The sequence below is a fragment of the Dasypus novemcinctus genome, chromosome 9 (genome assembly GCF_030445035.2).
Source record: "Dasypus novemcinctus isolate mDasNov1 chromosome 9, mDasNov1.1.hap2, whole genome shotgun sequence".
Lineage (NCBI taxonomy): Eukaryota > Metazoa > Chordata > Mammalia > Cingulata > Dasypodidae > Dasypus > Dasypus novemcinctus.
In genome coordinates, this window is record NC_080681.1 from 2,950,062 (window position 1) to 3,094,240 (window position 144,179).

The 144,179-nt window shown below is 42.5% G+C and overlaps 2 protein-coding genes across 2 annotated transcripts; one reads left to right on the forward strand and one right to left on the reverse strand.

Moving 5' to 3' along the window:
- Positions 1–7,749: 7,749 nt before the first annotated feature.
- Positions 7,750–71,394, forward strand: COG2 (component of oligomeric golgi complex 2). Its single transcript, XM_058302955.2, has 18 exons — positions 7,750–7,973; positions 24,743–24,904; positions 27,716–27,781; positions 30,009–30,089; positions 32,118–32,221; positions 46,798–46,906; positions 47,735–47,914; positions 49,655–49,779; positions 52,279–52,405; positions 56,032–56,171; positions 61,334–61,395; positions 62,590–62,741; positions 64,484–64,681; positions 66,055–66,127; positions 66,427–66,569; positions 68,101–68,240; positions 68,968–69,148; positions 70,711–71,394. The coding sequence occupies exons 1-18, from the start codon at positions 7,902–7,904 to the stop codon at positions 70,810–70,812; spliced, it is 2,217 nt and encodes a 738-aa protein (XP_058158938.1). The 5' UTR covers positions 7,750–7,901; the 3' UTR covers positions 70,813–71,394.
- A 5,027-nt stretch (positions 71,395–76,421) lies between these two features.
- Positions 76,422–88,444, reverse strand: AGT (angiotensinogen). Its single transcript, XM_058302956.2, has 5 exons — positions 88,283–88,444; positions 83,212–84,054; positions 79,174–79,441; positions 77,992–78,136; positions 76,422–77,501 (listed from the first exon to the last, which is right to left on the reverse strand). The coding sequence occupies exons 2-5, from the start codon at positions 84,026–84,028 to the stop codon at positions 77,325–77,327; spliced, it is 1,407 nt and encodes a 468-aa protein (XP_058158939.1). The 5' UTR covers positions 84,029–84,054; positions 88,283–88,444; the 3' UTR covers positions 76,422–77,324.
- Positions 88,445–144,179: the final 55,735 nt, after the last annotated feature.

Consider the following 144,179-nt stretch of genomic DNA (forward strand, 5'->3'; position numbering starts at 1 on the left):
TAGTTACCATTACAAAGGTGAGTTCAGTCTTGAAATAATCATAAGGAAAGGTAAAGTTCAGTTTAGAATTACCATTACTATAGTAAGCATACAAGAGCTGAGGCTAGACCTGAAGTAACCATAAACAAAGGTAAATGAGCCTAAGATTACCAACACAACAGTAGCTCTAGGCCAAATCCACCCAGTGATAGCAATTTCAGATATTATCCTTTTGCTGTTTTATAATATATTGGCAACTATATAATGATATAATGATCTTAACTCTTAGTTATGATTTCCAATAAGTTTTTTTTATGATTTTTTTCCTTCTTTATTTTTTTTAAATGTTACATTAAAAAAATATGAGGTCCCCATATACTTCCCACCCCCCTCACCCCACTCGTCCCACATCAACAACCTCTTTCATTATTGTGGCACATTCATTGCATTTGGGCAATACAGTTTGGAGCACTGCTGTACCACATGGATAATGGTTTACATTGTAGTTTACAATCTCCCCCAGTCCACCCAGTGGGCCATGGGAGGACATACAATGTCCAGCATCTGTCCCTGCAGCACCACCCAGGACCACTCCAAGTCCTGAAAATGCCCCCACATCATATCTCTTCTTCCCTCTCCCTACCCTCAGCACCGTGGCCACTTTCTCCACATCAATGCTGCAATTTCTTCCATTTTAAATTTTTACTTCAAAACAAATTTGGCACTTTCATTTATTAACTAAGCACCTGAACTATTTTAGTAGTAACACTAATGTTGCTAAGTTTTCCCACTTTTCCAGCAGTTGAATTAATTCCACTTGTGCTGTATTATAGGGCATACCCTTGGGAGCTCATCATCCTCTTCCACCTCCCATTCTGCCTCTTTCTCCTCACCTGAGGAGGAGTCTATAGGATCCCACGCCTTAGTGTCCCACCTGGGGGTGGTTAATATCCTCCAGACCTGGACTGCAGGCAGCCTTTGGCCTCTAGCTCAAGCATATCTACAAGCCAGGCTTTCTAAGTGATTATCAATTTGGTTAGTTAAGGAATCTTTCATCCCTGCCTGTGCTCGGTGCATATCCCTTTCTAGCTTTAAGTTTTCTTCTAAGCAGTGCAGAGGTCTTCGCTGCTTGTTCTACCACGGTAGCCATCGTCAAGGCTCCATGTTACAACCACCACTATCTGGCGGTCTCTCTTTTCTTTATTTAAGTGCAGCTGTTCTGCTACCTGCTGTAGCAAAGCCAGCATACCTACCGGAATTTTTAGGGTGTCCCCATGTTCTCTTGGTCTCTGCTCATCCAGGAGAGCAGCCACCCTTCCCCAAATGGACGTATTTTCCACGCAGATTCTCCTTTCCCTGAGCCCATGCCCACTACTGCTGGTGGTCCTCTGGTGTCCTGGCTGCCTCGCCAATTTGTTATGGCCCAACTCCTGAAGGGCACGAGTTGGTGCAGCCACAAGACCAAAGAACGCACCTGGCACTTAGGCATAAGCTTATTGGGACTTACGGACAGGAGAGACTCTCTGATGGCAGAAGATAGCGCTCTGCAAAGAGGAGAGAATTAGGGGTGACATAAGGGGTTTTAGAATAAGGACATTCCATAGGGTATGAGAAGAGAATTCCTGCTAGGGTCATGTGAAGCATACTTATGGAGTCTGCTGATGCTTTCACTGTGCTCATAGGAAGCACATTTACCAAGGACATTTACTGCTTTGGGAAGATGATAGTTTTTGATACCACGTATATATTATCTCCCCTCCAGGAAGGGATGTTAACTTTTACCTTATGTCTAGGACATGCAGGCATCTACATGGTGAGGACTTGGGGGTGGGGGAGCTTGGGTCCCCACAGGTGTGAAATAATCATCTCCATTACCAGGATAGCAAACCTATTGGAGAGACAAGAGAATTACTAGCCAGTGTTGAGTACCCATTTCAGGTTTGTGGTCAAGTATTTTAAAGTACAGCTGGTCTGTTCAGTTTGTGATTGATTCCTGGGTTTCTGGTATATGCAATCATATGATGGAGTCAGATACCAGGAAACAGAATGAAGAAGGAGAAGCAAGGATTTCAGAAGAGATAGTAAGTCAGGGTTTGAATATGCTGAGTTTGAAACACCAGTGGGACATTAAAGTGAAATAGTCTCATGAGAGTACCTGGTCTGGTGGGGAGGAAAAGCTGATGATGGAGATGTGATGGGAGAGTTGTTAGCATGTGGCTGGGAAGAGAAAACTCGGGCATATTTGAGAAAACTAGAAAGGAGCAGCCGGAAGAGAAGAGTTAATAGAACCCTCAAGGACATGGATGTGAAAGAAGCACCTTTGTCATGCATGAAAGTCTTGTCTCTCTAAACAGATCTATAGCTCTTCCATTTCAAGGGCCAGGTTTTGAGCTTCATTGTATGATTCACAGCCCCTGGCATCATCCTGGTCACATGGAGGATAACTATAAAATTCACTCTGATTTGGTTATTTCTGTACTTTCATTTACTAGAATTCTATCTTGGATTATAATTTAGAATGCTGTTAGGGGATTTTTTTAAAGATAAAATCATGGCTCATGCAAATATAAAATGAACACTTTTCAATACATTATTTAACTCAATTAATAAGGGAATCAGTAAGATGTTATAACAAATTCAGGGGAGAATTTAAAAATCAGACACATACACAATCAGGAATGCTTAATAGAAACATTAATATGAATCTGCTTAATAGGTGCAAAACTGACTTTTGCCAAAGAAAAGGGGATCAATTGTGCTTCCATTGGACAAAATTCATTTGCATGTCTATAGACAAGAATTGTTGGCTTTAATATCAATTATCTACAAATTACAGAGTTGTAAAATACCTAAAAGATGAGAAAGACACAGATCATCCATAGAATCAGATAATCTGGAAAAATGCACTAAACAATGCCAATTTTTCCACTGAAGATACCCCTAATCTTTCTAGTTCATTTCAAAGTTTTCCTCAACTTTTCCCTTTTAATGCCTCTAAAAAAACTTGTATCTTTATCATCTCTATCAATTGTGTCTGTTATAAAATCTACATGGGAGTTTATTCAGGGGCTATCACAATATTTACTAATCAATTAGAAAGATGAGGTAGAATTTGCAAGCCCTGAGCATTAACTTGTCTTCTAATTGGAATGGAATATATTCAAGAACCAAGGTGTCACCTCATAGCCACTCTAAAAATAACTGTGATGTTGACATGGTCCTTTTGTGTCATTTTAATGATCTTTCCAAGGCAAAATGGAGTCCCCAAGGATGGTCTCTCTGTTCTCACATGCCTACCTCCCTCTTAGAATGTAGGGCTGTGGATTGTATGCTCAGCCTTCAGTATAAGCACATGATTCATTTAAAATTGGAAACCCTCCTATCTTTCAGTACTGGACAGGGCACTTTTGATGTTGTTGGAAGATTCAGCTGTTTCCATAACACAGTTCTGGAGAGGACCAGAGTGAGAACACAGAGACAGTTACTGGAGAAAATGCCCACATGAATGTCCTGAGCATAACATTTCTCTTGGCAATTTTTAAGGCAAACTTGCCAAAAAATGTGAAGACTATAAATAGGGGAGACTGAGAAGCAAAAATGGGGACCTCCTACAATACCACTAAAATAGAGAACTAAGAATTTTCTAAAGAGGCAGAGTAAAGTAGGGAGAAGTAATATTTACCTAGAGTAGTGGGCATATACTTCATAAAGAAATGAAAGCAAGAAAGGATGAAATTGAGCATATGGGAAAGAGACTTGAAAAGATAGGAAACTTTATCAAATTAAAGTCTCATTCTAAAGATCAGAGAAAGGGGAGGAAAAATGCTTTACACTGACCACTTAATAGTTATGTCTTGCACTGACTAGGTACTTTATACCAGTTTCTAATTTAACATTTCCTCAAATCCTGTGAAACAGGTATCATTATCAGAGATGATGTTCAAATGTTTAACAGAAGATAAATATTTAACAGCACAGGCACTGGTCAAGCAGAAGCTGGCCAGAGGATCCCTGTTAAGTCTAACAAGTGCTCTCTTTTTCACTCAGGGAAGGGCTCCAGACTTCATTATCTTCCTTTCTTTCAGCATTTTCTTCTGAGTGAGCTGTGTATGTGTGTGTGAATGTCAGTGAGCACAGCAGGAGAGCCACCAGTTCCTCCCCTACATAAGACCCATTAGAAAGTTGAAGAAAGAGAAACCTAGAGACATGAACTAACTCACGAAGGTCGAATAACATGGTGGAGCTCGTTTCCAGCCCAGGTCTGCCAGGCCCTTTCTATACCACCTTCTGATTATCTCATAATGTGCCAAGATTTAACATGCAAATTAAATTGTTTTGAAGGGAAGGAAATATGCAGGGATATGCTCTGAAACTATCATTTGTGGGAAGCGGACTTGGCCCAGTGGTTAGGGCGCCCGTCTACCACATGGGAGGTCCACGGTTCAAACCCCGGGCCTCCCTGACCCGTGTGGAGCTGGCCATGTGCAGTGCTGATGCGCGCAGGGAGTGCCCTGCCACGCAGGGGTGTCCCCGCGTAGGGGAGCCCTACGCGCAAGGAGTGCACCCCGTAAGGAGAGCCGCCCAGCGTGAAAGAAAGTGCAGCCTGCCCAGGAATGGTGCCGCACACACGAAGAGCTGACACAACAAGATGACACAACAAAAGGAAACACAGATTCCCGTGCCACTGACAACAACAGAAGTGGACAAAGAAGACACAGCAAACAGACACAGAGAACAGACAACCAGGGTGGGGGGGGGGGGAAGGGGAGAGGAATAAATAAATAAACAAATTATGGAAAAAAAAAAGGAATGAAACTATCATTTGTTTACTGCTGGCCATTGGAAAAAATAGAAAATCCTAGATAGATAAGAAAGTCTTCGCTTCAGAAGGATGATGAAGGGGCCTGTTTTCTTCCAAGCAGCTAGGTTTGCGAATGCTGGTTCAGGTTACATGGTTGCTTAGTCCAGATCTAAAATTCCTCCAAAGTAGGGGAGCCATATTTTCAAAATAGCACAAAGAGACATAACATCACTTTCAATAAGTTGTTTAGGGAACAGAAATCACAATTATCAAGATAACTTAATAGAAGAGGAAGGTTTGTACACCACCTAACCCAGCTGTGGTTATGAGATGGTCTGTCAATAAAGAGAGCGTTGTCTCCATGGTGTAAATACCATGAGGAGAGAGAGGAAGAAGGGGGAAGAAGTTTTGATCAAAATGTCCATTAAAAAGTAGGGGGAGAAGGCCAAAGTTTGAGCTAGATCAGGCTTCTTAACCATTTTTCTTCCACGAACCCCTTTGCTAGTCAGGTAAAAACCACGGACTCCTTACTAAGTTCACACTGTCTTGTGTGTTATTTAATAAATACATCACACCCACACCAACACGCCCTCACAGGAATAATGTGTTTTTGAATTTCAGTTCAAGCTCACAGATCCCTTGTTAAGAATCCTTGCTCTAGATTGAACAAATTGAGTATAAAAAAAAGAAGTTTTTAAAACATTGGAGAAATTTCAATATGGATTAATTAGAATTATGAATTTTGTTAGGTGTGATGAAAGCATTTTGGGTTGTAAGAAAATATGTATTTTTCCCTTTTGACATATAGTCTAAAGTATTTAGGGAGCTGAAAATGATGTGATGTTTGGGAATTTGTTTTATTTATTTATTTTTCTTTAAGATTTATTTTTTATTTATTTCTCTCTCCTTTTTCCCCTCCCGCCAGTTGTCTGCTCTCTGTGTCCATTGGCTGCGTGTTCTTCTGTGACCACTTCTATCCTTATCAGCGGCACTGGGAATCTGTGTTTCTTTTTGTTGCATCATCTTGTGTCAGCTCTTCGTGTGTGCAGCACCATTCCTGGGCAGGCTGCACTTTCTTTCGCGCTGGGCGGCTCTCCTTACGGGGTGCACTCCTTGCACGTGGGGCTTCCCTACGTGGGGGACACCCCTGCGTGGCAGGGCACTCCTTGCGCCCATCAGCACTGCGCATGGGCCAGCTCCACACGGGTCAAGGAGGCCCCGGGGTTTGAACTGTGGACCTCCCATGTGGTAGGCGGATGCCCTATCCACTGGGCCAAGTCCTTTTCCCTTGAATTTGTTTTAAAATATAGTCCATCAGAAGAAAAGGGGGTTGAGGGGAAGGGAGTGGAGTAGAGGGAGGATGGATGAAATACATAAGGCAAAACGTTGATGGTTGTTGAAGCTGGTCATTGATGAGGGGGTAATGGGCAGTCCTTGTGCTCTCCACTTTTGTGCACGTTTGAAAATTTTCACTACAAGAGTAAAAAAGCAAATAAGCAAACGAGTCTTCATCCCTATACTCACACAAACAGAAGAGGAGAGATGTGGGGTGCACTTCTCCCAAAGTGCTCCTCTAGAAATTTACTTTGATTCTCCAGATAAATTCAGGCTCCCATCCATCATTTTCTCTAGACAATGCCAGGAAAAAATTCACTGTAACAAGTCTTGCCAGGTCCAGTGCTAGGGCATATACTGTTTTGGATTCTATTACCAGGTTTTGAAAAAGTGACATCTCCTGTGGGGGGGTATCTTGAAATACAGGAGTCTCATGCTGAAGTCTTGCCTTCCTCTGTTCCACTCCTTCTCAAGGGGCATCATGGGGCTGTTATCTCCAAGGAGAAAACAGCGTTGAGAGGAGGCGCCCAGGCTGGTTTATAAAAGCAAAGCTACAGGAAAGAAAGGCTTGCTAGGTGAAGGCTTGAGAGGTTTGTGGTTTGAGTTGTCAGAGTCTCAAGGAGGAAAAGAGAAGGCTTCATGATCACTTGACCATGGTATTCATAAAGAGGAAGGGACAAGGAGAAAAACCAAGGGAAGAGAATAAGAAAGGAAATCTCGGAATGAAATTGGGGGTGTATGGGAGTGGTTTGTGAGGGAAGGAGAAGGGAGAAACTGAGAAATGAGCAGGCGATTGCAGAAGACATCTGTATGTCCACACACGCGTTCAGCTGCGGTGTTCTGCCTAGCCGGGAGGGAGGCATTCGTTTAAGAACCTTGAAGGCGCAAAGCTGCAGCCAGGGGCCGGGCAGCCCCAGGTGTGAGCCTGAAGCTGTGGAATAAACTGCCCAGAGGCTCCAGCCCCGCCAGCGCCACCCTCTTCGCTCTCCTTGTAACTGAGCCTAGGGGCGTATGTGGGTACAGTTACTTTCTGGAATTTAGATGCCAAGGCGAAAAGCGGGGTCTCTAGGGGTCTCCCACGGAGCCCTCAGGGCCCGAGCAGCAGGAAAGACAGCGTTTTGGGTCGTGAGGAAGGAGAAGAAGGTGAAGTGCCAGAAAGTTGGAAGAGGGGTCTGAGAACCAAAGGGTCGACATTCGTCCTTGGTCCTTGGCTGCTTCTGTTGACATAACGAAAAGGAAATCTCAGAGGAGGAAGCCCCAAACAAGCACTGCAGTCCGATCCCCTCCCCTTCCCTTCCCTTCCCCCTTCCCTCCCCCTCCCTTTCCCCTCCCCTTCCCTTTCCCCTCCCCTTCCCTTTCCCCTCCCCTTCCCTTTCCCCTCCCCTTCCCTTTCCCCTCCCCTTCCCTTTCCCCTCCCCCTCCTCCTCCCCTCCCCCTCCTCCTCCCCTCCCCCTCCTCCTCCCCTCCCCCTCCTAGTTTCAAGGCGGGGCTGCCCTAGAGGCGTATGCGCAAGGCTGCAATGCCGCCCTCCACCCTCAGGGGGCAGCAGCGTCCCGGGCTCGGCGGCTGCTGCCCCGCAGCCCGTCTTGGCCACTGCGGGAGGAGGTCTGGCTCCCGGCGCGCTCGCTGATTGGCTGAGGCGCGGGCGCCGCCATGTTGGCGGAAGCCGTGCCTCCTGTGCTGTGGAAACTGTTGCTGGCCGCGGCCGTGTCTGTGTTGGCAGCCTTCTGCCTCTTCGCCTCGTTTGTGTCTCGGCGCTGAGAGGCAGTGGCCGGCAGCAGGCAGGATGGAGAAAAGTAAAATGAACCTGCCCAAGGGGCCCGATACGCTCTGCTTCGACAAGGATGAGTTCATGAAGGTGCGCCCCGGGGCTCCGGCTCGGGTTGCCGGGTCGTGGATTGTGTTTCTTTGCTCTCCTGGGCCCTCTCCTCGGGCTTGTGTTCCTTCCCACTGCTCTGGGCCGCGCACGCCCCGTTCCCTGGACTCGCCGAGAAGGGGCCCTGGGCCTGCGCTGTGACTGGGCCTCGGCAGGTACCTCCCTGTATTTGCCAGTGAGTCTCCTTGGCCAGACCCTTGGCGTCGGGTCTGTCAGGTGCGGACTCCTGAAAGCACTTCTGTGAAATCGTGCATATTTAGTGACGGGCTCCGAAAGTTCTGGGCTAGTTGTTCTGTGCTGCATGTAAAAGCCCTTATTACCTGACCCTATCCTGTGGGCAGTGCTGTCAGATGGCCAGTTCTTTCTCAGAGAGAAGCTTGTTTGACCGGTGGCTTGCACCTAGGAGCTCAGTATCTGCATTTTAAGTATCTGAACCCGTGTACCTACCCAAGGGTCGATTCGGGAAAAAAGGCACTTAATCTAAAGCTTTTGACTAACAGTCATCTAAAGTTTTTAGAATGAGGTATTTGAAAGATTGAGTTATGTGTACCAATTTTGTTGTAGGTCAGCAAAGTAAATGATTACCTTTCCCTAAAGTTATCCTACTTCTCTTTATAAGGTGGAATTGAAGTTGGCCTGCGGAAAATTGTAGGACCTATTTAACCACTTACTTGCTTGTTTTAGTGTTGAAAAGTTAAACGTTTTGGCTCATAATAGACGCCTGAAATTTTGAATAAGCGAGTTGAAATCTTGTTCTTTTTTTTTTGATGACTTTTACAGTTGTAATACATAATTTCCATTTCTAGGCTAATCAGCCTTTCTTTTTGATATTTGCATTAAGATCACATCTCCAGAGCTATGTTCTTTTTTTTAAAAAAAATTATTAAAGTATATCACTCATGCATAAACATACACAAACAATAAGGGTATAGTAAGAGTTGTGATTATGTTTGTTTTGTTTTTTTTAAAGTATTTTTAGCTGGATCCTCTCCATTGTGGTCATAGCATTTTTAATATACGGGGAACATCTAGACCCAGGAATAATGTGCTTATAGTCATGTACTAAACTGCTTGTTCATGCTGAACCATTGTAATAGAAGGTGTAAACAGAATGTTGTTAAATAAGTACAGAATGGACTTGCTGATCCAGAAGCCTTCTGTTTCACCCACTGCCTAAGAGCTACCCTGAAGCATGGGTAGAAAGAATGAACCAAGAACATATGATGGGGAGAGGTGCAATGAACGAACAAGAATGCACACAGAGATCAGGGACCGTATTCTGACTTCAGGAATCCAGGAGCATGGAAAAATCTTAATTTATCCATCTCTTGACTTCATCAGGCTTCTCTGTCCCTACATTAGCCTCCTTTCTGACTCTCTAGCCCCACTGGCATTCTCACTCTTAGCTAACAGAAAGCCTTTGGTAAATGCACTTCAGGAAATAGAAATCACAAAATTTTAGTTTTAAAATAAAACTTAGAGATAGGGAAGAGATCAAACTGGGAGAGTGACTAGAACTCCCTCAGCAATTCCATGCTCTTTCCTGGCTCTTAAACTTCTGAATACTCCATATTTGTAGTGCTGATATATTTGACCATTCCATATGTTCTTTGTAAAATGTTATTGATTTTCTGAGTTGGACTTGGATGTAAGTTATTTGCAATTTGCATTTCTTTCAAAGAGAATTTTCTAAGTTATAGTTCCATGGCAGAAAGGATGGGTGGAGAGCTTGCTTCCAGCTGTCCAGTTTATATTTCTACATTTGGGTCTCATCCAACACATTCTGTAATTGGATACATGTAGAGACTATCAGATTTGTGTTAGGAAGGGTGAAATTACTGAACTCCTGACAGTTGATTTGAAAGTGTTTCAGTAGTGTCCTGATGATGATGTGGACCTGATAGGGCATTGGCAAAAATTGTTAATTCAACAGGCTTTTATTTTTCCTTAGAGCTACTGGGGCCAGGGACCAAACCTGGACCTCATATGTGGGAAGCCAGCACTCAGCCACTGAGCAACATCAGCTCCCCCCATTTGGTTCCCTCATCTGTTTGCCTGTCCATTTTCTCTCTTTCTAGGAGGCACTGGGGACAGAACCCAGGACCTCCTGTGTGGGAAGCAGGCCCATCCTCTCCCCTCAACAGGCATTTATTGATCACCTACTGTGTGCCAGCCAACCATTTAGATGTTGAAGGTACAAAGATAAAGAAGATATGGTTTTGTTTTTAAGATTTGTTTATTTACCACCACCCCCAGCTGCTCTCTGTGTCCATTTGCTGTGCGTTCTTCTTTGTCTGCTTGTCTTCTCTTTAGGCAGCATTGGGAACTGATCCTGGGACCTTCCAGAATGCGAGAGAGGTACTCAATCTCTTGTGCCACCTCAGCTCCCTTGTCTGCTGCCTCTCTTATTGTCTCTCCTCTGTGTTTCTTTTTGGTGCATCATTTTGCTGTGCCAGCTCTCTGCTTGGGCCAGCTTGCTACATGGGCCAGCATTCCCTGTGGGCCAGCTCTCCATGTGGCAAGCTTACCTTCACTAGGAGGCCCCGGGAATCAAACCCTGGACCCCTCATGTGGTAGACAGGAGTCCAATTGCTTGAGCCACATCCGCTTCAATAAGATATGGTTTTAACTCTTGAGGATGGTGATAAGAAGAGCTGTGTTCTGAAAAGTTACAGCTAGTCCGAAAAGACTGAAGTATGGAGGAGTGGCTAGAAATGAGACTGGAAAGATAGAAAAGTTTGTGTCTGAAACACTGTGCTGAGAGGTTTGTGCTTGATTTGGTATGATTTGTGGAGTTATAGTTAAGGTTAAATCAGGAAATGACATGGTGATATCTGTTGCCTTGGAGCTGCCTGTGGCAGGAGTCCTTCAGTGGTCCTTATGAGATCTAATGAGAAATGCAGTGTAGGGGACAGGTATGTAAAAGCTTAGGTGATCAGAAGGTAGGCAAAGTGGGTGGAAGAATCCCTTGGGGCAGGGGTGTGGCAGCTTTAGTTTTGTTTAGTTTTGTCAGCTTTAAAGAAAATGTACCAGAATTCAGGAGAGTTGACCACCAACCAATGGTTGTAATAGGACAAAGGATCGTGGTAATAGGAGAAAGAAGGTAAATTAGACCCATTTGCCAAGGTATGATGTTGAGATCACATCAATTGTCTTTCCTCTTCTGTCTTGGCATGACTTCATCTCCTGTTTTACAGAAAAAATAAAAGCCATCAAATGGGAACACCTTTATCTGCTCAGAGTCACATTCCTTTTGTATTTGTACCCATTTTCTCGCTCCACCTGGCCTATTATGTAGAGGTACTTTCCTTCTCCTAAGGCTAATAGCTTTGGGTCTCTTGTCTCCTTTGGAACCTAGTAGTATCCTTTCCCTCTCAAAAATCCATTCCATTGGCTTTCAGACACACTCCTTGACAGCCCACCACCCACCACCCACCCCCAACCTCCAGTGATTGCCTTGTGGCTCTTTTCCATATCACAGTCAAATACTTAAGACTTGTCTTAAGTTTCTCACATTTCACTCAAACCTACTGCATTCTGACCACTCTGACCACTGGCACGATATTCCATTAAACAGTTCTCAGCAAAGAGATAATACTTTACTAGATATAACTAAATCCAGTGGATATTTTTCTGTCTTAGTCAACCTCAACAAACCAAATGATCTCTTCATTTGGTTTCTGAGACTCAGTGCTTTCTCCTTTTCACATGTTGCATACTTTTCCAAGGTGATCCATCCATGGAGCTTATAGGCTGGTGAAACCGATTTATATCTCTAGCCAAATGTGTCGTGATCTCCAGTCCCATGTACTCAACTTCCTTATGGCATATATTCTTGGATATTCCAGTGGTATCTCAAACTCAGCATGTTCAAAACTGAATTTGTGAGCATCTCCTCCCCCTAAATCTAGCTTTCTTACAGTATTACAGATCGTAGTAAATGCTCTACCATTCATCTGGTTGTGAGATAGGATACCAGGAGTCATCCTTAATAACCCTTCTCTCCTTCACCCCTCCCAAATCCAGTCTATCACTAGGTCCTGTGGATGTCATTTCCTATGTTTTTTTTAAGGTACAGCGGCTAGGGATTGAACTCCAGACTTCTTGTGTGGGAAGCCTGCACTCAACCACTGAGCCACATCGGCTCCCCCAAGTTGGTTCCTTCATTTATTTGCTTGTTTTTTTGCTTCCAAGAGGCACTGGGGACCAAACCCACATGGGAAGCAGGCACTCAACCACTTGAACCACATCTGCTCCCCCTAAAATCTCTTAAACTTTACTTTTCTCTTCATTTCCAATGGATTTTATTTATTTACTTATTTATCTATTTATGTTAGAGGAGTAGCTGATTTACAGAAAGATCATACACAAAATATAAAATTCCCATATACTGACTGTATTAATCAACCAAAGGGGTGGTGATGCAAAATACCAGAAATTAGTTGCTTTTTTGTAAAGGGTATTTATTTGGGGTAGGAGCTTACAGATACCGGACCATAAGCATGTTACTTCCCTCACCAAAGTCTGTTTTCACATGTTGGAGCAAGATAGCTGTCGACGTCTGTGAGGGCTCAGGCTTCCTGGGGTCCTCTCTTCCAGGGTCTTATTCTCTCTGGGTTCAGGGTTCCTCTCTTCCCAGGGCTTGCTTCTCTTTCCTCTGTGAATTTACTTCCTGGGGCTCCAGCATCAAACTCTCAACATCAAAACTCTAACATCAAAAAACCCTCAACTCTGTCCTGTACCATGGCTTTTATCTGTGAGTCCCCACATGCCCTAATGACATGGCCCAGTCAAAGCCCTCATCATAACTTAATCACACCCAGGTACAGACCAGATTACAAACATTACCCATTATCTATTTTTGGAATTTATAACCATATCAAACTGCTATACCGACCCCATTTTTAACATTTAGAATTAGTGTGGTACCTTTGTTACCATTTATGAAAGGACATTATTAAAATATACTATTCACTATAGTCTATAGTTGACATTATAGTTCACCATATTGTACTGTCCAATGGTTGTTCTAGTTGTTGTTTTACTTGTTATTGTAAGGACATATATGCCACCTGAAATTTCCCATTTTGACCACATTCAGATACATAATTTAGTGGTGTTAATTACATTCACAATATTGTATTACCATCGCCACTGTAATTACCAAAAATTTTCCATTACCTCCAACAGAAACTCTACACCAATTGAAAATATAGTCCCCAATCCCTGTCCCAACCATGGCTTCTGGTAACCTGTACTGTAGTTTCTGACTCCAAGAATTTGCTTATTCTAATTAATTCTTTTCAGTGAGTTTGTACAATATTTTCATTTTATGTCTGGCTTGTTTCACTCAGCATGATGTCCTCAAGGTTCATCGATGTTGTCTGAAGTATCAGAACTTGATTCCTTTTTGTGGCTCAATAAAATTCTGTGTATAATAATCATATTTTGTTTATCCATTCATTGATTGATGGACAATTGGGTTGCTTCCATCTTTTGGCAATTGTGAATAATGCCATTATGAACATTGGTTGTGAAAATATCTGTTGAGTCCCTGCTTTCAAATCTTTTGGAGGTATAGAAAGTGAGATTGCTGAGTCTTACTCTAATTCTATACTTAACTTTCTGAAGAACTGCCAAACAATTTTCCACAACAGTGGCAACATTTTATATTCCCACCAACAATAACAAGTGTTCCTAATTGTCCACATCCTCTCCTTCACTTATTTTTCATTTTTTAAGTAGTAGCCATTCTAGTGGGTATGAAATAGTATCTCACTGTTGTTTTGTTTTGCATTCCCCAAATGAGTAATGATGCTGAGTATCTTTTTATGTGCTTTTTGCCCATTTTTGTTTTTTTCTTTGGAGAAATGTCTATTCAAAGTCTTTTGCCCTTTTTTTTTTAAATTGGATTGTTTGTCTTTTTATTTTTGAGTTGTAGGCTTTCTTTATATATTCTGGATAATAAACCCTTATCAGGTTAAAAGACTTCCAAATACTTTCTCACATTCTGTAGGGTTTTTTTTTTTTTTTTTTACTTTTATGATGAGTCCTTTGATGCACAAAAGTCTTTAATTTTGGTGAGCTCCTATGTATTTACTTTTTCTTTTGTTGCTTGTGCTTTGGGTGTAAGGTTTAAGAAACCATTGCCCAACACCAGATCCTAAAGATGCTTCCTTATATTTTCTTTTAAGAGTTTTATAATCCTGGTTCTTATGTTTAGGTCTTTGATCCATTTTGAGCTGATTTTTTTATATTGTGTAAGATAGAAGTCTACCTTCATTCTTTTGCATATGGAATCCAGTTTTCCCAGCATCATTTGTTGAAGAGACTGTTCAATGTCAGTTGAGTGGACATGGCAGTCTTGTTAAAAACAGTTGGCCATGGAGTGTACAAGGCATGGGACTGTATAAACAGTGACCATGTGGCAGATGATAGACTGTGGTTAATATTACAAATGTGAGAGTGTTCTCTCGTGAACTCTTAAGTATACCATATTAATATATTGTGCTACTAATACAGTGGTTTATGGGGAAAATACACCAAATGTAAGCTTTGGACCATAGTTAGCAGTAATATTTTGATGATGTTCTTTTATAATTTGTAACAGCTATGCCACAGCAATGCAAGGTGTTGGTGGTGGGGTGATGTGTGGGAATTCTACACATTATGCATGATTGTTTTGTAAGCTCACAACTTCTCCAATAAAAAATAAAATTTTAAAGGGGAAAAAATCAATTGGCTATGGATCTGTGGTTCCATTTCTGAACTCCCAATATGTGTACCTTTTTTTCTTGATTTGCTCCTCAGATTGTCATTACTAGTGAATAGAAACATTACTGATTTTTACATGTTGCTCTTGTACCCTACCACTTTGCTGAACTTGATATTTAGCTCTAGTAGCTTTGTTGTAGATTTTTCAAGATTTTCTGTGCATAGGATCATGTCATCTGCAAACAGGGAAAGATTCACTTCCTTCTTTTCAATTTAGATGTCTTTTATTTTCTTGTCTTGCTTAATTGCTCTGGCTAGAACTATTACAATGTTGAATAACAGTGGTGACAGTGGGCATCCTTGTCTTGTTCCCGATCTTAGAGGGAAAGCTTTCATTTTTCACCATTGAATGTGATGTTGTATGTGGATTTTCATACATGCTCTTTATCATGTCATGGAAGTTTCCCTCTATTTGTAGTTTTCTAAGTTTTTTGTTTTGTTTTGGCTTGTTTTGGGCTTTTTTTTCTCATCAAGAAGAGTTGCTGGATTTTGTCAAATCCCTTTTTCTGTGACAGTTGAGATTATTGTGTGGTTCCTGCCCCCCCTTCATTCTATTAATGTGGTGTATTTCATTAATTGATTTTCTTGTGTTGAACCATGCTTATGCTTGCCTGCCTAGAATAAATCCCATTGGATCATGGCGTATTTTTTTAATGTGCTATTGGATTTGGTTTGCTGACATTTTGGTGAGGATATTTGCATTTATATTCACAGGGAATATTGGTCTGTAATATTATTTTGCGATATCTTTATCTAGCTTTGGCATTAGGATGATGCAGGCCTCCTAGAATGAGGTGAGAAATGTTCCCTTCTCTTCAATGTTTTGGAGGAGTTTGAGCCATATTGGTGTTAATTCTTAGAATGTACAGTAAAATTAGCCAATGAAGCCATCTGATTCTCAGCTTTTCTTTTTTGGGAGGTTTTTATTTGTTTGTTTAATTTATTTTTATTTTTTAAAAGATTTTCTATTTCAAGGAGAGACTTTTTTGTTTTGTTGGTTTGTTTTGTTTTTAGGAAGTACCAGCAATATATGAAAAGCAGGCTATCAACCACTAAGCTCTACCCACTCCACTGTTGGGAGGTTTTGATAACTAATTCACCTCTTGTTATTGGTCTGTTGAGATATTCTACTTCTTCTTGAGTCAGTGTATATAGTTTGTGTGTTTCTATGAATTTATCTGTTTTATCTACTTTAACTAATTTATTGATGTACAGTTTTTCATAATTTCCTCTTATGAACCATTTTATTTTTGTGGGGTCAGTGATAATATCCCCCTCCCCCTGCCATTCATCTCTGACTTTTGTTATTTCCATTCTTTTTCCCTTTGTCAGTTCAGCAGTCTACTTAATATTTTGTTGACTTATTGATCTTTTTAAAAAATAACTTATTCTCTATTTTATTTCCACTCTAATCTTTGTTATTTCCTTCCTTCTGCTTGTTTTGGATTTCGTTTGTTCTTTTTCTAGATATTCCAGTTTTGAGGTTAAATATCTGATGCAAAATCTTTATTCTTTTTAAAAATAAGTATTTAATAGCAATAAATTTCCCTCTCAACAGTGCCTTTCTGCATCCCATAAATTTTGGCATGTTGTGTTTTCATTTTTAATCACTTCAGGATATTTCCTAATTTCTCTTGTGGTATCTTCTTTGGTTGTTTAGAGTATGTTGCTTAATTTTCACATATTTGTCAATTTTCCTGATTACCCTTGTTCCTAATTACCAGCATTATTTCATTGTGGTCAGAGAAGATCTGTTATATGATCTTGATATTTTTAAATTTATTGAGACTTGTCTTGTGACCTAACATATGGTCTATCCTGGAAAATGATTCATGTGCACTAGGGAAGATTGTGTATTCTGCTGTTGGGGGAAGTGTTCATATATATATATATGGGGCAGTTTTCAGCTGGTTTATAGTATCATTAAAGTCTTGTATCTTTATTAATCTCTAGCTCTTCTATTCATTTTTGAAAGTGATGTATTGAAATCTCCTACTAATGGAGAACTATTTCTTCCTTCAAATCTGCCAATATGTCCTTCATATATTTTGGGGCTCTTCTTTCAGGTAAATATGTACTTATAATTGTTTTAGTTTCTTGAATTTACACCTTTGTCAGTGTATAGTGACCTCCTTTGTTCCTTGTAACTGTTTTTGACTTAAAGTATATTTTTTCTGGTAATAGTATAGCTATTTCAGTTCTCTTTTGCTTACTATTTGCCTGGTGTATTTTTTCCATCCTTTCACTTTAGTCTCTTATAAGTAACATAAAGTTGGAACATGCTTTTTTATCCATTCTGTCAATCTCTGCCTTTTGACTGGAGAATTTAATCCTTTCATACTTAAAGTAACTACTGATAGAGTGCAGGATTTTTGTCTGCCATTTTGCTACTTAGTCTTTGTAAGTCTTATCCCTCTTTTGCCCTGAAATCTTCTGCTAATGTCTGCTTTCATATTTATTTGTTTGTTTGTATTGTACCCTTTTGAGTCCCTTCTCATTTTCTTTCTGAATATATTTTTCATGTATTTTCTTTGTAGTTACCGTGGGATCAAAATTTAACAACCTAAATCTATAATCACATTTGATTTGATACGAATTTAACTTCATTTTACCCCTTTGTCTCCCCACCATTTTTGTGTGCTTGTTACAAAGTATTTCTTTATGCATTGTATTTCCCAAACCATTGATGTATCATTCTATTTATGCATTCACATTTTTGAAACTATAAAAAATAAGAAATTGAGTTGCATACCGAAAAATGCAATATGATAGTACTGGCATTTATAGTTACCCATATAGTTACCTTTACTGGAGGTCCTTTTTTCTTTCTGTCACTTCAAACCATTGTCTAGTATCCTTTCCTTTTAGTCTGAAGACCCCCCTTTAGCATTGCCTGTAGGGCCGGTATAGTGGTGGCATACTCCCTCAGTTTATCTAGGAATGTCTTCATCTCTCTTTTTTTTTTAAATGAGTCAATTTTATTGATACATATAGCATACAATCCATCCAAAAAGTATATAATCAGTGGTATTTGGTTTAATCACATAGTTGTACATTCATTGCTTCAATCATTATTAGAGCATTTTCATTATAATAATAATAAACAAAAAAACAGACCAAAAAAACTTACCGCCTCTCAATCTCTCCATGCTTCCTTGCCATTCATAGCTGCTATTCTGTTTTCTGTCTTTCTAGTTTATTTGTATTTATATTTGTGAAAACAGTCTTTATATGCAGTATTTCCCATATTCATTCACATGAAGTTTCACTATGCTGTACAGTCCCATGTTACATTTTTCAGCTTCTAGTAATATACATGTCCTTAGACTTTCCCTTTCAACCACTGTCATACCCATATATTAGCGTTGCTAATTACAAACACTATGATGTGTTTTCACCATTTCTGTTTCCAAAGATTTACAAACAAACTTTTTACCGATTCTGCACAGATTAACTCTCAACTTTATTTTCTCTAATCTCATTCTATTTTCTGGTGACCTATATTTTAGTTATTAATCCCAAGGTTTACACAATAAATTTAGTTCATAGTAGTGCAGTCATACAGTATTTGCCCTTTTGTGTCTAGCTTGCTTCAGTCAACATAATTTCCTTCAGGTTCATACATGTTGTCACATGCTTCACAACTTTATTTCTTTCTTACAACTGCATAATAGTCCATCGTGTATATAAACAGCTTGTTTAATCATTCGTTGGTTGATGAATACCTGGGTTGCTTCCGTCTTTTGACAGTTGTGAATACACTGCTGTGAACATCAGTGCACAGATGTCTGTTCATGCCCCTGCTCTCAGTTCTTCTGGGTATGTACCTCGTAGTTCTATTGCCAGGTCACATGACAGGTCTATATTCAACTTCCTTAGGAACTGTCAAACAGTTCTGTACAGTGACTGTACCATTTTGCTTTCCCACCAACAGTGAAGACACGTTCTTGTCTCTCCACATCTTCTCCAACACTTGTAGTTTTCCAGCTTTTTAATAGTGGCCATTCTAATAGGTGTGAAATGATATTGTAGTTTTGGTTTGCATTTCTCTCATCACTAGTGAAGTTGAACATTTTTTCATGTGTTTTTTTGCCATTTGTATTGCTTCTCTGGACAAATGTCTGTTCAAGCCTCTAGCCCACTTTTTAATCTGGTGTAGTATCCCTTTATATGTCGTGAATATTAAACCTTACCAGATATATATTTCTAAATATTTTCTTCTATTTAATCAGCTGTCTTTTCACCCCTTGATACAGTCCTTTGAGGTGCAAAAGTGTTTAATTTTGAGGAGGTGTTATTTATTTTTTTCTTTTGTTGCTTGTGCTTTGAGTAAAATCTAAGAAACCACCACCTACCACAAGATTTTGAAGATCTTGAAGTAGTAAATGGTTTCTCCCTCACATTTGAAAGACATTCTTACTGGATATAAAATTCTTGGCTGGAAATTGTTTTCTTTCAATACTTTAAGTATTTTATGCCACTGCTTTCTTGGTTTCTGATGAGAGAAATCAGCACTTAATCTTATTGGGACTCCCTTGTACATAAAACACTGCTTTTCTTTTGTAGCCTCAGAACACTCTCCTTGTCCTTTGTATTAATACTTGACAGTTGACTACTATGTACCTAGGCATATTTCTCGTCAAATTTATGATGTATGGGGTTTGTTGGGTGTTGGAGAAAATACGGCGCTTACTGGGACACAGAGACTGAAATGATTAGACCAAGAAAGATTTATTGAGAAGCTCTCCCAATGGAGGTGCTCTGAAGAACAGACTTCAGCCCCCTCACCAGCATGGTGGGGGTTTGAGGAGAGACCTCAGCCCCCTCTGGAAGGGGGGATTTGGATTTATACAGAACTTTCCTAGGCGGGGGAGTGATAGTTGGTGGGAGGGGGTTGAGGGTCCGAGTGAAGTGCAGGGGCCAATAGGAAGCCCTAGAGGTGAAAACTGTCCCTGACAGTGACTAGAAGGTAGTGGGTTAGGGAGTTATGGCTTCTTGGAATGCTGCAGGAGCAGCTGTTTCTTTGTTCTGTAGGAATTTTATCTCCCTCTGAATATATTTGCCTAGTTGTGAGAAAACATTTCTAAAACATTTGAAAGCATCTCATAGCAGTTAATTCAATTGTTGAATAGTTTTTACTGGTTGGGCAGTTTGTTTCTATGCTAAGCCAATTCTGCCTTCTTTGAACTTCCATTCATTAGTTCCAGGTATCTGTCCAGAACCCCCACCTCTTAGTGGCTTTGTTGCCACTCTAGGATGGCACAGTGCCTTTTTTTTTTTTATCCGCCCCCCTCCCCCGCCGTGGCTTTTTTTTTTTGCTTCTGTCTCCTCTGTGTCCATTCGCTATGCGTTCTTCTGTGTCTATGTTTATTTTTTGCTTATTCCTATTTTTTGTTTATTCCTCTTGTAGCTTGCTTGCTGTCTGCTCTCTGTGTCCATTCACTGCATGCTCCTCTGCATTTTGTTTTTTTCTTTTGCTTGTCTCCCTTTTTGTTGTGTCACCTTGCTGAGTCGGCTCTCTGCGGCACTTGCGGGCCGGTGGCTCTCCGCAGCATGCAGGCAAGCCTGCCTTCACAAGGAGACCGCGGGACATGAACCCAGGGCCTCCCATATGAATAACCCACAGTTGTTTCCCACAATGCCTTTAAAAAAAATAATCAATTTTATTGAAATGTGTTCATAAACCATATCGTTCATCTAAAGTTTACAGTCAGTGGCAATTGGTTTAATCAAAGAGAATTGTACTAGAGCATTTTCAGTACTCCAAAACAAACAACAGCAACAACTAAAAAAACCACTAGCTCTTAGTAGTCACATCTGTCTCTCTATCCTTCCCCTGCCATACATAACAGCTAATTTATTTCCATCTCTTTAATTTATTTTTATTTACATTTTGTATAGATGAAGTCAAACAATACATAGTACTCTTTGTCTAGTGTCTTTCGCTTAGCATACTTCCTTTTACTTTATTACCATTGATGGAAAAATACAAATATATTACTATATAGTACTGTCCATAGTTTGCTTTGACTGTATTTTGTCCCAAATATCACTTATTAACCTCTTATAACGTTATATTTGTTCTGTTTCAGAGAAAAACATTCTTATATATACACTATTAGCCATACTTATTTTTCACAAGAGGGTTTGCTATGCTATACAGTCCCATGTTTCATCTTTTAGCTTTCTTTCTAGTAATATACATGATCTTAGACTGCCCTTTAACCACTGTCATACCCATATGTTAGCATTGCTAATTACAAGCACTATGATGGGCTTTCACCATTTCTCTTCATTTCAAAACATTTACATACAACCTTTTTACCAATTCTGCACAGATTAAGCCTCTGCTTCCCATTCTCTAACCTCATTCTATCTTCTGGTGACCTATATTCTAGCTATCAACTCCATGAGTTTGCTAATTATGTTTAGTTTATAATAGCGATATCTTGCAAGATTTGTCCTTTCATTCCTGGCTTATTTCACTCAACATAATGTCCTTCAGGTTCACCCATGTTGTCATATGCTTCACTACTTCATTTCCTCTCACAGTTGAATAGTATTCTTTCATGGGTATACACCACAGTTTGTTTATCCTTTCATCAGTTGATGGACACCTGGGTTGCCTTCATAATGCCATTATGAGTATAGGTGTGCAGATGTCGGTTTGTGCCCCTGCTTTCAGTTCTGGGTATATTCCCGGTAGTGGTATTGCCAGGTCATGTGGCAAATCTATATTCATCTTCTTTAGGAACTGCCAAACAGTCCTCCACAGTGGCTGTACCATTTTACATTTCCACCAACAGTGAATAAGTGTTCCTATTTCTCCACAACCTCTCTAACATTGGTAGTTTTCTGGTTTTTGTTTTTTTTTTTTTCTTAAATAGTGGCCACACCAAGGCCTTTTTAATGAAAAGAGAGATTTGGAGCCCTCCTTATGGTGACAGTCAGCAACTACAATATGTTAAAGAACTGAAAGAAGATAAACTACTAACTGAGGCTCCTCCCTCTTCTAGTTGAATGAATTGAGAGTGTGGAAACAAGGTGGTCTACGAGAAGAACAAGCGGCTATGCAGATCTGTTTGTGTTGTTTCAGTTGATAGCAGCGCTTTGAGAACATGAGTCCTAGTTTCAGCTGGCGGCCACTTGTTTGTGACTTTGGGCAAATTGCTGGACTGTGTAGGCTTCAGTTTCTGCATCAGTAATATGAGGTGATAATCTTTGCTGTCTTTTCCAGCTCTTGACATTTTATGTTTCTGTGAGGCTGATTTCCCCAAGTCACACAACTGGTATGGAAGACTGTGGCCCCTATCTCCTGATTTCCAGGCTTCAGGACTGGCGAAATAGTAGTGCGACCCTTACCAGAGGCTGCGAGTGGGAACTTTGGGAAGTGTGATATTTGAAATACAGTTAAGAACAGTCCCAAAGACATCACAAAGTCCATAAGGCTTTAGCTTTATCATTTTACTAATAAGGAAGAAATAGGGAGCCTTCTTTTATTTTAGAAGACATTCTAACAAGTCTAGTAATCTGGACTCTTGGCCTAATGTTAGATACAACAAATATGACAGGAGGGAAAAGGTGGACTATTTGCTGTAGGTTTGTTAGCAGCAGTAAGAGATAATGGCTGACAGAAGAGTAAAAGAGGTAAAACTGAAAAGCAAGCATAAATTTGAAAGTGTGGCAGTCCATTGTTGTTGAGTGCCTTAAACTACTTTGAGGCATCATCATTTTGCAGCAACTAAAGCACTTAACTTAGAGGGTCATCATTTGACCTCAAGTCTTCATGAAATGCTTAAATCCTCTTCTGTGCCAGTTTGAAACAGAAATAATATATTTGAGACTGACTGACTAAATTTCTCTGATTTCTATATATAGAAGTTAGACTGTAGTTTATAAAAGCATTTACTTATGTGAAATACTTTTCTTCCTTTCACTTGGAATATCACAAAATTTATCACTTGAATAAATGGTGAGCCTGTAGGCCTTTGAAATGTTACTATTTCCTCATACTTTGAAATCTCCTATCCATATGTGGTAGAAAGAACTCTTTAGCATGCATTTTCAGTTTCTCAAGCTTGAATAATTTGGTAACCAGTTGTACCAGCATGATTTTTTCGACTATTTTTTACCCATTAAATGTCTTGGCACCCTTGTGAAAAATCAGTTGGGTTTCAAGTAGTTTCTTCTTAAGTGTTTAATACATCTACAATATAAAGGAAAAATATTGTTACAAGCCAGCACAAATTTGAGTTTGTTTGTTGTCCCAGCAAAAGCTAATTAGTATTTATGGATGTCCTAAATAGTTTAGGTCTTACTCTGTGCAACATTTATCTGAAAATAAATAATTGTAAAGTTGCGTGCTAATATTACCTTAGAGTATTTTTAGTATTATAGCTGGGTTTTACAATTTAAAATAGCATTATGGGACACAGAACTGGGGGGAACTTTAAAGAATATTAACTAAGGCAGGTAAAGTGATTTGTCTGAAAGTCATATAACTGATTAGTAGCAAGGCCAAGACTTCAAGCAATTCCTACTCCATTTTCTTTCTATTATATGCTATGTGACTATGGATGCAAGATATTGTCTGAGGTAGTCTAAGAAGCAAAATTTCCAGACTAATTCTGGCAGAAAGTTTTTTAGTAAATGGCAGTGAAATTATGGTTTGGTAAGAAGTCCTCTTATCTGACACTGTCAGGGTAGGTTTTTGGTTGATTAATCATAAAGATCAATTTAACCAGGTACTCCTAAGGAGTGGTGCATACAGATGGTAATATTTTATTTTAAAATATATATTTGTACATTATCCTCCACTCATGTAATACCATACTCATTTCTTTGAAATTGGCCTGCCAATTAGATCTCCATCTTCTTCCTTGTCTCAGTTTCAGTTACTTTGAGTGAGAACCCAAAGGCATTTGCAAAGAATCTGGGTATAAAATCCTTCTAGATTTGTATGACCCACCACCCTCCTGCCCCACCAGGTTTATGATTCTCTCACCCATACCTAATTCAATAGAAGTTTTTCATAGCAACTTGTCTGTATCATATTTCTCAAACATCTGCCTTAGATGTCATGAAAACTTTTCCTTTTTCTACACATATTTTGTAAAATTGTATAATTATGATAAGAAGAACAGGTGTCCTAAACAGGTTTGGAAATCATCACATTTGTTTCTTGGTGACCAAACAACTCAACAGGTAGGAATTAAAGTCACAGGTGAAGTAGACAACCTTTCTAGCTATAAGCAAATGTCAGTCTATTAGGGGCATCAATCAGTATGTTATAAAGGGGAAATAAAGAGCATAGCTCATCCTATAAGACCAGTACTTAGAAAATGAGTAAGGAAGCTCTTGAACATCAGTGGAATAGTCAATATTGATATAAAATGTTAATAAAAATTTTGTGTATTATGAAAAGATGTCTAAATTATATTGTAATGTGGAGAAAAGCAGTTTACAAAAGGGCACGATTGGTAAGATTCCATTTGTGTGTGTACATAGGAAAATGTCTGGAAGGAAGTGAATCAAAATGTTAAACAGTAAAAAAAAAATGTTAATAGTGCTTATCGCTATAGTGTCAGTGTGGGTGATTTTTTACTTTCTGTTTTCTACAGTTCTATGCTACTCAAAACTTCTATATTAAACATTTATTACTTTTAAAACTTAAAATGAACTATTTCTATTCAGAGAAGAGCCTATTTGAAATGTGTTATTTTAAAAAGTAAACTTTGTGGAATTTAGGCATCAATAGAGAATGCTCTTGGTTAGGTGCCCCCTTCCTGGACTTGGAAAGAGTGAGCAAGCATCTTTATGTCAGCATGTATAAATAAAGGTACTTTTTTGTGTGCCGGTAGTAGTGCAGCACCATAAGAGAATGGAATGGGATTTTCTCTCCTACTTTTTCTTACTTCATTTTCATACGTGTTTGGTATCATTGCAATCAGTTTTTCCCTTCTGGTTTTATTTTTCAGGAAGATTTCGATGTTGATCATTTTGTGTCTGACTGTAGGAAGCGGGTCCAGTTGGAGGAACTTAGAGATGATCTAGAACTCTACTATAGACTTCTTAAAACAGCCATGGTTGAACTCATCAACAAGGATTATGCAGACTTTGTCAACCTCTCAACAAACTTGGTAAACTTTAAATCCACATTCCCTGCCAACCTATATATGTGTATACAAATATATACTTTTCTCTCACCCAAATTTATAGGTTGGTGCAAAAGTAATTGTGGTTTTGCACTGTTGAAATTTGCCGTTTGATGTTGGCATACATTCTTTAATAAATGTGATTATGTTATACATCATTTTAATGTGCATTTCTCACTTTATGTTTTTTTGCTAATGACTTATTACTTGATGTAGATTTTATATTTATTTTAGACTATGGAAATGACGTTAGACAAAAAGCAAATTCAAGCAATTTTCTTATTTGAGTTCAAAATGAGTCATAAAGCAGTGGAGACAACTTGCAGTATCAGCAATGCATTTGTCCAGGAACTGCTAATGAACGTACAGTGCAGTGGTGGTTAAAGAAATTTTGCAAAGAAGATGAGAGCCCTGAAGAGAAGGAGCATGTGGCCAGCCATCGGAAGTTGACAATGACCAATTGAGAGCAATTGTTGAAGCTGATCCTCTTATAACTACACGAGAAGTTGCCAAAGAGCTCAGCATTGATCATTCTACGGTCATTCAGCATTTGAAGCAAATTGGAAAGGTGAAAAAGCTCGATAAGTGGGTGCCTCATGAGCTGACCAAAAATTTAAAAAATCGTTGTTTTGAATGGTCATCCTTTTTTACTCTTTGCAACAACAAACCATTTCTTTTTTTTTTTTTAAGATTTATTTTTTATTTATTTCTCTCCCCTTCCTCTCCCCCCTCCCCAGTTGTCTGCTCTCTGTGTCCATTCACTGTGTGTTCTTCTGTGACCGCTTCTATCCTTATCAGTGGTCCCGGGAATCTGTGTTTCTTTTTGTTGCATCATCTTGCTGCATCAGCTTTCTGTGTGCGCAGCGCCATTCTTGGGCAGGCTGCACTTTCTTTCGCGCTGGGCGGCTCTCCTTACGGGCATACTCCTTGTGCGTGGGGCTCCCGTATGCAGGGGACACCCCTGTGTGGCAGGGCATTTCTTGCACGTATCAGCACTGTGCATGGGCCAGCTCCACACGGGTCAAGGAGGCCTGGGGTTTGAACCGCGGACCTCCCATATGGTAGGTGGATGCTCTATCCATTGGGCCAAGTCCACTTCCCAACAAATGAGTTCTTGACCAGATTGTGATGTGTGATGAAAAGTGGATTTTATACTACAACTGGTGATGGCCAGCTCAGTGGTTGGACCAAGAAGAAGCTCCAAAGCACTTCCCAAAGCCAAACTCGCACCAAAAAAAGGTCATGGTCCCTGTTTGGTGGTCTGCTGCCAGTCTGATCCATTATAGCTTTCTGAATTCCAGTGAAAGCATTACATCTGAGAAGTATGCCCTGCAAATCAATGAGATACACCAAAAGCTGCAATGCCTGCCGCCGGCATTGGTCAACAGAAAGGCCCAGTTCTTCACCACGACAACCCCTGACTGCACAACGCACAACCAGTGCTTCAAAAGTTGAACAAATTGGGCTATGAAGTTTTGCCTCATCCATCATATTCACCTGACCTCTCGCCAACCAACTACCACTTCTTCAGGCATCTTGACAACTTATTGCAGGGAATATGCTTCCACAGCCAGCAGGATGCAGAAAATACTTCACAAGAGTTCATCGAATCCCAAAGCACGGATTTTTATGCTATAGGAATAAACAAATTTGTTTCTCATTGGCAAAAGTGTGTTGATTGTAATGATTCCTATTTTGATTAATAAAGATGTGTTTGAGCCTAGTTACTATGATTTAAAATTCACGGTCTGAAACTCCATTTCCTTTTGTACCAACCGAATATTAAAAGTGCTGAGGGTTTTTAGAAACCTAATGAAAGGATCAAATTTTCTTGTGATACATTTTTTTAAATGCTTATTCATTTGGGATTATTATAGCTTGTTTTTCCATTAGGTATGCCATATTAGTGAAAAGTAAAGGATAGTAGTATCAGAGGGATGAATTTTTGTTAGCTGTTTACTCATTAACATGAAATAGAGGCTAATTTGCAAGAGAAAATGCCAGCCATTTTAAGGAAATGTTTAGTTTACTTCCAGGTACAGATGCTAATCAGGATTAGGCTGAAGGAACATTAGCCAGTATTGGTCATTAAGAGGTTTGGTTTTATAAAAACGTAAGAATGGTTTGTAAACAACATACCAGTTATTTGCAAATGTTATTTAGAAATGCTAAATTTCTAAATTGCAAAGTTTGTCTTGAGTCTTCTTGTTTATGTTTTAATTAGCTTTTAAAATCTATTTGTCCAAAGAAGTACAGAAATTATCCATCTCTTTTGGAATCAAAATTAACGAGCCATATTTGGTTTTAGGAAATGTACAACTAAGATAAATATCTTGTAGGATTAGAAATCTAGAAAATTATATTTCTGTTGTATATCATTTGAATTTTTCTCAAGAGTTATAATTGTGCTTAGGAGAGATGCATTCCATCAGAATTTCACATCAGCTGGTTGAATGTCATAACTTACAGATGGCTAACTACTCACCTCCAGTTAACATTTTTCAAAGTCACTTAAAAATTTCATTCAAAGAAAAATTGTGCATAAGGAGGATTTCATTTATTATTACTTACCTTATTTTTATAGTTTTATTATATATTAACAGTTTTTTTCATATTCTATCAGCAATATTTATGCAAAATAACATTTCTGTTATTAAGCTAATTACTTAGAAATACATGGTTGTCTATTTTTGTTGCACAGAAAGAATAACCTAAGTCCAGCTTTGATCTTTAAATAGATACATAATTACTACTTCTGATTGTGATGTGTATGTGGCAACATGATTTTGCCTTTAGGTTGGCATGGACAAAGCCCTCAACCAGCTTTCTGTGCCTTTGGGACAATTACGAGAAGAAGTTCTGGTAAGTCCCCAAATAATACTAAATAGCCTACTATAAAGCATGGCATGCTCAATTTGCCTCCTCAAAAAAAAAGAATTCCTTTCATCTATTAGATGTTTTTTTTTTTGAACGGTTAATGATTATAGTGCCTACCCTCAACAAATTGTAAATGATTCTTTTTTGCCTGTGCTATAACCTAAAAAATCATGCTTGATTTAAAGATGACAGATTCTCAGAGTAAATAGCTTTAGAATGTGGGGGAAGGAGAAGAAGGCTAGGGGAAAATTAAACTTGTTGATGCCACCTCTCTCATATGTAGGTGGTTTGCAACTTACAAATGGCTTATACTTTAAAAATTGGTAATCGTGGACGTATTTTCCCAAACAATATTTTACTTGGAGTTAGATCCCTAGACCAGCCCATAAAAGCTATTTAACTCAAAATGTAACTGAAGGATAATATTAAAAGTAATATAATACTTAATAAACATTATATTTAATGTTTCTCAAAGAAAGTGCCTGCTATAGGATTGAGACTCCCCACCTCTAAGTCACTGGAAACGGGAGTTCCATCTCGAAGAACAACAGAGAGAGGTGTTTCTAAGGCTGGACTCAGGCATCTCTTCCAGCAGAAAGCTGCGCTGCCTCCTTCCTTCTTCCACCCCTCAGTCTGTGTTAGGAGCTCATGCTTCTGGGCTCCAGCAGCATCATGTCCTATCATTAACTTTACTGTATTATACCAAAATTACCTGAATATGGCCACCACTAGAACACCTTGAGCAGCCTTGTTCACCTAGCCCTAAGACAGTGCCTAGCACTTGGTAGAATCAGCTAATGACAGAAGTGAGCATTCAGTGTATGTATGACGCTGAAAAGCAAAAGAAATGCCAGAGAGCAAAAGAGTCCAGAGAGTGGGAGTCAGGAAAGAATTCTTAGAGGAGATAAGCTTTGAACTGTGTTTTGAACAAGCGTATTTTTTCGAATGTATTTATTTTTATTTTTTTTAATTATTAAAAGACTTTTTCTTGGAACAGTCTTAATTCCACAGCAGCCTCTATGTGGCTTTTCTCTTCTTCTCATGCCTTTTCCTACCCTAGGTTTGTAGGGGTAGTGTTTCCCAGACTTCAGCATATAGCTTTTTACTCTTCTCTCTCACTTCTCTTCCATGGTCAGAGATTCAATCTCCAAACATCTATCTCTGCTTAGAACTTCGTAGATTACTCTCACGTGTGCGGGCTCTACCTCTACCTTGCCAGCACCAAATCCCCTTCTGTATAGCCCAGCTATCTTTATAGCTACCTTTTCCTAATCAGGTAGCCGGAGACCCTTCCTTCCTTTTTAAATCCTAAATCACAAAGTGGGGTTCTAAGATCATTGAAGGATGAGACTATTTTTATCTTGTTGACCATTGTATCCTCATTGGCTAGCACAACAGATGGCATTTCATGGGTATTTTCCTAATATTTGTTGAATGAATGGATTCACTTCCTTTCTGTAGAATGTTTGAGATTTGTTGAGTTTATTTGTTTCTGTTATCTTTGTTTTGGCCCTAATTCCTAATGATTTCATGCTTGGCTTAATTGATCAGCGTCCAGATAGGTTTTTCTACCTAAAATCTTTCCCCTTTCCTGGCCATCCTGTTCCTTAACTCCTAATTTCCTCAAACCAACATTTTCATCATGATATATTAGTCCTTAAAAGTTTTCTAGTTCTCCAAAATCTATAGAATCTATTCTAACCATTTTATCTGAGCAAAGTCCTCCTGAGTCCAACCCCTCCCTATGAATCCCACTTTATTTCTACTTTCAAGTGAAGCCTGTGATACACCCTTGTGCATGCCTCACTGACCCCTGGATATGCCATACTTATTTCTGTCAGACCTGTCTTTCAGTCATCTCTCTACTGTTCTCAGCATGCAGACTCTGCAAAGCCTAGTGCAAGTCTCATCCCTTTGCAAATCTTCCCCAGCCTTCAACTCAGACTGTCCTTTTCCTATCTTGATCACCAATGAAATTCTTTGTATATGTATTATTCTTTTGGCAGTTATTCCTGTGTGACTTTGCATTTGTATGTCATTTTGTCCCTGAAGTATCAGTACCCTGCATAGCAGTCATGTCTAGTATTTTGTATTTTTGGCAATAACTATGTAATACTAGCCAGTTGATACCAAGTTCTATGGAATTGAATTAAATGTGAAATTTCACGTTATAAACCAATTTCTGCAATACATTTTCTTTATTCTTTTTAAGAGTCTTAGATCATCTGTCAGTGAAGGAATTCGGGCAGTAGATGAACGAATGTCTAAACAAGAGGACATTAGGGAAAAAAAGGTATATTCAAGTATTATAATAATAAAACATTGCCTCTCTGTCACCTTATAGTTACAAGCTTTTTCATGTATATGGTCTTATTTACTCTTCTTGGTAACTTTGCAGGGAGGAAAAGTGTTGTCTCCTGTTTATATTTAGGGAAGAGTAGCTCAGCAAGGCTAGAGAGAGCCTAGGTCTTCTCTTTCCTGGCCTGATTAAAATCGCAGTAGTAAGGGGATAGTGTGAAATAATTAATTTTTTTAAAGGGAAGTTAAACTGCATATTCTTCTTGTGCTTTAATTTATTCATGATAGCATTTAAATTTGTAAAGAAACCTATAGATATCTTTTGTTATATGCCAGCTAAAAGCTCTCCTCCATGTCTTCTCATACGTTTCAGCACTGTGAAACTGATTTTCCCCTCAAAGCTTTTTTGCTTGTATAGATTTATACATTATAATGATATCTATTTGAAGTAATACTTAAGACAGAAATATAAGGTACCCTCATTTTCCAAAGGAAGAAACAGCAATAACTGACATTAGTGAAGTCATTTAATGTTTTAACAAGCATATATATATAAACAGTTTGTGTTTTTTTTAATGTTTTTTTGTTTTGTTTTGTTTTGTTTTAGTTTTTGTTTTTGAGGTACTGGGAGCTGGGGAATGAACCTGGGTCTTTGTATGTGAGAAGCCAGCACTCAAGCACTTAGCCACATCAGCTTCCCTGAGTTGTTGTTTTTGTTTTGCTTGTTGTTCATTTTGTTGTTGTTGTTGTGTAAAAAGTGCTCCTGTCTTTATGTTTTAGTTTTATTTTTAATCATCATCATGTAATGACAAATTAGAACTCAAAACTTTTACTCTAGCTTCGTGCTTTTATCAACATTTACTAATTTTATTTATTTGTGTGTATATATATATATATGTTTTCATGCTTTTTTTTTTCCAAAATTTTCCCCCTACCCCAGAGATGGCACCCTTGTTTGTTTGCTTGTTGTCTGCTTGTTGTTTTGTTTTGTTTTTGTTTTGCTCGTTGTCTGTTTGTCTTCTTTAGGAGGCACCAACAACTAAACCTGGGACCTTCTATGTGGGAGGTGGGCACTCAACTGCTTGAGCCACATCCACTCCCTGCTCATTTGTTTCTGCTCATTGTTGCTCAATGTCTGCTTGTTGTTTGTTTATCTTCTTTAGTAGGTATCAGGAACCACACCCAGGACCTCCCATGTGGGAGGTGGGTGCTCAACTGTTCAAGCCACATCCACTCCCTATATTTTTTTAATTTCAGGGGAGAGAAACCTGTTTTAGAGAACTTCCTGTTTAATTCTCTTTTGGATCCCTTCTCTCCTTTTATCCAAAGATTTCAAGAATGTTGTGTTTCTGTAAAAGATTGTAAACCTCACAAGAGCAGGGAATTTTTGCCTTGTTTATTCACTGGTGTCCCCAATGTCTAGAAGAATATCTGACACACATTAGGTGCTCAGTAACTATTTGTGTAACTAAATGCTTTGTATTTTTCTTTTATTTTAAAGATGAGAGTTTTATAATGGTCCTTGATGTCTCTGCAACCTTAAGAGCTGCTTTGATAATATTTGCCTTGTATAAATAAATATCTTTAATGAGCTTTTACTTGCATGACTATGTCTTGACACTTAGGCATATAGATGTATTACAAATGGAGAGGGTAAATATTATCAGAAACTAAAATTAAAACATGAAGACAGGAAAAATTATAGGAAAATAGATGTAGCACAGGTCAACGGGTTCATTTAAGATGGGAAAAGGGGAAAAAAGAAAGAAAAGTACAAAATATATGAAAGCAAAAAGGTCTACTTTTTTAAAACTATAAACTTAGAATAGGATATTGAAGTATGGTTGTTCTGAAAGCCAAAACTAAGATTTGTATTCTTGGAAATTCAGTATTACATAGAAAAAAGCAAGATGTATATTCCAAGTTGCCTTTTGGCTTTTTCTTTTCCTTTTCTTAGAGTGAGAAAATAAGATAATTAAGATTAAACATGGTAACATTTTTTACTTAATTTTTATGTTTGTAGATGTGTGTTTTAAGGCTTATACAAGTTATTCGATCAGTTGAGAAAATTGAAAAAATATTAAGTTTTCAAAATTCAAAAGAAACATCTGCACTAGAAGCAAGCAGGTAAGTGACTTTTACTAAATTAATATTGTATAAATTAATACTTCCCACCCAACTGAAAAAAATTTTTGAGTTAGTACTCATTTCTGAAAGAGAAAATCCAAATTTATGTGCTTAATGCTCTTAAATGTAGCTCAAGAAAAGTTGGGTACATAAAATGGTAAAGTTTATAATGTGCATCATTATAAAATCTTTATGGTTATAGGTCATTGTTCCAAAGTACTCTTTATGGGAATCAGAGGCAGAGGGCTTTCTGTGGAAGAATTTTATCTTTGGAATTTCCTTACCCATGAACTAGTGAAAGATCCTTGTTGGGGTTTAATGTGTGGGACAACATTAATCATTCCTAGATATTTTTAAGATGTGTACAGAGTATGCAGTTGATATATCTTGAGATTCAAAAAGCACTAGTATTATATCATTAAGAAACAGTAAAGTACACATTTAGTTGAGATATATAAACAAAAGAAAAGGCTTATGAAGAAAGACCATTTCCTTTGTAATGCTGTGGCTTACTTATTCCTTCCATACTACAATTTTAAATCACCCAGGTAGGAAGGTAAGTGACTCAGAAAATGAACTGAGTAGATCGTATTAAAATTAGTGGGAGGCACCATGGCACCATGGCATAGTGGAAAGAGCAGAGGCTCTGGAATTAGATTGATCTGAATTTATTTATATTGCATGTACTAGTTGGGTCACCTTAGCGAAGTTACTTAAACTCTGCCTTGGTGTTGTCATCTGTAATGTAAGGCTAGTAATAACTACTCTTGCAGGGTTCTTTGACAGTTCATTTGGATACTATCAGTCAGTACCTAGCATAGAGAAGGCCTTTATAAATGTCTTATTTGGGTCTAACCCAAGCTTCTTTTAAGGTCCCATTGACAGCCATAACATTTTTCTCTGAGTAATATGGAATGAACTACTGCAAAACCAACTGAAGCCAAATTGAATGTCATGGTAATATTATAAAGGCATGTTTGAATTTCTTGATTTTAGGAATCAGAATTTTAGATTCGGAAGGGACCCTTAGAGACAATATACCACCTCACATTTCTCTTTTTATAGGTTAAGATAAAAAGAAGTGATTTTCCTCTCCTAGGTCTCTATTTTCTTTCATTATTAAACTGCATAAAAAGGAGATGCCTGCCACCCTTATTTCTTCAGTTCACTGCACTTGTGTTTCTGCTCTTATCTTTTAAAATAAAATAAATCCATTGGAGACCTTTATGTGTTTACCTTGCTCTACTTCTCTGTTCCATTTGTCAGCATTGACATCCTTTTCCATTTGTTTCCTCTCTTAGCATCCATGATATTATCTTACCAGTTTTCTTTCCTTCTTTGACCATGACTACTCTATATCTTTGAGGGACTCCTTTGATAGACCGTACTCAACTTTCTAACACCAGTATTCTGCAGGGTAATATTTTCAGCTTTCTGCTCTGTCAGCACACTCTCTAGGTAACCTCATCCATACCTAATGGCTTTAATTATGCTTTGGATGCTGATGCCTGGATACTGTTTTCTTTATACAGAATTCTTCCTTAGTCCTAAGACTCGTAGCAGTCTGACTACTGGGAGTCTACTTAATGTAACCTGCACATACCTCATATTGCTCTTATTCAAAACTGGACTTACCATCTTCCCCCAGCTCTTCACTGTCAAAAAGTTTTCACCTTGTCTTTCATTTCTTTTTTCAAGAAACTGAAAATCTTGGAGAGACATTTTCTCCTTTTTCCATTTATCCCTATCTCTCATTTACTAATAAGCCCTATAGATTCTACTGCTGTAACATCTGCCAGATCTATCTTCTCCGCTCTGTTTCCTCTGACATTGTCTTATATCAGACAGTGGCCTCCTAACTAATCTCTTAGCTTCTCTAGTCCTCTAACTCCACAGCTGCCAGACTGATCTTTCAAATTTGTCTAGTCACATCTCACCCTTGTTTAAAATCTTTCAGTGGTTTCCCAACAAGTTTAGGAAAGCATTTAAACTCCTAAGTCATCCTTAGCCACTATCCTGTATTCTTTATTGAAATGATTCTCAACTACTCATGGTCCCCTGACTGCCATAATTATTACAGATTTATGTTTTTCCATACTTTTACCTGCAGCTGTTTGTATTAAAAGGCCTGTCTATCACTTCACCCTCACCTTGAGGATGCCCACTGTCACTGGTATTCAACATTATACTGGAAGTAGTAAGCCAGAGCAATTAGGTAAGAGAAAGAAATAAAAGGCATCCAAATAAGAAAGGAAGAAGAAACTTTCCCTGTTTTTGGATGGCATGATCCTATGTATAGAAAATCCTGGAAAGCCCACAGCAAAGCTATGAGAACTAATAAAGGAATTCAGCAAAGTAGCTGGTTACAAGATCAACACACAGAAATCAGTGATGCCTCTCTATACTAGTACTGAACAATCTGTAAAGGAAATCAAGAAAAATATTCCATTTACAATAAGAAACTAAAAGAATCAAATATCTAGAAATATTTAACCAAGAATGTAAAGACTTATACATGAAAAACTACAGAACATTGCTGAAAGAAATTAAAGAAATAGTTCCATGTTCCTTGATTAGAAGACAAAATATTTTTAAAATGTCAGTTCTACTCACAATGATTTAAAAAATTCAGTGCAGTCTTAATCAAAATCCCAATACCTTTGTTTGCAGAAATGGAAAGGCCTATCATCAAATTCAAATGGAAGGGAAAAAGTCTCCAAATAGCCAAAACCATACTTCCTGATTTTAAAACTTATTACAAAACTCCAGTCATCAAAACAACAAGGTACTGGGACGAGGACAGACATAAACCAAGGGACTAGAATTGAGAGTTCAGAGATCAACCCTCCTATCTATGGCCAATTGATTGTTTTCTATTTTTTTTTAATTTTATTGACATATATCATTCATACCTGAACATACATAAACAGTACGTGTATATAGTAAAAGTTGTGAACTTACAAAACAAACATACATAACATCATACAGGGATTCCATACATCAACCTGCCACCAACACCTTGCATTATTGTGAGACATTTGTTACAAATTATGAAAGAATATTGTCAAAATCTTACTACTATAGTCCGTATCTTATATGTGGTATATTTTCCCCCCAACCCACCCTATTATTCTTTTTTTAAATATATATATGTTTTTCCTTATTCTTTTTTTTATCCTCCCCCCCACTTTGCGGCTTTTTTGCATGCTATCTGCTCTCTGTGTCCATTTGTTGTACGTTCTTCTGTGTCTATTTATTTATTTTATTTCCCCTCCCCCCTTGCGGCTTGCTTGCTGTCTATTCTCTGTGTCCATTTGCTGTGGGCTCTTCCTGTGTTCTTACTTGTCTCCCTTCTTTTTGTTGCTTCACCTTACTGAGTTGGCGCTCCACGTAGACTGCAAGCCAGGAGGGTGGTGCGTGCGGGTGAGCCTGCCTTCACAAGGAGGCCCTGGGACGCGAACCGAGGGCCTCCCATATGGTAGATGGGACCTCATCTGATTGAGCCACAGCCACTTCCTTTAAAATATATTTTTATTATAGATGTTGTGAATTTACAAAACAGTTATGCACATGTGTGGAATTCCCATACAGCCCGCCTTCATCAACACACTACACCATGGTGGAACATTTGTTACAGATTATGAGATATCAATAATATCATCAGACTGTTACCACCAACTATGGTCCATAGTGTACATGTGGCACATTTTTTCCATTCTACGCCATTGTCAACACAGTACATCTTTGGCATAGATGCATGAATATTGTAGTATTGCTGTTAAGTACAGTCCTTAGGTAACATCATTTTTATTTTTTCCCATGCTTCTCCACATTCCCACCACCTTGCAATAGTAATGTACATCTGCTCTAGCTCACAGAAGGACACTTGGATCTGTACCATAAACCACAATTCTCATCTACCTCTAGGTTCACTGTGTTAGTCAGTCCCTAGATTATTCTCTAGCTCTCTTTCAGTTGACATTTACATCCCTAAACTACCTTTTCAGCCACATTCCCGTAGTGAGTGGCTGCTCACTATAATGTGTTACCATCAACTCTATACATTTCTACACTTTTACAGTCAAGTTAATTAAAACTTCTACATGCATTATGTATCAGTAGTTTTTCTTAGCCCTCCTCTTACCTCCTAATAACCTATACTCTAGATTTTAACTCCATGTTAAACCCAGAACTAAAACCATGTTTTTAGTTCATATTAATGAGACCATGTAATATTTATATTATTTATAATATTTATGTCTGGCTTACCTCACTTAATATAATGTCTTCAAGACTCATCCATGTTATCTTATGTGTCCTAATTTCATTTCTTACTACAGCATCGTACTTTCCATATGTATCTACCACATTTTGCTTATCCATTCATTAGTTGATGGACACTTGAGTTGTTTCCACTTAGGCAATTGTGAATAATGCTGCTATGAACATCGATGTTTAGATGTCTGTTCATGACAGTTTTCAGTTCTGGATATATTCCTCTTAGAGGAATTGCTGGATCATATGGCAGCTCTATGTTTAGCTTTCTGAGGAACCGCCAAACTGTCTTCCACAGAAGCTACATCATTTTACAATCCTACCAACAGTGAAGGAGTGTTCTTATTTCTCCAAATCCTCTACAACGCTTACTGTTTTCTGTTTTATCAATAATGTCCGTTTTATGCGGTGTGAGATGATATCTCATTGTCATTTTGATTTGCATTTCCTTATAGCTAGTGATAAGGAGCATTTTTTCATATGCTTTTTGGCCATTTATATTTCCTCTTTGGAGAAATATCTGTTTAAATCTTTTGCCCATTTTTTAATTGGATTGCTTGCTCTTTTATTGTTGAGTTATATGATGTTTTCACATAGAATGGAAATCAAACCCTTAACCAGAAATGTGGTTTACAAATATTTTCTCCCATTGAGTGGACTGCCTTTTCACCTTCTTAACAAAGTCCTATGAATCACAAAAGTATTTAAGTTCCAGGGAGTCCTATTTATCTATGTTTTCTTTGGTGGCTCGTGCTTTCAGTGTAAGGACTAAGAATCCACCACCTACCACCAGCTTTTTAAGAAGTTTTCCTACATTTTCTTCTAGAAGCTTTATGGTTCTTGCTTTTATATATAGGTCTTTGATCCATTTTGGGTTAATTTTTGTATAAGGTGTGAGATAGGGGTCCTCTTTCTTTTTTTAGGCTTTGGATATCCAGTTCTTCCAGCACCGTTTGTTGAATACTGGTCTGCCTGAGCTGGGTGGGTTTGACAGGCTTGTCAAAAATCACTTGGCCATATATGTGAGGGTCTGTTTCTGAACCATCAGTCTGGTTCCATTGGTCTATGTGTCAGTCTTTATGCCAGTACCATGCTGTTTTTACCGCTCTACCTAGGTAATATGATTTAAAATTCGGAAGTGAGAGTCCTCCAACTTTCCTTTTCCTTTTTAAGATGTTTCTGGCTATTTGGGACCCCTTACCCTTCCAAATAAATTTGATAATTGTGTTTTCCATTTGTTTAAAAAATGCTAGTGGAATTTTTATCAGGATAGAATTGACATCTTAATGATATTTAGTCTTTCTATCCATGACCATGGAATGTTCTTCCAATTGTTAAGGTCTTTTTTGGTTTCTTTTAACAATACCTTGTAGTTTTCTGAATACAAGTGTTTTATATCCTTGGTTAAGTTTATTCCTAAGTATTTTTATTCTTTTAGTCATTATTGTAAATGGAATTTTTTTCCTGACTTCCTCCTCAGATTGTGCATTACTAGTGTATAGAAACACCTCTGATTTTTTCATATTGATCTTGTATCCTGACACTTTACTGAAAATATTAGTCTGGCAGCCCTGTTGTAGATTTTTCAGGGCTTTCTAGGCGTAGGTCATGTTATCTACGGATAGCGAAAGTTTTACTTCCTTTCCAATTTCAATACCTGTTATTTCTTTTTCTTGCCTAATTGCTCTAGCTAGAACTTCTAGCACTCTATTGAACAACAGTGGTTACAGTGGGCATTCTTGTCTTGTTCCTGATCTCAATGGGAAAGCTTTCATTCTTTCATCATTTAGTACAATGTTAGCTATGGGCTTCTCATATAGGGCCTTTACCATGTTGAGAAAGTTTCCTAGCATACCTATCTTTCGTAGAATTTTTATCAAGAAAGAATGCTGTATTTTATCAAATGTCCTTTCTGCATCAATTGATAGGCTCTTCCTTGATTTATTTATGTGTTATGTTACGCTGATTGATTTTCTTGTGTTGAACCACCCTTGCGTGCCTGCTATAAAACCCACTTGATTATAATGAATAATTCTTTTAATGAGTTGTTGGGTTCAATTAGCAAATATTTTGTTGAGGATTTTTGCATCCATATTCATTGGGGAAATGGGTCTGAAATTTTCTTTTTCTGTAATATCTTTTTCTGGATATGATATTAGGATGTTAATGGTTTCACAGAATGTGTTCCTTCTTGTTCATTATTTTGGAAGATCTTGAGTAATATTGGTATTAAATGTTCTTTGAGTGCTTAGTAGAATTCTCCTGTGAAACCATCTGTTCCTGGACTTTTCATTTTGGGGAGTTTGTTTGATGATTGTTTCAATCTCTTTACTTGTGATTAATTTTTTCAGGTCTTCTATTTCTTCTGGGATCAGTGGAGGTTGTTCATACATTCCTAGGAATTTTTCCATTTCATGTACATTGTATAATTTTTTGGCATGCAGTTGTTTACAGTATCCTCTTATGATCTTTTTCATTTCTGTGGGGTCAGTAGTATGTCCCCACGTTTGTTTTTTATATCATTGATTTGCTTCTCTTTTTTTCTTTGTCAGTCTAGCTAAGGGTTTGTTGATTTTGTTAGTCTTCTTGAAGGACCAACTTTTCGTTTTGTTAATTCTATTTTTTTTTCTCAAATTCATTTTTTTCTGCTCTGATCTTTGTTATTTCATTCCTTCTATTTGCTTTGGGAATAGTTTGCTTTTCTTTTTTCTCCTTCCTCTAGCTGTGTAGTTAGATAATTGACTTTAGCTCTTTTTTAAAATATAAGCATTAAGGACTATAAATTTGCCTCTCTGCACAGCCTTTGCTGCATCTCATAGGTTCTGATATTTGTGTTCTCATTTTCCTTTGTCTTGAGATATTTATTGATTTTTCTCACAATGTCTTTTTTGATCCACTGATTTCTTAAGAAATGTTTTTTGATAGCCTTATATTTGGGAATTGTCTCTTTTTCTGCCTTGTATTAGTCAACCAAAGGGGGCTGATGCAAAATACTGAATTTGGTTGGCTTTTATAAAGGGCATTTATTTAGGGTAGAAGTTTACAGTTACCAGGCCATAAAGCATAAGTTACTTCCCTCACCAAAGTCCTTTGCTACATGTTGGAGCAAGATGGCTGCTGATGTCTGCAAGGGTTCAGGCTTCCTGGGTTCCACTCTTCCCAGAGCTTGTTTCTCTCTGGGCTCAGATTTTCTGCTTTCTCCACAAAGCCAGCTGTAGACTAGCTGGCGAACAGCTCATCTCTTCCCAGGGCCTCTGCCATGTCTCATGGAACCTTCTGTCTTTACTCATGTATCTGCTTCTCTGTGTGTTTACTTCCCAGGGCTTCACTTCAAAATTCCAACCTCATTTCTCTGAGGTGTGGTTTCTCTGTGAGTCCCCACCCACCAAGGGAGGGCATAGACTCAGTATCCTACTGACATGACCCAATCAAAGCCTTAATCATTATTTAATGAAGTAAAAGTAAAATCTCTGAATCAATCCAATCGAATCTAATATGCCCAGAGGGACATACCAGTTCACAAACATAATCTAATATCTACTTTTGGAATTCATAAACAGTTTCAAATTGCTACATACCTCTTGTTGATTTCCAACTACATTCCATTATGATTAGAACAAATGTTTTGTACAATTTTGATCTTGTTGAATATATTGAGATTTGCTTTGTGACCCAGTCAGTGTATGGGCTATCCTAGAGAAAAATCCATGAGCACTTGAAGAGAATGTGTATCCTGCTGTTTTGGGATGCAGTGTTTGGTGTATGTCTGTTAAATTTAGTACATTTATCAAATTATTCAAGTTTTCTGTTTCTTTTTGGATCCTCTGTCCAGATGTTCTCTCCAGTGCTGAGAGTGATGTATTAAAATCCCCAACTATTATTGTAGAGATACCTGTTTCTCTCTTCAGTTTTGCCAGTGTTTGCCTCATGTATCTTGGAGCATCCTGGTTAGGTGCATATACATTTATGATTGTGATTTCTTCCTGGTGAATTTCCCCTTTTATTAAAATATAATGTCCTTCCTTGTCTCTAATAACAGTTTTGCTTTTAAAGTCTATTTCGGGAAATGGACTTGGCCCAGTGGTTAGGGCGTCCGTCTACCACATGGGAGGTCCGTGGTTCAAACCCCGGGCCTCCTTGACCCATGTGGAGCTGGCCCATGCACAGTGCTAATGCGCGCAAGGAGTGCCGCCCCACGCAGGGGTGTCCCCCGCGTAGGGGAGCCCCACGTGCAAGGAGTGTGCCCCGTAAGGAGAGCCACCCAGTGCGAAAGAAAGTGCAGCCTGCCCAGGAATGGCGCTGCCCACACTTCCCGTGCCACTGACGACAACAAAAGCAGACAAAGAAACAAGACGCAGCAAATAGACACAGAGAACAGACAACCGGGGAGTGGGGGGAGGATTAAATAAAAAATAAAAAAATAAAAAAATAAAGTCTATTTCATCTGTTACAAGTATAGCTACTCTGTCTTTTTTTGGTTACTGCTTGCGTGGCATATCTTTTTCCAGTCTTTTACCTTCCATCTCTTGGCATCCTTGGGTCTTAGGTAAGTCTTTTGTAGACAGAATATAGATGGTGTGTATTTTCTTACCTTTTCCACCAGTCTCTGTCTTTTGATTTGGGAATTTAATCCATTAACATTCAGTGTTATTACTGTAAAAGCAGTTCTTATTTCTCCCATTTTGACCTTTGGGTTTCATTTGCTATTTTATTTTCATCACTTTTTTGATACTTTTAGTTACTTTTACTGATATAATCTTCATTTCCAGACTCTTCTTCCAAGCATCTCTCTCTGTCTTTTCTTTTTAGGCTGTAGCACATCCTTTAGTATTTCCTGCAAAGCTGGTCTCTTTGTTATAAATTCTCTCAGTTTCTGTTTATCTGTGAATATTCTAAACTCACCCTCAGTTTTGAAAGACAGTCTTGCTGGATATAAGATTCTTATCTGGCAGTTTTTCTCTTGCAGTGTCTTAAGTATATCATATCACTGCCTTCGTACCTCCATGATTTCTGCTGAGAAGTCGACACTTAACCTTATTGAGTATCCCTTATATATTATACATTGCTTTTCTCTTGCTGCTTTCAGAATTCTCTCTTTGTCTTTGGCATTTGACATTCTGATGTGTCTTGGAGTTGGTCTGTTCACAGTTATTTGGATGGGAGTATGTTGTGCTTCTTGGACACATATCTATGTCCTTCAACAGGGTTGGGAGATTTTCTACCATCATTTAGTCAGATATTCCTTCTGTCCCTTTTCCCTTCTTTTCTTCTTACACACCCATGACACCTATGTTTGCACGTCTCTTGCTGCTGTTTAGTTCACTGAAAACTTTTTCAATTTTTTCCATTCCTTTCTTCATCTTTTCTTTTGTATGTTTGCTTTTGAAGGCCATGTCTTCAAACTCACCAATGTGGCCAGTTGATTTTTAACAAGTTCACACATTGAGGAAAGAATAGGCTCTATAACAAATGGTGCTGTGAAAACTGAATTTCCATATGCAAAAGAATGGAGGTAGACCCCTACCTCACACTCTCTACAAAAATAAACTCAAAATCGATCAATGACCTATATGGAGAAACATCATCAGCACCTTGTATTAGACTATAGTTTCTTAGACTTTATACTGAAAGCTCGAACAGTGAAAGAAAAAATAGATAAATGGGGCTTCATCAAAATTAAGACTTTTGTGCATCAAAGGGACATTATGAAGAAAAGACTATAGTCAAACAACAGAATGAGAAAAAAGTACTTGGAAACCGTTATCTGATAAGGATTCAATATCCAGAATATATAAAGAATTACTATAACTCAACAACAAAAAAAAACAACCCAATTAAAAAATGGGCAAAGGACTTGCATAGACATTTCTCTAAGAGAAATAGATGGCCAATAAGCACATGAAACGATGCTCAGCATCATCAGCTGTTAGAGAAATGCAAATCAGAACCACAATGAGATATAATTTCACATTCACTAGAATGGATACTATTAATTAAAAAAAAAAAAAAGAAGTGTTGCCAATACCTAAAACTGGCAGGTCATATGTAGGTAAATGTTTAACTTTTAAGAAATTGGCAAACTCTTTTCCAAAAAAGTTCTACAGCCAATCCCACTCAATTCCTGCCATCTTTACTCTTAAAACAGAACTCTCCTACTATGGCATCAGCTGAAATTATCAGCTAGATTTTCAGTCTCAGTCAAAAGATAATATAATTATTCAGTGATTCAGTCTTTATACCACTTTTTTGTTTGTTTTTTCTTTATAAATGAAGATGTCTTGATGATTCTTAAGCAAATGTCATTTTTAGATGTTCATACTCGTAAAGCCCCTATTGCCTGTGATACCCTTATACAGTATAGTACTTAGCTTTTAGAGTCGTTTAAAGCAACTGATACGATGTTTGAGAAAAGCTGTGTTGGGAAGTGGACTTGGCCCAGTGGATAGGGCATCCGTCTACCCCATGGGAAGTCCATAGTTCAAATCCCGGGCCTCCTTGACCCATGTGGAACTGGCCCACGTGCAGCGCTGATGAGTGCAAGGAGTGCCCTGCCACACGGGTGCCACCCGCATAGGGGAGCCCCACATGCAAGGAGTGTGCCCCGTAAGGAGAGCCACCCAGCGCGAAAGAAAGTGCAGCCTGCCCAGGGATGGCGCCACGCACATGGAGAGTTGACACAGCAAGATGATGCAACAAAAAGAAACACAGGGAAAAGGACTTGGCCCAGTGGTTAGGGCGTCCGTCTACCACATGGGAGGTCCGCAGTTCAAACCCTGGGCCTCCTTGAAATGTGTGGAGCTGGCCCACGCGCAGTGCTGATGTGCGCAAGGAGTGCTGTGCCATGCAGGGGTGTCCCCCACATAGGGGAGCCCCATGCGCAAGGAATGCGCCCAGTAAGGAGAGCCGCCCAGCACAAAGGAAAGTTCAGCCTGCCCAGGAATGGCGCAGCACACACAGAGAGCTGACACAAGATGACACAACAAAAAGAAACACAGATTCCCGTGCCGCTGACAACAACAGAAGCGGACAAAGAAGAACATGCAGCAAATAGACACAGAGAACAGACAACTAGGGTGGGGGAAGGGGGAAGGGGAGAGAAATAAATAAATAAATCTTTTAAAAAAAAGAAACACAGAATCCCGTGCCACTAACCACAACAGAAGTGGACAAAAACAAGAACACGCAGCAAATGGACATAGAGAACAGACAACGGGGGGGGGGGGGGGGAGAGGAGAGAAATAAAAATAAATCTTTAAAAAAAAAAGGAAAGCTATGTCTATCTTTCCACTATGTTAGTATATTAGACATGATAGTGACGATTAATGTTGTTATGGGATATATGTTTTTGTACTTGACTTTAGTTATCTTATTTTTTCCTGTCCTCCTTTCTTTCCTCCTTCCCTCTCTCCTTCCTTCCTTGAGATAATGGACCTTCCTAATTAACCTTAATATTTATTTTTTTCTTAAGTTTTCTCCACCTATTTGATCTGTGTTTTAGGAATTTGCTTTAACTTTATCTTTTAACTCTTTAATTGAATTTTTTATTTTAGTTTAATTACAAAGAGGCCTTTGATTTTATTAAAAAAAATTTTTTTTATTGGAGAAATTGTGGGTTTACAGAAAAATCATGAGTAAGATACAGGGTTCCCCTATACCACCCTATTACTAACACCTTGTATTAGTGTGGTATATTTGCTAAATTGATGAAAATACATTTTTATAATTGTACTATTAACTATAATCCATGGTTTACCTTAGGGATCATTATTTGGGTTATATTGCCCCATGTATTGTTTTTTGTTTTTTTTTTTTAATTTTTATTCTCATTACCTATATACAACCTAATATTTTCCCCCCTTTTAGCCATATTCAGATATATAAAATTCAGTGCTGTTAATTATGACCACACTATTTTGCTACATCACCACTATCCATTACCAAAATTTTTCCATCGTCCCATTGCTTATTCTAATTATTTTATATCTGTGAAATCGTACAATATTTGTTCTTTTGTGTCTGTCTGATTTCACTCAACATGATGTCACAGTGCTCATCCTCATAGCATATATCATAATTTCTTTCTATAATTGTATAATATTCCATTATATGTATATACCACATTTTGTTTATCCATTCATCTGTTGATGGATACATGAGTTGCTTTCATCTTTAAACAATTGTAAATAATGCTACTGTGATTGGTGTGCAGATTTATGTTCAAGGCCCTGCTTTCAGTTTGTTCATATATATAAAGGCCCTGCTTTCAGTTTGTTCATGTATATACCTAAACGTGGGATTGCCAGGTCATATGGTAATTCTAATACTTAACTTTCTGAGGAACTGCCAAACTGGCTTCCACAGTGGCTGCATCACTTTACATTCCCACTAACAATGAATATTCCCTATTTCTGCAGATCTTCAAAACTTGTCATTTTCTTTCTTTTTTTTTTAATAGTACACATTCTAGTGGATGTGAAATGGTATCTCATTGAGATTTTGGTTTGCATTTCCCTAATGGCTAATGATGTTGAGCATCATTTCATGTACTTTTTGGCCATTTGTATATCTTCCTTGGAGAAATGTCTCTTCCTGTATTTTACCCATTTTTAAATTGGGTTGTTTGTCTTTTTGTTGTTGAGTAGTAGAATTTCTTTATATATTCTGGATATTATTGGATATGTAGTTTCGAAATATTTCCAACCATTGTATAGTTGTCTTTTTACTTTCATGATAAAAAGTCCTTCGGTACACAAAAGTTATTATTTTGGTGAAGCCCTATTTTTCCATTTTTAATTCTGTTGCTTGTACTTTGGGTGTAAAGTCTCAGAAACCATTGCCTAACACAAGATCTCAAAGATGCTTTCTTACATTTTCTTCTAGGAGTTTTATGGTTCTGACTCTTAATTTAGGGCTTTGATTTTGGGCGGATTTTTGTGTATCATGTGAGGTAGAGATCCACCTTCATTCTTTTGCATATGGACATCCAGTTCTCCCAGCACCATTTGTTACAGAGACTCTTCTTTCCCAATTGAGTGTTTGCTGCATGTGAACATTCAGTTCTCCCCGTGCCATTTGTTGAGGAGACTTTTCTTTCCCAATTGAGTGTTTTTGTCCCCTTGTCAAAAATCAGTTGGTCATAAATGTGAAAGTTGATTTCTGAACTCTCAATTCAGTTCAATATGTGTCTGTCTTTGTGTAAGGACCTTGCTATTTTGATTAGTGTGGCTTTGTAATAAGTTTTAAGATTGAGAAGTGTGAGTCCACCCACCTCTTTTTCAAGATGACTTTGGCTTTTCAGGGCCCCATATGAATTTCAAGGCTGGCTTTTCCATTTCTGCAAGAAGGCTGTTGTTCTGGTCCTTTTTAAACATCTTTTCTTTTACAAATATATTCTCATATCTCTAAGGAAATTCCAGTTGGAATTTGTTTATTTTTCTGATATTCTATTCTCTTCCATGTGTTATTCTTGTTTCTTCTATGGTGAGATTTCTTTTTTCATTTATACCTTTGTTATGTTTTTATTAAAGTCTCAAAAGGGAAGGTAAGTTTACTGGACTGCTGCTACCTTGCCTGGAGTGCTAATTGGTTTCTCCAGTTAACCTCTTAGAGTATAGTATTTATTCCATTTCCTTTTGGTGTAAGATGATAAGAAACTGTTGCAGTAAGGTCTTTTCTATGTATTATACCTACTAACCTATAATTAGGTAGCTGCAATACAAATAATTTATAAATTAAAATAATGATGATAATGAGTAGGGAAGGAACTCCTCCCAATCAGGTTTTTAAGGTTTGCTATTTGCGTGCCAGTTTTATTTTACTGAGGTGACAAAGGTGACCCATTTTAGAAAAAGAGAGAATTAGGCCAGGTATAGAAGCAAAATTGGATTTAGGTGTGTATTTTAGGATAGGGCAAGAAAAAGAGAAGGGAGGTTAAAGAGGAGGAAGGCCATGAATAGAAGAGGTTAGGAAGTGTAGCAGGAGCCTGCGTAATTGCACCAGCGTTGACCTAGTCTAGCTCCTGTGTATGTCTGTGTCCTGTGGCTCAGGGCAGGGCAGTCAGGAGCTTAGACTCTACCAGTTTTCCACTGCATCTAGAGCATGATATGGATATGGTGTAGTAAAATTAATTGATAGCCCAAAAGATGCTGAGAAAAGAAAAAGTAATTTTTAGCTTTCATCTTGTAACAAGAAGGGCATAGAAAAACACTATGTGAAGAAAGTTAAAACAGTGAATGTTAAGCATTAATTACTTTTAGAAGTAAAAAACCTTATAGATTAAATTTATTTGTTATTTCTCCTAGTCCTCTTATGACTGGACACATTTTGGAGAGAATTGCCACAGAATTTAACCAATTACAGTTTCATGCTGTTCAAAGCAAAGGCATGCCTCTTTTGGACAAAATAAGACCAGTAAGTAATATTGTGGACTTTCACAGTTCGTGAAATTACAGTTTAGGAATTTGCTAAATAATTTTTATGTAGCCTAGTAATGTCTCTGATATTGTTCATCTACAGCAGGGTTCTTAACCTTTTTTGTACCACAGAACCTTTTGCCAGTCAGATGAAAACCACGGACCCCTTACTAAGTCCACACTATACTGTGTATTATTTACTAAATATATCACATTCACACCTACACATCCCCACTAGGATAATGTTTTTTTGAATTTTCAATTCAAGCTCAAGGACCCCCTGAAATCTTGCCTTGGACCCCTTGGGGGATCCATGGACACCTGGTTAAGAACCCCTGATCTAATAGGATTTTTAAGCTAGCCATAAATTTCTTCTTTCTATTGTTTGTTTCCAGCTTCCTAAGTGTCATGTATTAGAGTTTTTGTGTAAAGATTCAGTCACATTCTCTGAATTATAAGAGTAAAATTAATTCTGAATTTCATGTAATTTGACTGATTATATAATATAGCCAGATTAATTTTTCCGAAGTCCTTGACTGGACTTTAAATCCGTGAAACTTATCATTAACAGATTTACTCCGTGATTTAAGAGGAAAACATTTTTCCCATGCTGTCTATAATTCTGTCCAAACTGTCCTTTGATGGAATAGAGATTTATTTATAAAAGGAGTGGTGTGGGGAAGAGGAAGAATTCATTGTTTACTCTCCAGGAAATAATGTTTTAATTTTACGTATGTTAACTTCTATGGGGTATGAGGCTTGTGATGTATGTGTGTGTATATTTGAATTTTTAAGAATTGTTCCACCTAGCCTTCTTTCCTTGCAGCGTATAGCTAGCATTACGGCCATGTTACAGCAGTCCCTGGAAGGTCTCCTGTTAGAAGGCCTTCAGACTTCCGATGTCAGGATAATACGTCACTGCTTACGGACTTACGCAACAATTGACAAGACACGTGATGCAGAGATATTAGTTGGCCAAGTACTAGTAAAGCCATATGTAAATGAGGTACGTGCACCTCAAGGCCTTCATTCTGCAAACATTTACTGTGTCTTAGACACTTTACTGGGTATGAGGAATATAAGAGAAATACAGTAGAAATATTTCTAAAATTATCTCATTTATGCAGTATCAGCTGTAAGAAAGGGTAGGTCCTTTTTTGGTTATAATCAGCATGCCAGGAATTGAGTATACTCTCAAGTATATCCTTTCTGTTCTGTAGCCATAATATAATAGGCAATGAGAGTCTTTATTTTGAAGATAAAAAGTTTCAAAGTAAATGTTATGGTATGAAAAAATGTATAGCTCAGTAACATTGTTTAAAAAAAAGTTATTGAACCACTGTCTGTTGAATGGAATAAAACAGTTAAGCAAATAACAGCACTGCAGTATATGAGGGCCTCAGTGGAGAGTATACAAAGAACTCTGTGAGCACAGAGGAGTATGAGAGGAGTAGGAGAGAATGGGGTACCTAGAAGACTTTGTGGAATGGAGGATATTTGGCCTAAGTTTTGAAAAGTGTGGAGGAGTTGGCCAGGCCAGAAGGTGAATTTTCAAAATTGAAGGGCTTTTATAGATAAATAAGCAGAAGAGTAACTTAATCCAAGACTTGGCTGTCCAGTAGCTTTCACTAGGATGCAAATAAAATGTAGGAAGTAAGTATAAAACACATTAGAGCAGCCAGAATATAGTTTAAACCGTTTGAAAGTGCTGATAGTCAACCATTTCTGACCCACAGAAATGGCAGTTTCTTGTAGTTCAGCTGATGGAAATCACAAAGCCCATACTGTAATGCAGTGTTTTGAGACCTTCTTCCAGTCACCTGTCAGTGTGAATGTTACTGCTCTCCAGTCAGTACAAAGCTTATACTCAGCATAACGTTATGACAAAAGTCTTCAAGTTTTTTAAAAGGGAGAAGTTGAATCCCAAAGATAAAAAGGAGATTTACAGATTAATTTCAATAATTGTCATCTTTGTTAGGATTACTAAAAGTAACTGGTCTTTCAGTACCTTCTGCTTGTCTTCTTTTAGATTTAATAGCTGTCTCTATGAGGGTAGAAAAGACAAATGATACACATTTCTTTATTAATAAGTAAATATATTTAGTTACTAATTTATGCCTCTTTTTTTTCATTGAACTGAATCTGGTTCCAGTTTTAAACTGAAGAAATATTTGAAGTGTCAGTGTCATGTTAAATGAATCATGGCCACATTTTATTTTATTTAAACTTGTATGCTTGTAATCCTGTCTTATCACCTCTCGATTCCTAAATTCATCACAAAAAAATAATGTGTTTTCCCCTCTCTGTCTTTTCTCAGACTCTCCTTTAATCTGAATGATTGTAGGAAAAAAGGTCACACAGTAAAGGATTGTTATAGTGGGGAATCATGTGCTCTAATTGAAGTATTTTAAAAATGAAGGAGGGATATTATTTTACTTTCAAGGCTATAGCTCGGAAGGCAAGCAGGTGCCTGGTTCCTCAGCTTCAGACCAATTTTTTGTCACCCAATTTATGCCTTCCCAGTCGTCAAAACTGTGTACCCTAATCCTAGGCATTAGTTTTTTAGTGTGACCTATTAATTTACCTTATTGTTCTAGAAAACATGTCAATTTGATGGGAGGAGATATGAGGAATTGTATTTTTAAGATTTTCTTTTTTCTTATCTCTGCAGTATATGATCTTTTCGATGTTTTTGTTTTTTTCTGTGTTTTTGTTTTTTAATAAAAATTGATATTCCTATTGATAGGTGATTGTAGAAGAGCTTGTTCAGTCTCATCCAAATGGCCTTCAGATTATGTTTAATAAACTTCTGGAGTTTGTTCCTCACCATTGCCGCCTTCTTCGAGAAGTCACAGGTGGTGCCATCTCAAGGTAACGTAGACTGCTGTGCTTATAGCCACTTCACTTTCCACCTGCATTAGCAGTGATTGACTGTCTCATATGTGCCAGGTGTATAATATACCTTCTTATTTAATTGTTCCCATTGCTTTGAGGTATAGGTAGCATTAGCCTTGTTATGTATATGAGGACTCTGTAGAAGATGAAGCTAAGATTGAAGGCTACAACTCTGAATCCGAAGCCTCTTCCTGTCCTTTGTCTTTCCCATTCTTCTTATCTTCCTACCAAAGATGCCTAAAGCTCCTGCTGAAATACCTCTTCCTTCAAGAGGGCTGTCCCTGCCCTATTGTTCAGCACTCGTTATTATGTCCTCAGGATTCCACTTCTTGTTCCTTTTACTTCTTATGAAAAGATTAAAAGTCACTACTGCACTCCCCACATCTTCCCCCCACCTTCTGGCACAGTCCTGAAGAAAGCAAATACCCAACCATTGTTTGACATTAAAGAATTAATATATTTTCAATGAAAGAAAATGAAATAAGATCCCTATTTTCAGAGAGTCAGCAATATATTTGATCTTGAATTTCTGTTCGTTGAAAAAAAATCTGGAGTAGTAAATATGTGCTTGACCATCAAAGTCCCCCTGTATATACACTATATGATTTCAGGCAAAGCCTAATTTTGCCACTTTAGTTTTAGTAATCATGAGGATTTGACTGGATTTGGATTTGGGGTCAGAATTTAGTACAAGTCATGATGTAAAATTAAAGAATCCACAGTTATAAAATAACCAGTCATTAGATTTAACAAGGCTAGAGTTGGTCCTGAAATGTCAAATTTCAAAGCTTTAGTAGTTCTTTTCCACAGCATATTCCTACCAATGGCAGAACTGAACCTGTTGTGCTGCTTCATTTCAGGTGTTACATACCCCTGACCTTCCTTTGTCCAACTCCTGGCTTCAAGATTCCAAGTGCTTGATTCTTCCTTTGTCTATTTTTCATCTTTTTTATGTATCTCCCTTTATGCATAAACCCATATTCTTTCAAAAAGAATATGAGTTATCTTGTCTAATTAGCCACCTGTTGGTATATGGAGTTATGCCTTATTTTAGTGTTTCAACTGTTAATCTTTCAGGTTTTAAATTTTCACTTTGATGTTTTAAGTAATTAGACGTTTACTTTTGGGGTGAGATTTTATCCTTTAATATTGATTGTATTCTATACATCTGGAGTTTTAAAATCTTCCTTTTGTTCTTTCCTTCTTCAGATTCCTTAACAGGGCTAGCTACTATGATTGAAAGTATATAATATGATTTGTGGAATTGCATTTGTGGGAAATAAGAATCTTCTTTATGTTCCTTGGCCCTACCTTACCTCCACCATAATTTCTTATCAATACATATTTGAAACTGTAATAAGATTATTTGACAGGTCTTTCCAGATAGTGAAGCAAAGCTTCCTTGATAATTTTTGCAAAGCAGGAAAATTATGATGCCCTTTTTCCCTTTATTTTAATATTTATCAAAATGCTCAATCTCAATTTGATATGACAAGTTAGCTACAAAACTCTCAGCTTTACTAAAATAAGACCATGTATTGAATTGCTTAGGTTTTTGTTTGTTTAAGAAAATTATTTTGAAGTAAAGCACATATTTACTTAGGGCACAAAGTAGGTAGACCAGTGAGATGGTGTTTGCCTAAAAGATATTTACAGATTTTTAAGTCCAGGAGAAACCCAATTCAAGGAATCTGTCTTATTTTTTTAACTGTCAACAGCACAGGACTTACTATATGCTAGACACTACTTTAGGGACCTTACAAATATTAATCCTTACAATGACTCTGTGAGTTAGGTACTATTGTTGTCCCCATTTGACAATTTGTCAATGAAACCAAAGCTCAGAGGAGCTAAATAAACTTGCTCTCCCAAGGTTTGAACCCAGGTAGTCTGGCTCCTGAGCCCATGCTTTTATCTCTATGTTGCCTGTCACCTAAATTTGTAAATTAGAAATCTACTGCTAAAAAAATAAAAAGATAAACACAAAAAAACATTATTCTCTTATCAATTTTTTAGATCGTGTTTGTGATCAAGATTTCATATGAAATTCATAGAATTTTAGAACCAAAGGTGATCTTAGAAATAACTAAATAAGCAGAAAGCTATTAATAAAAGCTATTAATAATTGTAAATTAGCATAATTTGTCATACTTCAGGGTTTAATATGGAAAGATCACTTTTCTTCTGGTATAAGACTGCCTGTGTAGTTTTGCCTTACCTTAGTTGCAGCCTTGCTTAACTGTATGTTAAAAAATTATGATCCAGGAGAACTGTTAGGTTTAAGGTGAGATGGAGGTAAAGAAATGAAATAGAAATTTGGATCTAGAAACACAGTAATTGACAAATAACATTTTTAAAAGTTTAATGTAAGTTTAGGACTGAGGAACTTTGAGTGGAAGCACCACACTGGAATTTTGCTCTTTGTGATTAGAAGATTATGTTGTATTTGATTGAAATTTTGATTTTGCCTTGCAGTGAAAAGGGCAATACTGTTCCTGGATATGACTTTTTGGTAAATTCTGTCTGGCCAGAAATAGTACGAGGATTAGAAGAAAACTTGCCCTCACTTTTCAATCCAGGGAATCCTGATGCATTTCATGAGGTAAATTTTACCCCATCATTTTTTATTCTTGAAGATGTTAATCTGAAACTTTAGGATAATCATGTTCTTTACAGTATACTCTTAGTTCTGTAGTTTATTAAAAATAAAATAAAATAAAAATTTGAGTGGCTGAGTGAACATTTACCTTAAAACACACACATGTGTTAGCCATGTTGTGTTCTCTAATACTTTCAGGAGGAAGAACTTTTAAATTTTAAAATGTAAAGTATAATTCAATTTAGATACAATTGTGATTATATATGTATTTTTTTAATAACTTTTTTATGGGCCCATAGGACTACTAAAGGACAATATTTTTGTAGTTTTCCGTGAAAAAGTAACCTTGTTTATCTCCACTGTTAATTTTGAAAGTATTAGACAAAACAAAAAATATTGACTTGGATTTAAAGTGTACTATATGTGCGTGTATGTGTTTATATGTATAATCCTTTATAATTTAAAAAAATAGGAGGTCCTAAAATTTCCTTTTTAAAAATATAAATCATATAAAGATTTAAGAGATTTCGTGGTTTTAAAAGTAAATTCGGGGACGCAAACTTGGCTCAATGGTTAGGGCATCCGGCTGCCACGAGAGGTCCATGGTTAGAGTCCGGGACCTCCTCGACCCATGTAGGGCCGGTCTGCACGCACCAGCGCTGATGCACGTGGGGTGTCCCCCGCGTAGGGGAGTCCACGCGCAGGGGGTACACACCATGGGGGGAGCCGTCCAGTGCAAAGGAGGGCGCAGCCTGCCCAGGAGTGGTGCCACATGCACTGGGAGCTGATGCAGCAAGATGGCACAACAGGGGGAGACAAAGATTCCCGGTGCTGCTGGTGGAAATGGGAGCGGACGCGGAGAAGCACACGGCGAGTGGACGCAGAGAACAGACAACTGGGGCGGTGGGAGGGGGTGAGGGGGAGAGAAATAAATAAAAATCAATCTTTAAAAAATAAAAGTAAATTCATAGTTTGTTTTCCATTGTATAATTTTTTTTAAAGGCAATACATAACATCATGGTTAAGAATAAAAGACTAGAGCCCGATGGCCTGAATTCCAGTTCTAACTCTTCTGTTAACTACCTGTTGCTCAACTTCTTGGTTCTTCTCCTTCCATGGACTTTTTTTTTAATCTAATATGGCAATCTTTGTCTTTTAATTAAGTAATTTATTAAATTCACAATGATCGTAATTACTAATATGTTTGGATCATTTCTACTATCTTATTCTGTACTTTTGTTTGTTCCAATTTTCAGTTTGCTGATAATAACTGATTTTTATCATAACTTTGTATTTGCTAAAAGTAAATATATTACTTTCATATTTGAAAGGTAGTTTTGCTGCATCTAGAATTCTCAGCACTTTGAGCATTGTCTTTATCTTCCACCAAGAACTTAGCTCTTAACCAAATTGATGTTCCTTTGTAGTTAATGCCTATTTTCCCTCTGGCTGCTTTTAAAAGATCTTCTCTGTGACTTTGATGGGCTAAGTTTTGCTGTGGTATGGCTAGTGTGGACTTCTTTTATTTACTGTACTTGGGATTTGTTGGGTTTTCTGAATCTGTGGGTCAGTTTTTTTGTTGTTTATTTTTGCTTTTGTTTTTGTTTTTGTTTTTGTTTTTTTGATATATTTTTAATTTATTTTTAAAAGATACATAGATCACAATGTTTTTGTTTTTGTTTTTATCAGTTCTGGAACATTTTTATCCGTTATCTCTCCAACTGTGCTCCTCTCCTGTTCCTCTAGCAGCTCCTTCTAAAACTCTTTACAAGGCCTTCTTGCCTTACCTTCCATGTTTGTTAAATTCACTTTTGCATTTTATATTTTGTTGTTTCTGTACTGCAGCCTGAATAATTTCTCTGGGTCAGTCTTTCAGTTCACCAGTTCCTTCTTCAGATGTATCTAAACTTCTTTTTCACATTTACATTGAGTATATAATTTCAGTTACAATATTCATCGCTAGAAGTTCTGTTTGCTTCTTTTACTAATCTGCCTGGTCCATTTGCTTACTTATTTTTAAAATGAAGAGAAACACAAGGCAAGTGTGAAAAGCCTGGCAGTCTGGTAGTGTTATTCCAGAGATCCCAGTTCTCTGTCCTCTTGGCTAATTGTCCTATGTTTCAGTACATTGAATAATATGATTGCTTGTATTGTTTTTGATAAATTGTGTGGCAACAGTCTTTGTGATTTTAAAAGGAAGGGCTTTTTTTTTTTAATAGGTAGCAGAAGGAGAGTGAAATAATGGTTTTAAACAATAGCAGGTTCAGTGAGAGTCTTAACACTTTATATTTAGCTGTGCTTTTTAGAAATTCATATTGTTTGTGCACGGCTCAGGAAGTGTTTTAGCTCAGAAACCTCAGAAGCTTTCTTTATAATTGACTTTAGTATTCTAAACTAATACTTGGGGGTACAGTTTCAAGAACATATCTACCATTCTCTTGCTGGAAATATTTTCATCTTTAAGTCTTAATGTAACATTTTTCTTATGAAGAAAGAGATATCCTGTTTTCCTTAAGCATCCATTAAATACAGATGAATTGCTTTATTCCTAAAGATAGGAATAATAACTTTCTTTGCCTCAACTCCACATACCTAGACCATACTCAGGTGATTCCATAAATGTTGTTTAAAACCAGTTCAAAAAATTGTAAAACTTTTAGATCTTATTGCACTTAAATTCCTAAGCACAGAATAGCATATTTAGGTTCACGGTTTGGTTACCTGGAACTGAGCTTCTTTTATTTGAAAAGTATATAAAAAGTCCAACAGTATTCCCCATAGAGCCTGGTGTTTGGGGAATAGAGTATCCATGAAAGAAATATTCATTTTATGACAGCTGTGTTTTCACTCTGATGGCCCCCTGGGATTCTGATTCTCCTCTACTTTCCAGCTTTGTCTTCTGAGCTCATTCATGGAACCTAAACAGAACGTCAACTGTAAAACGGACATATAATAATCATAATCTTAAAGGGGAGTTTTGTGGGTTAAATAAAATAATGTAATTCTAAGACCAGTGTGTTGATAGGAAAGACTAAATTAGTATTAGCTACTGCTCTTAGTGCTGTTGTCGGTTTGTCCTGTCAATTTTTGTGCTATGTCATCTATAAAAATATTGCAGTTACTCATATGGCTTGATTCTCTCTCTCTCTCGTACCAGGATTGAACCCAGGACCTTGTACGTGCGAAGCAGACTCAACCACTGAGCTACACTCACTCCCCTTTCTTGTTTATTTATTTTCTTCTCCTTCATCTTATCTATCTCTCCTATCCACTCCCCCTCCTCATCCACTTTCTCTTCCTCCTTCAAGATCAGTAGTAAATGTCCTACTTAATCTACTGTCTCTCCCAATTCTAACAGCACTGAATTTAGAGTACCTGGATTGCAGGATAGTCTCTGCCACTTAAGACTTTGAATATGTCACATAACCACTTTGGACTTTACTTTCCTCATCTATAAAAGTAGAGGGCATTGAAAAGGGAAATCCCTCATGGTCCCTACCAGCTCTAGAATCTGTGAGTTTATGTGTTCTTCTTTATCTTGATTACAGTTGTCAGCATATGCTCCTAATTCTGTTTAATCTGCTTATAATTAAAATAATTAAAATGCTGACTGTCTTTCTTCATTTTAGAAGTATACTGTAAGTATGGATTTTGTAAGAAGATTTGAACGACAGTGTGGATCGCAAGCCAGTGTGAGAAGATTAAGAGCACATCCTACCTATCACAATTTCAGTAATAAGTGGAATTTGCCTGTTTATTTTCAAATAAGGTGAGTAATGAATTCACCCCCACCTCCACCCTTCTGAAATAGAATTTGAATACCAGCTCAGATTGCCCCCAATTAACAGCTCCTTCTTTGTGATCATCATATTATTCTTTGGGAGACAGAGTTTCAAGTGAAAATGTACAGATAGTGTCATGGTTGTCAAAGTTCTGGCTTACATTACAAAAGGATAAGTTTTATTTTTTGGTGATTAGACTCCCAAGCCCAGCCTCACTTTCATGTTATGTACTCCTTCACATTGAAGGTCATCCTCTTTGATAGAGAAAATAGAAGTTATGAAGCAGTCTTTCTTTCCATTTTTACTCTTTCATCACCTGTCTGAGGTGGCAGACCTATCCGATGTGTTTGGGCTTATAATACAAACATCTGGACTTTTATCCATATAGTCGGAGTGAAGGGATAGGAAGAAGTGTAGCTTTAAGCAGTTTAGTTTCCGTTTCTGTTTTTGTTTGTTGATTCCATCTATCAATTTATGAGTCCTAGTTTTTGTTGTTGCTACCTTTATAATCTTCATGACATTTGTACTTTTAATTCTAGAAAATGGTGACAGTTTTCTAGAGGTATCATTTATTACCTAAGCCAATAAGCAGTTCTGTAAAGTACCTGGAGAAGTTCTGATAAACACTGAATTAACAACATATGTTCCACAGGAAAAATAGATGGTGATAGCCATATTTACAGATTCTCCTGAATGAGGTAATGGTACATTCCTCCATAGAATCACATTAACTAGAGCATTTTAGTTGAAATGCTCTTTGAAGACTTGTAAGTTTTTGTTTAAATTGCTGGATGCTTTCATTAATTATGATATATTTTGGGGGGAAATTGCAGAGTGAGAGAAATATCTTAAGAATTAAGTTCCTGGTAGCTATGTGCAGCAGGGGAAACAGATTGACAGGTGATAAGTTTTTGTCTTTTTTTTTTTTGTTTATTTTTATTATTATTTTCAGAATAATGAAAATGGTCTAATAATGATTGAATTGATGAATGCACAACTATGTGATTATTCCAAATACCATTGACTGTACACTTTGGCTGGTTTGTATGTGTTATTAATATGTGTCAATAAAATTGATTTGTATTTAAAAAAGAAAGTAGTACCTTGATTATAATTACTTACCATGATTGAAAATTTATGTAATGATATATTTGATAATAAAACCACATATGTCAGAAAGGGACCCTTTCATGTGCAATACTGTTTTATTGCTTAGTTTCCAAAGTTAAATCATCACATAGTTTGTCTTTCAGCAGGAAATTAAGGATTTGTTCATCTATAGCTGTTCATAAACTACACTGGAAATAGTTGTTATATAATAAGATAAAGCCAAGGCAAAAAGCGCTTTTGGTGAGTAGAATTTGAGATAGTAAGGCATCCTTTTATAGAATAAAGCTGCAAGAGAGAAATAATACTGAAATTATTTCATGTAGTCCTTTTCCTCAGACTCTGCGCAGTAACCTTGCAGTGCCCCTGCACCCTTGAAGCTCCCAGAGGCTGTTTCCAGTCCTGTGTGCTCGCCATGGACGGGCTGGGTCCCACAGGCTGTCACAGCCTGGCCTCCGTTACTTCTCTTACTACAGTTTCTCTCAAAGCTGTTAGTTGAACCTTATACTGTGTTGACTCAGCCAATTCCCTGAAAACCTTTTTATCTTCAAATTTTAGCTTTAAGCATTCAAAGGAGTTGGTTAACTTTTCTTTGTGAACGGTTTCATTTAAAATTTAGGAAACCTTTTATCAATTATGTTTGATTTATGAAGTGTGGAACTTACTATATTTGTTTTTCCATTTAAAAAATTTCAAGCAGTGCTTTGTAGAGCTGTTCTGTTGATTTTTAGGAGGTGTTGGATTGTTTACTCTGAAGGATGACAGAAAGCTCTGCAAACATGGTTAGGGTCAGAGTTGCATTGGCATCTGATTCTCTTCAGGGTCATTTAAAGTAAACCTGAAAGTCAGCGGGTGATAATGTTTTGACATTTTCTAAGGAGAAACATTACTACTGCACTCATAATTATTGTACTCTCAATAACAGGTTTAGGCTTCTGCTTTCAGGAGAAGAGGCGGCAGCTCACCCCTCCCCATCCTTCATCCTTCACCCATAATTCTTGTGAACACATTTTGTGTCCCCCTCACTGTTCCTGAGACCTTTCTCTGTCTCCATTTAATTTGTTTTTATGTTGTATTGGAGAGTAGGTTTAGGGTTTAGTTTCTCTTAGGAAGAAAATAAATGCAACTGTAACCACATATTTTAGTGAAGCATTGGCTACTAGACACTGTAGGGAAAGTGTTAGCCCTCTAAATGCTGAAGGCTAGGTTTTCGTGAGTTTTTTAATTGAATTCTTTCTAGAATGTTATACACTTCAAAACATTCACACATATCATGTTCAGTATATTCAGAATATGGTCAACATTGTGTACCTCCTTCCTAATGTCGTAGAATTTTTATTATATGTAGAATTAACATGCAGGTAAAACCCTTTGTCTTTCCAATCCCTCTATCCTCCTCAAACATCAGCATGTGCAAAGTAGAGATGCGCCCTTAAAAAATGTCTCAGACACTACAGGCAGAGGAAAAAGCAGCACATATCACCCTTTTTTAATACGGGTTTTTGTATTATTAAGAACTGTTGACTCTTATGGAGGGATGTGGCTGGAGACCTTCCCAGAACCAAAGTTTAGGAGTTCAGAAGGGCTTCTTCTGCCTTTCTCTTACATGTGTTCCATTGAGAGTAGGACAAATCCCTGTGCACATGAAGATCACAGTACTTTCACCAGTGTACCCTTTCTCATTTTTTGCCATTTACCAAGAAGAAATGTCTTCAGTCCTGGAACTTACTGTACAGCAGAGCTGCATGAGGGACTTCTGACTGGGAGGCAAAACTATGACAAGTGGCTTAGGCAGTCTTAATTTCATCCATCTTTCCAGTTACTCTCAGGCAAAACCTCTTATGTTAAATGCCCAGATATCAAGCATCTGCTGCATTTGTTTCTTGTCTCTTTTCAATTGCATGTTTTTCAGAAGTATCATAAACATGCATATAACTTTGTATCCTATGCCTTTACCTGATATCAAATTATACCTTTTTTTTCCCCCTTATCACTTTATAGCTTCAGGCTTACTGCTTTTAATATCACATGCTTGTCCACTGAATGTAATATGAGTTACTTAGCCATTTCCATACTTCTGGCCATTTAGGTTTTCCCTTGTTATATTCAGGCTTTTTCTGTATTGGAAGTTTTTCACTGTATTTATATAGATTTTGGAAAAAGTGGCATTATGGTTCTAAGAATGAGCTTTAAGTCGTTTTTTGCTATCTAAGCTTGCAGAGCATTTCCATTTATCTTCTTACTTTCATCAGTGCCACTGCTTCCATTTGCTGCTCTTCTTATGCTAACCTGCGGTGCTTTCTTTTATTCACTTTTCTCTTTATCCCTTGTTTCTCCCAGGCCTCTCAACTTTCACTTGGAGAGGCTAGTCTTTTGTAAAGTTGGCTAAACAGTCAGACAGTTCCCTGCCTTCCATATAGCACAGTTAGAGGACACTGGCCATTTATAATGTATAATCTTAAAATCTCAACTCAGATGTAGCAAGCTTTTGTTGAGGGCAGGGTAGGAGCCTGCTAATTTTTGTATAAACTGGTGCTCTTTTACCCATTAAAAAATTTCCTTGAGCCAAGTCTCTGACTTGCTTTTAAAACCATGTGTGTTGTTAAAAACAAAACAAAACAAAAATTATCAATAATAAGCTTGTGTCAGAATTTATTGTTAACAAGGAAATCAATGAGGTGACAAGAGAATATATTGGACAGAGGTAGGAAAATAGAAGAGTTAGAGAGAGATGGGTAATGGAATGCTACATTAGCAGTTAAATAAATTGTGTGTGTGTGTATAGTGTGCAGTTTCATTTCACGAAGCCATGAAAACGTATCCATATCAGTTATTAAAAAACAGAGGTTTGTGACAGGATGATAGAGATGCCGGGTTGGTGTCAGTCAGGGAAGAAAAGCACACTGAAGAAGAAATGGTATAGATACATAGTGACCAACAGGTCCCAGTAACATGAGTGCCGGAAGACTGTCACCAACAATTAGGAGGGCACCAAGCAATGGGCACTAGTTTAAACTAGTTGGTTTCAGTGATTTCTCATAACCTATGAACAAAAGTGCTATATTAGTCAGCCAAAGAGGTACAGATGCAAAATACCATAAATTGATTGGTTTTTATAAAGGGTATTTATTTGGGATAGGAGCTTACAGATACCAGGCCATAAGCATAAGTTACTTCCCTCACCAAAGTCTACTTTCACATATTGGAGCAAGATAGCTGCTGATGGCTGTGAGGGTTCAGGCTTCCTGGGTTCCCCTCTCCAAGGTCTTGCTTCTGTCTGGGTTCAGAGTTCCTCTCTTCCAACGGCTTGCTTCTTCCTGGGCTCAGGGTTCCTCTTCTCCTGGGGCTTGCTTCTCTTTCCTCTCTGAGCTTACTTCCCGGGGCTCCAGCTTAAGGCTTCAGCATCAAACTCCAACATCAAAAAACCCTCAACTCTGTCCTTTGCCATGCCTTTTATCTGTGAGTCCCCACCACCCTAATGATATGACCCAATCAAAGCCTTAATCATAACTTAATCACAGCCAGGTACAGACCAGATTACAAACATAATCCAATATCTAGTTTTGGAATTCATAACCATATCAAACTGCTACAGGTGCAGAAAACTGTTTTCCCATTTCTTAGTTTGGGGTCATTTATTTTCCTTTGATAGTGATCGTATAGGTGGATTGCAAAAACGAAAGTTTCATGGTCTTTGAGTGATTGGAATGATTATAGCCAGATGGGACCAACCAGGAATGACTTTCTGCTGGAGGATTAAATGGGCAGTTTGTTTAAATTTAAAAACATTGGATTAGTTATGATTCAGATCAGCTTCAAGTAACAGAGAACACCCCACCCCACCCCCACATAACAATGGTTTAATTGATTTATTTCTTGCTCAATAGGCATTCCAGGGATGGTAGAGCATCTCTAAGGACACTGAACTTATCAGCAAGGAACTGGAGGAAGTTCCTGTTACTTAGGAAGGAGAGAATGGTCAGGGGAAGCATCTAGCAGTCTCTGTCATAAGCACTAATTCCTGTTCTTGTTTTTATCTCAGATTTAGGGAAATAGCGGGATCATTAGAATCAGCACTTACAGATGCACTGGAAGATGCTCCAGGTAAATTCCTTAAAGTGATAAATGACAAGGTATCCCTAAATGAATAAGTTCATCATCCTGACCATAATACTCTGAGGGTTAAAAACCTTTTCCTATCGTACAGTAAGTTGGACCTCAAAGACACTTGGTTAAATTTCTTTTTATTTTTTAAGAGGCAGAAGGAAACTAAATTTTTGGTTTATAGAGTTGTTTGCTTTAGAGAGATGTTATAAAGCTTCTTATTTTAGAAATATGGTAGAAAGGATGCTTTAAAAATATATGAAGGGAACTTTATTTTCAGTCTTGAATATAGCTTATCAAAGATATATAGCCCATGGAGTTTTTAAGTATTCATCTATTTTATAACAAATAGCTACTTTCTGATTTCATCACAGGCTGATGGATGAATATAGTAAAGTTTATTCCTTGCCCTCCAGAATAAATCTTGCTTTGAACATGTGTCCTGGGCCTCTGATACCCTAATCCCCTGTTCTGAAACATTGGGCACCTCACATTTCTAGGTACAGAGACTTAATCAGAATATGTTTGCATAGTCTTACAGCCATCATTAATTTTATATAATGTTATGTTATTCCTAATGATCCTGAAATATTGTATGACTATTTCTATAATCATATAGGTCCCTAGGTTTCTTGACCTAAATTTCTGCTTTCTTTCATGCAACTGTCATACAGCTGTCATATGACTGCTCTGTTCTAGCTTCAAAGTTAGATTTCATCTCTTTATGCCAAAAATGGTCACATTTAATTAACTTCTTTTACAAAGAAAAGTGTAAGAGTGTTTAGGTAGGAGAAAAGAAGAGTAGACGAATGAAACAGGATAAATTCAAAACTAATGCCTAAATTCTTGCAAGTGACTGCTACTCCAACCCATGTTTGTTTTATTGTAAAGTTCTTATTTTACCCCTGCATCTAAAAATTACTTCTGAATCCAGCAAATGTTTAGTTTTATCCAGATACCTGGGAGATGGCATTATATAAAATCATAAAAAACATTGAAGTTGTTTTGGTTAATATGGGACATGGCCATTTGGCCACTGCCTCAACTAGCAGCTCTGCTAACCACAAATATTGTATAGTTCTTCAGAAATACCACTTTCTGGACTCCTTAATTATATATGGAAAATATTAGATTTTTAGCACGTAATTGACTTAACTTGACTGAAATGCCTTAGACATGTTTTTTTCCCTCTAGCTGGAAGTTCGTATTGCCTTTTGGCTTCTCACAGAACATGGAGCAGCCTTAGGAGGTGTTGGTCAGATGAGATGTTTGTACCACTGCTAGTGCATCGTCTGTGGAAACTCACACTTCAGATTTTGTCAAGGTACTCCATGTTTGTCCATGAGGTAAGGGCTGAATGTATAGCCTGTCAGTAGTCAGTATTGATAAGCTAAATATGGTAATGAGATATTAGAATGACCTGTCTTTAAGAGCAGTTGTTTCAGAGTGCAGTAGGCTAGCCTCTCAAGATTGTACCCACTGTGGGGATATGCTTCATTTTTCCTCTTCAGGTTTTCCCTTTAATGGTATTGATAACACATACTCAGTGCCTCGTACTGCTGACAAGCTCATTTTCCCTTCTCAAAATGAGAACGTTTGAGGTGTGTACGAATTAAAATAGAGATGCTCATTTTCATGAAAACTATTAGAAATTAAAATATATGTATTTTAATAGTATTTGGAAATTTTTGAAAAATCACATGACTTTTGAGATGAAAAAGTAAAATTAGTCTCTTATTTTCCAGTATCTTTTTTCCCTTTCAAGTAGTAGGGTATATGAAATACCCACTTGCTTATGATGATTTGTTAGACATTATATGATCCACAAGAGCTTTCATAGAGTTAACTATTGAGCCCCTTGCCTCTCCGGGTCCCTGTGCCCTGCCTCCCTGTCCTAACCCACAGACGCTGTGACTGTAAAGATGCCCTGACTTCAAGCTGACAACTTGACGTGAGAGAGAAATGTAAACCAAGGGTTGCAATGTGATCAGTATTTAAATAGAGATACGTATGTAAGCTTTCGTATGTTCTTAAAAGGGAAAACACTATGAAGATACATCACACATTGAAAGGAATAGTATCTTTGTTATATGGAGTAGGAGGTGAGCCCATTTATCCTCTGGCAGGGTGTTTTAACGGAACGAGCATACAGGAGTCAGGCAAATCATACTTTGGCTCTGCAACTATTTAGTTTTGTGACCTTGGAGAAAGTAAGGTCTTTAAGTCTCAAATGCTTCATTAGTAAAATAGGAAAATAGTCTCTTCATATGGTTGTTGTGATGATTAAAAAGAGATTTGTTGACTAACGAACTGTTGACCAAAGTTCCTGGCAGGTAGTATGAGCACAACAAAAGTCAGTTCTTCCTCCCTTTTGCCATCCCTCTTCTCAGAAAGGTCTTAGAAGACTGTCCTGGTCTATCAGGCAGTGTCTGAAGGCCACTGTATGATTCCTAGACAGTCAAGGATAATAAGATTCTTCAGATAGCCTGTGGGCTGCTAAGTCATGTATTTTTGGTAGCCAGCAATTATTCTTTTTATATCTCTTAACAAATTACTTTGACTTGAATTTTCATTATTCCAGTCTTATCTTGATGCTAGTTTGCTTTTCTTTGCTTTTTCCCTTGCAATGTGCAAAGAATGTTTTGCTATATTATTTGAAGTTATAATGAGGTTTGGATTTTTATTTTTTACCTTTATTAATTATAATCATAAATTCGTTGAGTAAACTCAGTAAGTTATTTACCTAATATAGTTAATAAATTAATTTTAAAAGCCTGTGAACCAGAAATTAGTTTTTCTTTGGTCTGGGGATTAATTTCTTTTTTGTTGTTTGCCTGTTACACTTTTTATCACCAGAAAATAGGCAGGAGTTAAAGAAGGGTAAATGTACAGGGGGTTGTAGTTGTCTGTTTCTCTCAGTTCTTCCCACTGCCTGTAGAAATAAAATTTGATATTCTTTAATTACTAAATATTAACAGAATACTTTGTAGATATTGGGCATTCTATGGTGAATTTTCAACCCTCATATATGTAAATATTCGTGTATTTTGCTAGTCTAAGAGTATTTAATCATAAAATCCTTTTTCAGCTTTTACTCAGGCCTGTCTCTAATGAAAGCACAAAGGATGTCAAAAAACCTTTGGCAGCTGGTAGCAAAGACCCTTCCAGTATCCAAGGAAATAATGAAGATCAAGGAAGTAGTTCTTCTGAAACAAAGCCTGTAGTTTTCATTTCTAGTACCCAACTTGTGTATGTGGTTGCAGACCTAGACAAGCTTCAGGAACAGGTAGGCAAGCGTGCGTCCCAGGGTCTAACATGAGGTTCACCATTTTCACAGAAAATAGAATGTGCAAGAAAGCGCACCATTTAGCATGATGGGGCTTATAATTAGGAGGCCCAGGGTTACCTCAAGAGGGAATATCTTCCACCTAGGTATTTCTTCAACTCTCCAATGACTGTCTCTACTTAAGATATCTAAGAATGGTCTCTCTACCTCTTTATGCTTAGCAGTCCATTCTAGAAATTTACTAACATGGAGCCTCTGCTTCCTTTTCACTAATGCTGTTGTAAGTTCACAGCAAGGTCATGCTCCACTTCCTTTTTCATTTGTCCAGCTTATTCTGCACAGGTATGATCTCTCGTGGGTTTGATTTTAATTATTTTTAATTCACTTGCCCATTTATTTCCTGGTAACATTGAATCTTCAGCTACACTTAGAAAGTGTTGAAGTATTGGAACTTCTTACTCTGTTTTCTATATATAAGGCTCCATATGTTTTTTGCTTTGAACATTAAAAGAACTTTGTGAGATGAATTTAGTTTTTAACTCCTCTGACATATAATTATCCTTTCTTCAAGTTTAAATATTTTGTGGTGCTTGAACAAATGCTTGAACAAGAAGGTAATATGTTTTGAATAAAATATGGCTTTTATTGTGAACTTTTTTATGTAATGGAGAGCCACAGAATAGGAAGTGTTTTTCTCTTATTCTCTGTGCCTGTGGATAACCTTTAAACTGTACCATTCTCCTGCTGGATTCTTTTCTAAGGAAAGTATTAATTAAGAATATTGTTTTCCTCTCATGAAAATTACTCAAAGTGCTAGTTTTAGTTTTACCATTCATTAAGATGTTCTAGGGAAGCAGATGTGGCTCAAGCAATTGGGCTCCCATCTACCATATAGGAGGTCCAGGGTTCAGTACCCAGGGCCTCCTGGTGAAGGCAAGCTGGCTTGTGTTGTGAGCTGGCCCATGCGGATTGCTGGCCCACATGGAGTGCTGCCCTGCACAGAAGTGCTGACCCACACAGAAAGCTGGCGCAGCAAGATGACGCAACAAAAAGAAGCAGAGGAGAGAAGATAAGAGATGCAGCATACCAGGGAGCTGAGATTGCTCAAGAGAATGATCACCTCTCTCCCACTCGGAAAGGTCCCAGGATTGGTTCCCAGAGCCGCCTAATGAGAACACAAGCAGACACAGAAGAGCACACAGCAAATGGACACAGAGAGCAGACAATAGAGGGAGGCGGGGGGAAATAAATAAGTAAATAAATCTTAAAAAAAAAAAAAAAAGATATTCCAGAGTTTTTAGATGCAAATAGAATTGTCTCCTCCTTTGATTTGTAAAAAACAATTGAATATATAAAATACATATTTATTTCAGCTTCCAGAATTCTTGGAAACAATCAAACCAAAACTTGAAATGGTTGGCTTTAAGAATTTTTCCTCTCTCTCAGGTAAAAACAAATTGACAATTATTTGAATAAGAAATAATATAAATAATAATTTCAAATAAAATTTCAGAGATGATAGGATATATTTAAATTAATATTTCTTCTCTAGTTGTAAATCCTTGGATGCTTCTATGTTCTGTTCTGTGATTTTAACTTCACTAAATGAGACCTCATATTCAATTCTGGTAATTAGATTTGATTTATTGTATTTATTGTATATTCTCTGAGATGTGAGAGTATCTAAAAATGAAATTCACACCTGGACCTTAGACTGATTCAGTGCAATCTTTCTATATCAACAGCAGCCCTGGAGGACTCCCGGATCTCTTTATCAGCCTGTATGCCTTCTTTGAGTAACAAGATCATCCAACAATTGAGTGATTCTTGTTTCAGTTACCTGAAAAGTGCCCTGGAAATTCCAAGGCTTTACCGAAGAACCAATAAGGTCAGTGCTAGTCACTGAAGAAAATTTTGAGATGGGGAAATACAAATTGGGAAGGCCTAGGGGACCCCAGGAGGGAAGGAGTGATCGAGACAGAGACAGAAGTAGGTTCCCAGGGTACCTGAAATGGCCTAGTCGGTCTCAGTCAGAGAGCTCTACTTGTGAGGTGCGAGACACCCAGGCGGCTCAGCCTCCACAGGCAGATGGTCAGGGCCTTGGGCCAACATAACTGATAGGTGGACTTAAACAGTTTGGACTTTTCCTGGATTCTCTTAGCCTTAAAGAAAGATACTTTCTCAAAAGAAACCATTTTAATAAAGTATTTTTTAAGTCCTATGCTTTTTTTATCTTCATATCTTGTATTCAAACACAAATTTACCTTGTTCCCTTCTTATTGTCATTGAAAGCACCATTCTTCTGATGTTGTGTGAGTTAAGAGTTGAAGAACTACATTAAAAATATTAGACATTTGTAAGATATGAAAAAACTTGGGCACACACTGATGTTCAAAGTCAAATTCTCCTGTTTTCTCATGTATTAGTGATTTGGGGGATTCATTTTTGTCAGTTTTTTTTTCACCCTACTGATCTCTCATTTTCATGCATTTATTCACATTTTGTCCTTGCTAGTTATCACACGTAATTCTCCACCTAATTTTCTTTTTCCCCCGTCATAGAGTTGGATTTTAGTTTACTAACAAAAACCATTCTCAGGAACTCTGAAAGTATCCTAAGACTTTGTGCTATTTAGAATGTATCTGGCATTCCTATAAGCTTACCTTGTTTTGGGCAAGCCCTTTAGTTTATATGCTTGGTGTGGGGATTGTGTCCACTATTTGTATTATTCTTTCCATCTAATATAATGTTTTAGATGCAGTAAGTACTTCTTCACTGATGAACAGGGATTTTTGCTCTTCTCCTTTATGGCTGCTGCTTTTTGTTTTAAAATCTGAGACATGCAATAGAATTATCACTATCAGAAAGAGTACCTTGTCATGTAATTTGCCCTTTCTCATCTGATTTTAAGCTCCCATATATAAGTGGGAGAGACCTATTTTATATCACAGACTTCATTATTTTTCTTTTTACTAATCTACCAACTTTCCCTTTCTATTTAATTAGATGTTATAATGATATGTTTATTGATTGCTTGAATTGTGATACGCACTGCTAAACCACACACTCTCCTTACTCCTCATAGTATACCTTATGAAGTAGATACCTGGTAAACTTATTTAGAGATGAAGAGAACAACGCTAAGAAGAGTCAATAAATTATTTGCCCTAGGTCTTTGCTCCTCCACAGCAGTCCATTGACAAGCAGTGCTAGCGTCACCTGCTGGGAGCTTGCTAGAAATGGAGGATCTCAGAACTCAGCACCACCTTCTGAAGCAAAACCTGCGGGGAGGGATGGAGGTTTTGTACAAGTCTCAGAGCTAGTACATGAGTAGTATCCTTTTAAACTTGAGGTTTGGGTAGCTGTTATTCTCTTTAATTTTTTCTATGCTTGTTTAACCCCTGCCAACATTATTACAGGAGGTCCCAACCAAAGCTTCCTCTTATGTGGACAGTGCTGTGAAGCCATTTTACCAGCTTCAGAGTAGACACAAGGATAAGCTCAAACAAGCAATAATTCAGCAGTGGCTAGAAGAAGCTCTCTCTGAGAGCACTCATAAGTAAGTACTTAAAAGTAGAATATGTGGAACTTTCTTAGACAAGTCCTAAGGCAGAGTTCTCTAAGACAGTGGGGGCTGCATGTAAATCGGGCTGTGAGAACATCAAAGCCCTTCGCTGGGCAGGTAGAGTACAGGCACTCGCTGCCTTTCGGCACCTGACTCAAGAGTTCCCCGTCTGTGTTGAAGACTGGGCTGTGCACTCCACTCGCCTCCTGCCTGCGCTCAAAGCTCTGTGCCACCTCTCCACCTGTGACTCCACCCACACCTGTCGGTGTTGCCAGTGTCCCTGCCAGCCTGGCTCACACACTGCCCCACCGGCTCTTCAGGCACATACCGTGTTCCCTCTACGCATGGCTGCCTTTTATATTTCCTAATGCCTTTCCTTCACACGTCATTCTCACAAGCCCAGTCATATCGTTTCCTTTATTACTTTTTCTCTCCTCAGTCCAAAAATGGTACTTAACATGCCAAAGATACCCTTGTAACCAGTGAAGTGAAACCATACATTTTAAAGTGTAATTTTAACTGATGAAGAATCAGTATCAAAAACTCCTAAGACCCTATTTTTCTTACATTCTTAAGAAACATTAAATATTACCATGGCCGAATGTTTTACTGGAAATGAATATTTATCTTTAATATCTTTTTATTTATCCCACTAAGCTACTGTGTTTGATGTTACATATATCTGTCTCTGTTCCACCAATAAATGTGTCTTGATCTCAAGGTACTATGAAACTGTGTCAGATGTACTGAACTCAGTGAAGAAAATGGAAGAAAGTCTAAAAAGACTAAAACAAGCTAGAAAAACTACTTCAACCAACCCTGTTGGCTCTAATGGTGGCATGAGTGATGATGACAAAATCAGGCTACAGTTGGCCTTAGACGTTGAGTACCTGGGAGAGCAGGTAATTGATCAGCCATCATCAGTTCAATGATTCTGAAAATGAATTCTAAGGATCAGGGAGTTACCTAATGGTTCATGTGAGCCAAGATGCTGTTGAGGTGGATAAGGAATTGATTCCCCAGATATTACAAAGAAAAGGGTCAGCATCCCAGAATACTTTAAAAATAAGAAATTCATGTTATACCTAGGAATTAGGGGAAAGAAAGGATAGAAAAGAAAAGTTCTGAAAATTAAGTTTTTGAACTTGAATGAATTGATAGTTGGGGCCGTTGACATCTTTTTTATTCACCAACACTTTTCATGAAACCCACTGCACAGATGACAGAACTATCTGCTATACATAATTGATGCTGTGTCATAGCTTTTGAAATAGTTGTTGCTTTGGCTTAGGAAAAACAGAAAAAATAGTAACCCTCCCTGTGGTACTTGAGAAATCATCTAAATGTAACTTTTTGTACCTTTTCCTGGATTTTGTAGGTTTTCTATAAAACACAGATTTCAGAATAATGGCTGAATATTAATTATTAATGCAAGGTCTTTTCATTATCACTAAGGTAACTTCCTTGTAGCATCATAAAACTTTTTTTCTAAACTGCTTAAGTTTTCCATCTAGCCATACATTACCAAGGAAAGGACCTTTTTGTTAGAGGAAACTAGGTGAAATGATAAAATTTCCATCACTAGGTACTTGATTTTCTAGCTGACTACAGTATCTCCTTTACACATCAGAACCAACACGGAAACTCCTAACTTTTTTCTCTTTTGAAGTGAATTTAGAGATATATCTTGACAAAATTCATTTGCCCTGTATCTTTATTTCACAAGAAAAATTTAAAATCCTTTTACAAGCAAGAAAGTTTGTTTTAGAAACAGGAAGAACAGATAAACAAAAGAAAGGGAGGGGCAGTGGGGTGGGGCAGGGAGGAAAGAAAAGAAAAAGGCACTTCCAGTAAGCCCAGTCCCCAGAACTAACCGTGAAAGCAAACAATTACTTTGTTATGTATCTTTCCAGATCATTCTATGTATATGTGTGATTTTTTGTATGATTTTTAATAAAAAATGGGAACATACTGTGCCATGTTTTAGTTACCAAAATAATTGACAATTGTTGCTGTGCCAAAGTGTTTTCAGTTCATTAGATTCTAAGAAAGGTTGTTGGCATTATGTTAAGAGATTAAGAGCTTGAGCCAATACTTTTGTTTTAAAGTCTCCACTTAAAAATAGTTTATTTCATTATTTCTTTCAGGTTGATTTTTCTTTTTTTTTAAGTCCACAAGAGAGGCCTTTATCCTGGTAAAAGTCTGATTTAATGGACAGAGATAAATTATCATATGGGCTGCTTAAAATGCTAAGTGTTTGACCCCAGAAAAGTAGATTTCTCCTACATAAATCCCTTGCTCTACAGGAAAAAAAAATATCCTACCAGTCTTTAGGGAACGGTCTTTTTTTCTCTCCTATAATAGAGGGTGGGGACGGATTTTTGTTTTATTTTTTTATAAGGTTTTTTTTCCACATTCAGCTTACGTCACTGTAACATAATTTGTTCTCTTACGGCTTTTGCAGATTCAAAAGATGGGCTTGCAAACAAGTGGCATAAAAAGCTTTCCAGCTCTCCTGGAGCTTGTTGTGGCTGCCAAGGACCTGGCAACTGTAGAACAGTCTTAAGCTTCTGGGAAGACCCTGAAGGGAGAAAAAAGTTGGACTTCTAGCCTAAGGGAAGAATGTGGCTCTGTTCTCTTCCCAAGCCTATGTAGCAAACAGTGCTTCCAGCGTATCTACAGCAACACGTCAATGCACCTTCTCTGCATATTTGGGTCTTCTTTCACCCAAAAAAGAACACTAAGCCTTTTTCCATTGTATGGAAGATAGTTTTTAAGACATTTGAAACTTTCTACTATAGTTTACAAAGCAAATTATTTTATTTTTATTGTAAATTTTAGTGTGGAAGAGTTGGTTTCTAAAACGTTAAAATATATATATGAGTATAAAAAGTTGTTTCCCTGATCCAGCAATTTGAAGAAACTACTGTGGTGGTGTTACCACAGTTTATTGTATGGAAATGTCCTCCTCTGCGATGAAAATAACTAAATGTACTGACTTTGTAAAGAGGCTAGGAAGGGGGCCTCTCCATTGTGGCGTAGGTATGTGAGAACAATGCTTCTGATGACCCTCATGACCTGGACCTCTGTCAGGAGCTAGAACCAGTAGGAAAGAATTTATTTCCTGAATAAAAGCAGTGTCTGCCAAGAGAGTGTGTGCCTTTTATTTGTAAATTCACAAGTTAGAGCCTCCCCAGCACCTGTTTCCTTGCAGGAGGACGTCTCTGGAGCAGCTGTTGAAGGCTCCTGTCCATCGTGGCACCTTGCCTTAGGCCTGTGGGAGTGCTGCTCCACAGAACAGTGAACGCACTATCGACAGGAGCGTTTGGAAGCTTGGGAAGAAGCGTAAACGCTTTAGTTGTTTCACTAACTCCCACTCCTTACCCTAGTTTAGAGTGTCATACTGTATCCTACTCAGCTGTGGCAACTGCCCAGACAGAGACCCTTGATTAATGAATGAGGGTCTTTTTATTCTGTTCTTTGCATTTCTTTGCATCTCAACGTCTTATTGTTTGTCCAAAGGTAAGTTGTAAGGAGAAGACGGAAAAGAAGAAATAAATGCTCAGGAATTCAGAGAACCGGGGATGAGGCAGGCCTAGAGATGTTAAGAGGGAGCAGTGAAAGGAGCTTGCTGTGTAGGGAACATTCAGTGCTTTGGCGGGCCTCCAGGAGAATAGTATTCTCTGCTCCCTGTTGAGAGCATGCCCTCTGGTCTTAGCGGTGAGTGCCGGCCCCTGGATGTGTGTGTGTCTTATTCTAGAGCATAGGATTAGGAAGCCCGTTGAAGTTGGGTCAGTCAGTCTGAGCAGAGAAACAACCATGTGAGTGATTGCGAATCAGGGATTAATTAGAAGGATTTGACATCCCTCAATTGGGGGAGTGGGCTAAATAGTCTGCTAGGCTGTTGGTTCTTTGTATGGTACTAGATTGGAAATCAAGAGGTTGGCAGCCAGGTAAGAAAGGGATGGGAAGTGGAAGTGGAAGAATAAGGATGAATGGAGAAAAAGAAGCTGCCGGATCTTAAGTCCATGTCCTGAATTTATATAAACTTTGACTTGTTCATAAACATCAGGGTTACTATTTTGTGCACTTTGAATTCTTACTTGCAAGTGGTCGTGTTTCTTCTTAAGAGGGTGATGATGTACTAATATCTGACTCTGGGCCACGACAGAATAATCTGCCACAATTGTTTAAAGACTTCTCCAGTGATTTTCTTTGTCCTACAAGGAGGGCCTTGTAGCCTATAGCAGAGGAGGGACTGCAGGTCTGCCCGTTTGGTTGCTTATTACATGAAGGGAAAAGGCGTTGCAGGATAGTCACCTGTGGCTCTAATGCGCAGGTGGAGGTGTGGAAGCACCAGCTCAGGAGGCCAGAGCTGAGACAGGCCTCTCGGCCCTTGCTAACCCACGGGGACCACCGCCGCAGTGTCCCCTGGAGGTTGTTGGCAACGTTACTTCTCAGGCCCTACCCCAGCATAGCAGACTCAAAGGCTTCCTTCCTGAGGTGCTGATACTGCCGTTCCGCGGCCACTCTGAGAAGGAAGGCCGTAAGGCACATCCCCTCTTGCATGGAAGACCCCGAGCCCTTGTCAGCTGTCGGGGGTAACCTGGAAAGGTGTGACTGAATTGTACCAAGCCATGAGTGGGTCCAGCTATCCCTCAGACACCCTATGAGCATCACCAAGACTTGTCTGTGCTAGAAAATACATGAAAGATTATAAGGTTTCTGTCAAGTTTGAGGCTTTAAATCTAGTTAGGAAGACGCATTTCTTAAGAGCAAAGGAAGTGCAAAACCCAATCTAATCACACAGGAGATGCACACCTGGATGCACACAGAAGCGTTACGAAGCTTGAATGCTGGGAAGTGGGCTGTATAACCCCCACTCTCTTGAAGTTACAATCATTGGTCATTGACATTTCAAAACACCTAGAGCTTGTGAATCCCATTAGAATTGTCCAGAACATCCCTGAGCATTTTGCAGCTTTAAAAACTTCAAGAGGTAATATTTAAATTCACAATCTCTAATCCAAAACCTTTCGTAATCAGGATTTTTTAAGTTTTAGAAAGGTTAAGTATCCTGCAGACAGCACCTTTAGTCAAACATAGATCTTTATGCTGCCAGACTTACTAATACCCTATAAAGATTTTAGATATTAAATAGCCTCAGTTCTGTTCAGATGGGGTTTGGTACCAAATGAGTAACCAAAAATAAACTTTGTTTTCTAAACTGAGTACGAGCTTTGGGATCTAATTAATTTCCTTGCTGGACGGTAAGAAGTATCACTGCCTATAGCTCCAGGTCTCTTACCCAGCCAAAAATCTCTGGAAGTAATTTTAGTTGCCAAATAATTGCCTTGTCTAATTGACAAGAATTTTCAACCGCAAGAAGACTTAGAATTTGGTGAAGAAAAGTTTAAGAGAATCAAAACCAAAGTGATAGCATTTTTGCATTAAGTAATCTGAAATTTTGGTGTTTCGCATCTTTGTAATGATTTGAGAGATGGAGTCCTACCTAACTTTCCATTTGTAACTGCACATAGAAAATATCTTGACACCAGAGGTCCGTTGGCAACATTATACCCGTAGGAACTGGCAGAAGCTGAAGCAACTTGCTAAGTAGAGGAACTTACTCTATCGCTATATGCATTTTAAAGCAAAGTAAAAAATTCAAATGTTCTGTTCAGCTGCAGCCTGTCAACTCTGTCTCGTGTTTGGAACAACTTCAAAACTACTATCAATGTGTAAGGATGACATCACAGGCAGTGACTCCAGGAATCACTGAAGGCAAGGATGACAGGTTTGGTTCACTTCTGGGGCATGAAGTCTAGACTCAGCACCTCTCTAGTATTTGTTAAATGAAGGAAGGTATGTGCTGGGGGTGAATAAAGCAGCTCCAGATTCAGTAAACACATACTTGGACCTCTTCTTCATTTGCAGTTGTTTCAGGAATTACAGATACTTCTGATTATAAGATGTTTCATCCACCCAAGAGCTTACAACAAATGATGGAGCCTATCATTGTGGCTACTGCCCCTTCTAGAAACCAGTGTTTGGAGTCGAGATTCTGTGTACCAGTTAGAGCAGTGCTTTCTAAACTTTCAAGTGGGCATCCTGTAAAAAATGCACATTCTAGTTCAGGAGGTGGGGCAGAACCTGAGAGTCTGTGTTCCTAACAAGCTCCCAGGAAAAGCTGATACTGCTGGTCCAAGGACTGCACTTTGAGTAGCAAGACTTTACAGCACTGCTGCTCCCTGTACTTACAGTTCTCCCAAGAGACTTGGCACCCAATTGTCATTTCAAAAACACCCAAACTGGAGAGTGTGTGTGCCAGGCCCCACCCTCCACTGGCCCTTGGAGGACAGAACGAATCAGAGAGTGAGTGCTGAGAGTGGACCTGAGAGGTAAACCCAAATAGAAGTGGTGACAGCTGATTACAGTGAAAAAACCACCGGGGCTCTGAGTGTGAGCAGAATCCCTAAGACTGTGAGAACAAAGGGGACTGTGAGCCGCACTTACAATTCATTAAAAGGCTTTGGGGAGGCCAGCATGTAGCTCAGAACGAATGTGGAATGACATTTCTTTCTCATTTGCCTTAAATACCAAGGCTTTTCTGTATCACTTTGTGATTGCTATCTCATAAAATGGAATTAAAGGGTATAAACTGGTAAATATGGTGTACATGCAAGTGTTATTAAAGAAAGGTTAGGATGTCAAAAAAAAAAAAAAGACTGGTGAGTGCGCAGGACCCTGGGACTGCAGTCCACCCAACGCAGCAAAGCCAAATGTCGCTGCTGTTAGGTCGACCCCACCGGAGTGGATGCTGACCTCGCAGGCCGTTCCTGGGGCTTCTGGGGACCCGCCTTGCTCGGGTCCGTTTTCTCTCTGCGAGGAGGTGATGGGCCACACGGATCAGGGCTGCGGAGCGTCCTTCCCTCCACGGTCCAGGCGCTTCTTGCTCAGGCCAGGACGCAGGAGCCGACCTGAACGAAGGCAGAGGGGGCAGGAGAGAGCGCTGCCAGGACCTGGAAGGATGCGTCATCAGGAACTGTGCCCATTGCCTTTACAAACAAGGGAGGCGTGTGCCAGAGGGCTGAGGAGTAGAGGCCCTGCCGGGAGACCCCCTGGGACATCCCACCACCTCCTGCTCCCGCAGGCCTTGCCTGGTCTTCTTGAACAAGGAACGGGAGCCTCGGTGTCCTGAAGACGGCAACTAAAGGCAAGTCTTTTTTTGAGGCTTGCGTCTGGAACGCGGGGGACAGCTTTGAAAGATCCCTGCTGAGGAAGCGAGGCCGCCGTGCCTGCGGGAGTGGAGGGTGCTCCCGGGCTGCGGCTCCATTGCCGGCGTACCTCCAGGGCCTCTGGCGGGCGCACGCTGCCCTTTCACGTGCTGAGGGCCACTGACACGCGCGCTCGCCATTCGGTCGTTCATTCCGGCATTTCCCAGTTTACAAATGTGGGCAGGAAAGTGCTTGGGCCACGCTGCTGCTCGCGGGCCTGGCTGTGCGGCCGGAGGAACAGGCCCTTGGGACGGTTCGGCAGCTGTGTTAGGGACCCTCGGGGATACGAGTCGAGAAGCCGAGTGTCTCCTCAGGAGCCCTGACCTTCGGGTGACGGATGCTGACGGTGTTTTCTGCACCTGCTCGGACCTTGTCTGGGTCGGGGAGAAGGGGACTCATTCCACCTGTCCCCAAGGCATGCTCTGCTCCAGGAGCCCAGCCCTGGGAACCAGCTACCTCTGGGGCTCCTGCGGAGGTGGGGGCGCGGCCGGGCAGACACAGGCAGCACCGCTCCCTCAGCAGCAGGACGCAGGTGTTTCCTTGCCTTCAGCCAACGAGGTCACAAAAATGAAAGAACTCTGTAAGCTTTGAAACCACCCCTCCCCTCCCATCCTGGACACTCCCTAGCTCTCTTCCCTGTTGCCTTTTTCTTCTTGGCTCTTACCAGTTGTAACACAGTACATATGTTATTAATTCAATATTTGTGGCAGGGAGGGAAGGGAGGAAGAAGAGAGATAAAGCGCTCTGCCTACGTGGGGACCTCTCCACGGCTCCCAGGGGCAGCCGAGGGCCTGCTGGTGCCCCCGCCTCACCAGGCTTTGTCAGAGTTTACAAAGTTAGGTTTGATCGCACCCGGGGGGACTGGAGGAGACGCTCAACAGATAAGAGCTGGCGAATGTTCACTCAGGCATGTTTATTTCTCTGCCTTTTGCTTTCCTTACACAGTACAAGCAATATTCTGATTCTGTGTCACCAGTACTGAGAAGTGCCCAGTTCCTTTTTCAGTTGTCATGTGATGAGTGTCCCACTGTCCCATCTGTCAGTTTCACTGATGATCCTAATTCTTATGAATAGATGTGTCCAGACAAATGCATCACCTAAAACGCCTCCGACATGACTGAAGAGGCCTGGGCCAGGCCTTCCGTGGAAATTCCACCCCAAATACGACTCCACGTCCTCAGAAGCACTTTCACTATACAGTCTGTCAGCTGAATCACGTCTATCTGTTATTCTGCTCAGTGAAAGATATCATTTTTACTGTTTATTGTTGCAGGCCCTTTATTAATTACACAAGTCATAATCAACCGTGGTATTACATTCTAGCATGAATCCAGATGCTTGTGTTTTTCAAAACGAATGTTTCAAAAATCACGGCACACGCAAGAAAAAGTAAAGGAGGGCAGGAATGACAGACAGGTGCTAGCCTCACATTTCAAAACACTCAATATGAACCCAAGACGTGAAAAATTTAGGCGTTAATTTTGAAGCCAAATTTCTGATCCCAATTTAAAGGGAAACATTCTGGTTTCAGAAATCAGCCACTCTTCTAGAACAGCAGCCCTGCGCTCAGCACTGCCTCTCTCCCCACTCCATCCAAAACGAGAGTCCCGCCTTAGGCAGCCGGCTGGGCCCCGGTCTCTGCTGCTCGTTACGCACAGCGTTCACGTCTACCAGGAAAATGTCTTTCCAGCTCAACGCTGACTGACCAGAAGAAAAGGCGGAAAACCCATGGCGACAAATCGGTGCAGGCCTTCCGCCGGCGCCTGCGCAGCCGGGGCTCTGGGGCTCTCTCAGGCTCTGCTCAGGGGCGGGCCACGCGGCCCAGGAAGTGGATGGCCCCCGAGGCCTGCTCGAGCACGGCGACCAGGAAGGGCCTGTCGAGGGTCACCTCCAGGGGCGCGGGCCGCGCGGGCTGCGGGGTGGGCGCCGCCGGCTTTCCGTCCTCGGCGCTCAGTTCGAACAGAAGGCAGTTCAGCACCTGCGGGACAGCGGGCCTTAGGGCTGGGGGCCGGGGCGGGCGAGGGGCGGGCGGCGCAGGCCCGGGAGCGGGCGCAGGGGCGCGGCGCCGTGCCGGGAGGGGGCGCAGGCCCGGGAGCGGGCGCAGGGGCGCAGCGCTGTGCCGGGAGGGGGCGCAGGCCCGGGAGGGGGGGGCGCGGCGCCGTGCCGGGAGGGGGCGCAGGCCCGGGAGCGGGCGCAGGGGCGCAGCGCCGTGCCGGGAGGGGGCGCAGGCCCGGGAGGGGGGGCGCAGCGCCGTGCCGGGAGGGGGCGCAGGCCCGGGAGGGGGCGCAGGGGCGCAGCGCCGTGCCGGGAGCGGGGGCGCAGGCCCCGGAGCGGGCGCAGGGGCGCAGCGCCGGGCCGGGAGGGGGCGCCGTGCCGGGAGGGGGCGCAGGCCCGGGAGGGGGGGCGCAGGCCCGGGAGCGGCCGCGTCCCTCCCCGCCCCCGGACACGCGCCCGGGCCTCGGCCCTACCTGTCCCACTCGGAGGCCGGCGTCGCTCATCTTGCCCAGGCGGGCCTCGGCGCCCAGCAGGCCGGGCAGCTTGGCCTGGGCCAGCAGGTCGCGCAGGTCGTGCGAGGCTTCCAGCAGCAGCTGCGGCATGGTCAGGCGCAGGGCCCTGGGGGGAGGGCGCCGTGAGCAGGCCGCTGGGCCCGCAGGCCAGGACCCGCGCAGCCCGGCGGCGAGGAGGGGGCGGCCCGGCGCCTGCGCTCCCCGCCGTAGCTTGGCCTATCTTGAGAAAATGTCACCAACAAATAAAAAAAACCCTCCCTGTCCCTTGAAATGTGAGAAGGACCTACAGATGGCAACAGTGATGGCCTCTGCGTGCCTGGCTGCCGGGGGTTGTCTGTTCTTGTTCTGATCGGTTTTTAGGTAGCTCTTGGGGAGGGTGTCTCCCTCAGGCAGCTCTAAAATGCTCTTCTCTACACTCATATGCTATGTCTTTTCTCTCCTCGTGGTTTTCTGCCCTGGGTTGAGAAACACCCGGGACAAGGAGCATGGCAGGCCACGCACCGGGCTCTCACATGGCGCCCGTCCGCCTTCGCTGGAGCAGCTGCCTCCTCTGCCCTCCACGCCCCTGAGCACTAGGGCTGTTCACAGGGACACAAGCCTCCAACATGCAGAGTAGACACGAGGAGGCACCTGCGGCCCCGATGGGGCGCTCTCATGCCCAGCTTGGAGCAGGTACACGAGCTCCCCTGACCTGGCCCTGCCGCCTGAGATCTCCCCTGCTTCTGTCCAGGGAGGGGCGCTTCATTTCGGTCATGAAAGGGGAGAGGAGCTGAGTTCAACCAGGGCTGTGGGAGAAAGCCCACCTCCGTCCCCAAGAAGCTCTCAGAGTGCTGGTTTGGTGGGGGCGGGCATGGGGGGGGGGTATCTAAGAAGCCCCCTGCACAGAGGACAGATTGAAATGTCTTTTCTCCCTCTGATACAGGCGGGTTAATATAAGCACAGAAAGTGAATCTACCCGAGCTGCATCGAGAGATGCTGAATGGAGCCATGATGGGTGCACCTGCTCCAGAAAAGCAGCACTGCTGTGTGTCAACCCCACCCCAGAGGCTCGGGGAATGCGCAGCCCTGCCCAGGCCTCGGCCCGCCCTCCTCCCCGCTTCCCAGGGACAGACTGCAGTGGAGGAAGCCTCCCTGGCGCTGTACCTGACAGGCAGACTCTTCATCCTGGCCAGGAAGTCGTACTGGAAAGCGAGGGACTCAACCTCGTCGAGGTCCGAGCCGCTCTGCGGCTGGATCAGCAGCAGCCAGGCGTTCCCGCCCAAGGGCACGCGGGTCACCGACAGGTTGTTCTTGGCGTCATCCCAGTGCTGGAAGGCACCAGTCCCCACGAGCATGGGGACAGACACCGAGGTGGCGTTGTCCACCCAGAACTCCTGGGGCTCCGCCAGCAGGGAGAACCCCTTCATCTTTCCTGAGCAGGAGAAGGAGGGGCAGGAGTCAGCCGGAAGCCAGGGCCGGGGGCCCTGGGCAGCTGGAGGGGCCGGGGAGCGGGCGGGCGGGACTTGGAGCCGAGCCGACAGGTGAGCTCTGACCGCCCGCTCCTGCCGCCGTGCACAGCCTCCCCTCCGCGCCCCGGTGAGGTGCAGGCCCACCCCAGGCTCCTCTCCACCTGGCCCGGCACAAAGCTTCCCCAGGCCAGCACCGTGGGTGCACTTGCAAGTCCTCCTCCTCCAAAATCTAGCCACTTCGAATCCATCAAAATAACAACAGTACAACAGTAACAACTGCCCTTGGTTGAGGACTTAGTCTGTGCCGGGCATGACACCTGAGAGTTGACATCTACCCTAAGCACAAAGGAAACCACGGCTCAGGAGAATCTAAGGAACTTACCCAGGTAGCAGTTGGCCAGACAAATTCAAACCCAGATGATCCCCAAGTCCAAAGCCTGTGCTTAGCCACACTCACTTTTTAAAATTTTTAATTTTTTAAAAGTGTTCGCTGTGGTAACATATACACCACGTACTAGCTCCCATTTTACCCACTTTCAAGCACCAGTTCCGTGGCATCGGTCATGTTCACAGGGTTGTGTTTCCATCACCATCATCCATCACTAAAACGCTGTGCTCCCCCCAGACGGAAATTCCGCAGCATCAAGCAATAACTTCCCCCAGGCCCAAGCAAGCCTGCGCTCTGCTCTCTGGCTGCATGTACTTGCTTACTCTATGCAGTTCGTCTAAGGGGAGTCCTACAAGCTCGTCCTCTGTGCCTGGCTGGTGCACCCGGCGCTTGGTCGTGGGGTTCCTCCACACTGGGCTTGGGGCAGCCCTCTGCTCCCGGCTGGGGCTGAGCAGCGCTCCCCGGTGTGTGCATGCACACTTGGCTTCCCCGGTCGTCTGCTGACAGGCGCTCAGGCTGCCGCGCCCGCTGGAGATGGTGGCTGTGCCGCCGTGAACACCGGGCGCCCACACTCACTGCCCATCCGAGTCCAGCGCCAGCTGTGACGGCGACCGCTGCTCGGCCTCCAGCCTCCGTCCGCCCTTTCTTGTGGTCACAGAATGTAGAGCCAGGCACACAGTCTCCAAGGATGGAAAGGACAGTCCTCAGCACGCCTGGTGCTGGGGCCAGGCCCTGGCTTGGCTGTGGCCGTCGGGACGTGAGCGGAAGCGATACACGCAGCTTGCACGTGGGACCTTAAAGGGAGGGCTGAGCCCTGCCTCCCACCCTCCCCGGGGCCGGGTGGGCACAGAGGTGAACCGGGATGGCAGAGCAAGGAGACAAGGAGCCCGGAGCCCTGCCAAGGTGGAGTCGAGCCGCCGTCCAGCTCGGGCAGTGCCGGGAGGCCATGCAGACTGGCTCGGGGCAGCTGTCACCTGCAGTCTACACGGCCTACCTGACGGTGACCCCCGCACAGTGTCCCTCTGCAGGGCTCCTCTTGAAAGTGCCCTTCTGTGTTTCTAGAGCGAGACGACGGCGAGTGCTGCGGCCGTGCCGCTTGGGGGTATGAACGGAGGTGTTACAACGAGGCAGGTCTTTCCTTTCACTGAATCAGAGGTCTCCAAAGTGAAAAGGGGCTGAGAGGCCGGGAGGAGACTCCTGGGAAGGAACACGGGCAGGGACCGACCAGGGTTTGTGACAACAGAGCGGCGGCCCAGCCTGTCCCTTGTGCTTAAGTCCTGAGCTGCTTGGCCACCGACAAGGGCAGTTCCAAGAGGGCTTCTGCACGCTGCGGCCCTCCGCAGGGGCTGGCCGCTGGCCCACAGGGCCTGGGGAGGCTTTTTCATTTGAAGGACAAAAAGGACGAAATTGTTCTCCTCCAACAAAGCTGCTTGTGCTCAACAAAAATGCAATGCTCCCTCGAAAAACATGTCTGATCTGCAAGGCTGCCCTCTCCTCTCTGCTTCTCCGAAAGTACAAATCCTGCTGCAAACCCTGAGGCAGGCTAAGTAAATCTCTAAAGGGTGAGTCAGCTGGTGAAACGGCGCCCACGGGGGCCGGGCTGCGGCTGAGGACGGCCGCGAGCGCAGGGCGAGGGGCGCCCGGGGCTCGGCCGTACCAGGTGCTGTCGGCGATGTCCGCCTCCCGCCAGGCCCCTGGGCCAGGGCATCAGAGCCCCTGGAGGACTCCGTGCCCGGGGAGCAAGGAAAGACCTAAGGGCTGGTGGGGGTCCCGGGGTGGTCGGTGGTGGGCGCCGGGCCCCCCAGGCCCCCTGAGCCCCGTGTGGTTTGCTTGCTTTCTAGTCTTCTCTCTCTTCCCGCCTCTCTCCAGCTCTAAGTCTGCACGGCAGGGCCGGCGTCTCTCCACAGTGCGGCTGCATTGGGGACTCTCTTGCCTCTGCTCCTCAGTGAGCCTCTACCTGCTTCCTTCTGGGGCAGCGCCCCTGGGCGCCCCCGCCTCCCCTCACAGCAGGGAATCACCTCGGGTGGGCACTGACCTCTGCTTGCGTCCCCTGTCGGCTGGGAGAAGAGCCATCCCCGGGGCTCTCCTGGCCCCTGGAAGCCCTTTCCCCAAGCGCTGTCTTAGGGCGACTTTAAGACTTGCTAACACTAAGAAAACGTCATGCTCTGGTTAACTCTTTCTGCCTCCACGGTCCTTTCGGCTTCCTCAATCTCTCTTTGTCCCCCCCGAGATGGCGCCTCTCCTTTCTGTCCCCCTCGAGATGGCGATCTCTTTGCCTGAACCTCATCAGTATCTTGCAGAAGCCTCCCTCCCCGCCTCAGCCCACGAATCCACAGGCGCATGTTTCCCAACACAGCTGGCCTGAACTATTGCATAAGCTTCCAGCTGCCCTCCCTGCCCCCAGCCCACGCCACCGGGCCACCAGGGTGCCCTCTGAGCACTCCAAAGCCAGCATCGACCCCCGCCTTCCAGGCGTCCGTTCTCCCAGAGCTGGCCCCGACGTGACGCGCCAGCCCTCCCGCGTGCCCCTCCGTCGCTATGCCTTGGCCCGGCCGAGCCACCTCGCTCCTCCCCGTCCTCACGCTGGACCTCAGTGCCTTTGTGCGTGTGACACGCTCGCTGCCAGCACCTTGTTGTCACAGCCCCTGCCCTCACCCCCTCCCGAGCTCTTCCCACCCCAGGGCCAGCCTCCCCTCCTCTTCTTAGTGTTTCACGAGTACTTTTCCTAGAACACTTTCACCTGCAGCACTTTTTGCCCCCTCATCCCAGCTCCCCGGCTGAGCGTCAGCAGGTGGCCTCTGGCTCACCCCCGCTGGCCTCCCCGCCCTGCCGGGCTCACAGCCTTGCAAGCAGTAATTTCTCAGTAATCATGTATTCAATGAGGAAACAATCTTCATAGTAGGGATTTTTTTTTCTTTTGGCAATACCCCCTCCCAATATGAAAGTTATTTAAGCAAGCACATTAGTTATTTCTACCTGGGACAGGGGCCCAAGTCCCCGTGCTTCTTAAGGGACGTGAACCTTCCCTGCTAAGCAGGAACCACGTGCCGTGGGCGTGGCTCCCAGGATGCCCGCTTGTGGCCCTGGGGTCTGGCACGAGTCACTCTTTTTCTGCGCCTGGGAGTCCCTGTGTTTTTCTGAGCCTGTCTCCTCACCAGTAAATAAAGACAGGAACGCTCCTCACGGCTCGGGAAAGGGGGCTAAGGAGTGAAAGTGGAAGCCTGAACCCAGGGCTGGCGCGCAGTGGGGCAGCCGGTGGGGCGCTCAGCACGGAGCGAGTGGGCGCCGGCTCGCCCTGCCTGCCCGCCAAGCGCGGCGCGGCGGAGCCCGGGGGCTGGGCCTTACCTCGGAAGCGCACGTAGGTGTGGAACAGCAGGGTGCCGCCGGCGCTGGCGGCCGCCGGGGCGCTCACCGGCCACCCGGTCACGGCGCGCACGAACCTGCCGATCCTCGCGGCGGCCACCTCCGGCTCCGCCAAGTCCAGGGCGCGGGGCAGCGCGACGGGCGCGAACGGGGCCAGCGCGCGCACGAAGGGCTGCTTCAGACGCAGGCCGGGCGCCGCGAACAGGCCCACCGCGGTGGACAGCAGCGGCGCGCCGCGGCCGCTCACCAGGAGGGCCTGGGTGGCCCGCAGGGCGGACAGGACCTTGTGGCCGTCCAGGCGGGAGGTGCAGCTCGGGCCCTGCCCGGGCACGCCCAGGAAGGCCTGCAGCCTGTCGGCCGTGGGGCCCTCGGCGCCCAGGTAGAAGGAGGCGAGCGTGCCGAAGAGCGCGGCGGGGGACAGCAGCGCCGCGCCCCGCGCCGCGCCCCGCGCCGCGCGCAGCGCCCGGTACATGCGCAGGCCCAGGAAGTTGAGCAGCAGGCCCACCCCCGCGGCCCTGCCCCTGTCCGCCGCCCCCAGCGTCTGCGCCGCCGCCGCCAGCTCGTCCCGCAGGGCCTCCTCGTCCACGGGGGCCGCCTTGGCCCCGCCCTGGATCGGGATGGGCGAGAAGGTGGGGTCCGGGGGCGCGTCGGCGCTGCGGTTCTCCAGCCTGTCGCAGGCGCGCTGGTCGTAGGTGAGGAGGTGGAAGGGGTGGATGTACACCCGGTCGCCGGCCGCCGGGGCCGCCCAGGCCAGGAGGCAGAGCACCGCCAGCCCGCGTCCCAGGCCGGCCGCAGCCATCGCCCACGGGTGCACTCGCGCCGACCCTGAAACGGCATTTTGCCAAGGGTGACGATGAGATTATGAAGTGCCCTCCAGCCACGCTGTCAGTTTCCCCATCTTCCCTGCAACCATTTAGGCCAGGACAAATTCATCTGTTTCTTTAAATAAGGAAGAGAATAAATGGATTTAGAACTCCACGGGAGGGAAGCGGATGTGGCTCAAGCGATTGAGCTCCCGCCTTCCACACTGGAGGGTCCCGGGTTCAGCTTCCGGTGTGTCCTGAAGTAGACGAGCAAGACAGCCAGCTGACGTGACGGGCTAACCCTGCAAGCTGACGCAACAATGATGCAACAAAGAGTCACAAGCAGGGAACACAATGAGAGACACAATAAAGCAGAAAGCAGAGGTGACTCAAGCGATTAGCACCTCCCTCCCACATGGCAGGTCCAGGGTTCAGTTCCCGTGCCTTCTAAAAAGAAGACGAGCACATCATGAACAGACACAGCAAACGCAAAACAATGGGGTGGGGGGAATAAATAAATGAAGTAAATCTTAAAAAATACACAAAAACTCCATGGGAGAAAAATAAATAAGAATAACAAAAGAAAAACAAACAACTCTATGGGCAATTCTACATGATCCAAAGGGAAACTCACATTCCTGCACCTGTAAGTTCTCCCCCAGAGAACCAAATGTGTTTCAGGTAGAAAAGGCCTCACCCCTGCCCCCGGGGAGCTGGCAAGCTGGTGTGGATGACAAGACTAACACACAGAGGGCTTTCCCATGTGATAAGTTGGCCTGGCAACATCGGCCAGGAAACCTGCACCTCATGTCCCAGCCAAGGTGAGTGATGGGAGAATAAAGCTCTCATATCTGCATGATAGATGCCAGTTAGCAAAATCCTTTTCCCATATATTATCCTATCTAATCCTGTAAGGATACAGAACCGGACGTTCTGAGTCAGGAAGAAATAAATCTTCTCCAGGTCCTACAGCAAGTAGGTAACAGGAAAGCGAGTCATATACTTCTCCTTTCCCAGTAGCTCTCAACCCTGGAGCCGTTAGACACCCGGGGAAGCTTTAGAAACTAGGAGTGCCAGGATCTCACGCCCAGAAATGCTAATTACAGTCACCAAGGGTGTGCTCTGGGCACACTGTTTTGTCTGTCCTAAATCTCTCCAGTGGTCCTAAGATGCAGGCAGGACAGAGCCACCCTGGCTCCCACCGAAGTTCAGGCATCTGCGCCTGCCTTGAACCCCAAAGCCAGTTCTCAGCTAGAGCTGCACGTTAATCGGTATCCACTAGGCAGCTCTGAAAATAAAAAAAATTCCCGGCCCAGCCTCACTCGCAGAGAGTCTGACTTCACGGGGCCGCAGTGGGGCCACGTAGGGATTTTTTTTTAATCTCCGCACATGACTCCAGGGTTTAGAACCTCTGCCCTAACGAGGGCCACCGTGCTGGACTCGAGGATTCCCAGCACCAGTCTCTCTCAAAAGCCCTGCGAGCCTGCCCCTCCTCGCCCCAGGGAAACAGGGAGGCAGGCCTGACTTCTGGAAGAGACCCCGGCGTGTCCTGTGTGCGTTTTCCTTGGCTGGACTCCTCTCGCCTGTGGGTCGTTCTAGCTCCTAAACACTGTGCGCTACCCCCGACCTCGTTTCCTTGAGAAGAGGTGCCCGTACTACCAAGGCCCTGCTCAGCCCTTCACCCCTGCCCCTCTGATCTTTGGGGGTCTCCTCTCTTTCCCAGCAGACCTGCTGGGGCTGGGCCTCCTTGGACCTCCTGCGGCCTCCGGCAGCCCACCTGCCGTTCGCCTCCCGATGACTTGCTTTGGGGCGTCGTACCTCATCCCCGCTCAAGGTGGTCTTAGGACCCTCTGACCCCTGACATCTTTCCTGATGCAGTGCCCAGACGTCTCCTCTTACTGTGCAGCCTGTTTTTCCGTCCTGCCCCTGCTCACCGCACCTGCTCTCACTCAGCACTGACGGCATCGCCTGTTCTGCTCTAGTCATCAAATTGGCAAAGGAGCAACAACCGCTGGCCTTCCTCACAGGGCTCAGGTCCTTTCGCCATAACTGCAGGAGGAGCAATTCCCCTTTCCTCTGCCCCTTTCCACCCCGCTCCTCAGCATCCCCTCCACCCGCCCCCAGGGGCCCCTCACCGTCCTCAGGGCTCATTAGACCATCCCCCTTCTCAGGAAAGACACTGTCCCGCGCTCCGGGCGCTTCTCTCCAGCAGGCCCAGCTGCCGGGTCATACCCCATCTGACCAGATCACGCAGGGGAGCCTGAGGGAACCCACCCCAGGAGAAACCCTACAGCGCCGGCGAGGGCAGCCCGGCCGGCCGGGCGGTGGGCGCGGCTCTTGGCCGCCCCTGGCTCCCATGCGTGTCTCAGGGAAAGCCACCGCGAGGCTTCAAGGAAGACGTTGCTTTAACTGTGATCTGCGCTGCCACCCAGGCCCCTTCTAAGTCAGCGAGAGCGGGGTCCTGAAAACAACGGGGTGTTCCTGGCGTGGCCGCCCCGGCTGCCTTCTCCCGCGGCTGGGTCTTCCCCAGCCAACGCCGCGCCTCGGTTAATCCCCCCGCTGCCTCCTCCCTCTGTTTCCTCCTTCCCTGGGCTCTGCAGCGGGTCTGCGTGCCTATCGCAGATAGCTTATCTAAGCTCCATAACAACCCTAGCCTTCTCTTACCACCTTTCAACCCGCTATATCATTTACTTATTTATTATGCTTATAATAAATATAAGCCTGATATTTTATCATCCGTCTCCTCCCACCAGGTTGTAAGCTGCAAAAGGACAGGGCTGGGGAACGGATGTGGCTCGAGAAGTTGAGCACCTGCCTCCCACATGGGAGGTCCCAGATTTGATTCTGGTGGCTCCTGTGAACAAGAACAAAGAACAAGCAAAACAGTTGGTAAAACCAACTCCAGGAAGCAATGTGGCTCAGTGGTTGAGCACCAGCTTCCTGCGTGTGAGCCCCGGGTTCAATCCCTTGACATGGTACCTTAAAAAAAGACGGGGGGGCAGGCAGGCAGGGCTTGGGGAGTGGCTGCAGCTCAAGTGGTTGAGCACCTGCTTCCCACCTGTGAGGTCCCAGGTTTGATCTCTGGTACCTCCTAAAAGCAAACAAAAAAACCAGCTCTCATTGGGGAGCGGATGTGGCTCTGTGGTTGAGTGCCTGCTTCCCATGTATGAGGTTCTGGGCTCAATCCCCAGGACCTCCTAAAAAAAAAAAAGAAAAAAACCTGAAAAATGGGCCAAAGACTTAAGCTAGAACTATAAAACTCTTAGAAGAAAACATGGAGAAGCATCTTCAGGACCTGGTGTTGGGCAATGGTTTCTTAGACCTTAGATCCAAAGCACAAGCAGCAAAGAAGAAATAGATAAATGGAACCTCATCAAAATAAAAAACGTAAAACAAACAGGAGGGGCAGGCTCTCGCTTGCTCTGCTCGCGGAGGCTTCCTGTGTTGGGAAGTCTCTGTGCAGGCCTGGCCAGGACCGTCGGTGTGGCCCAGCGCGTTGGCGAGCACCGTGAAGCAGAGGAGCCGAGCACCCGCCACTCACCGGGCACCACGACGACGCGGGACTCGAACCCGGCCCGGAGCCCTGGCGCCTGACCCCGCCCTCCGGGCCCGAGCCGCCCTGCCTCTCGAATAGAGTGCCGAGAGTCTGCCCGCCTCGTGGAGCCTGACCTTCACAAAGCGCCGCCGCTCACGCGCGCTCCTTTACAGCCCCGCGAGGGGCCCGAGCGTGGGGGGACTGGCTCCCGAGGCTCGGGGCGCACGGGGAGGACCCCGTCAGCACCCCCGGGGCCCGGCGAGCACTGCCCCGCGGGCGCTGCGGGGCGCAGCCCACCCCTCGTCTGAGCCAGAGGCAGAGAGGGCCCCTCCGGCCCCTGCAGGCGGCCTGGCTGTGCTCCTGACCTGGGAGGCCCTGGTGGGCTCGGGCACAAGGCCCTGCCCCAGCGCCTGCCTCCCCGGGACCCCCGCCCCAGCCCCAGCCCAGAGGAGGCGGGCTGCTGCCCACCCTGGCGCTCTGCTTAGGGAGAAGGGGCGCGGGGGGCGCTGAGCCAGGCCGGCCTCGGTGTCCAGCTCTCAGCAGGAGCCGCCCCTGCGTCCAGCAGCCCCACGGGGACCCCTCGCCCGCCCCAGGTGCTGTCAGCGCTCCTTCCAGCCTTCTCCTGCCAGGGCCCCCGGCCCGCCACCCCAGACAGCACAGCAGGGGCTGCTGCGGGCCGGGCAGGGGCAGGCGTGGGGAGGGGGCTCCAGCTTACCTTCTACTTGGACCCAGGAGGGACGCCTCTTCCGTGGCCTGTCACGGAGCCCTATTTGTATCTGAGGGATGGGGCTGGAGCCCTTCCCAGGCTGCTCTGAGAACAGGGCGGGGGGTGGGATTGCATCAGGCGGCCTGACGGGCGGGTGGGGGCTGCAGCCACAGGGCCGGCCAGGAGGACGCCAGCAGCCGCTCGCGCGCTGGGATTCCTTCCAGCAAGTCCTAGTGATTGATGCACGACTTCAGTGCCCGACAGGATGAGCCGGTCCGGGGTCAAGTTACACATTTACTGAAGCTTGCTGGCGCCGGGGCCACTGTTCCCGGACCCTGGAGCATCCCGTTAAGTGTGTGACATGCCTGGCCCTGCTGCGTGGCTGCCCTGAGGCCAAACACCCGAGCTCTGACCAAGCTCCCTCCTGATGCGCTGCTAAGAGGCAGCAGGTTGATTCCCACTGTGGCAGGAGTGAGTAACGCCGCTGTGAACTCTGGTGTGCATCCGTGGGTTTGTGTCCTTGTTTTCAGTTCTCCTGGGTATATACCCAGCAGTGGAATTGCTGAGTCTTAGGGCAAATCTAAAGCTAACTTTTTTAGAAACCTCCCGACTGTCCTCCAGAGTGGCTGGATGCTTCTGCATTCCCACCAGCAGTGGGTGAGGGTCCCCGTGCTCCCACATCCTCCCCAGCACTCGTAGTCCTGTTTTTCTAATAGCCGCTCGTGGGAGGAGTGAGGGGGGTGGGGAGTGGGGTCTATGGGAACCTCTTATACTTTTTAATGTACCCTTTTGTGTGACCTATGTATCTTTAAAAAAAAAAGAATAAAAAATTAGTAATAAAAAAAGGAAGCAACAGGTAGTGCCTATCTGTGGGGCAGGCAAACCTGGGGCCCGTCCGGCCCTGAGGCTCAGGGATGTGCAGCAGCCCTTGGACACCTGCTCCAGGCACAGCACCCTCACAGATGTCAGCAGGAACCCTCTCCGGAGCAGGAGGGCGCCGCTTGACGCTCCCACTAGCCAGGGCGGCGGCGACTCATCACGTCCGCGTCTTTTAGGTGCCGCATTAGACAACGCTAACTGGGTGTCTTAAACCACCGAGATGCGTTCTCTCCCAGTCCTGGAGGCCAGAGCCCGAAACGGCAGGGTCGGCTCCTCCTGGAGCTCGGAGGGAGAGTCGCCCCGGTTCTCTCCTGGCCCCCGTGAATCCCGATCCCCGGGCCTTCTCAGCTCGTGCCTGCATCCCTGCCCCTCCGCCTGTCTTCCCTGGGCCCTCCCGCTGGGCTGTCTCGGGACGCCTTCTTGTCTCTTAGAAAGACCCTCTCGCTGGGTTCCCGATGGATCTAGCCCAGGAGGGTCTCGTCTCCGTCTTTACCCTACTTACATCTGCAAAGACCCTATTTCCAAAAAGGTCACACTCTGAGGTTCTGGGTGGACACGAATTTTGGGGGGATCGTGCAGCCAGATTTTAAAATATAAACAAATACAATGCCAACGAGATTTTTTAAAAAAAGATTGTAGAAAGGAGTAATTAGTAGGTAAAGGTAGGGAAGTTTTCAGGGAGAAATGTAATTTAGTCAAGGGTGAATCAGTTGGACCTCGAAGTAGCAGGAGGGCATTTCAGAACCGAAATTCAACTTGCACGGTGGTGACAGGGGCGGGGGGCACACGCGGGGCCTGTCGGGGAGACACCAGCTGGAGGTAGGGCAGTGACGGCAATACCCGGTGAGGGGCTGCCCCCTCGGAGGGCAGGGCTGGCCAGGCGCAGCAGGCTTCCCTGCAGAGTCCCTAGGATGCAGCGCCTCAGGCCACACGATCAAGAAATTGTGGTCAACACACAAGACGAAACCCACTTGCAGCCCCAGCTCTACAAGAAGTGAAGTGAGTGATCTCGAAAGGAAACCTCAATGGGAGCCTGATACCGGGAGCCCTGAAGCAGGGAGCCAGGGCTGGACGGCGCAAAAGGCAGGGACGAGGATGTCTGAGCAGGGGAGTGTCAGGATTTGACCTGGCATTTAAAAAAATCACTAACAGTGATGCGATGATAGGAACGTTGGAGGAATGACGGCTAAGCGTGCAGGCATCAGAGCCCGGGCTCAGGGGCCTGAGAGAGCTGGAACTAACAACCAGAGAGGCTCGCAGAGGGGTGGGGGCACACAGGAGTGTGCTTTGGGGTGTGTTTCCTTCAGGGCACTATGGGCGCCCACTGGTGAGCATTTGGGGCGGGTGGTTCAGCTGCTCACAGAGGAGCTCTGAGCAGGTGCAGGAGGCAAGTACACCCAGGTAGATTTAAGCTTTCTGTGTGGATGACTTTTACCCAGAGAGTCAGAACCGAGGAGAGGAGAGAGGATGTAAACGTAAGGAACGGGGGGTGGGAAGAGCAGGAGGTGGCCAGAGGGGACGCGCGGGAACCACGTGTTCCAGAAGACCTGGATGATCCTGCGAGAAGCGAGGCTCTGGGGCTGAAGAAGGCTTTCAGACAACGTGTAAAAAGGGCTAAAGCCCTTTGTTCTGAGATGTCCGACCCAAAGCAGTCCACGTAAATCATTTACCAACTCTTCACTGCTCATCAAAGACCAAGGCAGAGGTCACGGGTGCCCCGGGGGGCGACTTCTGGGAAGTAAGCACAGGAGTCACGCTGCGCTTGTTTGGGGGTCCAGTGGGAGGTGGGAGGGGCAGGAGTGTTCTGCACTCCTCTTTAAAGAAATGTGCTGAGCGAGGCTGTTCGCAACTCCAGAACAGCACAGAATAGCTAACATCGGCTGAGCGGCTGCGACATGCCAGATGCACAGATGCCAGGGACCCAAATCTCACCCCGTCTGTGACACAAATCCCACGGTACCCGTGACAGAGGACACAGAACACCAGCGTCCGAAGAGGTTCCGCACATTTGCCAAATGTCACCCAGACAGAAAATGGTGACTCCAGGAATGTCTGACCCCGAGCTGTATTTATTCATTTGCTCAACAAATATTTATTGGAAACCTACTCTGTGCCCAACACTGAGATCAGCTCTGGAGCTACAACAGAGAACAGTTCAGACGTGGCTTTTGTCCTCATGAAGATTACAGTTTTGCAGGGAGTCAGAATTAATGCACAATTACGCAAATAGCTATTTCTTTGCAGTTGGGAAAAGAGAACTGAGTAACTGTGACTGCTTGGCAGGAAACCTCCTCCAGCCCGAGGTGTCAGGAAGGCCTGCCTGGGTGAGGAAGGACAGGAGGCGGGCAGGGGGAACAGCGCTGGTGCGCAGCGGTCTTGGCGGGAGGCCGGGGTGGGCCGCCTGCGCAGCTCCTCCCGGGCTGACGTCCCACCCCTCTCACAGAAGCAGGCCGGGCCACAGCAGTGACGGCCTCTGCAGTGTCTCCTGCAGGGCCCGCGTCTCCTCCTCGCCCCTCTGCTCTGCCAGGCGAGCTCCCTGCCCGCCCTGAGTGACTGCAAGCACCCCTGTAAGTGGGATTCTGCCACCGACCTGCTGCAAGCACTTGCTGTGCAGAGAACGGTGTATCCTGTGGCCTGGAGAGTCTGGGCTGGGAAGGGTGCTCTCCACTAAACCCGCTGGGTTCCTGCTTCCCCAAGGGAACCCGATGTCAGCATCATGAATGAAATTCAGACTTTGCTTGTTGATGTGGAATTAAAGGTTAACTTCTATCAATGAGTCTTAGCACGACTCTGCAAAGGAACACAAACACTTCACAAAAATAACAGCAGGACGAGCATCTCCTCTGTAGACAAATCACGCAGCACACGCTTTTATTAAAGTGGTGAAGTTTGGAGGAGTCCCAAACCCTAAATTTGTATTGTAGGTTTTACTGCGTCATCTCCAAAAAGCCCAACAATGACGGGTAAAGTAAGATATGAAAGAGTTAAGCCAGGGGCCCGAGGAGCGGGGAGGGACCCCAGGACAGCACTGCCTGAGAACCTGCGAGCCAGGTGCCAGCCAGCGGCTCTGTGCTTGGCTCACCTTCCTCTAAATTTGCCAAGTTCTCTTGTGCCTAGGACGGGTGGGACTGGCAGCATCATCCAAGGAGGGTGCTGCACGCTGGGATCCTGTGATTTCCTGTTTCTTTCTCTCCCCTTCAGTGCTCCTTCCAACCCACAAATCGCTCCCCACAAGCCCAGACATCCGAGGAGCCCCCGGACAATTCCCATGGAGTGTTGCACAGTTCTGGGAGGACGGTCCCTCTCACTGGCTGGCACAGAGCTTCTTTCACTGCACCACTGCGACTGGGCCCCTGGAGTGCTCGTTTTGGGTGAGAGCAGACGCTTGGGCTCGAGCCACAGGTGTGGGCTCATGCATCTGCTCCCGCTTGCCTGTGCTCTCTACCTCTGCTCTACAGCACCAGGAGTGACAGGCTGGTGGCAGGCACCCTTCTCCCTGTTTCTGGCACCTGGGATGGCCACCCACACCCTCTGCAGGCTCCACGCCACCTGTCAGGCAGTCCTCCAGGGCGGCTTCCCTTCCCGAACTTGTGCTGCGTTACCAACGGCTCTTTTGAAAGATGCCCTCTCTTGCCTCAAATCGCCATGTGACATTGTGCCCTGCAGGTTGCTCTCCTGGCATGCCCGTAGAGGGAGGGGCGTCCCTGGGTGAAGCAGACTGTTCTTCTGACTCGGTGTCTTGCCGAGCCTGCTTGCTGGCGTCCGGTGTGGAAGGCAGGGTTTGGTCAACTTTGGAAGAGATGATGCTCCAGGAAAGCAGGCAAGGCTGGAAGCTGTGCTGGTCTATGTTTATGCTATAAAAATCCCAAACAGTAAATTTATCATGACCAGAAAGAGAATTGTAATTCACGCTGACCTATAGGTAAGACTGACATTTGTAGTCGTCAGCAACAAAGCACCGTAAGCTTTGTGAGAGTTACTGGAATCCAGGGTTCGTGGGTAGTTGATGGATGTCCGCGTCGGGCCTGACGATGTACCCAGCGTTAAATACGTGGCATCAGCGTACTCAAGGCAAGACGCTCTACACTGTGTCAGCCAAACAGGCACGACAGACACGACAGCAGACAGGACACGATCTCAGAATGGCGTATTTGACAAGAAGGAACGAGGAGAGATGGTTCCTGGGCCTGAACAAGAAGAGATGGGGCTCAGACACCATATGAATTTTCACATTCATTGACTGCCACCCTCTCCCCAAAGCCTGCTGTTTTTGGTTTTGTGCATATGCACGGCTAAGCCTGGTCTCTGCTTTTTGCCCTCTTGACTCTTCTATGTGTCTGCTTGTGTTTTCATTTGGCGGCTCCAGGAACCAATCCTGGGACCTTCTGGAGTGGGAGAGAGGCAGTCATTCTCTTGCACCACCTCAGCTGCCTGATTTGCTATGTCTCTTATTGTCTCTCCTCTGTGTCTCTTTTTGTTGTGTCATCTTGCTGTGCCAGCTCTCTGTGTGTGCCAACACTCCTGCGCGGGGCAGCACTTCACATGGGCCATGAGGTACCCGGACGGGGGATTGAATCCTGGACCTTGCATGTGAGTGGCCAGCACTCAACCACCGAGCCATATCAGCTCCCCTGAGTTGCCCCATGTCTGTTTGGTCATTGTTTGCTTGTTGTTTCCTCATTTGTTTTTTACTCATTGTTTTAGCTCATTGCCTGCTTGTTGTTTTTTGGATTTTTGTTGTTGTTGTTTTTCATTGTCTGTATTTTTTTCCTTTAGGAGGCACTGGGAACCAAACCTGGGACCTCCTGTGTAGGAGGCAGGCACTCAACTGCTTGAGCCACCTCTACACCCTGCTTATTTGTTTGTGCTTGTTGTCTGTTTTTGCTTATTGTCTGCTTGTGTCTGCTCACTGTTTGTCTGTCTGCTTTAGGAAGCACAGGGAACTGAACCCGGGACCTCCCATGGGGGAGGCGGGTGCTCAACTGCTTGAGCCACATCCGCTCCTCCTAATATATTTTTTAACTTGTTTATAATGACAGGGATCCCACAAAAATTATTTGCCTGGGCTCCAAGGGGTCCCCTTTCTTGAGAGACATCAAATGTACGCCCTGCCTCTGAGTGGGTTTCCCACATTTAGGGCCTACACTGTTAGAGCACAGGAGGCTTTGTCACTAATGATGATCGGCAAGTTGGTGAACCATGATAAGAAGCAGCCTGGGTAATTCTATGTATCAGAAACACTGGGGCAAAACCGAAACTTTAGAAGAGATGCTGGCTTGGTCTCGGTGGTGGTACTTGCTTTAGTTAGACACTTCAAATTGAGGTGACACTTACATGTTGAAAACAAATCGTTTGAGTAGGCTCAGACAGTTAACACACAATTTTGAATATTGGCTTCCTTTCTTTCAGACATGACTTGCCTGGAGACCAAAGTACTAGAGACTAGTTCACTAACTAGGCCATTCAGGGGAGTCAAGCTAGCACAAAAGAAACATGGCACCCACATTCTCATGATAATGTAGGAGGACTCCCATATATTCCCTTCCCTCCCCGTCTCACACTTTTCCCCATTAACAACACCCTTCATTACTGTGGTACATTTGTTACAATTGATGAACACATATTGAAGCATTGCTACCAACCATGGACTACAGTTTACATTATAGCTTACACTCTGCCCTGCAAAGTTTTATAGGTTTTGACAAAGTATAATGGCCTGTATCTGTCGTTGCAATGTCATGTGGGACAATTCCAATGTCTCCAAAATGCCCCTTGTTACACCTATTCTTGCATCTCCCTCCCCTCAGCACCTCTGATGACCTCTCTCTTTATGTCAATGACACACGTTCTTCCATTGCTAGAATAATCATAAGGCTACCTTAGTCCACAGTTGCATTTTCACCTTATGTTCGTTCATTCCTCAATCTTGAGGATTTGGGGATGGTGATGTCCACTCTGCTTCTGATTGGGAGGGGGCTTAGATCCCATGGGGCAGATGGATGAGCTGTCTTGCTTGCAGCTGTAGATGCTCTGTGATTTGGGGGATGGGTGTACCCATTATCATCCTTTTGTTAGTTGTCCAGGGTGAGTCCAATGAACTGGAGCAGTGCTGCAACTCTGCTGAGATTCAGGGCTCAACCGGCATAAGAACTGACTGAAGACCTAAGTCTCTGGTGCATAGATTTAAGGGGTATGGTGCTAATTACAGGTTCAAATAAAAGGGGCAGAAGAGCCACGTATAAGGCAATGACCGATGAGCCTACTGTGTTACACTGGGGAGCATAAATTCCAAAGTAAGGCCAGGCTGCAATTTTAAAAAGGGTGGACAGCACAGACATCGCTGGGAAGGTGGCAATGAAATAAGGACTTGGAATTTAGAGGAAAATTAGCCATGCCCACATCTGGTGGAAGAGGTGGCAGCGAGTGTGATGAGGGGCCGGGGTGTCTGTGGATGTCCTTCCCCACACCCTCAAGCACTCACAGGCATGTTCCCCCACAAAAACGAGAAGGGAAGGACAGACAGCAAAATAGCAAAAGTCGTTGACATTAAATAGCAGGATTATGGGGGTGTCTTTATTTTTTCTTTGTGCTTTTCGGATTTTTTCCATTTTTTTACACAACGACTACTCACTCTTGCAATCTTGCAGCAAAAATCTATTTAATAGATAAAAAGGTTATTTGAAAAACAAAAGTAAATAAATAGTCCATCAACCTGTCTGGGAGATGGAAAAGGGGTGGTGGGAAAGAATGTGCTGTGACCAGCAGAATGTTAATTCCTGGCAAGTGGGCAGTCCTTCTCCTCTGCAGGCGATGCTCAACCACAGCGCGTACTGAGCTGCGTCAGGCTGCTCCGAAGCCCCTTCCTGACGGAGGTCTGTGTTGCCTGGCTGCGTGGCAGGCAGAGCGGCCTGAGTCCTGACAGCAGGGAGCGGAACCCCTGACCCACGCGCAGGCAATTGGAGGCCAAGGTGCTTGATAAAGCAGTAGCCGGAGGGTTGGGAGTGGGCCCTGCCCCCGCAGCTCGCCAGGAGAGGCCAGGAGCTCTGAGGGCACAAGGCTCGCTCCGTGCCCTCAGCACAGGTGTTGGCAGCCCGGTTTCCTGCTTCTCGGGCTTTTGCCTGTGTTTTTGGTGCACTCGGTGCATTCCACAGAGCGGATTGCCCTGCGTCTATTCTCTCAACGTTATTTCAAAACTAGCTTGTCCCCGGCTCTGCTTCAAGCTGGCCAGCTCGCTGACGCCTCGCAGCCAAGGGTCAGCATCGCCCGTCAGCTTGAGTTGGTTCGACAGTGACCTCAAAGGCACAGGCTCACTCTGCCAGGCCCCGGAGCCTCTGCGCATCATGACTTCTTTATCAACTGTTAGAACCCCAGACCCACTCCCCACAAAGCACCCAAGCGCACAGACGTGCCACTCTCTCATCATTTCAGGAGGCTGGCCCTCAGGTCGTGCACATGTAACTGAGGAGCCCTGCGCTGGAGACAGAGCTCAACAAGGAGCTTTACCCCCTGGAGGGAAACTGAGGAGTGTGCACGGGTGGGGGGGGGGGCATGGGGAGGGGGCTGAGTCCTCCTTGCTGCTGTTTCCAGGTCAGCAGAACATCCTCGCATCTCTCCCCTGAAGTGATGGCACTTAGTACAGTTACCCCGGTTTGCCGATTTGGATGTTGGGGGCTCCGTCAGCCTTTTGAATGTCTTGCTCTCCTTCTAGACCTCTCTGTACACCCCCTTGTCTGTGCTGTAGGCTCAGCTTTGCTCCATCCTTTCCTCGTCCGGTGGCTTTCGCTGGCTCCGTGTTTTGACTGCCTGGGGTCTTCGGGTCTGCAGGGCACTCCTAACTGGACGCCTCCTCTTACCCTAACTTAGGGCCCCTGGCTCCCCGGCCGCCCTGCCAGGCCAGCGTGCTCACACCCACTGTCAGCCTGACCCCTGCCAGGTCCCAGATCAAAAGCTTCCCCTCCCACCCTGCACCCACGGCAAGCCCCACCCGGTCCCCGCACCCTCGGCAAGCCCCACCCGGTCCCCGCACCCACCGCAAGCCCCACCCGGTCCCTGCACCCCCCGCAAGCCCCACCCGGTCCCCGCACCCACCGCAAGCCCCACCCGGTCCCCGCACCCCCCGCAAGCCCCACCCGGTCCCCGCACCCACCGCAAGCCCCACCCGGTCCCCGCACCCTCGGCAAGCCCCACCCGGTCCCCGCACCCACCGCAAGCCCCACCCGGTCCCCGCACCCACCGCAAGCCCCACCCGGTCCCCGCACCCTCGGCAAGCCCCACCCGGTCCCCGCACCCCCCGCAAGCCCCACCCGGTCCCCGCACCCTCGGCAAGCCCCACCCGGTCCCCGCACCCCCCGCAAGCCCCACCCGGTCCCCGCACCCTCGGCAAGCCCCACCTTGTCCCTTCAGCTTCTGCAAACTCTACTTGTAACTTACCTCCTCTCTCAATCCCTTTGGCCCTGAGAGTCTCTACCACACAATTAATATATCTTCTGGTATATTTTAAATAAACTTCTCAGTGATTGCAACACATGCCCAAGTTCATTTCCAGCTTGGCGCTGGGGAAGTGGCCCCTGGGCAAGCCGTTTCAGAACATCTTCCTTGGTAAAGACGTCTTCTTGGAAAGAAGAATAGGGAAATAATCATTGTTCGAGTGGGCAAATGAGAATGTCTGTTTACACTTTTTGCAATGCAAGATTGCTTAAAGGCTGTTAATCAACTCCCAAGCTTGACGATCAGCTGGGTTGATTATGTATGAAAAGCTTTTAAGCTCTAAGTCCCCTCTTCATCTAGAGGTGGCGTGGACATCACCATCCCAGGGTCCACAGGATGGAGGAATAGAGTATGCATTAGAGCGACTGACTGATATTCTACTATGGAGCTATTGTGACTAGTAATGGAAGAAATTGGAGCATTGATGTGGATGCTGAGGGCAGGGAGAGGGAAGAAGAGATGTGACGTGGGGGCATTTTCAGGACTTGGAGTTGTCCTGAATGATATTGTAGGGACAGATGCTAACATTATATATCCTGCCTACTGGGGGAGAGTATAAACTACACTATAAACTATAATCCATGTGGTGCAGCAGTGCTCCAAAATGTATTCACCAAATGTGATGAATGTGCCCCAATGATGAAAGAGGTTGTTGATGTGGGAGGAGTGGGGGGATGGGGAGTGGGGGTACATAGGAACCTCTTATATTTTTTAATGTAATATTTTTTGTGAGATCTATGTATCTTTAAAAAAAAGGTGATTAAATTTTTAAAAAATCAGAAAATTGCTAGAGTATTCTATCAAAATGTGAGTTATTTCCAGAAGGAGCAACTACTCATGGCGGACTACAAAGTTCTGGCCCAGCTCAAATTTGGGACAATTTATTTTCCCATATGAATACACTTATGTTTTTTTTTTAAAGCAGTTTTATTGAGATGTAGTCACATACCATACAGTCCATCCAAAGTGTGCAATCAATGGCTTACTCACATGGTATAATCACAGAGTTACACATTCATCACCACTATCAATTTTGAAACATTTTCATTTTTCCAAAAAGAAAAATCCCAGATCCTTTTGTAGTCACCTCTCAATCCCTCTGTCCTTCCCAGCCCTACATAACCACTAATCTAAGTCTGTCTCTATAAATTTATTTATATTTACATTTTATATAAATGGGATCATGCAATATATAGTCCTTTATGCCTGGTTTCTTTCACTTAGCATAATTATTATATAAAATTATTGAAATTTTATTAACCAGAGAAATTGCAGGTTTACAGAAAAGTCATGTAGAAAAATGCCATGGTCCCAAATTCCATATCTACACTCACGCCCTTTTTTTCAGAGGTATGGATATTGGACCTGGGATCTCACACGTGGGAAGCAGGTGCTCAACCACTGAGCATTCCCCCTCTGCCCCAAATGTACTCCTTTTGTGGACACTTTGCATTAGTGTGATAATGATACCTTTGTTACAAGATACTTTCTAGTAACATACTTGACCCCAAGTTCCCCTTTCAACCACATTCACAAACATAATTCAGTGCTGTTAATTACACTCACCATAATGTGTTATCATCATCACCATCCACTTCCAATCACTTACAATCAACTTAAACAGAAATTCTGCCACAAATGCAGCATTGGTTCCCCATTCTCTACCTCATTTTATCCCCTGGTAACCTATATTCTAGATTCTAACTCTATGAGTTTGCTTATTATTTCATTAGTTCATATCAGTGAGATCATACAATATTTGCCCTTACGTGTCTAACTTATTGCACTCAACATCATGTCCTCAAGGTTCATCCACATTGCTGCATGAGTCAGAACTTCATTCCTTCTTACAGCTGAATAATAGTCCATTGTATGTGTGTACCACATTTTGTTTATTCGTTCGTCGGTTGATGGATATTTGGGTTGCTTCCTGCTTTGGCAATAGTGAATCATGCTGCTGTGAGCACTCCTGTACAAGTGTCTGTCTGCTCCCTGCCCTCAGTTTCCTGGGTATATACCTAGTAGCGGCATTGCCGGATCATGTAGCAACTCTAAACTTAGCTTCCTGAGGAACCGGCAAACTGTCTTCCACAGCAACTGTAGCACCAGCAGTGAACGAGCCTTCCTTTTTCTCCACATCCTCTCCAACAGTTGTAGTTTTCTGACTGTTGTTTTTTAAATAGTGGACATTCTAGTAGGTTTGAATGATATCTCATTGTGGTTTTGATGTGTACGTCCCTAATAGTTAGTGATGCTGACCATCCTTTCATGTGCTTTTTTAACCGTTGGTATTTCCTCTTTGGAAAAATGTCAAGTCTTTTGCTCATGTTTTAATTGGGTTGTTTGTCTTTTTGTTGTTGAGTTGTAGAATTTCTTTTTATATCATGGATATTAAACCCGATAAGGATATGTGGTTTCCAAATATTTTCTCCCATCGAGTAGGCTGCCTTTTCACTTTCTCGACAAAGTCCTGTGAAGCACAAATGTTTTTAATTTGAGGCAGCCCCACTTACCTATTTTTCCTTTCATGGCTTGTGCTTTGGACGTTAAGTCTGAGAAACATGACCTACCTCAAGGTCTTGAGAAGGCTGACATTTTCGTCTAGGAGTCTTACAGTTCTGGTTCTTACTTTAGGTCTTTGATCGGTTTCGAGGTGAACACACATTTGTTGTGTGTTCGTTCCATTAACAGAAGTTACGGAAGGGTTCAGCTGTGGCTACATAGTGGTGGTAATAAACAGCTGCTGAATGAAAAGGAAGTGCAGGCTACAGAAACCACGAAAGCCATTGCTCCAGGCTTGGGTGGAGCCCGGTGTGTTCACAGCGCTGTAGAGCTGGCCAGCAGGGATGTGCCCGCTCCCCGGCGCCCCCTCAGGCCGGTGACACCAAGGCCAGGTCTGCGCTGCTGCGGCGGCAGAGGTGATGCTTGGCTTGCAAAACCAACTTTCTGATCTCTTGTCCAGCCAGGTACTAGTGGGACAGAAACATGCAAATTCCTGTTTTAAACAAAACAAAACAAACCAGAAGACTCTTCAATTATGGATATAACACAAACTTGGAACCAGCTGGAATGAGGCAAGGAAAGGACAAGAGGTAATATAGGACCTGAATCTCCGATTTTGCTTCTAGAGCAAAACAGATGCTTCCACGGGGGACTTCTCTTTGCCTGGATCAGCGCTGTTATCACATGAGCATGCAGGTGCGAGGCATGTGGCCACGAAACACACCACGTGCAGGAGGCCAGGGAGAGGGGAGGAGGGGAGGAGGCACTCACTCTTCTACTGCCTGTGGGGAAACCCAAAATTCCAAGTTTTTCTCCCACCATTCCAAGGAGATTTAAGCCACTGAGTTTTCACTAACTCTCCCCTGCACCTGCAGGAGGAGAGCAGGCACAGACCCCTGGTGGTGCCAGTTTGTGAAATGGACTAATGAGGAAATATTTCTTCCCTGTAAAGAGTACTTAAATACAAAGAGAGCTCTCTCCATCGGCTCACACAAGCTTTTGATTCCTTATCAGTAAATTAGAAGCAGATTGGGCATCACTACCCCCAAATCCTCAAGATTGGGGAAGGAACAATGAACCAAAGTAGACTTACTGATCTACTGTAGACTTATAATTGTTCCACCAATGGAAGAACTCTTACCATTGATGTACAGGCGGTGGCCACCAGAGGTTCTGAGGGATGGGAGAGGGGAGAAGAGGTGCAATATGGCGGCATTTTCGGAACATTGGAGCTGTCCTGCGTGACACTACAGTAACAGATACAGGCCATTGTATATTTAATAACCTACGAAATTTTGTGGGACTGAGTACAAACCATAATATAAACTATAGTCCATGGTTAGTGGCAATGCTTCAATACGTGTTCCTCAATTGTAACAAATGTACCACAGTAATGAAGGGCGTTGTTAATGGGGAAAGTGTGGGAGGGGTAGGGAGTGGGGCATATGAGATTCCCTTATATTTTTTATGTAACATTTATGTAATCTAAAGCTTCTTTAAAAATAAAAAATTAATACAATTTTCAAAAGTAGCCCCTGCTTCCCCATTTCTTCGGGAGGACTCTACCCCCGGGCTTAGCTTCTTTGACAACATCCTACTGGCGATGACACACACCTTTTGCCTGGTGAGTGTGGTTGATTCTGACACAGCAAACCACCAGCTGGAGCAAACCCAACTGCGCTTTGAGATACCAAATTCCTCTGAGAACACATACGATGTTTCAGGAAATTTTGTGATTGGAGCACATTTGGTTCATTACAGTCAAACTGATGCCTTTTCTTGATCATTAATTGTAGTTGTATAAATAATAAACAGGTTATTTGCTTCTATTGATTTCAACATTAGCTGATATAGTTAATGAATTCAGCCCCAGGTTCTTCTGAAAAGGGACAGTACACTTTACACCAGCAGCGTCAGATGCTGACCCCCAGTCCCAACGCCAACCCTTTCTCCTTTGTCCACCTCCTCATAAAAATTGAGAAATATTTTCCTCACCTCCTCTATAGTCATTATTGGTCAATTAAGACAGTTCAGGCCAATGAGACATAAGCACAAATCTGTTGAGGGTTTCTGGGGGTACTTTGACTTTCTTTTTTTTAGCAGACTCACTCAGTGACTTGGACTCTACCTCTTTTTCCTGCCTTTAATGTAATGTCTGGAGACAGAGCAGCCACTTTGCAGCCATGAGGTAACAAATGTAGGGACAAAAGGCCAATAAGCTAGTAATGACAGAGCGGAATAATAGGACAAATATGTGGATTTTTGATTGGCATGTAGAGCTTCTAAACTAGTATGAATAATTGCTTATCTCTGGATCTCTACCTATTAAGTACTATTACATAGAGTTTTCAGTTACATACAGCTGAAAACATTCCTAAAGAACACAATTCAGATTATGCCCAGATGAGGTCAATGACTCTAGGCCTTGGAAGAATTCAAATGTTAGTGTTATGCTTTGCTTTGCTATTAGATTTGTTTTATTTTATTTTCTAATATGTTCCACCTATAACATGTGATGTGGATCTGAGTTATAGCTCTGTCTCCATCCTCAATAAGATGAGATTATAGTTTCTTCCCTTTATCCATTCCCAGAGGTTTTATGGTAGTTGATTTAAATTTGCAAATTGTTGAGCTTCTTTAGGAAAGCTTTGTATGACCCTGATGGTAACACACATCATGATACACATCATGTGCTTTACATAAGAGCTGTGATCCTGAAGCAGTGAGTGAAAATAAAATCGTTTCTAATGTGCATTCCAGGAACTCCCCATTCATAGTATTCTGCTGTCAAGTAAAGGGACTTTTACAAAACTGAAAACAGAGTTAACATTTATCTCTCTTGTGGATTGGCAAACTACAGCCCACAGGCCAAACCTGTCTGTGTAAATAAAGTTTTACTGGAATTCAACCGAGCTCATGAGGGTGCACATGCTCTGTGGTCGTTTTCATGTGGTCTGTTTCATGACAGAGGCGAGCAGTTGTGCATGACCTGCAAACCCTAAAATATTTATTACTTGGCCCTTTACAGAAGAAGTGGCTGGCCTCTAATCTATTCTGTTAATTCAGATGGTCAATGGCAGAGATGAGAGATTCATGCTTGTATATTGTCCTTTTATTTAAAAACTAGTTTTGGAAACATCTACTGCATTTACAGAAAATAGAACATATATAATTTTATTATTTCATTCCTATGTGAAGGGATGACTATCCAGGGAAATCGGAACATAATGTTGCAAAAAAATTAGCATATTTTATCCAATTCATGATGAATAGTACAAGCAGAAATACTACATAGCCCATCCCGACAATGGCTGGAGCAGCACTTTACAAGTTTTGTCACTAACTAATAATTGATTTTAAAAAAAACACTGTTGGCAAATATAGAACTACAAAATTTGAACCTGGGACATTGGAATTGACCACAGAAGAAAACAAACAAACAAACAAAAAATAAAATAAAGTAAAAATAAAAAGTGAAAAACAAGGGTAAACTTTAGACCTGGCCATAAAAGAAGACTCTCTGTGGTAGAAGCCATAATTAGTAAAATTTGATGCAGACAAAAACTACTTGGTTAATCAGCTCTTCATTATGAAATTTAAATGGAAAAGAATTTATTCTGATCAAACTTATTTTTGACAAATAAAAATGGAAAATGTTTCACTAATTACCTTTTATAAAAATAAAAATGATTTAATTATACTCTAAAGAAACTGATAATTAAACTGGCTTAATGGATTTTATTCCAGGAAAATACTTTCTCAATGAAAATTCATCAGCAGTCATACAAATCTGAATAAAATTTTCTTATTTAAAATATCATAGAGTGGGTGTGGTTAGTGGTTGAGAGCACACTTCACACGTGCAGGGTCCTGGATTCACTCTCTGGTATCTCCTGAAAAAAAATCCAGTTCAGGCATTAGCTACCTCTGCTCTGAAACCTTCAGGAGTGGGTGCGGCTCAGTGGCTGAGTGCACACTTCACGTGTACGAGGTCCTGGGTCTAATCCCCAGTACCTCCTAAAAGACAGGCAAATTCTTGGGGGACCTCAGACGGTTCTGTGAGTGCCTCTCAATTCCAGGGATGGCCTTGGACAGGCCTGGGGTGCTGTTTGCCCTGAAAAATTGGGTGAAAATAAAAGCATTTATAATGTGCATTCCCCAAGTTCTATAGACACAGTATTCCACAGTCAATCCTTTCAAGTAAAGGATACTTCTATAAAACCCTTATTTAGTCCATCTGTAGTCCGTAATACGAGGCCACTTATGAAAACAGAGACAGAAAATACTGTTTGCAAACCTACTTTCTCCTCTCTTCTCCATTTGGACTTGCTTGCACTTACACTACCACAGAAGCCTGTCCCGGACTCTACCTCTGTGTGTTTGCTTTGGCACCAGTGGTTGGGAAAAGTCTACAGAGAATAACTGTGCTCACCATTTAATAAGTTTAGATAAGGAATAACTATCCAAATGGAAAAAGGTTGTCAATCTTTTCCCACCCAAGCCATAGTTGTGATGATTTAAATTTTGTCCTTGCTGACCTGACATGTTATCTCTTGTGAAAATTGAGTTCCAGAAATAATATTTGTTGGAATGTTCAGTTCTTCTACCATGGAAAATATTGCAAAAAGGTTTGGAAAGAGAACTACTAGTTAATGCCTCCCCACTGAAAATGGGAAGGAGAGGAAAATTCAAAGTGGAATAAGGAGTCCAGGTACAGCAGGACTTCTGGAAAAGATGGTCAATTAGAGGCAACATCCTAGTGGCTGGCTTGGGTTCCTGGATCACTGATAGGGCTCGTGCCACCCATTGCTCTGAGAACTAAGTGATTCATCCTATCTAAACATTTGTGTGAGGAGGAATACCCAGCATTGTAACAAAAGTAACAGACCTTATGGGAATGAAAGACAGACTGGATGAGAATAAAAATACATCAGAAGCACATAAGAGCAAATTTGCATTGCTTGAAGACAGAATTAGTGATTTCAAAGACAAAACATCTGAACTTGAAAAGACAGGAGAACAGAAAGAGAATGGAAAAACTGGAAGAAGGTCTCAGGGAATTAAATGACAATGCAAAACACACAAACATTTACACTATTGGTGTCCCAGAAGGAGAAGAAAATGGAAAAGGGGCAGAAAGAATAACTGAGGAAATAATGACTGAAAACTTCCCCACCCTTATGAAAGGCATAAATATCAATATCCAAGAAGGAAAACATACCCCAAGCAGAATAAACACAAATACACCTACCTGGAGATACCTACTGTTCAGAGTGACTAATATCAGAGATTAAAACAAGATTTTAGATGGAGAGGGGGCAAGATGGCGGCTGAGTGAACATCCCTGTTAGAGTCTTCTGCAGGGAATCGGCTGGGCGGCGTTGGAGACTCTTTGGGACCGGATTGTTTCGGGATTTTTGCTGGTCCGGAGGTGTCTGGACATCGATTTGGAGGGAAGCTGTGTAGTTCATACCATATTCCTCCCAAATTCAGTCATCAACTTCATAAAAGGTACTCTACCTACAGCTATAACCCTATACAATCTACATGAATCTAACCTCCATCCTTCCAGATCTCATATTCCTGCTTTATTAACATACATCACCAATACAACTTTACACTTTTCCCTTGCTTACACAATTGCCTTTCCCCAACACTAATACTTTCCTCTAAAGTGAACTTAACCAACAACAAGTAACTAGAATAAGAAGAAAAAAGTGACAAAGAGAAGATATAACACCTGTGCAAAAATAACAACTAATTAACCTCCAAGAGCAGACAAAGAAGCTAAGGAACTGATTAAATTCGTCAAAATAAAGAGATGACCAGAAAGCAACAAAAATCTACGAACCAAACCAATAATCAGGAAAACATGGCTGAATCCAATCAACAAACCAATAATCACGAAGGGGAGCAAAACTTGGCACAAGCAATGAAAGATCTCAGAACATTTATCACCGACAAATTTGATGCAGTAATGAAAGAGGTTAACAACATGAAGACATCACTTGGAGGGGAAATTGCAGACATACGCAAAAACATAACAGATATGATGGGAATGAACACCACAGTTCAAGAAATCAAAAATACACTTGCAGCAAATATCAGCAGACTAGAAGAGACAGAGCAGAGAATTAGTGATGTGGAAGACAGTACATCAGAAATCAAACAGATAGTAGAAGGGGTCAATAAGAAGATAGAAAAAATCCAATTAGGATTTAGGGACCTGAATGACAATGCAAAACGCTCAAACATACGTATTATAGGCATTCCAGAAGGTGAAGAGAAGGGAAAGGGGTCAGAAAGAGTGTTGCAGGAAATAATGGCTGAAAACTTCCCAAATCTACTGAAAGAGACAGATGTACATATCCAAGAAGCACAGCGCACTCCACAAGTCATAAACCCCAACAGGCCCACCCCAAGACATATACTTGTCAAATTATCCAATGCTCAAGACAAAGAGAAAATCCTAAAAGCAGCAAGAGAAAAGAAAACCATCACATACAAGGGAAGCTCAATTAGATTAAGTGCTGATTTCTCTTCTGAAACCATGGAGGCAAGAAGACAGTGGTATGATATAGTCAAGGTACTAAAGGAAAAAAATTTCCAACCAAGAATACTCTATCCAGCTAAACTAGCATTCAAACATGATGGAGAGTTCAAAATATTCGCAGACAAACAGAAACTGAAAGAGTATACCAACAAGAAACCTCCCCTTCAAGAAATTCTAAAGGGAGTTCTGCAGGAAGAAAGGAAAAAACAGGAAAGGCAAAGTTGGAGGAGAGTATAAGACCAACAACAACAACAAAAAAGACAAAAAAAAATATACAAACAAAATATGACAAACACAAATCCAATCAAAATATGGCTAACACAAATAATTCCTTGATAGTAATAACACTGAATGTCAATGGATTAAACTCACCTATCAAAAGATTCAGACTGGGACACTGGATAAGGAAATATGACCCATCCATATGCTGTCTACAAGAGACACATCTTAGACCCAGAGACGCATGGAGATTGAAAGTGAAAGGCTGGAAAACAATCATACAAGCTAACAATAACCAAAAAAAGGCAGGAGTAGCTATATTAATATCAGACAAAATAGACTTTAAATGTGAAACAATTGTGAGAGACAAAGAAGGATACTACATTTTAGTCAAAGGGAAAATCTGTCAAGAAGATCGAACAATCATAAATATCTATGCCCCTAACAAGGGTGCCTCTAAATACGTCAGGCAAACGCTGGAAAAACTAAGTGAAAGAATAGATACATCTACAATTATAGTGGGGGATTTTAATACACCACTATCAATTCTGGACAGAACATCTCAAAAGAGAATCACCAAAGAAACAAAACATCTGAATAGTATATTAGAGGAGCTCGATCTAATAGACATATATAGATCGCTACACCCAAACACAGCAGGATATACATTTTTCTCAAGCGCACATGGATCATTCTCCAAGATAGATCATATGCTAGGCCACAAAGAAAGGCTGAACGAATTCAGAAAGATTGAAATCATACAAAACATTATCTCTGACCACAGTGGAGTCAAGCTGGAGATTTGCAAGGGAAAGAAGCCCAGATTTCACACCACGATTTGGAAATTAAACAACACACTCTTAGAAAAACAGTGGGTCAAAGAGGAAATCTCAAAAGAAATCAATGACTACCTTGAAACAAATGATAATGATAACACAACATACCAAAATTTATGGGATGCAGCAAAAGCAGTACTGAGAGGGAAGTTTATAGCCATAAATTCATATATCAAAAAAGAAGAAAGAGCAAAAATTGAAGAACTAACTGCACATTTGAAGGAATTAGAAAAACAACAACAAAGTAACCCAACAGGAAGAAGAAGGAAGGAAATAACAAAGATAAGAGCAGAACTAAATGAAATAGAAAATAAGAAAGCACTTGAACAGATAAACAAGACCAAGAGCTGGTTTTTTGAGAAGATTAACAAAATTGACAAACCTTTAGCAACACTAACAAAGAAAAAAAGAGAGAAGATGCAAATACACAAAATAAGAAATGAGAAAGGCGATATCACCACTGACCCCACAGAAATAAAGACTATCATAAGAGGATATTTTGAAAAACTATATTCCAACAAAAATGACAATCTAGAGGAAATGGACAAATTCCTAGAAACACATAAGCAGCCCATATTGACAAAAGAAGAAATTGATGATCTTAACAAACCAATCACAAGCAGAGAGATAGAATCAGTTATTAAAAATCTCCCAACTAAGAAGAGCCCAGGGCCAGATGGCTTCACAGGTGAATTCTATAAAACATTCTGGAAAGAACTGACACCAATCCTGCTGAAACTATTCCAAACCATCGAAACAGAAAGAACATTACCCAACTCCTTCTATGATGCCAACATTACCCTAGTACCAAAGCCAAACAAAGACATCACAAGAAAGGAAAATTACAGACCAATTTCTCTAATGAACCTAGATGCAAAAATACTTAACAAAATACTTGCTAATCGTATTCAACAACACATTAAACGAATTATACACCACGACCAAGTGGGATTCATCCCAGGTATGCAAGGATGGTTCAACATAAGAAAATCAATCAACGTAATACACCATATAAACAGATTGAAGGAAAAAAATCACATGATTATATCTATTGATGCAGAAAAAGCATTTGACAAAATACAGCACCCTTTCTTGATAAAAACACTCCAAATGATTGGAATACAAGGAAATTTTTTGAACATGATAAAGAGTATATATGAAAAACCTAAAGCCAATATTGTTTACAATGGAGAAATCCTAGACTCCTTCCCTCTAAACTCAGGAACAAGACAAGGATGCCCACTGTCGCCGCTCCTATTTAACATTGTCTTAGAAGTACTTGCTCGAGCACTGAGGCAAGAACCAGAAATAAAAGGCATTCAAATTGGAAAGGAAGAAGTCAAAATTTCATTATTTGCAGATGACATGATCCTATACATAGAAAACCCTGAGAGATCTACAACGAAGATTCTAGAACTCATAAATGAGTTTAGTAAAGTCGCAGGTTATAAGATCAATGCGCAAAAATCATTAGCATTTCTGTACACCAATAATGAGCAAGATCAGGAGGAAATCAAGAAACAAATACCATTCACAATAGTAAATAAAAAAATCAAATACTTAGGAATAAATTTAACTAAAGAGGTAAAGAACTTATACACTGAGAACTATACAAGATTGTTCAAGGAAATCAAAGAAGACCTAAATAAATGGAAGACTATTCCTTGTTCATGGATAGGAAGACTGAACATTATTAAGATGTCTATCCTACCAAAATTGATCTACACATTCAATGCAATCCCAATAAAAATCAATGCAGCCTTCTTTAAGGAACTAGAAAAACTAACTATGAAATTTATTTGGAAAGGAAAGAGACCCCGAATAGCCAAAGACATACTGAAAAAGAAAAACGAAATTGGAGGAATCACACTACCTGACTTCAAAACATACTATAAAGCTACGGTGGTGAAAACAGCATGGTATTGGCATAAGGAGAGACATATAGACCAATGGAATCGAATTGAAAGCTCTGATATAGAACCTCACATATACAACCACATAATATTCGATAAAGCCACCAAACCCTCTCAACTGGGAGAGAGTGGCCTATTCAACAAATGGTGTCTGGAGAACTGGATAGCCATATGTAGAAGAATGAAAGAGGATTACCATCTCACACCTTATACAAAGATCAACTCAAGATGGATCAAAGACCTAAATATAAAAGCCAAGACCATAAAAACCTTAGAAAGCAGTGTAGGGAAACATCTACAGGACCTTGTAATAGGTAATGGATTTATGAATATCTCACCAAAAGCACGAGCAGCAAAAGAACTAATAGATAAATGGGACTTCCTCAAAATTAAAGCCTTCTGCACCTCAAAGGAGTTTGTCAAGAAAGTAAAAAGGGAGCCCACACAGTGGGAGAAAATATTTGGCAATCATATATCTGATAAGAAACTTATAACTTGCATATATAAAGAACTCCTACATCTTGAAAATAAAAAGATAAACAATCCATTTAAAAAATGGGAAAAAGACTTAAACAGACACTTCTCCGAAGAAGAAATACAAATGGCAAGAAAGCACATGAAAAAATGTTCCAAATCTCTAGCTATCAGGGAAATGCAAATCAAAACCACAATGAGATACCATCTTACACCCATAAGATTGGCAGCTATGAAAAAAACAGAAGAATACAAGTGCTGGAGAGGATGTGAAGGAAGGGGAACACTCATCCACTGCTGGTGGGAATGCAGAAGGATCCAACCATTCTGGAGAACAGTATGGCGGTTTCTCAAAAAACTAGCCATAGATTTGCCATATGACCCAGCAATACCACTGCTGGGAATATACCCAGCAGAACTGAAAACAAGAACACAAACCAATATATGTACACCAATGTTCATAGCAGCATTGTTCACTATTGCCAAAAGTTGGAATGCCCATCAACAGACGAGTGGATCAATAAAATGTGGTATATACACACAATGGAATACTACTCGGCTGTAAGAACAAACACACTACAAACACATGTGATAACATGGATGAATCTTGAGAACCTTATGTTGAGTGAAGCAACCCAGACATTGAAGGACAAATACTACATGACCTCAATGATATGAAATAAACAAGCTGCCCTAGATAGCAAGAGACTGAACGATAGGCTTGCAGGAAATCGGAGGGTGGAGGAAGGATATGAGCCGATGTCTGCAGGGGTGGAATTTAAGACGAGATGGTGACTCCAGCACCTACAATCTGATTTATTGGACTTACCACACTCAGCTAAGATGGAGGTGAAGAAGGACAACCACCACACCATGGAGCCTAGAGTGATTACAACTGAAAATGGGAGGATTGCATCCAGCATCCAGGTGGAATCTGAGCCTCCTCTTGACATAAAGGTGCAATGGACACAACCAATCCAGTGTCCACATAGAAGAGGTGGCATTGGATTGGGAAAAGTGGACATAATGGACAAAGGGTATGGGGAAAGGCAGGAAGAGATGAGAGGTGGAGGCGTCTTCGGGACATGGAGCTGCCCTGGATGGTGCTTCAGAGGTAATCACCGGACATTGTAAATCCTCACAGGGCCTACATGATGGAATAGAGGAGAGTATGGGCCATGATGTGAACCAATGTATATGAGGTGCAGAGGTGCCCAAAGATGTACTTACCAAATCCAATGGATGTGTCATGATGATGGGAACGAGTGTTGTTGGGGGGGGGAGAGGGGGGGTGGGGGGGTGGGGTTGAATGGGACCTCACATATATATTTTTAATGTAATATTATTACAAAGTCAATAAAAAAAAAAAAAAAAAAACAAAATAAAAAAAGATTTTAAAAGTAGCAAGAGAAAAGCAAAGCATCACATACAAGGGAAACTCAATAAGATTAAGTACCAACCTCTCATCAGACACCATGTAGAAGAGAAGAAAGTGGTATGATGTGTTGAAGGCATTGAAAGGGAAAAACTGCCAGCCAAGAATTCTGTATCCAGCAAAACTGTCCTTCAAAATGAAGGGGAGTTCAAAGTTTTCACAGACAAACAAAAACTGATAGAATATGTTACCAAAAGGCTAGATTTGCAAGAGATATTAAAGGGCATGCTGCAGCATGAAAGGAAAAAACAAGGAAGAGAGACTGGGAGTGCAGAAATGAAGATTATTAGAAAGGATAAAATAAAGAGTAAAAAGGTAGACTATAGTATGATGTGCAACAGAAAGACAAGGGTCAGAATGGATGAAGTAAACTGTGCCTGTACAGTTATAAGACTGAATGCTAGTGGCTTGTACTCTTTCATTCCTTCATTCTGCAGCCCCATTCTACATTCCTTCATTCACATTCCTCAGTGTCTACATCCTTTAAAAACATTTTTTTAAAATTTTATCTTCAAAAAAGTTTTAGATCACAGTAAAGTCACCTATAATATATAGGAGACTTTCATATATCCAACATAAAACCTTTCCCCCTTCCCCAGCAATGATTTTTTACATGTTCATGTTATATTTGCTGCAGCTGATGTACAGATATTGAAACATAGCTACCAAACATGGTTCCATTTTTGTTTACATTATGGTTTATATTTTAGACTGTATAATTTTCTAAAATTTTAGTTATGTTATTGTTTCCATTTTAGACTATAGACTTTTATACATTTTTGGTGAAATTTAGCATGTCCTATACCCATTATTGCATGGTCTTGTGGAACACTTCCCATTACCCTGCTTGCATCTATTCTATTCCTCTCTCCCCCTCCCCTCAGGGCCCACAGTGACAACCAAGCTTCCCTGCTTGAAGGACCAGATTCACAGATACTTGCACCAATGCTAAGGACTTGGTACACTAGACTGTCCTCCCCCATTGGGAGCCACCAATTCTCTCGAGAGACACAATTCCCTATACTTGAGAACATCAGGCCTCCCCAGGATGGGGATACACCTTCCCTCTCATTGTATGGGTCTCCACCCAATGATATAGCACACTATGACAAGATGAGCACTCACACACTCCCTAGAAGCCTGCCCCTGTGCCAAGTGCCCCCCATTAAGCACATTAAATAGGTAACCCTTCCTTATTGTATTTTCTAGAGTTTTCTCATTGTTATAGTTCAACCACATACCTGACAATCTCCCATGTTCAACTGTTCGCCCCAACTCTCCCCCCAATTCCTTGGGCCATCTGACCCATCCTCCCAACCCTAGCACCCCTCAGGCCTGAAAAGCCCCACCCAATAGTATCCCTGTGCCCCCATCTTATCCCTTTCCCTTACCACTACTTACCTCCACTTTATCTTAGATTTCACCCATGTAGGCATCAGCTCTCAATCTTTCTCTCCCCACCCCCACCCCCAATTTCCTGTAAGCCTATCATCAAGTCCCCAGCTCTCTGAGACAGCTTGGTTTGCCTATTTCATATCAGAGAGGTCATGTAGTATTTGTCCTTCAATGCCTGGCTTGCTTCACTCAACATAAAGTCCTCAAGATTCATCCATGTTGTCCCATGTGTCTGTACTGTATGCCTTCTTTTTTTTTTTTTAATTATTTATTTATTTTTAAAAATTACATTAAAAAAATATGAGGTCCCATTGTACTGTATGCCTTCTTATAGCTGAGTAGTATTCCATTTGTATATACAGGGCAACACCTATTACAGTGATGAAAGGTAAAATGTCAAAAACCAAGTTTTATAATATTTTTCATTTTTTAATACTCCAATTTATTTTTTACTTTATTTTAGTTTTTCTAAATTAGTACATATTCTATTTCTAATCTTTAAAGCTATCATTACTATTTCATTTTCCTACTAACTGAATTTGGCAATATATGAGGTTTCATTTTTTAAGAAGTTTTGGACCACAGAGGGATTCAACTATGGCAGGGAGGAACACTGGTGTGGGGTGTTATTGATGGGGACACATGGTTGGGAGGGAATTCTCCAGGGCATGCATATAAGGTATATAAAAATGTTCAGATATTCACTGGGTATTTTCGTAGTAGTTAAGTCATGAACAACAACTGAGGGAATGCTGAGTTCCTTGCCAGGGGAGCTCTGTCACATTCCCCAGTGGAACAACAACAATCCCCCAAGTGTAAGGGGAAAGACCAGTGAAAAAGGATGGTCCAATGATGAGCCCTTGATGCTTATGAGCCTGTGCACCTGAAATAACAACGAGGTCTAGAGCTGCAGGGTGCCTAAGAGTTACCTCCTGAGAGCCTCTGTGTTGCTCAAATGTGGCCAGTCTCGAAGCCAAACTCAATTGCCTTCCCCCCAGCATGGGACATGACTCCTGGGGATGAGCCTCCCTGGTGCCAAGGGATTACTACCAACCACTAGCTGGTGATGCAACTAGAAAAAGACCTTGAATAAAAGGGTAATAATGGTAAAGACAAATGAGTTTATATGGCTAAGAGTCTTCAAAAAGAGTAGGGAGGTCATCAGAGGAGTTGCGCTTATGCATGTCTCAGCAGGACCCTAGAGACAGCCAAAGCAGATACAACCCCAGGTACTGGTGTTCCGGAGGGCTACAGAGAAGACACAGGTTCTGTGGTCATGGCAGATGGCTCTGGAGTTCAGTGCCTTTTCAGTGGGTCCTAGTTTGTTATTTGTGTTCCTGAGTGTGATGCAGTTGGACTCAGATATGACCTTTCTACACATGCCTCTTCTGTTACTTTTACTGAACCAGTGGTTGACACTGGGGTTGGTGTATACTCTGGAAACTTGAAGCCCTGGACTGGCCATGGTCCAGCTGGGTCCTGAGCCTCAGCAGTTTGGCAAATCCTACTCTCCAATTCATTGGACTTACCCAGGTCAGTTGATGGGGAGGTGAGAATGGTCAATGAAACCAGGGAACCGAAAGTGCCTACAGCTGCAAGCAGGAGAATTGCATCCTCAACCATGTGGGATCTCAGCACCCTCTCAATTTAGAGGTGGAGTAGACATCACCATCCCAGGGTCCACAGGATGGAGAAATAAAATATGAATTAGAGTGGACTTACTGGTATTCTACTAGAGAACTATTGTGACTCTAGCAATTGAAGAAACTGTATCATTGATGTGGAGACAGTGGCCACAGCAGTTGCTTTGGTTTTAAAACCAAAAAAAAAAAAAAAATAGCAACAATAATAAAATGCTATTTCTTATTAAGCTCTTTTTATGCGTAGAGCACCCTTCTGGGCACTGTACATATACTACTCTGATTTTCATTATTCCTAACAAGGTAAGAAGTGGGACCAAAGAAGGGAAAAGGATTGGCAGGTATAACCTTTGAGCACATGCATTATTTTTGCTCTATGCTCCTCAGGGCCAGGGAACAGTTCTTACACATTTATATGTGTCCTGTACTTCGCAGTAGAAAATTCCTCACTCCTAGATTATTGTGAGGGTTAAGTCTGTTCATAAATGAACGCATTTAGACCAGAGCCTGGCAGACAGTGAGTATTTTTTTTTAGCAAAATTTTATTGTCTTTTTTTTTTTTTGAAAGATACATAGGTCACACAAAATGTTACATTTAAAAATATAAGAGGTTCCCATAAACCCCAATCCCCACACCCCCCACTCCTCCCACATCAACAACCTCTTTCATCAGTGTGGCACATTCATTGCATTTGGTGAATATATTTTGGAGCACTGTTGCACCACATGGATTACAGTTTACATTGTAGTTTACACTCTCTCCCAGTCCATTAGTGGGTTATGGCAGGACATATAATGTCTAGCATCTGTCCCTATGATTTCATTCAGGACAATTCCAAGTCCCAAAAATGCCCCCACATCACACCTCTTCTTCCCAATGAGTGCTTTTTAAGCATCAGCTATTTTCATTTGTCAGAGGTCTGCTGGGGATGTGGTTTTTGGCCAAGAGATTGGCCAAACAGGTTAGGTTACTGAGGAAGTAACTCATCCAGGCTACTAGCAACCAAAGTGCAGAGCGAACGTGACCTTCTCCTCTCACAGGCGAGGCTTAAGGCTTCTCCTTTGTGCAGTTTCTCCACCCCTGCCATGGGCCATCACTTGCCACCCTCTCACGGACTCTCACCCATGCTCAGTACCCACAGCACCGTCAGCTGCGCCTCTCCCTTTGCGCTCCAGAGCAGCTTTGCCAGCGCACGATAGGCACCCTGTAACTATTTGCCCAGGGAAGGCAGGGTTCCACCAAAGGTCCACAGCATCCTAACCAGGCACTCTGCTTTCTCTTGCCCCAGGCAGGCACAGAGAGTTCCTTTTACACTAAGTAACAGCACGTTCCTTCTCTGAGCCAAACTCTCCAAAGGCTGCCCATTGCAGCCAGAGAAAGATAGAAGGTTCTCGCTGTGCCCAGTCCTGGCTGTGATCGGCTGCGTCCTGGCTGCGTCCCCCTGCCTGAGTGCTCCTCCATGCTCCACCCCTCCTTCTCCTCAGGGCTGCCTCCTGACCTCAGCCCTGTTCAGGCAGCCCCCACCAACCAGCCCCACTCCGGAGCGGCTCCCCTCCCTACCCCCTGCCCTGAGCCCCAGGGAACTGTCCTGTCTATTGTGGTTTTCCTGCCCCTGTCTTGGTGAGTAGTTCGTTTATTGAATGCTCCTCAAATTCTCCTACTTGGCTATACTGTTTGCTTCCTTCAAGGACACAGACTTCACAATTTATAAGAAAAGAGCCCCATCCTACATTTAGGGGAGTTTGGAAAAGAGTGTCAAAATTCAAAGAAAGATGCTATCTTAAATCTGAAGAGTTTGCTTATATTTAATCTCTTAGTACACTTGAGAAAACATAAGGTTGTTCTACTTTTGAGCTTGGGAAACAAATTTGTTTCCTTGCATAGAAATATTTAATATAAAGGCTTTTGTTGTTTTTTTTTTTTAACATAGTCAACCTCTTTTTATTTTGTTCTTGATCAGAAGGATTATTTCAAACATTTTTGTTTCCCCAGTTTAATTGCAACATCTGGTTGATGAACATGGTTCTCATGATCAATTAATACATTTTCAAGTACAAATGAGGACTGAGCTTTGCAGTAGTAAATTTACTAAATCTCTAATTGTCCAGGATATAAATGTTTCCTCTGCCCTAGATTTTTGTCCCTAAATAGTTAGCTATATGCTGCTATCCTATCTGATGGAATTCCTCCAGCAGTGCGCTGGGATAAAAGTTCAAAGCCATGACGTTCAGTTTCCAGATGGGCTGGGCTTCAATTCCTTTAGTATTTAAACCTGGACACAATTTAGTTTCCTTGGGGACAGTAGTGGGCCACCTGGCCTCCTTCATTCATTGGGTGGAGTCTGGAAGGCAGTGAGTCAACAGCTCTGCCCTCCTGGTGCTCACGGCCAGCCCAAACCACTAAGTCTGCCCTGGAATTTGAATCCAGAGCAGAGACTGCAAATGACAAAAATGGAAATGTTTGGCTTTCCTCCCAGTTTTGGACGCCGCTGCAGGAGCACTCCTGCTCTCAGGATCTCCTCCTCGTTCCCACTCATTTCCAAGCCTGACTCTTTGCCATCCAGTCAATTTTCTGGTTCCCAAAACCTTTACAGGAAATGTCTTTCTGCCTAAATTAAGCCATGGGCTCGCATAGGGCGCTGGGCTGAGTTATGTGCCCTTCCTCGGCATTCCTGGGAGAGTGAAGCCACTGTAACCGGCCCTCCAGAAGATGTCGTTTTTAGGTTAGGCGCAGCCCAGCTGAATGAGGCTGGGTCTTCAATCAGGCTACTGGAGGCCTTAGAGAGAGGACCCAGAAGTCACCCAAGGAGAAAGAAGAGGAATCTCCACATGATGGGGGCGGAGATTCAGCCAAGGAACCGCAGGGATTGCCGCCAGGCAGCTCCAGAAGCTGCGAGCCAGGGGAAGCCAGCCGTCCAGCCTCCAAAACCGCCAGGCAGCAACTGCTTGCTCTTCAAGCCCAACGGCTGCGTGGTGCTGGCACAGCATCTGGCAAACTGAGATGCATGGCTTGTGGGGTGCAGCGATGCCCAGAGATGTGCTGACCAGGTGCAATGGATGTGTCATGATGGATGATGGGAGAGAGTGTTGCTGTGGGGGGAGTGGGGGGTGGGGGCGGTGGGGGTGAATGGGACCTCGTATTTTTTGAATGTAATATTTTTTTTTAAATGAATTAAATAAAAAAAAAAAAAAGAACTTGACGCGTGCAGTGACCACCCTGTGCAAAGCACTGTGTTTAGGTGACTGCTAAGAACACTATTCTAACACATTTTTATTATTATTGTCATATTGTTATTGTTATTATTCTTAAAATCTAAATTACATTTTAGGACTACAACTTTACAAAACACTGTAAATGGCAAAATTAGGTGTAGACTCACATATTTCGATTACCTAAATTACACAGGAAATTATATTTATAAATCAGTCATAGTAATTGTACTTCTTATTATAGTAGTTCATATCATGGTACTCTGAAGAATAAAAAGACCCCTCCTAAAATAAAATAAAATAAAGATAAAGTGAATATCATCTTATTTTATGTTCTCACACCTATGACTGTCGGTGACTTTATAAGTTATCTTTGCATAGGAATCCCAAGTTCATAAGTTCCCTTTGAAAGTTGCATCATAAAGATTTCCATGAAAATTTATGAAAGCTGTTTGCTCAAGTGACTGAGCCATTCACCTGGGCAAACAGTATGTGTTTATGATGCTGCCTTCTCAAAGTGGGAGAATGTATCATTTATGAGAAACTGAAATTGGTGTGTCAGAAAGAGGAAATGGAAATTATGGAATGTGGCAAAGGATGAGATGCATGAAGAGATTCTGAAGATAAACTATTACCACAAAGACATTCAAACTAAACTAAGAGGAGCCTCATCACATAACTAAACACTCTGCTCTAGATGAAAGGAGAGAATTCAAATGAGATTCTAAAAAATAAATTATTTGGGAAGCAGATATGACTCAGGTGACTGAGCTCCTGCCTACCACATGGGAGGTCCAGTACAGTTCCCGGTGCATCCTGGGGAAGATGAGCAAGATGGCGAGCTGACGCGACAGGATGATGCAACAAGAGACACATGGAGGAAAACACGAGTGACACAACAGAAGTGGGGAGCAGAGGTGGGTCAAGTGGTTGGGCACCTCCCTCCCACATGGGAGGGCGCAGGTTTGGTTCCCGCATGCCTTCTAAAAAGAAAAAGGAAGACCAGCACACAACGAGCAGACACTTCAGGTGGGGAGGAATAAATAAATAAAATAAATCCTAAATAAAAATTTAAAAATAAATATTTTAATAAACCCAAATGAAATGTATTGTATGTGGAGAACATGAAACCTCCATAATGAAAGGATTTTTATTACATCCCCTCTGTTATAGAAAAATAAAATACACTTTGACTTCTGATATAAAGAATCTTATTTGTTAGTGGTAGTTAGCATTAATAATACTCTTGTTATGACACCCTTGCTTGTGTGTAGAACTGACTTCATCAATGTTCCATATAATTAAAAGTAATAAACGCACAATCATATGATGATATGGTTGATAACATTAAAATACATGTGAGGAGAAACTATTTTCTGATTATTGCTTTGTGTTACTGAATTACAACAATTAACAAAAAAATTACAGTGGGAAGCCACATTGTAGAATCTATGGTTTTTAACTCAAAGAATACAAGCTCATTGAGAGTCTGGTGAAAAATATGAACACTTCCTCTAGAAAAATGAGCAGGTACCACTTATAATATCAGGGTTGCAAGGTTGCAAGGGCTATGAGTGGCAACCAGAGAATCTTATCTGCAGGGTTCTCACAGAACAGAGTTCCTTAAGGTCTGCTGATTAGACAGATAGAAAATTAAATTCTGGGTGGATGAGAACATTTGGGAATTGGAATCTCAAGGGCAGCAAGCAAGCAGATTGTGTCCAGTGGCTACTTGTGACTGTTCTTCCTTCTACATAATGGTAGAAGCAACAAGTCATTTCCTCTTCTGCACAGTTCATGCTCCAGGCCATGCGACTCATCGGCAAAGTCCCCTGACAAAGCTTCACATCCCCTTCTTCCAACTCCCTAGATTTATGAGCTCAAAATAGAATCAGAGTCCAAGGAGCTTCATTTCATAATAAACACAAGGGCTCCCCTCAAATGTAGTCTGGACTCCAATCCAGGAATCCTGGAACAAGTTGAGTAACTGTAAAGTCTTCATGACTTGGAATGATCAAAGAGTGACAGCTCTGCCTGGCTGTGCTGGGATATTCACTCTGGTTTGTCGGAGGATGCTGGAAATGGTGCTCCTTGGCTTTGGGATGGAAGAGTCTTCTAGAAATGAGAGAGTCCCTCAAATCAACCCACTTTATTTCCACTGATGATCTGGGAAGGGAATGGGATGGCCTAAGAGAAGGGACAAGAGAAGGACTGTGGGAAGATGGCAACGGACTGAAAGGCAGAGCTGAACGCTCTCACAAAAACGGAGAAAGTACCAAAAGGTGTCCAGAGGTCAGCAGACGAGGACAGTGCTACACAACTCCCAGGAGGGTGAGGGACAGAGAGAGGAAGAAGCCGAAAAGACAAACTTGAGCTCGTGAGCCCCACATCCGGAAGGGCTCCCCCACCCCAAGGGGTTAAGCTGGGGAGCCCCCGTCTCGCTGCAGTGGACTGAGGGGGAGACACCCTCCTCCCCGTCAGCTGCTCCAGGGAACAGGGAGGGGAGGCGGGGGCTTTTCTCGGCGAGTTGGGCCAGCAGAGCCCTGGACTCTCCGCTCTGAGACTCATCAGGAGCACAGGGGAGCCCAGGCTAACACCTGGTGGAGGGGGCGCCAACGAGCGCCATCTGCTGGCCGGCCTGGACACTGCGTGGACAAAACTGCTCAAGCACTCTGTGTCCAACCCCTGGGAGAAAATCTGACTCGTGAGTCCCTGGCCGGATTTTGAACACCTAAGCTGCTCAGTTTTAAAGACTGAGAATAAGTTGAGCCAAATACCAAAGAGAGCTGTGGGGGAAAAAAATAGGCAAGGGAGAGAAAATAGCCATCAGAGTAAATTCACCAACATATCCAGATGCCTAGACATCCACAAAAATTACAAGTCAAACTAGGAAACAGGAAGAGATGGCCCAGCTAAAAGAACAAACCAAATATCCTGAAGAGATACAGGATTTAATACAATTAATGACAATCACAGAACTCTCCTAAGTCACTTCAAAGAATTTAAAGAAAATATGACTAAAGAAATGAAGGATATTAAGAAGGCACTGGGAGAGCATAAAGAACACACTGAAAGCCTACAAAGAAAAGTAACAGACCTTATAGGAATGAAAGACACGATGGATGAAAATAAAAATACATTAGAGATATAGTATGAACATGTAAAATGATTATTGCTGGGGGAGGGACAAAGTGTTTTATGTTGAATATGTGGGAGTACCATATATTGTATATATGAATTACTGTGATCTAAAATTTTGTGAAGACAAGCTTAATAAATAGGAAAAAAGAAAAAGAAAAAGAAAGGACACATACTGAGGAAGAAATGCAAGAAGTTGCCTTGCCCATTTGCATACAGGGCAACACTTATTGCAGTGATGGAAGGCAAAACATCAAAAACAAAGCTTTTTCATTTTTAATTTTTTGATGCTCCAACATATTTTTACCTTAATTTTTCTTAATTAGTATATATTCCATATTTAACCTTTAAACTCCTCACTATATTCCATTTTACTATTAATGGAAACTGGCGATATATTAGGCTTCATTTTTGAAGAAGATTTGGATCACAGAGAGTTTCAACAATGGCAGGGGAGGAATACTGGTGCAGGATGTTATTGACAGGGGACACATGGCTGGCAGGGAGTTCTACAGGGCATATATCCAGGGTACATAAAAATGTTTAGATATTTTCATAGTGGTTACAGTTAAAAGCAACAACTGAGGGAGTGCTGAGTTTCTAGCCAGGGGAGCTCTATCTCATTTCCTAATGGAACAGCAACAATCCCCCAAGTGCAATGGCAAAGACCAAAAAAGAAGGATGGTCCAACAATGAGCCCTTGATACTAATGACTATGCTTATGAGCCTGTGTGCCTGAAATAAGAACAAGGCCTAGAGCTGCAGGGTGCCTAGGAGTTACCTCCTGAAAGCCTCTATGTTGCTCAAATGTGCCCAGTCTCAAAGCCAAACTCAACATGTAAATGTATTACCTTCCCCCCAGCGTGGGACATGGCTCCCGGGGATGAGCCTCACTGGAGCCGAGGGATTACTATCAACTACCAGCTGATGATGTAACTAGAAAATGACCTTGAATAAAAGGGTCAACTCAGACCAACAGAATATCTCAGTCTACATGTAATATCAGTAGTTAAAAATGCTTTTTGACCTTGAATAAAAGGGGGAAATGGAAAGGACAAATGAGTTTATACGGCTATGAGTCTCCAAAAAAGAGCTGGGAGGTTATCAGAGGGGTTGCCTTTATGCACACTTCAGCAGAGTCCCAGAGACAGATAAAGTAGATACAACCCCAGGTATTGGTTCTCCTGAGGGCTACAGAAACCCACAGGTACTATGGTCATGGCAGATGGAGTTCAGTGCCATGTCAGTTGGCCCTACTTTTGAGTTTGTGTTCCTGATTGTGATGGGGTTGGACTCAGATGTGATCTTTGTTCACAAGCCTCTCCTGTTACTTTTACCAGAACTGTGGTTGGCGCTAGGGTTTAGTGTATACTTAGGGGACCTGAATCTCTGGACTGTCCATGTGATAGCCAGGCCCTAACCCTCAGCAGACTTGCAACTTCTACACTCTGGTTTATTGGACTTACCCCACTCAGCTAACATGGAGGTGAAGAAGGTCAGCCACCACACCAGGGAGCCAAGAGTGCCTACAACTGCCATCAGGAGAATTGCATCCAGCATCCATGTGGAATCTAGGCCCCCTCTTGATATAGATGTGGAGTGAACACAACCATTCCAGGGCCCACAGGATGGAGGAATAGAGTATGGATTAGAGTGGACTTACTGATATTCTATTCATGAACTATTGTGATTAATAATCGAAGAAAATGTGGCATTGGTGTGGAGAAAGTGGCTATGGTGGCTGCTGGGGGTAGGGAGTAGGAGGAAGAGATGTGATGTGGGGGCATTTTCGGGACTTGGAGTTGTCCTGGGTAGTACTACAGGGACAGTTACTGGACATTGTATGTCCTCTCATGGCCCACTATGTAGACTGGGGGAGAGTGTAAACTATAATGTGGACCACTGACCATGTGGTGCAGCGGTGCTCAGAGATGTATTCACCAAGTGCAATGAATGTCCCATGATGATGGAGGAGGTTGTTGTTATGGGAAGAGTGAGGTAAGGAGGGTGGGGGATCTCATATTTTTTTAATGTAACATTAAAAACAAAAATAAAGACAGAAAAATACATTAGAGGCATGTAAGAGCAGATTTAAATTGCTTGAAGACATAATTAGTGATTTCAAGGACAGAACATCTGTACTGGAAAAGACAAGAGAACAGAGAGAGAAGAGAATGGTAAAAAGGGAACAGAGTCTGAGGAGTTGAATGACAATGCAAAACACACAAGCATTCGCATTGTTGATGTCCCAGAAGGAGAAAAGAATGGAAGAAGGACAGAAAGAATATTTGATGAAATAATGACTGGGAACTTCCCAACCCTTCTAAAGTACATAAGTATCAATATCCAAGGACAATGCACCCCAAATAGAATAAATCTAAATAGACCTACCCTGAGACACCTACTATTCAGAATGACAAATATCAGAGATAAAGAAAGATTGTGAAAGCAGCAAGAGAAAAGTAAAGCATCACATACAAGGGAAGCTCGATAAAATTCAGTGCCAACCTCTCATCAGAAATCATGGAGGAGAGAAGAAAGTGGTGCAATGTACTTAAGGTACTGAAAGAGAAAATCTGCTAGCCAAGACTTCTGTATCTGGCAAAGCTGTCCTTCAAAACTGAGGGTGAGTTCTGAGTTTTCAGAAACAAACAAAAATTGATAAAATATGTTACCAAAAGGCCAGCTTTGCAACAGGTAATAAAGGTGGTGCTGCAGCCTGAAAGGAAAAAAACAAGGCTAAGAGATTTGGAAAAGAGATTATCAAAGTCCAATTAAGAAAAATGCATACAATTAATTATTTGAATCTGTCTTTTTGATTATCATTTGGAGTTGTAGACACAGGGACATTTATTCTGAAGAAACAGTGCAAAACTCCTGTTTGTAAGATAAGTCTTTCAGATGAGCATATAAATCTAAATGGTAGCATTATTGTATTGTAGCAATTCCCAAGAGATGGCAGGTGACCAGCAATTTACTATTTTTCACTGTTCCCTGGGCTGACAATTTCAGCCGACTTGGCTGGTCCCAGCTTGTTGACAGATGCTGCAAGTCTTCTCAGGACGAGAGATGAAGTTCCACGGTGCTTAGAAGCCAAAGCTTGGCTGACACATGATCACTTCTCATCATCGTCTTGATCCAACAAGCCACAAGAGCAGCCCCCACTCAGAGGGTGAGGAAATAGACTCATGTCTTACCAGCAGGAGCTGCAAAGAACCTGTGGCCATGTGTGCAATCAGCGTTAGCAAGACAGTACCCAAACAAGTTTTGCTCAGCACCGAGGTTCAAAATAGAGATTTTACATTCCATAACCATCTGAAGGTAAACCCATTTAATATTTCTGGAGCAGAGATTAGTTGAGAAAGAAACAAATTTTCTCCAAACTCCCAAAGTGATAGTTGACATATCTACAGCCAAACCTGCATAACAAGGTCATGAAGTACCCCCTGTAAGCCAAAAAACTAGGAAAGAAGGAGCATGTGGTATAAGAAATATTCCTAGCAGATAAGAGGAGGAAATGGGAAATGCTTCTGGTGATGGGCAGAGGAGTTGGGAGAGATGCAGAAAGTGAAGTCCCAGGTCAGGTGCCCATGCCCTCGGTTGTCCTGCCTGTGCAATCACTCCTTCTGGTTAGACCTGGAGAAAGGAGGGCAACAGAAAAAAAATCAGAATGTTTGCAGGGAACTCTGAAAAGAGAGCGTGTTTGTACTCCACTTCCAGTTTGGACCCATGGGAGGAGAATAGCCCACAGGGTTTCCCCTGCCAGCAGGACCTCAATAGACGAGAATGGGAATGAGCAGATGTGGCTCAAGAAATTAGGTGCCCACCTTCCACATGGGAGGCCCCAGTTTGATTTCTGGTGTCTCCTAAAGAAGATGAGAAGATACTGCAATGAGGAGATGCCTGCAACCAACAAGTACTGCAACAAACAAATGCTGCAACCAGCAAATGCTGCCACCAGCAGATGTTGCAACTAGTAGATGATGCAGCCAGCAGGGAGCGGATATGGCTTAAGTGATTGAGCTCCCACCTCCCACACGGGAGGTCCCGGGTTTGGTTCCCAGTGCCTCCTGGAGAAGATGAGCAAAACAGCGAGCTGGCATGACAGGCAGTCACAGCAAGCAGGCACAACAAGATGACACAACAAGGAGACATAAAGAGGAAAGACAGCGAGAGACACGACAAAGCTTTTTTGGTTCCCAGCGTCTCCTAAAGAGAAGACAAGCAGACACAGAGAGCACTCAGCGAATGGACACAGTGAGCAGACAGTGAGCAATGAACAATGAGGGGGCAATAAATAAATAAAAATAAATCTTTAAAAAAAAACCCAACACATTAGAGGCATACAACAGTAGACTTGAAATGATAGAAAAAAGAATAAGTGACAAAGAAATTGTGGCAAGCCAAAATTGAAGAGAGAGAAGAACACAGAGAGAAAAGAAAGGAAAAAAGTTGAGCAGGGGTTCAGGGAGTTGAAAAACATGAAAAGCAAGAATATACATGTCATGAGAGTTCCAGAAGGAGAAGAGAAGGGAAAAGGGACTGGAAGTATTTGAAGAAATATTGGCTGAAAATTTCCCAACTCTCATAAAAGAAATGAATTTACGTGTCCAAGAAGCTGAGCATACCCCAAACAGAATATATCCTAATAGGCCTACTCCAAGACACATACTACTCAAAATGTCAAAGATAAAGAGAAAATTTTGACAGCAGCAAAGGAGAGGACAATCATCACATACAAGGGATGCCCAGTAAGACTTAGTGTAGATTTCTCATCAGAAACATGGAGGTGAGAAGACAGTGGTATGATACAATTAGGATACTGGAAGAGAAAAATTGCCAGCAAGAATTCTTTACCCAGCAGAATTGTCCTTCAAGTATGAAGATGAGTTTAAAATATTCACAAATAAACAGAAACTAAGAGAGTTTGTAAAAAGAATCCATCTTTGCAGGACATATTAAAGGATGCCTTACAGTCCCCTCCCCCCCAAAAAAGGAGAAAGAGTCTTGGAGAAGAGTGTAGAAGGCAAGAATAGCAAAGAGTGACCGAAAGATTAAAAAAGCAGATGAAAATAAGATATGCCATATGAAAGCCAAAGAATAAAATGGTGGAGGTAAATAGTGCATTTACAGTAATATCACTGAATGTGAATGGATTAAACTCCCCAATCAAAAGATATAGGCTGATAGAATGGATAAAAAAACAAGCAAACATGAACCATCCCTATGCTGCCCCCAAAAGATTCACTTTAGACCCAAGGACACAAACTGGCTGAAAGTGAAAGGTTGGAAAAAGATACTCCATGTAAACAGTAACCAGAAAAGAGCAGGGGTAGTTATACTAATATCAAAGAATACAGACTTTAAATTCAAAACTGTTATAAGAGATACAGAAGGCCATTTTATGTTAATGAAAGGGACAATCCATCAGGAAGACATAACAATCATAAATGTCTATGCATCTAACCAGGGTGTCCCAGAATACACCAGGAAAACTCCGGCAAAACTGAAGGGAGAAATAGACATCTCTACAATATAGTTGAAGACTTCAACACATCATTCACATCATTAGATAGAACAACTATACAGATGATCAGCAAGGAAACAGAGAACTTGAACAATATGATAAATGACCTAGACCTAACAGACATATACTGAACACTGCATATCAGATCAGTGGGTTCTACATTCTTCTCAAGTGCCCATGGAGCTTTCTCCAGGATAGACCACATGTTAGCTCACAAGGCAGGTCTCAATAAATATAAAAAGAATGCAATGATATAAAGCACCTTTTCAGATCATAATGGAATGAAACTGGAAAACCACAACAGATGAGAAAGAGGAGACTAAACAACACACTCCTAAACAATCAGTGGATCAAAGAAGAAACTGTAAGTGAAATTAGTAAGTACATTGAGACGAAGGAAAATGAGATCACAACTTACCAAAACTTCTGGTATACAGTGAAGACAGTGCTGAGAGGGAAATTTATAGCCCTAAATGCCTGTATCAAAAAAGAAGAAAGAGCTAATATCAAATATCTAACTGAAAAACTGGAGAAACTAAAAAAAAGAACAACAAACCATTCCCAAAGCCAGCAGAAAGAAAGAAAGATTAGAGCAGAAATGAATGAAATTGAGGGAAAAAAATAGAGAAAATCAACAAAACCAAAAGCTGGTTCTTTGAGATCAATAAATTTGACAAACCCCTAACTGAACTAACAAAGAAAAAAAGAGAGAAGATGCAAATAAATAAAATCAGAAACGAAAGGGGGGACATTACAACTGACCCCACAGAAATAAAAAGGATAAGAGGACATTATGAGAAACTGTATGCCAACAAACTAGACAATCTAGATAAAATGGACAAATTCCTAGAAACTCACAAAAAACCTACATTGACTCTGCAAGAAATAGAACTTTAGGACCAGATGGCTACACAGGTGAATTCTATCAAGCATTTTGAGAAGAATTAACACCAATCCTGTTTAAAAAATTGAAGAAGAGGGAAAATTACCCAACACATTTTATGAAGCCAACATCACCCTAATACCAAAGCCAAATAAAGGTACTACAATAAAAGAGAATTATAGACCAATCTCTCTAATGAATATAGATGCAAAACTTCTCAAGAAAATACTTGCAAATAGTATCCAACAGCATATCAAAAGACTTAAACACCATGACCAAGAGGGATTTATTCCTGGTATGCAAAGGTGTTTCAACATAAGAAAATGAATTAACATAATACACCACATTAACAAATTGAAGCAAAAACAAACAAATGATCATCTTAATCAATACACAAAGGCATTTGACAAAATCCAGCATCCTTTCTTGAAAAAAAGTAAAAACATTTCAAAAGATAGGAATAGAAGGAAAATTCTTAAGTATAATAAAGGGCATATATGAAATATCCACAGCCAACATTGTACTCTATAGGGAATATTAAAAGCTTTCCCTCCAAGTTCTGGAATAAGACAAGATTACCCTCTGTCACCACTGTTATTCAATATTGTGCTAGAAGTTCTAGCTAGAGTAATTAGACAAGAAAAAAAAAATTAAAGTCATCCAAATAGGAAAAGAGGAAGTAAAACTCTTACTATTTGCAGATGACATGATCCTGTAGTTAGAAATTTCTGAAATGTCTCTGACAAAGCTACTTGAGCTAATAAACAAGTTCAGTAAATTAACAGGATGAAAGATCAACAGGCAAAAATCAGTGTTTCTGTACTCCAGTACTGAACATCTGAAGAGGAAATCAGGAAAAAATTCCATTTACAATAGCAACAAAAAGACTCAAATACCTAGGAATCATCTTAATCAAAGAAGTACAGAACCTATTACATATTCAGAAAACTATAAAACAAGGCTAAAGAAGGCCTAAACAAATGCAAAAACATTCCATGTTCAAGGATTGAAGACTAAATATCATGAAGTGTCAATCCTACCCAAACTGATTTATAGGTTCAATGGAATAACAATCAAAACTCTAAGAGCCTACTTTATAGAAATAAAAAAAGCAATTACAAACTTATTTGGAAGGGAGAGTGCACCTGAATGTCCAAAAGCATTCTGACAAAGAAGAGTGATGTGGGAGGACGTTCACTGCCTGACCTTGAGTCATACCACAAAGCTTCAGTGGTCAAAACAGCATGGTATTGAGTGCCCACCTTCTGGAGCCTGAAGTCATGCCTGTCCTCGGGTGTACTGAGGAGACTCTACTGTTTACTAGGACACAGGCAGCTAGGAGCAGGGACCCCCACCTTGCAGACCCCTCACCTTCCCAGGAGTGTGAGTGCGAGCTGGACGCAGAGCTCACCAAGTTCCTGCCAGCTGAATAAAAAGCGTCTGCACAGCTCTCTGCCAAAGACCCACACGGACCCCAGAGCCAGCAGAGTAGTGACAGAATCCTGCAGGAGTGGGCTGTTTCAGGAACCTACAAAGCAGGAGGTGTCTGGCCTTCGATCTGGAGAGACAGCAGTAAAATTAGTGCTTGCTTAAGGTGTGGCAGGCAACATTTCTTATTTGCTAGGCTTCCTCATCCTCAATTTCCTCCTTTCTGTGTATAATGATTTTGGCTAACAATGCTATCATCTTTCCTTTACATCTTTGTATCCTCCATCATTTATTGTTTCTCTTACATTCACCTCTCTTTGCTTAGCCCCCAATATTCCTGACTTTTTATCTCCAATACCTCTATTCTGATTTCTATCTTTTATTCACTCTTTATATTATTGTCCTTTCTTTTCTCTTTCCCTCTCTCCTGATCACACTGGCCTTTTAATTCATACTATATTTCTCCCCATATTCAGTTTACTATCTCATTATAGGTACTCCACCTTTTTACTGTTATAACTCTACACAGCTAACATGAGTTCAATTTCCATTCTGCTAGATCTCACAGAATGTTCTTCTGCTGACATTCATTATAGATACTACTATTATTTTTTTTCTTTTCTTAACCCTTTTTGCTTTCTCTGGCCCTAATATTTTCCTTCAAGGGAACTTAGCCAACAATAAGGAAATAGAATAAGAAGAGCAAAGTGACAAAGAGAAGACTTAACAGGCACACAAAAGCAACAACTAATTAAACCCCAAGATGAGGAAGCTAATCAACTGCATAAACCCAAGAAGATAAAATGATGACCAGACAAACAAAAAACTACAGACCATACCAATAACCAGGAAAACATGGCCCAATACAATGAACAGACTAAAGACCAGGAAGAGGAGTGGAACATTGAACAAGTAATTAAAGCTCTCAAAACATGTATCATGGACCAATTTAATGAAGTGAAGGAAGAAATTAAGCATATTAAGAAAACACTTGGAGAGCATACAGAAGAAACTGTAATCACAAGCAAAAAGATAACAGATATGATGGGGATTAACAGCACAATCCAAGAAATCAAAAATACACTCTCAGCAAGTAACAGCAATTTGAAGAGGCAAAGGAAAGATTTAGTGATGTGGAAGACAGTACATCTGAAATCAAACAGATAGCAGAACGGATCAATAAAAAGATAGAAAAAATCCAGCAGGGACTTAGGGACCTGAATGACAATGCTAAACACACAAATATACGTATTATAGGCATCCCAGAAGGAGAAGAGAAGGGAAAGGGGACAGAAGGGGTGTTGTAGGAAATAATGGCTGAAAACTTCCCAAACCTATTGAGGGAGATGGATGTACATGTCCAGGAAGCACAACGCACTCCAAAGAGCATAAATCCCAACAGGCCCACCCCAAGACATATACTTGTCAAATTATCCAATGCTCAGGACAAAGAAAAAATTCTAAAAGCAGCAAGAGAAAAGAGAACCATCACATACAAGGGAGTCTCCATAAGATTAAGTGCCGATTTCTCACCTGAAACCATGAAGGCAATAAGGTAGTGCTATGACATAGTCAAGGTACTAAAAGAAAAGGATTTCCAACCAAGAATACTTGGTCCAGCTAAGCTAGCATTAAAAAATGATGGAGAGTTCAAAATATTCACAGAAACTAAGAAAGTGTGCCAACAAGAAACTTGCCCTTCAAGAAATACTAAAGGGAGTTCTGCAGGAGGAAAGAAAAAAACAGGAGAGGCAGAGATGGAGGAGAGTGTAAGGACAACTATAACCACCAAAAGAAAAGAAAAAAAAAAAAAAAGAAACAACATATGACAAACACAAATCCAAAGACAATATGGGTAATATATGTAATTTCTTGAAAGTAATAACACTGAATGTCAATGGATTAAACTCACCTGTTAAGGGACACAGATTGGAAGACTGGATAAGGAAATACAACCCATCTATATGCTGTCTATAAGAAATACATCTTAGACCCAGGGATTCAAGGAGATTGAAAGTGAAAGGTTGGAAAACAATCTTACAAGCAAACAATAGCCAAGAAAGGATGGGAGTAGCTATATTAATATTGGACAAAATAGACTTTAAACAAAAAAACTTTTGTGAGAGAAAAAGATGGACACCACATATTAGTGAAAGGGATAGTCTTTCAAGAAGAAAAAACAATCATAAACATTTATGCCCCTAAGAAGGGTGGTTCCAAATACATGAGGCAAACACTAGAGAAACTAAGTGAAGGAATAGATGCCTCTATAATTATAGTGGGGGATTTTAACACACCACTATCACCATTGCACAGAACATCTCAAAATAGAATCAATAAAGAAACAAAGACTTTGAACAATATATTAGAGGATCTGGACCTAATAGACATATACAGAATATTACACCCAAATACAGCAGGATATACATTCTTCTCAAGCACACATGGATCATTCTCCAAGACAGATCATGTAATAGGCCACAAAGAAAGTCTCAAGGAATTCAGAAAGATTGAAATCATACAAAATAATTTTTCTGACCACAGTGGAAGAAAGCTAGAAATCTGCAAGGGCCAGAGACCCAGCTTTGGCACCAAGATATGGAAATTAAACAACACACTCTTAGAAAAACAGTGGATCAAGGAGGAAATCTCAACAGAAATCAATACCTACCTTGAAACTAATGAAAATGATAACACAACATATCAAAACTTATGGGATGCAGAAAAAGCTGTACTGAGAATGAAATTTATAGCCATAAATTCATACATCAAGAAGGAAGAAAGAGCTAAAATTGAAGAACTAACTGCACAATTGGAGGAACTAGTAAAAAAACAACAAACTAACCCCAAAGAAAGAAGAAAGAAAGAAATAACAAACACCAGAACAGAACTAAATGAAATAGAAAATAAGAAAGCGCTCAAAAAAATAAGCAAAACAAAGAACTGGTTCTTTCAGAAGAGCAATAAAATTGACAAACCCTTAGCTAGACTAACAAAGGAAAAAAGAGAAAAGATGCAAATACACAAAATAAGAAATGAGAAAGGGGATATCACCACTGACCCCACTGAAATAAAGACTATCATAAGAGGATACTTTGAAAAACTATATTCAAACAAGAACGACAATTTAGAGGAAATGGACAAAGTCCTAGAAACACGTAAGTAGCCCACATTGATGAAAGAAGATATTGATGATCTCAACAAACCAGTCGATCAACAAAGAGATAGAATCCGTCATTAAAACCTCCCAACTAAGAAGAGCCCTGGGCCAGACGGCTTCACAGGTAAATTCTACAAAACATTCCGGAAAGAACTGACACCAATCTTGCTTAAACTCTTCCAAAAACTCGAAACAGAAGGAACATTGCCTAACTGATTTTATGATGCCAACATTACCCTCATACCAAAGCCAAACAAAGAAACCACAGGAAAGGAAAATTACAGGCCAATCTTTCTAATGAAACTAGACGTGAACATTCTCAACAAAATCCTAACATAAGAAAATCCATCAATGTAATACACCACACAAACAGATGGAAGGAAAAGAATCACACGATCATGTCTATAGATGCAGAAGAATCATTTGACAAAATACAGCACCCTTTCTTGATAAAAACACTGCAAAAGATCAGAATAGAGGGAAACTTTCTGAACAGGATAAAGGGTATATATGAAAAACCCACAGCTAACATCATTACAATGGTGAAATCCTAAAATCTTTCCCTCTAAGATCAGGAATAAGACAAGGATGCCCACTATCACCCCTCCTATTTAACATTGTCTTAAAAGTACTTGCTCAAGCACTGAGGCAAGAACCAGACATAAAAGGGATCCAAATAGGAAAGGAAGAAGTCAAAATTTCATTATTTGCAGACAGCATGATCCTATACATAAAAAGCCCTGAGAGGTCTACAACAAAGCTTCTAGAACTTATAAATGAGTTCAGTAAAGTTGCAGGTTACAAGTGCAGGTTACAATGCACAAAAACCAGTTGCATTTCTGTACACCAATAATGAGCAATCTGAGGAGGAAATCAAGAAACAAATACCATTTGCAATAGTAAATTAAAAAATCAAATACCTAGGGATAAATTTAACTAAAGATGTAAAAGACTTGTACACAGAAAAGTACACAACACTGTTCAAGGAAATCAAAGAAAACCTAAATACATGGAAAAATATTCCTTGTTCGTGGATAGGAAGACTAAATATTATTAATATACCTATCCTACCAAAACTGATCTATAGATTCAATGCAATTCCAATAAAAATCAACACAGCATTTTTCAATGAACTCTAAAAACTAACTAAGAAATTTATTTGGAAAGGAAAGGGGACCCAATAGCCAAAGATATATTGAGAAAGAAAAATGAAATCAAAGGAATCACATTATCTGACTTCAAAACATACTACAAGTCTATAGTAGTGAAAACAGCATGGTATTGGCACAAGGATAGGTGCACTGATCAATGGACTCGAATTGAGAGTTCTGATATAGATCCTCATATATACACTCAGCTGATATTCATCAAGGCCACCAAGTCCACTCAACTGGGAGAGAATGGCCTCTTCAACAAATGGTGCCTAGAGAATCAGATATCCATATGCAAAAGAAGGAAAGAGGATTACCATCTCACTCATTATACAAAAATCAACTCAGGATGGAGCAAGGACCTAAATGTAAGAGTCAAGGCCATAAAGACCTTGGAAAACAATGTAGGGAAGCATCTACAGAACCTTGAAATAGGAAATGGCTTCATGAACTTCATACCCAAAGCACGAGCAGCAAAAGAACAAATAGATAAATGGGACTTCCTCAAAATTAAAGCTTTTTGTTCCTCAAAAGAGTTTGTCAAGAAAGTGAAAAGAGAGACTACACAATGGGAGAAAATATTTGGTAACCATATATCTGATAGGATACTTATATCCTGTATGTATAAAGAACTTCTGTATCTCGAAAATAAAAAGCAAAACGACCCATTTTAAAAATGGGAAAAAGATCTGAACAGGCACTTCTCCATGAAGAAATACAAATGGCTAAAAAGAACATGAAAAAATGCTCAAAATCACGAGCTATTAGGGAAATGCAAATCAAAACAACAGTGAGATACCATCTTACTCCCATAAGACTGGCAACTATCAAAAAAACAGAAGACTACAAGTGCTGGAGAGGATGCGGAGGAATGGGAACACTCACCCACTGCTGGTGGGAATGCAGAACGATCCAACCATTCTGGAGGACAGTTTGGCGGTTTCTCAAAAAGTTAGCTATAGATTTGCCATATGACCCAGCAATTCCATTGCTGGGTATATATCCAGAAGAACTGAAAAGGACAGAAACCGATACATGCACACCAATGTTCATAGCAGCATTATTCACTGATGCCAAAAGTTGGAATTAACCCAAATGCCCATCAACAGATGAGTGGATAAATAAAATGTGGTATATGCAAAGAATGGAATACTACTCAGCTATAAGGAGGAATACAGTACAAATACGTGTGATAGCATGGATGAATCTTGAGGACCTTATGTTGAGTGAAGCAAGCCAGGCATTGAAAGACAAATACTACATGACCTCTGATATAAAACAAGCAAACCAAGCTGTTTCAGAGAGCTAGAGACTGGACAATAGGATGTTATTTGGGGGAGTAAATATGGCTATGTACATAAAATAACTTGTATAGTGACTAGCATATAGCTAGTTATAAATAAATAATTAGGTCCAAAATAAAATAAAATACATAGAGAAAAGGGGAAAAAAACAGCATGGTATTTGCATTAAGATAGACACACTGAGGAAGTGGATGTGGCTCGAGCGATTGAGCTCCCACCTACCACATGGGAATTCCCTTGTTTGTTTCCCAGGACCCCCTAAAGATGACAGTGAGCTGTGCAATGGGCAGGTGCAGCAAGCTGATGCAGCAAGAGACAGAAGAAGAAAAATATAGCGAGAAACACAACAAAGCAGAGAGCAGAGGTTCCTGGTGCCTCCTAAAGAAGATGAGCAAGACAGCGAGCTGACACAATGGGCAGGGGAGGCAAGTTAATGCAACAATATGATGCAATAAGAGACACAAATAGAAAAACATAATAAGAGCCTCAACAAAGCTGGTAATGGAGGTGGCTCAAGCACTCGGGTGCCTCCCTCCCACATCAAAGATGCCAGGTTTGGTTTCTGGAGCCTCCTGAAGAAACAAAGAAGCTGAACAGACACAGCAAATGCAAACAATAAGGGAGTGGGGAGAAAGAAATACATAAAATAAATCTTAAAAAAAAAAAAGATGGAATAGAATTGAGAGTCCAGAAGTAAACCTTCACTTCTAAGGCCAACTGGTTTTTGACAAACCTACTAAGTCCATATTACTGGGACAAAGAAGTCTCTTCAACAAATGGTGCTGGGAAAACTGGATATCCATAACCAAAAGAATGAAAGAGGACCCCTATCTCACTCCCTACACAAGAATCAACTCAAAATGGATCAAGGCCTAAATATAAAAGCCAGAACCATAAAACTACTAGAAGAAAATGTAGGGAAACTCTTAAAGACCTTGTAGTAGGTGGTGGTTTCTTGCATCTTACACCCAAAGCACATGCCACAAAAGAAAAAAATAGATAAATGGGACTTCCTCAAAATTAAACACTTTTGTACCCAAAAGACCTCATCAAAAGGGTGAAAAGACAGCCTACTCAATGGGAGAAAATATTTGGAAATCTCATATCCAATAAGGGTTTAATATCTATAACATATAAAGAGATATTACAACTTAACAATAAAAAGACAAACGACCCAATTGAAAAATAGGCAAAAGACTTGAATAGGCATTTATCCAAAGAAGAAATATAAACAATGAAAAAGCACATGAAAAAATGTTCAACATCACTGGTGATTAGGGAAATGCAAATCAAATCAGACCTATGGCCACTATTAAAAAGACAGAAAACTACAAGTATTGGGGAGGATGTGAAGAGATAGAAACATATATTCACTGCTGGTGGGAATTTAGAATGGTACAGCCACTGTGAAGGACTGTTTGGCAGTTCCTAAGGGAGTTGAATATAGACTTGCCATGTGACCTGGCAATACCACTGCTAGTTATATACCCAGAACAACTGAGAGCAATAACTGAGAGACATCTGCACACCAATGTTCATAGCGGCATTATTCACCATTGCCAAAAGTTGGAAACCACCCAGGTGTCTATCAACTGAAGAATGGACAAACAAACTGTGGTGTATGCATATGATGGAATATTGTGCAGCTGTAAGAAGATATAAAGTCATGAAGCATACGACAACATGGATGCACCTGGAGGACATTAGGTTGAGTGAAGCAAGCCAGACACAAAAGGACAAATGCTGTATGATTGCTCTATTATGAACTAAATACATTGTATAAACTCATGGAGTTAAGAACTAGAATCACCAGAAAATTAGAATGAGTTTAGAGAATGGAAAACTGAGGTCAACTTATGCAAAGCTGGTAGGAAAAGGTTGTGTGCTAATCTTTGGAAATGAATAGAAAACATCAAATCACAATATAATATTTGTAACTAGCAGTGCCATTATATGGGTATGACGGTGGTTGAAAGGGGAAGTCTAAGGTCATGCATATTATTAGGAGGAAAGCTAAAAACTGTAACATGGACTATATAGCATAGGAACTTTCATGTGAAACATGAATATAAGTAATTGCTTATATAAGACTTTCTTTGAAACCGAAAATATGTGATATATGTTCATGTTACAAGGTTAAATATCAGGCAAGAGAAACCATTATGCTAAGTGAAAGAAACCAGACACAAAGCACAACATATTGCATGATTCCATTTATATAAAATGTAAATATAAATCAATTTATAAAGATGGAATTAGATTAGTGGGTTATGTAGGGTGGGGGAAGTATAGAGGGATTGAGCGGTGACTGCTAAGGGAAGTGGAGTTTTTCTTGTTGTGGAAATGAAATTCTTTTAAAATTTTCTGTGGTGATGCACGCACAACACTGTGATTGTACACTTTGGATAGAGCATATGGCATTTGAATATAGCTCAATAAACCTGCTTTCTGTAAAAAGTGTGTTGTAAGACTTTGAAAAGCAGGCCCTTCAAGGGCAGAGCAAATTATTTTCCCAATCCCATTCTGTGGATTGCTGTAGTCAAGACCAAGGCGTGGAGGATCGGCTGTCGAGTAAATCATTAAGTAGACCGGCAGGGGCAGAGGGTTTACGGCAAGAGCGAAACGCCCACCGCCCAGGAAGGAAGGTCCTTCTGGGGCTGTGAGGAGGAGGTTGGGTGGGCTGAGAAACTCCAGGTCCTCTGACCCGGCAGGCGGGCCTGCACCCTGCCCGAGGAGCCCTGGTCTCAAGGAGAGGGCACCGCGGCGGGGATTATACCTGGGCGCGCCTCGTGGGAAGCTGGCGCTCAAATACAGAGTCACAACGGCACCCCTGAGGTGGTTTTTTTGTTTGTTTGTTTGTTTTTAGGAGGTACGGGGATGGAACCAGGACCTTCTATATGGACATCTGTGCTCAACCACCTTGTTACATCTGCTCCCCAGTGGCTTAGCTGTGACCGGGAGAGTAGCTGAAATAATAATCCTTAAGGGAAGCGGACTTGGTCCAGGGGTTAGGGCGTCCGTCTACCACATGGGAGGCCCGCGGTTCAAGCCCCGGGCCTCCTTGACCCGTGTGGAGCTGGCCATGCGCAGTGCTGATGCGCGCAAGGAGTGCCATGCCACGCAAGGGTGTCCCCCGCGTGGGGGAGCCCCACGCGCAAGGAGTGCGCCCGTGAGGAAAGCCGCCCAGCGTGAAAAGAAAGTGCAGCCTGCCCAGGAATGGCGCCGCCCACACTTCCCGTGCCGCTGATGACAACAGAAGCGGACAAAGAAACAAGACGCAGCAAATAGACACAGAGAACAGACAATCAGGGGAGGGGAGGGGAATTAAATAAATAAATAAATCTTAAAAATAATAATAATAATCCTTAAAAGTGACTGTAAAATTATCACACTGGACTTGAGCACACTGGAGAGGGTGGAATGGGCAGTGTGCCCTGGTGGATCTGGTGGATCTGAAAATACTGGAGAGGGTAGAATGCCACTGAGCTTTGGTGGATTTGCACACACTGGCGAGGGTGGAATGGGCGGTGAGCCCTGGGCAGTCTGTGGGCTCCAGAGCCAAATTGAAGTCAGTTCTAGAAAATAAAGATTACACTTCTGCCCATGTTGGAAACACTCCACACTCACACCCCCTCCCCTGCCACAGACACCCACACCCTTTCTCTCGTATTTGCACTGGACTTGGGCACCTTCACACACACTTTAAGTGAGAGTCAAGTCTTTCCTGAGGGCGGCCAGGTGGGAGGAGTGAGGACTGCTCTGGGATCATCAGGAGCCCCTGGCCAGCAGAGGCTCGGCCCTTCCCGAGGGGCAGGCAGAACAGCCAGTGGGCCCAGGGCTAGGGCAGGCGGAGGGAGCGTGGGCTCGTGTCTGTCTACTTGGTATCCTCCTTCACAGGCATCGCAAACCCAAAGAAACACCCAGGTTAAAAATAGGGTTAATTTTGGGAAATGGATGTGGCTCAACAGATAGAGCATCCGCCTATCATATAGGGGGTCCAAGGTTCAAACCCAGGGCCTCCTGGCTCGTGTGGTGAGCTGACCCACATGCAGTGCTGCTGCACGCACTCAGGAATGCCCCCACGTAAGGGTGCCCCCCAGACAAGGAGTGGCCCCTGCACAAGGAGAGCTGCTCCGCACCAAACTGCAGCCCACCCAGGAGTGGCACCGCACACACGGAGGGCTGACGCAGCAAGATGACGCAACAAGAAGAGGCACAGATCTCCAGTGTCGCCTGATGAGAATACAAGTGGACACAGGAGAACACACAGCAAATGGACACATGGACACAGAGAGCAGACAATGGGGGGGTGGAGGGAGAGAAAGAAATCCTAAAAAAAAAAAAACAGCGTTAAATTTTTTTAAGTTAAAAGAGGCAAATATATACAAAAAAATTTTAGAGCCAAAAAAAGGTATATAGAGAAGTATCCCTGACACCTGATCCCCTAGCTACTTGACCACCCCCAAAAGAGAGAAACACTATCATAACGTTGAGTGAAGTTTTTAACAGATTTTGTGTAGATATAAATATTCTTTTTCCTTCTTTTTACACAAATGGTAGCACTCTATGTACTCTTCTGCACCTGACCTTTTAATTTAACAGCAAGTCACAGAGACCTTTCCATATCAGTGCATAGTTTCCTCATTCTTTTTAATAGCTGCAGTGTATAGTTTCCTCATTCTTTTTTATAGCTGCATTGTATTCCATTTTATGATGAGATACACTGTAACTCATGTGTTTATCCCTCTAATAGAGGGCACTTGCTGCTTTTCCATTTTTTCCTAGCATGCTCCAATGAGTGACCTTGTACACCTCTCAGTTTGCAGGGGGACACGTATCTGTAGGGAAAAAAAGGCAAGAAGTTAAATGACAAGATCAAAGGCTAGGTACGTTTGAAATTTTGACCAATATTAATAAATTGCTCTTCAAAAGCGTTATACTAATTCCCACCAGCAATTACGAGGGCATTTTAATTTAACATGTTCCTGACTTCATTTGAACTTTTCTGCCAAGTCTTCCCCTGCTCCTCTTACCACCACCCACTGGTTTCTTCAAGCCTCACAGCAGGATCGGCCCGGAATGCCTCCGCTCTCTCACCCCAGTGGCAAGTCCTGACAACCGTTCCTCTCTAATGTACCCAGAATCTTCCACATCTCTCCTGCCCTGCCACCGCCTCGTCCAAGCCGTGACCCTGCCATCTGGGCGCCTGTAAGCGCCCCTTAACTTGCCTCCCACTTCTCCTCTCCTCTCCTCGCCCGCCCCGCCCGGTCTCCACCCCGCAGGTGGAGGGCTCACAGAGACTGCAGCTCACAGACTCTCTACAGCTTTCACAGGTGTGGCAAACGGGGGCCGTCCCCGCTGGCAGGGGTCAGACCTGCTCTCCACACTCGTCCAGAGCTCCTTACGGGTCTGCCCTGCCCTCGTGCTGGTGAGCCCTCTCGAGCTCCGCGGACAGCCGCCGGCCCCTCGGAGCTTCACACTCTTGGTCCTTTGGGTTTGCCCACCAGGCGTCACAGCCCACCCCAGGCGGGACGGGGGTCTACGAGGACCACAGCTCCTGCATCTCACAGCCTCGGTTAGCCCCAGGCTAACTCTAGGGAAAAGGACCAAAGAGCATTCTCTGCAGAGTGCAGGAGTGCAGAAGACGTGGAAATAGGTGAGGAAATAGGTGAGGAAAATAGGTGAGGACTGGGAGTCTCCAGGTGGAAAGGGCCCAGGTGCCAAGGCAAGAGTCAATTCGATCATTCCAGTTAGAAGAAAACACAGCGACAAGGACCAGTGAGCCCTGTGGGACTCGGGGCGAACGCCGCCTGCATCTCCAAGGTGGGCTTCCACAGCCGAGGACAAGCAGGCTTCTTAAGAGAAATGGTCTGCGTTGCCCTGCCCAAAACTGGCCCTTCTCCTGCGACACTCCAAGCCTTCCCAGAGGTGAGAGGTGGGCAGCACTGGTCAGTTTGCAGCGCCTGCAGGACCACAACACAGGGAAGCTGAAGTTTCTCTAAACATTTTCCAGCTGGAGAAGAAGCAAAGGTGCGGAAAATGAAATTGCCTTTACAAAGAATCACAGGAATGTGTATAAGACTCCTGAAAGGCATTTGCTTTCCTTAGTCATTTTTTAAAATTTTTTATTATTGTTTTTTAAAAAACATATATAAATAGATCACACAAAACATTATGTTAAAAAAATGTAAGAGGTTCCCTTTTACCCCACTCCCCCCACCCCACTCCTCCCACATCGACATCCTCTTTCAACAGTGAGGCACATTCATTGCATTTGGTGGATACGACCTGGAGCACTGCTGCACTGCATGCACCATGGTTTACGTTGTAGTTTACACTCTTCCCCAGTCCATCCAGTGGGTTATGGCAGGATATCTAACGTCCTGCATCTGTCCCTGCAATATCACTCAGGACAACTCCAAGTCCCGAAAATGCCCTATATCACACCTCTTCCTACTTCTCCCTGCCCTCAGCAACTCCCATGGCCACTGTCTCCACATCGATGCTACAATTTCTTCCATCTCTAGAGTCGCAATAGTTCTATAGTAGAATACCAGCAAGTCCGGTCCAATCCATATTATATTCCTCCATCCTGAGGACTCTGGGATGGCGATGTCCACTCCACCTCTACGTCAAGAGGGGTGATGTCCACATGGCTGTGGATGCGACTCTCCTGTTGTAGTTGTAGGGTCTCTCAGTTCCCTGGGGTGGTGGTTGTCCATCTTCACCTCCCTGTTGGCTGACCTGGGTGAGTCCAATGAACCGGAGAGTAGGAGTCACAACTCTGCTGAGGCTCAGGGCCAGCTGGCAGATGGGCAGTCCAGAGAGTCAAGTCTCGTGAGCATCCACCAACCCCAGCCCCAGCCACAGGTTCAATGAAAGCGACTGAAGAGGCATGTGTAGAGAGGTCACATCTGAGTCCAGCTCCATCACTTCTCTTAGTCATTTGCTCAAGGTTCGTTCAGCAAGTTTGCATTTGGCTGCCCCTGTGGAGTTACAGATGCGTTGGGTTTGGTCCTGCAGGAAGTCCAACACGATTAGCTCTGCAGGAAAGACTCCAGGGAAGGCGGGAGCCCTGCGCCAGCGGCTCGGTCTGCCTCCGGGGGGTCACGATGCCTTCCCACAGGCGAGACAGCGGGGTGGGTCTACAGAACGGCCGCGTTGTGGTGCCTGAACGAGACACCGCAGGCCGACGTGGCCAGGAGGAGGCCGAGGCAGGCCCTTGGACGCCGCAGAGGCCGCGCGTCCCAGCCGGGACAGCCTGCTGAGAGCTGCAGGAGATCGCTGAGCTCTCCATGTATTTCCCATTCCGAGATAGTTTTGCTTTTTTCTTCAATTAGAAAACTTTTTCAGATTTACTCTTACTTTTTAGATAAATTGTTGTGCTTTTTTCCACAAATGAAATGCCACAATACCTATGTGGCATTTCTAGTAACTAAACCGAGCCCTTAGCTGAAAAGGCAGGCTTCTTCCAGTCCTGGGGAGACCCCCGCGAAGGCCGGTGCCCGCCAGGCGGTGTGTGTAATGGGAAAGTCACGCGAGCAAACCTCGCTGAGCGCGGAGGGGGTCCCGCATCAGATACACCCTCCACAGCTTTCCAGAGTGCGAATGCTGCCTCGACATCCTCTTCCCAGGTGCCGCGGTGTCGGAGGGGAGAAACCTCAGAAGTCTGCGCTGGTGATCGTTGCCCTGGAGCCGCGAGAACCGGCCGGCGCTCGTGTCGCGGCCCCTGCGTCCCCAGGACGCTGTCCTCGGCCGGTGGGAGCAGGGCAGGGCCGGCGGCGGGCCGAGGGCTTCAGGGCCCTGCCGTGTGGACGGAGGCCGGCACCGCGCGAGAGCCGGGCAGGGGCCAGCGGGCCGCCCCGGGGAGGCAGCCGCGCGCGGACAGGGGAGCGGCCCGGCCACCTGCTTGCGCTGCCACAGTCTGGCCGCGGGCCTGCGGCAGCTGACGCCGCTCAGGAAGCAGTGGCCGAGAGCGGAGCCGTGCCCGGAGCTCCCCAGGCCAGCCCGGGGGCGCGGCCGACGGTGCCCACCCCAGCGTCCGCACAAGCCCTCGACCGGAATGTGCAGACCCCACTGCACCCCAAGTGTCCGACGGAGGGGGCGTCCTCGGGAATGTTGAGGTCTGTAGAAAAATCCATGGTACAATATCTTAACTGCCTCCAGGACCTCAAGACCCCTTGACCAGAGAGAGAAATGCACGGAAATCTTTGTAAAATACTCAGAGCATCTGTGGCTTCCCGCAGGGGCTGATGCTTCTAGTAGCTGCCTCCACCATCTGAACTTGATGCTCTTCCTCAAATAGACGTCAAAGGTGTGGGTGGATCCCGTCTGCGGATCTTACTTGAAGAATTTCACAAGGCAAGGAACGTCGTTAATATGATGTCTGCTTTTAAAAATGTCTCCCCCAGGCCCATCTGCCAGGAATGTTGTAGGAAAGAGGCGTCTGCACTGGCAGAGGGCGAGAGTGGAAGTCTCCGGTGAGTTCCTGCAGTCTGGGGGCCGAAGGCAGCAAACTACGGCTGGCGCAGCCAGGGGCAAACCCGGCTAACCGCCGGTCACTGCAGATGAGGTTGTATTGGCACACAGCATGCCCGCTCGCTGCGCATCCCCTACAGCCGCCTTGGCACGCCAACTGCAGAGCCGGTACTTACGGCAGAGACCCCTGTGGCCCACGAAGATGGAAAAAACTACAATCTGGCCCTTTGCAGAAAAAGGTTGCCCACTCTTGCCCAAAATCAAAATGAGACTATGTCTGTGAGGGCGGTGTAACCTCTATTAACGTATTATGATATGCTGCACTTATGATTTGTGAAGCTCCCTTCCAACTACAGAATGCCGGAATTCTCTAGCTTAGATTAAGAATCCCAGGAAAGTCCAATAAACCATAGTGTAGGAATTGCAAGTCTGTTGAGGCTCAGGGCCTGGCTATAACACAGTCAGTCAACCACCACACCAGGGAGCCAAGAGTGCCTACAACTGAAAGCAGGAGGATTGCATCCAGCATCCATGTGGAATCTAAGCCCCCTCTTGACATAGGTGTGGAGTGGACACAACCATTCTAAGGTCCACAGGATAGAGGAATAGAGCATGGATTAGAGTGGACTTACTGATATTCTATTCATGAACTATTGTGATTAGTAATCGAAGAAAATGTGGCATTGGTGTGGAGAAAGTGGCCATGGTGGCTGCTGGGCGTAGGGGGTGGGAGGAAGAGATGAGATGTGGGGGTGTTTTTGGGACTTGGAGTTGTCCTGGGTGGTGCTGCAGGGACAGTTTCTGGACATTGTATGTCCTCCCATGGCCCACTGGGTGGACTGGGGGAGAGTGTGGGCTACAGTGTGGACCATTGACCGTGAGGTGCAGCGGTGCTCAGAGATGTATTCACCAAGCGCAATGAATGTCTCATGATGATGGAGGAGGTTGTTGCTATGGGGGAGGAGTGGGGTGAGGGGGCTGGGGAGTATATGGGGACCTCATATTTTTTCAATGTAACGTTTAAAAAATTAAGACAAAAAAGAAAAAAAGAATCCCAGGAAAGCGCACACAGTGCACTGTCCCTGCAGGAAAGCAAGCCCTGCCGGGAGCAACCGGGCTCTTTGCTGTCTTTCCTGTAGAGCTGTCCTCCCTCCGCTCCCTTTCCCCAGGTCATTAAGCTCTGGCTACTTCCTCTGCCTGGCTTGGGTGGCTGGAGCTCCCCCTGGGTCCACGGAGCCTCCCCAGAGGGCAGAGGGCTCCGCAGTTTGCCAGCAGTGTGTGTCCCATTTCAGTC

Bases quoted from the DNA above. Each gene is read 5' to 3' on its own strand.
- AGT (XM_058302956.2), bottom strand. From the start codon at position 84,028: ATGGCTGCGGCCGGCCTGGGACGCGGGCTGGCGGTGCTCTGCCTCCTG. The intron at 79,442-83,211 runs GTAAGGCCCAGC...TCTCCTGCTCAG, and splicing joins CACCTACGTGCGCTTCCGAG to GAAAGATGAAGGGGTTCTCC. The intron at 77,502-77,991 runs GTAGGGCCGAGG...GCTGTCCCGCAG, and splicing joins CCGGCCTCCGAGTGGGACAG to GTGCTGAACTGCCTTCTGTT.
- COG2 (XM_058302955.2), top strand. From the start codon at position 7,902: ATGGAGAAAAGTAAAATGAACCTGCCCAAGGGGCCCGATACGCTCTGC. The intron at 27,782-30,008 runs GTAAGTCCCCAA...ATTCTTTTTAAG, and splicing joins AATTACGAGAAGAAGTTCTG to AGTCTTAGATCATCTGTCAG. The intron at 62,742-64,483 runs GTAAGGGCTGAA...ATCCTTTTTCAG, and splicing joins ACTCCATGTTTGTCCATGAG to CTTTTACTCAGGCCTGTCTC.